Here is a 134,834-nt window from a genome sequence, read left to right on the forward strand (position 1 = left end):
TTCCGTCCTTGAAGTTATCTGCCGGAAGCCCTTTTATCATTCTTATACTTACAATACTCGAAGCCACTAACGTGACTTCCGAATAAAAAACACTTCAACTTCTGGTGTTAACGCTAAATTGTCTGTGAAGGGGTAATAATGTTCTGCTCCTCCAGGTGCAAATGAGTATGAACCAGCAAGAGATTATATGAGGCTCCCAACAGGGGTCAAATCAGCAACAATTAAAGTAGCGTTTCACGCTTTGACAAAATTATTTTAACGATCAACTATCTATGATAAGAACTCTTATTACTATGCTGCAGTCATTTTATGGAATGACATACCTGATGATTAAGGAAAAATATCAAATTTTAATCAATTTAATAACGTTATAAAATCTTCGGATGGAAAAAACTGTAAATGCACTGTAAACTGTAAATGTGCTTACTCCCATCTAGGGAATTTCGAGTATTTATATATATCATTTTGTTTTAACGCTTTTTTTTATTGCTTTTATCACCTTAGTTTTAGTTGCTTTTAGTTTTAGTGCTATTAATTAAATTGCTTTTATTTTACTCTTTTTTATTTTGTTTGCCAGCTCTTATCATATCTTGTATTGTCCATTACTTATTTACATGCTTTGTAGTTATATTATGTCGGTCAAAAGCTCAATTTAGCTTATGTTTAGTATTACGTATTTCATGCCGACTCTAAATAAAACTTATTTATATTTATTTATTTATTTATCATTCTATTAAATGTACCCATCTTGCAAAGTTTCATTTTTCTAAATGTTCATTTCCCAGAAAAAGGAAATGGCGGCTAACATAAATATGCTTAGTTTTGTCTGATATACTACCAGTACTTCTCTGTCTAAGAATCAGGTAAAATATGTATAAGTTGTGGCACATGAAGTAAAAATACACAGAGATTGCATTGCATCATCCAAGTATTTATACCTCTTAACCTGAAATGCACTATGGAAAAATGGCGGGAAATTTTTCCCAAACTTTTTCCTTATATAAGCATTCAAAAAATATCACCAATGCTTCAGGAAAAATTTTCAGCTGTTTTCTAGATGTATTTGAATATATTTGCGGCAAAAAAAAAACAAATTGAGAAAAATGATGTGCCACTCATTGCCTGTTTCTTACACAGAATGGTACTTAAATGTTTAATACATGAAGGGTGAGCAATTTCTTGTAAGTCACTCGTCCTCATGCACTCCTTACCCCAGTGAAACAGGCCCTGTGCAGGTCCGGGTGTTAAAAGAATAGGCCTGCAGCAGCGCTAAGCTTGTCGTAAAAGGCGACTAAATAGTGCTCAGAAACCTAGCTGGGAGCTAGGTGCTCTGCCCACAGAGCAACTGGGATGTGTGCCTCAGGTGGTGGAATGGGGTACCCCTGGCGTGTTATATGCTGGGGTTGTCAGGCTATAATACGGAAAACCTGACCGCAAACCATAGTGGTGCACCGTGTTGGGAAAGATGCCACGTTCCTTGCACGTTAAAGAACCCTGCTGTGGTATTCGATAGGAGTAGGAACCTTTGCGCTCCGCCACAGGAGGCTAAATTGCTCGACCTTACCCATCCCTCCTTTTTTCCAGTGGCAATCTAAATTTGTCGACCCTATTATCCTTGTGTCACATCCCTTTTTTTTTCATTTCATCATCATTCATGTTCATTTTATCATCCATTTCATGTTCATTGTCTGAATATAGCTGAAATATTGCTGCTCGGACGTTAAACCCCAACAATCAATCAACCAGTGAAACAGAAATATAACAGATGAAAGTCTATAGCATAACTGACAGGTTGATGATGACCATAGATATTTTCTGAACGACGGCGTGGTTTTTTTTTTCTAGATAATAAGTGTAACTCTCGCAAGTTTTAGCAAAGTTGTGAGGTAGGCTACGTAGGGGCAGCTGAACTGTAATTTACATTTGAATGGTTAGTTGACAATAAAATGTTTTGGCATACAATTAAGTTGAAAGGTCAGTTGATTTTTGTTGCTTTCTTATTATGCCAATTTTGAGATCTGCATTTCTGTCATTTCAGAAATTATATATCGATATATCGAATTAAGATAGTCAGAAATCGAGGATTACTTCTCTATATCATGTACTGTCATTATTTGTCATACAATGTATGACAAGTAAGTACATTTTATTAAGTATAGTTTTTGTAAGAATCATGGAAATTCTGTAATAAGTGATACGCCCCAAAAAAAGGCTACACATTTTTATTTTTGTTATTGAGTTGCTTTATGATGAAATATATTATATTCATTTCAAGCTGTCTGCTCTTTGGAGATAATGCACACTGAAAATCCAACAGTTTCTATTGTATTTTAGTGTCATTGACAGAGTTATCTCCCTTAATTTTGAGTTTTACATCGTATTCTATATAATTTTCTATGAACGAAGGTTATATGAAAAGCCACATGTTACTTTCTGTTCATTATAACATTTTGAACAAAATATTAAAAATTGAAAAAAATATGTAGGCTTTCCAACCATTAATCAGTTTTTGTATGATTCTTATGTGGAGTGCTACTTAAATGTAAAACAACAGATATCTTCCATTTAAGTAGACTGGGTTTCTAAACGATCTTGATTAACTTATAAACCCTAAAACACTTCATCCTTTGTTTTGGTTTTTTTATTTGTTCTTTAGTTCGTCTCTTTCTTCGTATGTAGTTAATTCGAAGCGATTACTCCTTGAAACACGTGTACAGTATAAATTTACGATTTTGCTGAATTTCTCGGTTCAGAATTTGGCTTCCTATTTCGATCGAAGTATGTCTTCTGTGTAATTCATTTTCCGTTTTCAGTATTTCTTAGTATTTAGATTTAATGCTGCTGATAAGAGTTTATTCCTTGAAACAGGTGTAAGCGTACAAAAATTTGCAATATTTATATGATAGATATTTTTGTTTTAATAAACAACTGGGTCTATGGCACGCCAGGTGGACCTAAGGTCTCCGTGATTATTCGGCAGCCAAGTAGTCGGACACTTTTCTTAACCAATTTTAACGATTACATAGATTCAAATTCAATTCAAAATCCTTAAAACGCTTGTATTGAAATTTGTCGGTTCTTTTGGATTTAAGTACTCGTTGTAAGCAATCTATTCGAAACCGATCTTCCTATGTAGACATAATTGGTACTAATATATAAATTGGTTCGTATGCTGCTGACGAGGTGATACCCCAAGATACCCAAAATTTGCAATGTTTGTATGACTGATATTTTTTTACATAGAAACAACTGGGTCGATGTAACACTGATGCATGGTAGACTTTAGTACCAGTCTTAGTAAAAATACTGTAAATTCCGTAGTATGTGATACACTCCTGTACTTTTACATGCTAAACCCAACCAACCTGAACGTATTATTCACAAGTTAGTATTTCGATTCATTTCATGTCTGTAATGTCAAGACAGTGACCCAACGGGTTTTTATACTTATTTTGAACTTGCTTCACTTCATTTATAGTTTTTTTAATTATAAAATTAGTAAAATGATTTGCTTGTATTCCCTCTTAAGGAGGTAAATCCATAATAAGGGACATAACCCTTGAAATCAGTGATATGTTTGTATCAAATTTCATTTCACCAAAGCCATTCAAGCTTTCCTTTTCAATAGAAAGAAATCAGTCCAAGTTACTTTGATGCTTACATTCGATAATGTAAAATGTTGAATACAAATTTTCCAATGATTGGTAAGAATTGTGTCCCTTACCCTAGGTCTACCTCCATAAGTGACCAATTAGGTGATACGTGCATGTATTAAGTAGCATTTTTTGTCTAAAATCCAGCAGACAGATGGTGATTCATGCATGTCAAAAACCGAACGAATTCTGTATTATGGCTTGTTCAGAAACAGTTACAGATCACATAACCAGTCTCTGTGTTTCCTTTGGTTGTTGCGCTTTCGTGATACAGATTGTACATGAACTTGGCACTTTGCAAGAGTTATCGTTCTTGATTTGTTATCATTTGATTGATTTTAGTGGGAGATGAATGCATGATTTTCTAAAAAGTGAAGATCTGAATGCAGAAAAGATTGTTGTTTTGTGAAAGTATAGCATATTTAATGTGGACTGGTACTTAATTAACTAAAATGTATTTGACTAAATACAGATAAAACTGACAAATCAATAATTTATCTTATGTGGCCAATACGAGAATCTACAAGGCAAACACAGGTATCGGTATTGGCCAGGGTTTTGCAAGCCCAATTTTAGTATATTAGAGTACCTTTAGTCTTACCACATAACGTCCCGCTTCCCAAAAACTCCAGAGTTCTTCCAAGTGTCATTGCTTTGTGGAAATGTGAAAACACGATGAAAACTACACAATCTTCAAGAAGAATTGTTTGAATATTATAGTTTAGAACGTAATCTTGCGAAATTTGGTAAAATCAAAGGAAGTTATTGAAAAGATTACAAAAAAACATTACATTCTTGCATGGTATAACGACATATTTTAATGGAAATTATTTATCTTTCATCTCATCTGTAGGGTGACTTGGGGTGTTATATAAGTCTTAATTGCAAGTGTAACCTTACTCTCAGGACAAGCAGAAATATAGGGAAGGTGTCAACCAGGTAATTTTTTGTTCGAAATGACTTTGGGCAGATTACACTTCAATGAAAAGTTAAAATCTGTAGTTGATAAATAAAGGTATCATAACGTAATTTTAATACCGGCTGAGCCATATGTTCTTAGTTCGTTTTATTGGCCTTTGGCGGAGGACCTTCACCTAAGACAATATGAAAATCATTACGCACATGTAAAAATACCATATTTTTAATGCGATATTGTAATTTATACCGTGCGATTTTAATTTTTTGTTGGAGTCTTTTGCAAAATTCTGCATCAATCACGTTCAAGTTCTTTCGAGTTCAAATTATTGTGCATTTTTTGGAATAATTTTAAGTATACTGTGACTTGAAAGTTTTATATCTATATGTGAAGCAACGGCGCATCCATAGATACTTGTCTGTTAACAAGTTTTTTTTCAAAAATCTTCTCTAAAAACTACTGAGCGGAATCATATAAAACTATGCTCAGGTTTTCCTTAGGGTACCTTGCACAATATGAATGTTAAGATTTTTGATCCGTCAAAAAACATGGCCGCCGTTACTGACAATAGAACAATAGGGATCAGACCGAATTTTTTTTTCCGCATAAATAACTTCAAAATCGTTATCCGTTAGGTTAAGCCAAATTCTGACATAGGTTAAAAGTGTTCAGCATGGTGAGATCCATCAGTGGTCAAATTTACGTGGGAATTTGTTATGCCACGTTTGAGTTATTGTCCTTTTTCGTTTTTTTATTGTTATTTTTGATGTTATATCGCTTAAAAGTATTCTCCTCAGCAATTACCCAACTAATTAGAAATAATGTTATGAACTAATGTGAGCTTTATTGTTATTAGAATATTTTGAAAATATGAAAAACCAGTCCGCTTAAAATTCAGACACTGACAATTGTGAAGTGATTATGGTGAAGAAAAACCCCCATAATAAAAAAAGATGCTTTTTCAGTCTACATATGTTATAATCTCCCACTAAAATCAACCAAACGAAGCCAAATCAAGAACGATAACTCTTGCAAAGTGCCAATTTCATGTACAATATAAACAATTTTTATCTCAAAATCATAACAGCCAAATAAAAAACTAAGACTGTTTCTGAACAAGAAATAAAACGAAATTTGTTTGTTTGTTTGTTTGTTTGTTGGGGTTTAACGTCCGAGCAGCAATATTTCAGCTATATTCAGACGATGAACATGAAATTGGTGATAAAATGAACATGAAATGATGATGAAATGAAGAAGGGATGGGACACAAGGACAATGGGGTCGACAAATTTTGATTGCCACTGGAAATAGGAAGAGATGGGTAGGATCGGGTAATTTAGCCTCCTGTGGCGGAGCCCTATGGTTCCTACTCCGGGAGAATACCACAGTAGGGTTCTTTAACGTGGAGGAACGTGGCATCTTTCCCAACACGGTGCACCACTATGGTTTGCAGTCAGGTTTTCCGTATTATCGCCTGACAACCCCAGCATGTAACACGCCAGGGGTACCCCATTCCACCACCTGGGGCACACATCCCAGTTGCTCTGTGTGCAGAGCGCCCTAGCCCCTGGCTAGGGTTCTGAGCACTATTTAGTCGCCTTTTACGATAATCTTAGCGCTGCTGCAGGCATATTCTTTTAACACCCGGACCTGCACGGGGCAAAACTGAATTTGACATGCATATATCACCTTCTGCATGTCTGACTTTTAGAAAGTCTACAATTTAATTATTGGTTCGTATCCATATAAATATTGGTGAATGTACTTTCTATTCGTATGTTTGCTCTTGTCATATATTCGCGAATTTCTAGATTTATTTTGATTGCATATGCGATTAAGTTGAGTGTTTTTGATTTTAATTTTGTCATCGATACCGGTTTCTGTTCATGATTTGCCTTTTTTTTCAAAACACGAGAAAGATAAAACATACGATTATAGTGATTGACCAATTATTGACTGAATTGTTACCGCTTTAGAGGGTAATAGTTGGCTGATTACTACAAATAGTGTGAGAAAGTCAATGTAAAGAAGGCACTGACCCACTCGATTTGGATTTGAAGCATGCTGTCTTTAATTTGGATTATTTTGCCATGCAGTAAAATAAAGCATTATCTTCATTCGTAAAAATAGAAATATTTTTTTTTCTTGATCAAACACTGTAAATAATTGCTCTACGAACTGGGTGTACTGGTTGGGTTATGACATATTCACCATATCCATCCCCATTACATATATTTACATATACATGTACCAAATACGAACGCTGGTAACTCCTAGTTGCAGGAATCTGTTTTTATGAACATCTACACAGTCATAAAGATTTAATTGTTTATATAGTTCATCTCAATGTATTGAGCGGCATACGATAAGAGGTCAGACGGACGTACGGACCGACTGGTCAGGTGATTCATAAATCCAACAAAACTTGTTTGCGCAGAAGATTGATTCCTCATATATCAATTGACACCAAGAACATTCACTGCCTTATTAATGGTGATGACGTTGATTAAATTATTACTTTTTTTAAGCGATGAATGGGAAATTACCCTTTTGAATTTCACATTTCTAGTTGATAATGGTAGAAGTCTAAAACCTAAGAAAAACAATGTTGAACAAATCTCAAACTTATCTCATTTGATTAAAAAAAATGTATATAATTGGTAGTAATTAGCATTATTTTTCTTTTGCTGGCTGACGTGGAAGAAAAAATTCTATTATTTACAGCATTGGTATTAAATGGTAATTCATAGATTTACAAGGAGGAAAAATAGGTGACCTGGCATTCATTTCTTTTTATATCAAAAAGAAGAACTATGCCAGGATAGCTATTTATGACCAACAAATCCGTTTGTCAGTCATAACTCATTGAAGTAGGATTCTTTATCTGATCTGACTCTGATAAAAGTCCTTTGAAATTTGTTCCGTCAGGAGAAACAATGACAACGTTGCATGTGTTATTCCCAGCAACATAGACATTCTCGTCACTATCTGAGCCTATACCTGCTATGGATGCACATACTTCTTCATTCTGAAACTTCCATAACAATTTCCCATACATATCACAACAAAATATAGTGCTCCATACTGCATAATATATTCTTTCACTCTCCACTGTCAAATTTTCGCTTGGTAACATTCTTTGCACTGTCCCACTGAGATCCATCACCGTTATATTCATTTTGTGTTGATAAAGATGTCTCCCTTACGGAAGCAAATGTAAAAACAGTAATCTTTATTTTTTAGAGTTGCCTTAAAGTGACCGGTTTTTATATTTAATTTGTGTATGTTTTTATCATTCAAGAAGGACACGGCCAGTAATAAATTGTCTATCACAGTGACATCGTAGGGATAAATAGGTAAGGGAATGGAACGGATCGAATTGTCGACTGTATTAATAAGTCAACTCCTTGTTTCCAGTTTTGACCAGTTCTTTTTCTACGAATGCAAATCGACGATCAATACCTTGAAATTCATTGTATTTCTTTCTCAACTGTGCTTTTGTCACAATTTGATGGTTCACAGGAAATTGAGCTTGTACATGTCTTATGATTTCTATTTTTGAGTCTGAAGTAGAAACACGAAAAAAGACAATATAAAAAGTAAGTTTCTAGTAGATTTAAGTAGCACTCCAGCTAAGATTCATGCAAAATGTGATTCATGGGTAAAAAGCCTACATGTTTTTTTTTCTTCAAATTTTGTTTGAATTGCCATAGTAAACAGAAATCATCATGCAGTTCTTCATATAACCCGTGCTGTTAGGAAATAAAAATTATATCGAATGCACTGTAGATTTCAAAATTAAGGGAGATAACTCTGTAAATGACACTCAAATATAATAGAATCTACTGGATTTTCAATGTTGATTATCTTCTAAGAGCGGGCAGATTTGAATGAATAATTACTCATTTCATAGAATAGATCCATAAAACAACTTAATTACAAAAATAAAAATATGTAGCCTTTTTTGGGATGTATCACATTTTTCAGATTTTGAATGATTCTTACAAAGACAGCTACTTAAAAACTATGGCTTTGATTTTGTTAATACTTGATAAAATATACGTGTTTCATCAAAGCAGTATGTATACTTCCCACCTTGTCACACAGGTACACATAATGAATATTGAGGTTCAACATTCGGTTTACCATAAGAAATGAAATATCAACTATCAGTATAACGTTATATAATTTTATTTCGGATTTTCGATATGTATAGTTATATATTTTGAAAGAATTTCCAAGTTGATAATTTCTAAAAAGAGATTCCAAAATTATATGCCCAAACTTAAATGCTTCAATTGCTTGGTTGGTTTTTTTTTTACATTATTTGTTAAATAATGGCTATAATCACATTTACATACTTAACACATTAATAAATAGTTGTCAAACGAATCCATTTTAATCATGACATAATTGTGTTAAACGTGGGATGCAAACATACAACTGGCATAGCTTTCCATTGCAAGAAATTCAATGCTTTCAAGACTTTCCATGATATATGTTATATAAGTCATATCGTCATGTATTTCTGTTTTCTCTACAAAATAAATACATACTCGTTACATAGTATCAATGCAATCAATATAATAAACAGAATTTTACCGGAATATACCCGGAATATACTCATTGTGTATGTATGTCGTGTTCAAATTTATACCACGTCATCTCACTGCTGACGCTTCGGTATTTTACCGATATTTAATTCAACTTAATGTATGAAGTCCTTATTACTATTTTCTATGCGAATTGAGTATATGACCTTATTTCTATCCAGTAATAATTGGAATTGCACTACTACAATTTACGCAGCAACGCATACAATTACTGCTTATATTTTTATGTAATACTCTTACATGAGGACATTCCATCAATATCAATAAAACTTTTGACTCTTATGATTGGAAAAGAAAATAACCTCACGGAAAAAAAAAGATTTTGCAAGACCCTTACAGTTCAAGTTCGATTTACTTATGAAGTTCATTCAGGGATAACTTTATGGTTTGATTAAGCATGTGTCTATTCGAAAGAGTAATCAAGGGACCCAAGACCAGACATGGAAAACAGAACAAAGAACATAAAGTAACTAAAATCATACATACAAAGTAACAAAAGCAAATGAGCAACTCAGACTCCACTAAAAACTGGGAGCATGGACCAGGTGCTCATAAAAAGCAAAAGAATGATACAAGTTCATCTATTGCATGCATTTGGTTATTTTCAACTATATCCTGTTGCCTGTAAAAAACTTACATCGAATATATTCAACATCCCGAGGTTTTGTTACAAAACAATTTTCTTTGACAGGCTCAAGAAGACATGTCTCAATTTCTTCAATTTTCTTCAGGTATGATTTCTCCCTTGTTTTATTTAGATAACTATCAAAGCTTCCTCCCACTGCTTTGAAAACATCGAAGAAATGATCGTTTTCCTTTTTTGATACATCAGTGTTTGGTCGGTGGAGCAGAGAATTTTTGGCATAGCGCATTCTTTGCACATCTCACTCACCATTTAAAACACTCTCCATCGAAGGAGACATCCATCCCTTTGATGGGGACAACAGGCAACCAGAATGTATTAAAGGCTTACCAATGAAGGACGTGTCACAATTGTTATATCCGTCAGTAAGTAGAGATTTGAACATATGTTTCTCGCTTGGTGAAATATTCTTTTTTAACTTTGTGTCCTTAAGTTTTCTATGCAAACACGAGGACTTAATACAATCCGAAGAGTAAATTGCCGCTTATGAAATAAAATAAAAACAAAGATGAGATTATCTTGATTGAGTTTATAATCGTGCATTTATATCGATAGATGATATAAGTAATTTAAAAAAAAATATATTAAAACGCATTTTTCTTTAAATTTGAATCTTGGAACGTATAAAAGTAAATAAAATAACGTCAAAATCGCTCAGCCAATCAAAAGACAGAGGACGTCACTGGTGACTCGGGGTTATACTTCAGAGAAAATTGGAACGAAAATATTACCCGGGCATCCAGATTAGATATTCACCAATTGCAACCCTGTTATCAGACTGTCGGACGACAATCGAAACCCTTACTATTGGCTTTGTATTAAACATGTATTATACTAATGGAGTTCCTATGAAATACTCTGAAAAAAAAACTTGTCGGTGATGGATTTAGCTTCCTGTTTCGAAGTTGTTTAGGTGTTAATTATTTTGTTACACTTTACCTTTGTCTCTTGATCTTCATACGTATTTGGTTCTGGTGCTGATGATGAGAGGTTAATCTTTGAAACACGTTTACATTATAATTCGCAATTTTCGGGTGTTTCTAGAAAAGCAGTGGACGCTTACCCTACCAGTACACCTGGTCCATGCTCGCAGTTTTTAGTGGAGTCCGACTTGCTCATTTGCTTTTGTTACTTTGTATGTATGATTTTAGTTACTTTATGTTCTTTGTTGTGTATATCTGTTTTTCATGCCGGGTCTTAGTCCCTGGATTACATTCTTTTCATTACTGCTATAACCTTGGTTCACTTGATTACTCTTTTATATAGCTGATATCTTTTAAACCAGGGAATCTGACCTATTTGGTTTATGAATATACACAGGATTACAAAGGATACCGGGTTATTTAGGTTTCGATGACAGATTTCCCTTTATATATACATGTATCACCTTCTAATTATTTCTGTTTCATACCTTACGTTCGGTAATCAGCGATGTCTGGGTAACTGGTAGAAGCTTTCTATCGATATACTAGATGCGTGCGTTTCCGACCGGCCAACTACAAGTACACAAATCCAGACTTTACACTATGTGGTCACAAACAAAACAATACCGAGTTAAAAGTGATATCAACGATTACAAGGAAGAAGATGATATCAAACATGAGTTTTGTTTACTTGTCTCCGATTTATAAGTCTCACTTTAAGACAATGAGATGCGAAAGGAGAATGCTTACTGATCTGAATTCATGTAAACCATTTTAGTTTTTTATATTTTTTATATGAATTTAGCAATTTCATCTTAACCGTTTTAGTGAATGCATTGACAACGTAGTTACAATTACACTTAATACATTATTTCTTTTGTTCCATAATTGAATTATGCCCTCGAAATGTTTCCATTAATTCATTAACAGCAACTAACGTTCTAAGCATAGAATTAATCTCAAAAATACTTACAGCAAAGAATATAAAGAACCACATAGAATTGACAACTTTAAACTAGAGACTTTTAATCTACTTTGCCAATTTCAATACATTTAAACTTGTGTATATCGAATACTTTTCTAAACCGAAAATTATCCTGCCCGAAAGGGGTTTGCCTAATAGCAGATTTACTGTATCAAAGACAGGTTACAAATAGATCAAGGTTTTTTTAACATTTATTAAACAAATTTATGAACAAATATTGTTCGCGGTGTAACGCAGGCAATACTTAAAACTGGGGGTGGGGGGGGGGTAAACTTACTATTCCCCGAATAAACAGTTAGTTAGTGTTTTATTATATCGAAAGGGATAATAGAAACAAATTTATACCAAAGATTTAAAGAGACAACATACTATATCTCAGGAAATTAGGAACCCCATAAACCTATTCTAGTAGTCACATACAGTCAGTTTTTTTCTTGAGAAGACGCGCAAATCAACCTGCTCACTGGGCACTGTCCATGATTTGTCTGTCTTTGAAATCTCTGTATTTGAAATCTCTGGACTCTACCTTGTACAACATTCTGAATGAAGTGTTGACAACATAGTCAATTCTGTAACAGCAATGATATTCCGCAAAATACAATAACGCTTGTTGTTAAATAGTTTCAGGAAGGACATAAAGTTAATAAACTATTGACTGGTTAATAGTCTTTTGCGCGGAAGGTCATAAGAATAGATTTTTTTAACTTTTCACATATATATATTTGGTGAAGAAAAAATATGCTAAGGTATCAAAAAGACACGATAACCTTTTTTTTTTTGTTCCGTTAACCCCATATACAAATATAAATATAGTTTAGCAAATTAAGTGCCTGTGTTTTCCACAACTTTAATTCAAATATATCATTCGAGCAAATGTAATCTCAAAATGTCTCAAATAGGTCACTTGTCACAAGTTAAAAAGCAACGTTGATTACTATTTCGTATTAGTACATTTTGATGATGAGTGAATTACCTTATAATATATATATATAAGGTTACAGTACAAGACAAAGAAAAATGTAAGAGAACTCCTTGTGTTCTAACATACCACCCTTGCCTTAAAAACAACCACAATACCATTTGTGAACACTGGGCCTCTATCGAGAAAAAACTCAACACTATCCTTAAGTCTTTTCCGAACCACATATGACAGACAGACACACAGTTTGCATAGTCTGCTTTTGAGGGCTGGAATATCTAATCCCAACTTGACTCCAGGCGAGAGTCGCTCCTGTGTTGACAAAATGTGTAAATGTTGCAACCAAATGCACAATTCGTCATTATTCACCAGCACGGTCATGGGGAAACACTACAAACTATTTTGTAACGTGCACTGCAAGAGTGCTTATGTTATATATTTGCTTCACTCTCCCATCGGTGGCCCCCGATGTGTTGGTGAATCTAAACAGCCTTTTCACAAGCGATTGAACGTACACAGGAGCAACCTAACAAAAAAGCCTCTACTCCCAGTGAGTCAACACTTCAGATTACCGAGCCACTGCCTCGATGATTTCAACAAAATGCAAATCTTAATCGTGGAACAAAACACGATATGGAGCGTTCTACAGATAGTGAAGCAGGAGGGATTTTGGATAAAATAGCTCCGTGGTTTACACCCACACTGATTTAATAAAAAAAAACATTAAGGTCTTCCTATTTTTTTCTTTTTACAGTGTTTGTAAATACTTTTAGTTTTATATTTCTTACACAATGTTCAAGATCGGCACAAGACATATGTCTATAACACAATGTTCAAGATATTTATTAACTGTCGATAAAATTTTAATACATCACATGTAATCACCTGATTAAGTAGTGAGTTGTGTTCACAGACCGTTTAATTTCATACACACTCATTTCATTTAAGGCACTGAAGAAGGTCATTAGTTGACCGTAAATTTTGCTCATTATATGTTTTATTATAGTGTATTAAAATCTTTATCGGTATCGTTGTACAATCTTTTAGACTTATACTTTTTTTGTTTGTGCTGCATCGTCATGACTCGACGATCCGATACCCATTAAGTTTGCTGGTTGGTAGCTTTCTTTAGACTTTAGACTAAGCGGCTTTCGAACCCCTTCTTTTCCCTGACATCTATGGCAATACCATCTGCATTAAGTCCAACACTCCAGGCATCATAGCCAACAAGGCTATAAAATATAGCTTTCGTTAACCGAGTAATACTTCCTCGTAAGTAAATCTAGAGCGCGAACATTAGCACATGATAAACCTGAACTGGACAACCTATGATGGTATCGAGTAAGAAAATAGAGGATCTGTAACAGTATAAAAATACAGCCACACCAAGTATATAATACATATAAGAAGTCTAATGGGTTGAGGCAACTCTACCCTCTTACTTGCTAGTACATTACTATGTAGATACATAGCATGCACGACGAGGATCAACATTGTATGCACTTATTCTCTTCCTTTGCAAAGATTTAAACTTTTTTTGTTTTTGTTTTTGTTTTTTGTTTTTTTTTTTTTTTTTTGTTTTGTTTTGTTTTGTTTTGTTTTTGGCGTTCTACACAAATGATCCAAATGCATTTTTGAAAAGAAAAGGTGGATTGTAAAACTCTTAAGTCTTTATTATGATATAAAATATACAAATACGTTTTTACATTTTATTCTATATTCACAGCTAATTTGAATATTACTATATAGCATACATATTTTGTCTACGTACGATTTATCAAACTACAAAAATAGTTTTAGAACAGTTCATTGTGTTTTTTTTTTTTTTTTTGTTTTTTTTTTCTTTTCTTTTGTTTTTTTTTTTGTTGTTTTGTTTGTTTTTTGTTTGTTTTTGTTTTTGTTTTTTTATTTTTAAATAAGGTACTTGAAAACACTATATCAACCAATATGTAAATTCGAACTTCTATAACCCGTAAAAGAATCAGTGAGCTTACATAAGTCGTGGTGGTCATCATGAACTCGTGGATCGTTATGGTGTATCCATCTGCACCATGAAAACTGATTTATTGAAGGAGTCAAAAAAATAATTTGTGTGGTGGCACACAATCATTATGTTCGACACAGTTATATGCTGGATATAGTACAGTTGTGGACATGGTTACTTGACCTTATTAAATTCAATGCTTTATACTTTATAAGCTTAATTTAAAAATATAAAAAAGAGGATTTTTCTCATCTCTAAAAGATTGTGAAGTTTTAAAACTAGCCAGTTATTTTAGCCTTACTGTCTCACGGCAGCAGGAAAAGAGAATAGAATGGGTATGGTGACGCGCAAAAAGTGCACCGGCCTATAGCCTAATTACAGCATAATATATACTTTCTGAGATCACAAAAAGGTTTTCAACAAGTGTAAACACTCTGGAAGGTCTGAAAGGCGTCGACAAGAAAAGAAGTCAAATACACTGTAACAGAACGATGACAATTCTTCTTAAAAGTAATAGAAGATACAAAGATACACAAATGACCAATATCTCCCGACTGTGGAAAGCAACATGTCCGTGTTGGGAACAAACTTATAATGTTAGGTTATAAATGAAGTTTACAACAAACACACAATCAAATTCACCCAATAATACATTCAATCCTCTCCATGGAATACCTCAACATACCACATATATATAAATTGACGTATCCACTAAACGAACCTCTTATTTACGTAAGCTATCAAAATTACCAGAATGAGAAAAGTCGGTCATGACAGTTCCAGTGAACTAGGTTTAGAATAGTAACGCCAAGAACTAAAAAAAAAGCTAGATTTGAATTACTGCAATTCTCAAAAGTGACTTTGTTTTAAGTTATAAAGTCTCGAATATCTCTATTTGTGAAAACAGGGTTCAAAGAAGATAAACTAGTTTGGAAAACATATCCCCTAAATATAAATCTATTAAGGAAAAAAATCTAGAAGGCCTCATTTTAAGCATTTTCCCTCTAAATGTAAGATATATTCGTCAATGTACACATTTGAATCATTTATTCAATTATTTACATATTAAGTTTATAAAGGTTAAAGTTGCTGGATTCTGACATCTTTAACATCTTTGTTTAATCTCTTCTCCTTGTCCTATTTACGTTTTGCATCAGTATCTCTTGTACGTTTGATTATCAGGAGTTATGTAAACTTTCTTGTGACTAAAAAAAATAAGTATGTATTACCTCCCTTACCCCAGGTATCGTAAAACCAGTACAAACTTAACTTGCTTTGACCTATTTTTACAAAACGACTGAAGAAGACAACTTTACAAAATATGTTACTACGAATGATCAGTTTTCCTTTTTTCCCGCTTGCATGTGATTAACCATTGAATATGCAGTTTTCTTTGCATAGACACAAAAAGTTTCAAGGAATTTCTTAATTGTTTGAGACATAAAAATTATTGTAGCTGATCGATGCCACATAATGATAAAGTCGGCGTAAACATCTACAGCTCCATCAATAAATTTGTCGAATTTCATTATTATATCCTTGGAAATAATTGGGGTATACTGTTTTACCCTTATTCGTGTTTCATAGTGTCAATGTTTCTGTGTTTCCGTGATATCGTATGTCCGTGCTTAAGTAACACTTTTCGTCTCAGTTTTTTTTTTTCAGCAACTACTCATTTTACATATTCATTCTGCAGTTATGCAATATGGTGAGTACATTTTCGGAATATTCGACGTCAACTTTTTGTCTACCGAGTGATTTGTTTATTTTTTATTTATTTTGAAAGTTGAAACCTTCTTTGCATTTTTCGCAGCAACTACTTATTGCATTTGCATGAAGTTTTAACATGTTCTTCCTGTAGGTATGCCGTATGGTGGGGTTCATTTTCAGATAAAAAAATCAACAACTTCCTGTTTACAGATAAAGTATTAGGAATATGAACTCCTACAAAAAAACGGGAGAGAAATCGGGTGTTTCGGAAAGATAAACATGTCCTGCTCATCAACCAGAGAGTTGTTGATCACGATTTCTATAATCAAAATTTGATCTCCACTTCATGAAATTAATAATAACTTTAAAAGGATTAATACATTCAATGATACCGTAGTTCTGAATTCTCAGTCATAAATTGGTCTGAAGAGATATAACATTAAAAATATTGGATTCGAGAAAAAATCCAAATTTGCCCATTTTTCCTCTTTTGTGAGAAAAGAGCTGGGTAGCATTGTTCTTTTTAATAACATAATGTTTTTTTAGAACCTTGTGTCAGACAAAATAAAGATATCTTAGATTTTGACGTGTTACTCACCGATTGAATGATAATTACCTGTCAAATCAAAAATACAAATATTTTTGGACTTGACCCTAATTTTTCATGAATATTATACACCAAATGGCAAACTCATAAATTATGAAAATACACATATTTTAGAAGCTAAAATTATAGTCCCATAAAGTCTGTTGACGAGAAATCAAGGAAACCAAGATCCAAGCGGAAATCAAAAGAATGTAATCCAGGGACAAAGACCAGACATGGAAAACAGACGAACACAACAAAGAACATAAAATAAGTACAGTATTACATACAAAGTAACAAAAGTAAATGAGCAACTCGGACTCCACTCAAAACTGGGAGCATGGACCAGGTGCACCGGTAGGGTAAGCATCCCCTGCTTTTCTAGAAACACTCGCCGAGTTGCTCATAAAAAGTCAAGTCTAGGGTAGCCGAAAGAGGAAAGGTTAACTATGACACGTTGAACATATCAGTTTCCATGGTGCGGATGGATACACCTTAACGATCCACGAGTTCATGATACCGACTATAAAACTTCAATTTTGTAGCAACATAACCCTGTTCCATGGACTAGAAACGTCCAAATAGAAGGACATTTTGGAGACATATAAATCAAATATATGGATTCTTCAATGTGAATACATTAAAGCAAGAATAGATAAAATATATTTTCATACAAAATGTAGGGAAAATAATAAGACACATAAAAAGTAAAGATAAGAAAAACTCAAGCATCTAATATAAGAACTCTAACATAAGACCGAGAGTGACATCAGGTGAATATGAGAATATCCTTATTTGCCAGTGGGTCTCGTATTTCAACAATTTGACACTATTGTTTCAATAGTTGTAATGTGCCACTTTTCAGCAGTAGTTACATTTCAGAATAATTAGATGTAGGTTTGAATAAGAACTTATGTATAAGGGAAGTGCAGACTAAGGTACTCTTTATTAATTCGTGAATTAATTAATGCCTGAATTCGAGAATATATTTTTACTGTATCTAGAAGTTATCGTGCATTGTAGAGCAATAATTACAGTAAAATATACAGCATAAAATTGAGGGTCATAGAAGCCGTTACGCCCACTCTATTATTGAACTATCGATAGACTCACGGTTTCTCAATAATATTAAGTGAAAGCAACATAGACCAGTTCTCAGTGTTCAATATCTGGAATTTACAAATTCGGAATTGACGTTATTTTGTGCAAGAAATACTTTTTTTCAGGTAAGCGTTAGATTGTTCAATGATTTGAAAATTGCTAAATGACATTTACTGTAAAGAAAACGAAAAACTATGTCTAAGGAATTTTTAAGTGTTTGCAAGTATTTTCGATTTCTTATTAAAGAAAAGTTTTTTTTTTCATTTTGTCCAGATGGTTACGTGGATTTCGAAAATCAAATATATTTGATATTCGTATTTTAAACTTTAAAAAAAGTTAATTCATTTTTTTTTCAAAATATGCACGTAAAACTGTCACTTTGTATATGATACACTTTTATAAATACAATCCGGTTTTTCTCTACATATGCAATACAACAATGATATACTGCAAATATAATGTAATAGACATGTTGTGTACAAGCAAAACGTGTTAGATTAGAGTGTTTTATAATTGCAGTATTGTCACTAACTTTACTTTTTTCAACATTAAATGGAATTAATTGTTTGATATTTCAAATTTCGAAATACTTGCGAGAAAGATGTCAATACAGCCACTTAATGGTATACAATCAAATGACATATCAAGAATTCCATTTGTATATATACATTATATGTTATATTCAGGGACGGATTCGGGGTTTCAGGTAAGGGGGTGTAATTAAAATGAAATGATGATTGAAGAAGGTCAAAAGTTTGATATCAAGATATCATACACAAAATTTGTTTACCCAATTTTTTTTTCGGGGCAATGCCCGGCACACCCGGTCTTTGATGTTTTTTTTTTTAAATTTTGAAATTTTATATCTAAGGTTCTTGTTCAAGAAATTTAAATGGGCTTTTTGTTGCGATTGTGGTGCTTCATATGGTTGAACTCTCATTGTTTAAATTTATATTACACTTTAATTTACATTTGGAAACCATATTGTATTCAAGCATGTAAAGTAGAATATCATTTCAATCGAACAATGCTATGTTTTATTTTTACTTGAACCTTGAAAGTGTGGGAATTTCATTCTTCTTATGATACTTGACCGTTTTTGGGTATATATTTTGGGTTTGTTTTTTTATTTGTTTATTACTTTTTTGTTTGTTTTGTTTTGTTTTTTTGTTTTTCTTTTGCGTCAAGTACGATATTCAATATTTTTCATTTTATTCATAGTGATGCGCTTTTGATAAAAAGGTTTTTTTACCGTTATATGTCTAAATTTATTTAAAAATCTTATTTGTCGTAATATGGTGTCATGATACTATGTGTGTGCTTTTGACGTCATAATTAACAATATATTTGTGAATATGACATTTTCTCGAATAGAAATATGGAATCCCTAGATACATGTATAAAATAGCTGATGAAACACTTTTTCTTCAGTTTATGGTTACGTAAAAATGTAATTTCTAATTATTTTCTGACTACGTCAGTATCATACATTTTTATCTATCGCGCACAATAAGGAATAGTAAGGATGGATGTATAATTTCATAGTAATCAGTTGAGTGTTTATATGCATACGCATATATTATGTAAACAAGTTTAAAAAAAAGTATGGAAAAGAAATTGATAACATGACTGTTTCAAACTTAAGTTTTTAACAATAAGAATGTGCAATGAAATAAACAATAATAAATTGTATTTCATAGATTATATCAACACAAGAATATTGGCAATATACCTTAATTTTTCTGCAAAATGAGAAAACCCCATGTATTGATTTTAGATAATTTTTATATGATTTCAAATAGATATGTGTGTAACAAAGCTAACTGTTATTCGAGAGGTCGTCGAATGTATGCCACTCTCAGTGAGTGCAAAATTATTTTGAAAAGTAATTTTTTTTTTTTTGTTCATTTAAATTGTTTTTGTTTTGTTTTTTTTTCTTTGTTTTTTTTTTTTGTTTGTTTTTGTTTTGTTTTTTCTTCTTTTTTTGTCACTAGCCTTAAGTACCAGAATACATATGGCTTTGGAAAACTTGGAAAATAAATCCAAGAAACAGTAATTAAGTCTATCTCTTTATTAAACGAACTATTCATAGTATTAAAAGTAAACTTCTACACACTATGCATTTTTATAACGTACGTTCTTTTAAGAGGAAATTTTTTTTGCCACTTTCTGAAATTCATTGATTACTCTCTTTTGTTGTCATATTTATGAAACGTCAGAAACGGCGAATCAGTTGTAGTAATAATGATGTGATGAAAGTTGTACATAAACGATGATGGCACAATAAGGAATAGTAACGATGAACGCATAATTATACAATTATCAGTTGAGCATTTTTGCATGTGCATATGTGCGAACAAAGGTTTGGTGTATAGACAAAACAAATATATAACATAACTGTTTCAAACTTTTTTTTTGGAAAAAAATAATAAATTGTATTATATAGATCATATCTTGGATCAATTTTTTTGCCACTTTCTGAGATTCATTGAATACTCTCTTTTGTCGTCATATTTATCAAAACGTCAGAAACGACGAATCAGTTGTAAGAATAATCAAGGGAACCAAGATTCTAGAAATTTAAAGATTGTAATTTAGGAAAAAGACAAGACAGTGAAAACAAACACATACAACAAAGAACATAAAATAACAAAAAAAATAATAAGTACAAAACAACAGAAGTAAATGAGCAACTCGGATTCCACACAAAATCTGGGAGTATGGGCCAGGTGCGCCGGCATTGTCAGCGTCCTTTGCTTTTGTAAAATCAGATGCTATTATGTTATTGTGGTTGATTATTTATTACTCGTGTGTAAAATAAACTTTATTAAAAAAAAATATTCAAGCCTTCGATGAGATGTTATTAAAAATATTAAAAAATTATAACTGCATAAACAATGTAAATTCTAATCATTGTCACACTCTGAGTCAATATCATCATTTTCTATGTATCGCGCTCAAAACTTAGCGTTGTGATGATGGCACAATAAGGAATAGTAAGGATGAATGCATGATTATACAATAATCAGTTGAGCATTGTTGCATGTGCATATGTGCGAACAAAGGTTTGATGTATGGACAAAACAAATATATAACATAACTGTTTCAAACTTTTTTTTGGTAAAACATAATAAACTGTATTATATAGATCATATCTTGAATAAAAACAAACAAATGGGCAATATATCATTGATTTCTCTAAAATGAGCAAACCCCATTAATTCGTTTTAGTCAATGCGTTTAAGATTTCAGATAGTTATGTATGTAACAAAACTAATTGTTGTTGGAGATGTTGTTGTATGTTTGCCACTCTTAGTAAGTGCTAAACTATTCTTCAAACGTAAAAACGGTTTTTTTTCCCTTGTCACCAGCTAAAAGTACCGGTAAAAATGGTTTTAGGAAATGAAATTGGGACATAGAAATTAAGTCCATCGCTGTTTTTAACGAAATGCGAGGACTTCGTAGTTCACTTTCGTATACTTATACAGCCGAAAAACGATTCCATATTTGATTAAGTTCTAGGTGTTTTTCATTTTTTAAGTTCTGTTAGAACTGTCAAATTTGCGAAGCAAATTTTTGGTCGTTCTCTCCGCGGGACTCGAACTCGTACCGCTGTGACATCTATGGCAACACCGCCTGCACTAAGTCCAGCGCCCTAGACCACTCGGCCAGCTAGGCTATATAAAAAAAATATAGCTTTCGCTGGCCGGGTCATTCCTCTTCGTAGGATTAATTTAGGGCTGTAACTTAGTACACGATGTATGGTAGTACCGGACAGTTCATCTAGGTGTTATCATGTAGGATAGAGGATCAAATTAATGATGCATGTCACAACAAATCAATTTATACAACGTCTCAGAATGTGACGACTCTATTCACTACACTGCTCCACCGGATCCCACTCGAACTCGTACCGCTGTGACATCTATGGCAACACCGCCTGCACTAAGTGGTCTAGGGCGCTGGACTTAGTGCAGGCGGTGTTGCCATAGATGTCACAGCGGTACGAGTTCGAGTCCCGCGGAGGGAACGATAAAAAATTTGCATCGCTAATTTGACAGTTCTAACATCATTGGGAAATTTTCAGATCCTTCTATAAGTTTACGTTATCTTTGCTGTATCAATTTGACCCGATGGAGCAGTGTAGCGAATAGAGTCGCCACATTCTGAGACGTATATATATAGAAGGGTCTGAAAAACTCCCAACTATGTTAGAACTGTAAAATTTCAAACTTTATTCCATGAACATAAGACTGAATGAAAAAAAGTATTAATTTGTATTTTACAGCTTATATCGTTAATCAACACATACACATTGGCAAGATATTCTTGTTTTTTCTATTGATTTTAGATATTTTTATATGATAACAGATGAAAAGATATGTATGTAATAAAGCTAATTTCTTTGTAATGTAATTCATTTAGCAGAATATTCTTTTAAATTAGACGTGTCTATTTTTGAAATAAACACATCAAATCTTATCTTAAAGACATAAAGTTCTTGGTTTTAACGTGGGTTTAAGGTATTGATCATCCAACGATAGAAAAGTCAACATTTAAAGTGACTATCTACAAAAATAATATTGCCAGCTTTCAAATTTTCAAATTTAAAGGTTCACATCTCTGTAGATCATAATTTTAAATATAAATTAATATGAAAAAGAAGCACTATTAATCGTAAATATTAATTCATTAGAGTTATCAAGGGAACCAAGGTTAAGGCAGTAATCAAAAGAATGTAATCCAGGGACAAAAACCGCGTAATGATACGTGCTCGTTAGGTCTTGGAACGGTTGTTTGGCCAGCGGATGATGTTGACATACAAAACATTAATAGCAATTATTTCAGATTGAAAGTAGATATATATTTTAATTTGGACAATTGTAAATAGTGATGCAAAGTAAAAAACTGAGTAGTTTAGAAACCTTCTATAGATGATTGTAGATATCAGGTTTATTACATACAATATATATTATTGGAACTTAAGAAATAAAGACGGGTATATTGTAAGAATAATAAGGATATACCTATGTGGCATTTCAAATTCTGTATGGAATAAGGAATCCTTGATATTTCATGCATATTGTGACAGCATTATTTGAGGTTAAAAATTGCCTTAAACTCCTTTATTCCCGACAGAATTGTAATTGAATCAAACAAGGACAATTGTCTACTTCTACTAAAATTGAACAATGGAATGTATTTTTCATCAAATATTTGAAACATGTTAAATGGAGAACTGTTTTGCAATACATTAAATTAGATAAAAATGATCGATATTAACATGAATAGTTGCAGTTTTGATTTAAAGCATATATATTTCCTTTAAAACATCCTCGCAAAAATGCATGAAATTGCCAGACTGCAATTGTGAACTATCGAAATATCACGTGCAATGAAATATTTGTTAGATGAATTTTTAACTGTACTAAAAATAAAAATGCATATTGCAATGCCATCGTTTTGAAGTACAACTGTCATCTCTGCAAAATATTTTCTTACTTTTTGTGAATTCTAATATAATGCAAAAAGACAATTATGACCTTCGATTCCCTATTTGTTGGTTAAGAAAGAGGTCACTCTCCCGGTGTCGAATAAATGAGCTTAAACGAACGATTTTATTTCTTTAAAATTAAGCTTCGCAACGGAAGGATGGAGCGTCAGTGACATCATATACATGTATATGCTCTAAAACATGAGAATCTATCTATCAAACTCCGAAGTGAAGTATAGCAGAAAAATGATATACATGTATTCGGTTGAGTAATTGTTTCAAACTTTAACACAAGACACATATCATGTGCCATGGAAAGTCTAACATATTTTTAATGGTCAACATCGGCATTTTAACAACATAGTAGTGCTTAATAAGCAATGTCAAACGTAATTTGAGCAAATTAGGTCCGTGTCTCTTATGTGAAGCATGGATTACAACTAAATTAAATAAGATCAATCTTGTCTGTGACTGAAAGATTTTTTTTAAATATTATTTTTGCAACAAATTATAAAGTGTCCGCAAATGCAAATCTAAAAAAAGCTATAATTATGCAAGTAGGAGAAACGTCCTGCATATTGTAGATTTGGAATAAGTGTCATCATTAAGAATATTTTACTGTTTTAGATATGAAAGATGCCGAAGTGCGATGGTCACGTTGATATACGATAGTCAACGCTGACGTACGATAGACGTGGAACGTTAATGGGCATTGGTTAATATTGAGCGAATACGCGGAAGTGCTTTGGTATCCTATTTAACGTTGCCACGATGTTCCACGGGCATAAGTGATAAGAGATGCCACACTATGATCGACATTCCATCTACGCCATGAGCCTTTGTACGTTCATTTTTATTTACCAAAAGATACATCAGAGCATAACCCCAATGCCATGGATTGATTATCGAGTTATTTTGCAAATTAAAATTCTTTTTTTTTCTTGTAACTGTTTTAGTATTATTAGTCAAAGTGGCTAAGTCATAAAATTCAATGCAGTTCTCTATTACATTTTTAATTATATCGTTATCCTGAGAGTGTGTTTCAATTGCTTAAGTTTTTAATAAATTTATTTGCCGATTTCTGGAGAGGTAAGATTTATTGTATCCTCTTACGGAAGTGGATGTGTCTTCTAATGTGTTTTCTAATCAAAGCACACTTCAATATTTAATTACTTTACACTTTTATCAATTCCATGGCTTGAGTTTTCTGAAAACAGACTTATTTTTTTTATTCATTCATGAATAATAATTTTACTTCCATTTTTCCTTTACCCAGTGGCAGATTGATTAAAACTGTCACTTTTCAATGGACGAGTAGGGACTTTTACAGATGAATAAGTTTTGACAAGTATAGCTAACTACGTTAATCTACAGAATGGCTCCTGTGTATTAGCGTATAAACTACTTGTATATAGTCCTGGTTACTATTAGTATACAGTTGTTTTAAGTAGCACTCCATCTTAGAATCATACAAGATATCATTTATGGTTGGAATGCCTACATATTTTTTATTTTTGAAATATAATATTTAAGATGTTTTAGTAAAGAGAAATTAGCATGCGGCTTTTCATATAATCCTTGTTCTACGTAAATAAAACTAAAACAGAATGCTCTGTAGAATTTAAAATTAAGGGATAAATGACACTAAAACACAATAGAAACTGTTGGATTTTCTATGTGGAATATCTCCTAAGAGCAAAACGATTTCTGCGTTTCTATTGACATTCTACAACCCTTTCTACTCATCGCAGTTGAGCGTGAGCATGAACACAATCTCGGCGTATTACCATCGCATTTTCGCGCGACCTTCCAACCTCCGCGTCCCATCGCAATTCCGAGTCTTACAGATATTTCCGGGCAACCGCCAACACATACATGTTGAAAGTAAAATTCAGATTTTAAGAAAAGGAAAACAAAAGGGCTTTATTCTTGAATTGTATGCTAGTTTTGCATCATAGTTTTTGTGTCTATTAATTACTTCGAAATTCTATATGTTCCATCAATTGTTAATGTTTCCCTCGAACTAGGAAGTCATCACTCTCTTTGAAGTCTGTCTCTCTAGCATGAGATGTGGAAATTTCAATCACCCAATCATATAACGCGTAGATCGGATGAAACATGGTTGATTTAATTGATAGAAAAGCCAGTCACTTTTGAAATGAATTATATAACCAGATGCAGTTTGAAAATCAAACAATGAACGATGCACAGATTCAGAATTCCAAACATTCTAATAACATTCTTTTTTATTCTAATCTGTGTTTTTTTTATACTCAGCACGTACGGAATTGATGTTTTTCTCATCAACAAACTTTAAATAGGGTTAATGTCTTTAATGCGTGATTTGAAGGTAACATTGGGATACATAAAAATGCTATCATGCAAAGTTTAACCAAAATATAATTGGATTATTCAACTTAAAATATTCTTGCACTGCTAGACAGTAAAATATTTGACGTACATCAGTGTTTCAGACTATTGTGTCGTTGTCTCTATGGTCGCCAGATGATAGAATGAATTTTTCTTTTCGATTGATCGGGTGCAGTTCTGCCGAGCAATTTTGATAATTTGCTGATGTCATGCTGTTTGTATTCTTCTGATGCAATCTGCTGTCGCCATCTAATACCTTATTTTTGGGGTAATTGTTAAAATAAATACGTGTATCGTCTATTTGTGCGAATTTAGTGCTGCTTTAAGCTTAGAGGCTCCTAGTAAGCTGAATAATCGCATCATTTTCGTCCAATTCATTATCATGTATCACATATTTGCACTATCAAATATTTGTACTTTCAACTATCATCTGTGACTTTAAATAATTCTTAATTAGAGTCTTTATTAAAATATTACCTTTTCTCTCACTGCGTTACGCCTTTTAGACTTAGAAGTCGAATGAATTCAAGTAGTAAAATATGGTATTTTATTAAATATTACATTCGTTTTTTCAACAATTTAAAAAAAAAGCTTCTCAACATAAAACCTAAATACAGATGGGTACAAATTACTATTGGTCGATATATATCTACGTTTCTACGAGCCGAAATCATCCAGAATTTACTGCGACAAAAGATTGTGCACAATCTTTATACTTTAGTTTTCGTTTAAAGATGACGTTAGCTCGTTGAATAATCTTCGGTTTAGAATTATTTACATCTCATCTATCCTAGTTATGAGGTATCTGTTTCCAGAATTACTAATGAAAAACATTTGTCGTACAATTTCTTTCTCTCCAATGGACATGGCTTTCGTGTAGCACGGTGAGTGTCTGGCCTTCCGAAGCAATAGTTTAATCGCAATCACTTGTGGATTTTATGCAGCTCATTTCTATATGTATTTTTTTTTCTGTCTCTTTCTTTTTTTTTTGTCTGTTATTGTGTTTCTTTGTGTGTTCCCGAAGGTGTTTTTGCCGATGTGTTTACTTGTCCCCCTCTTTTTATTGTCGATTCGGATTTCCATTTCTCTTAAGGTAAATTGATTAGTTTTATAGATGTTGTTTTTAACTTAAGGTTTTTTGTATTAAATTTCATTCTTTGCAGTTAATAATCATTTTTAAAAACATTTAGTATTTTTACCCTACCGAACTGCACAAATTTAAAGATAGTGATATTACCTGGAAGTAATCTTTGTTTGGTACAGTAAGTTCATGCTGCCGTATAGATTAGGGTGACCGAAGTGTAAAAGTGAAAAACAATCTTTATAATTCGGTCAAGGGAATATTTATGTAATTACGGTACTTGCATTAATGACGAATTTGAAGTTATTTCAAACAGCAAAATCATTGACACCCCGCTACAAGTTATTTTGACCTTTTGTTAAGATTTTATCATAACTAGTAAATTTGCATTTTGATATTAATATCCAATATTGTGAGTATATTTTTCAAGATGAAAGGTAAATTTCGTTGTGGTCTTCACTTCATTAACTTTCTCTTCGGTAATTAACTGCATAATGATCCTATGATTACTCCCCTTGATCAACAAAATCAGACACGATAGGCTCCAATAACATTTAAAACTGATTAATCCGTCGCGTAAATTACATTTTATTGCAACGTTGTGTTTTAATGACTCAACAGTACAATGTTAAAAGTATTGGCTGTAGACTTGGACTGCAGCTATCGATAGAAAATTATCTTTGGCCAAACAAAATTTATTGCAAAATAATTCCATCTTTTTTATATTGACCTCTTATTATACCAATCAAGGAGAGATTATAAAGTCATCGTACAATTATTTCTAAAACGTACAGATGATTTATGCCTTCGGTGCAATGATGATTGAGCGGGCGTCAACCCGTGTATGTGTTAATTTCGTTTTGCTGTATTGAACGTTGATATAACTCTACAAACTTTTACTTTCATTGAAGTTTGCTTCTAAGTTCATCGTGTTCATCGATCAATTCAAGTTCCTGTTTGGCATTTTACGACAATTTCATGGAATTTGGTTTGTTTTCCTTGATTAAATGGCACCCCATGAACTTATTTTTGGTAGGTGAATGGACACTTGAAAAATATATTTATGCTTTCTATTCAACTAAGATTAAAATACCTATGAACTTACCGAAAGATAAAATCTTTTTAATATCTTCTCTACATTTTATTGGGCAATGAACATTCATTCAAGGAAAGACTAATTCTTTTCCTTGCAATCTACAAAAGCATAGTTTGAGATGATATTACTAGCCGCAAATATAATGCATATGATAATATTTGCGGTCATAACCATTTCAATAGTATGATTGATGGACAAACATGATGAGCCACTTAAAGCGGTTTCCTTTTACTTTTAGTTTCATTTCCCATGTGTGATCTTTTGATGATGACGTTATAAGGAAATGACCAGTACACTGACTATAACACGTGCTCTTTTTGTTCGTCTGCTTTTTGCATGCCATGGTCTTGTTTCAATATGGCGTTTGTACTACGTCACAAAAGACAAAAGGTTCTGGTACCTTGCCACATCTCTAGGGATGCTCTTAGTTGAGACAACTGTTACGATGGTAAAGAAAGTTGGAAAAGAGTGGAAATGGTGAGTTTGCTGCTAAGTTTAATAAACATTTTAGGGTTTCTTAGATAGAGAACTAAAAAAGAACATGAAAAGAACAACATGGCTATTAGTTATATATGGTTTTGTTCTGTATATAACTTATACCGAGCATCGCATGCGAGGCTAACGATATACGTCCAGCAAATCGGAATAGGTATCAGATCGATCGGCAGAAGTGGGTCAGGGAAATAAATTTAAAGTAAAAGTAGCCTTTAAATTGATTCAAAGTTGAAATATGCAGTTCATTAACAAAGAATTTTTTTTTTTTAAAATATATACATTTACAGTATCTTTTTCATCTGACAAAATCGAATTGATTTGAATCCACCTACCATTTCGGATATGTTTTACAAAGTCGGGACCATTGCTTAAGACATTTCAGCTACAGATCTGATCATATTTTGTATACTGCTGACGGTTTCAAAAAAGTATAATTCATTTGGTCGTCATGTTGCATTTTCTCTTGTACTAAATCAACTATGGTACTCTAATATTATACAGTTATATTTTAATTGTAGCGTGAGTAATTGTCTTGTGATTGATTCAATGGAATGTAGAAGGTGTGAATTATTTCTGCTCTCGTATTTATCTTCTTTTACTTCTGTGAAGTCAGCCTCGTATCTTGACCTACAATTAGAAATCGATGGTGAAGGAAGATTATTGACCAAACTTTACCACAAACGAGATGACTTTTCATTCAGAATTATCAACTTTCCTGTCATCGGTGGCAATATCCAGTCACCACCTGCGTATGGAGTGTTCATATCAAAACTCATACGTTATGCCAGAGCTTGCTGAAACTACGCAGACTTTTTGTATCGCGCTAGAACTCTAACAAATAGGCTTATGGAACTGGGTTATGTTGCTACAAGATTGAAGTCATCACTACAGAAGTTTTATGGTCGCCATCATGAACTCGTAGATCGTTATGGTGTATCCATCTGCACCATGAAAACTGATTTATTCGAGGGTCATAGTTTCCCTTTCCTCGTTGGTCTACCCCGGACTTAACTTTTTATGACGCTTACCCTACCGGTGCACCTGGTCCATGCTCCCAGTTTTTAATGGAGTCCGAGTTGCTCATTTGCTTTTGTTACTTTGTTTGTATGACTTAAGTTACTTTATGTTCTTTGTTGTGTATTTCTGTTTTCCATGTCTTGTCTTTGTCCTTGGATTGGATTCTTTTGGTTACCGCTATAACCTTGGTTCCCTTGATTAATCTTTGTTATGTATACGTTTACTTCTTGTATAAATTAATTTTTGAATTTAGATCTTCCTATATATTTGATTCCAATGCCTCTGATAAGAAGTTACTCCTTGAATCACTTGTACAGCAGATCAACATTTGCAATATATACAGCACTTGTATGGGGGGAAACTTCCCATTTAATGGTATATGGAGAATTAGAAATGTGGGGATAGGGATGGGATGGGAGGATAGAGAAAGTGTATTTGGGAATGGGGAGAATTTGGATTTAATCAATGTTAACAGGAAAAATTGTTGAAGAATTTCAATGTGATACTGCACAAATTTGATAATGAAAAATGTAATACGGATTCTATGGGGATGGGTTTTGAGGGTGGGAATTTTTCTATTGGAAATGGGAACATCGGAATGGAAATGGGAATGGGGAAGGGATGGTATATGGCGCAAATGGAAGGACCTTTTTTACCATTCGAGAAGTGTATATGATTGGTATTTTTGTTTTTAATATGATATTTTAGGTTTTGCCCCAGTGTATTCATCTACATGATGAGTACAGTTCCTGCAATCTGGTTTTTAGAGCTACATGAACTAAATATCCGGATAAATCATCAATATAAGAGTAGCAACAATACAACGACAGTTGCGAACGAGACTCTGGAGGCGCTCAGCGCAAATCTTGGAAGTATTTTAGGGGTGAGTTCTAAAGAGATTCACGTTTCTAAAGAGCTAGAGCATCAGTTTGATTTCCATAAGAACAATGATCAAATGAGGAATAAAAGGGTAGGGGGAATAAAACCAAATATTTTACTGGCAACTAAACCCACGGGACATAAACTTAGCCTTTTTAATATATCCATTATTTTCTTTACAATACTACATTTTTTTCTCAAAATTCTTTTGAAGCAATTTTACCCTGAATTCGATCATCAAAGTTCTATAATGAAAAAAGGAAAAAAATCTAAAACTTTGGGTAAGGTTTTCGTTACCTTGAATGTGGCCAAATCCATTGAAACATTATGGCTTCAAATGATAGAAGACATATTACAAAATTGCCTCGTATTAAGACCAAAGCAATTTATATCAAAGGCCGAATTTGCATTTTTTTATTGCTTTCGAAAAATCTCTTTGAAATATTTTGATACCAAATGACAAAAGGCATCCCAAAATTCCCTCGTAATAAGACCAAAACAATCTGTATCAAAGGCACCATTTGCATTTTTTTTATTGTTTTCGAAAATCTTTTTATGATTCTTGATTTTGGATTAGTTTAAATTAAATGTGTATGACCTCTTTTCAGGTTCCTCTGATACTATATAGTTTTTTATTCAAGACTTTTTATTACTATGAGTAAACCAATGAAAATGCTTCTCAAATGTATGTAAGAGAAATATGTTGTTTTGATTGGCCAGATGTGTTTTCCCGACGCAGTCGGTATAGTTTCGCCTTTTACCTTTTGACCTTAAGGATGCTCTTCTATGGAGACGCAAGTCACCTGATCGCAATTCTGTTTTCCGATTGGCCAAATACTGATAACTGAATGGCGTTCAAAAAAACTGTATCGAAACCATGCGCTAATTTTCTTGAATGAAATGTGGAAACTTATGAGTAAAAAAATTTTTAAAAATCACTGCGTCGGCTATCTTTTTTTTTAAGATAAAACTTGTTTGGATTCGTACCCAATGCACAAATTTAGAGAACCTTTTATTGATTACTCAGCAAGGTATCTTCATGAACTTGTTTTGCTGTTAAGTAGCAGTCATTGTAAGAATCATGCAAAATCTGAAAAATGTGATACACCACAAAAAAGGCTACATATTTTTATTTTTGTAATTAAGTGGTTTTATAGGTCTAAATTGTGAAACTTGTAATTATTTATTCAAATCTACCAGCTCTTAGGAGATAATCAACATTGAAAATCCAATATATTCTTTTGTATTTGGTTGTCATTTACAGAGTTATCTCCCTTAATTTTGAAATCTACAGTACGTTCTATATAATTTTATCTCCTAAGAACACGGATTATATGAAAAATTGAATGTTAATTTCTGTTAACTATGGAAATTCAAATATAATATCAAAAAGATAAAAAAAAATATGTAGGCTTTTTACCCATGAATCGCATTTTGCATTATTCTTAGCTGGAGTACTACTTAAGTACCAGTTCATATAAAGTGCAGACATTGACTATGTTACAGGTGATTCGTGGTCTACAAATGTTACAATTGAAGCATTCTGCATTCAAATTTGTACTTTTGAGAAAACCAAACACTCATCTCACGCTAAAAATAACTAAATCAAAGCAAATCAAGAACGATAACTTGCTTACTTCGTGTAATTTTACTTCAAAAGCGCTACACCCAAATGAAAATCAGGCTGGTTATTTGGTCTGTAACTAATAAATTAAAGTGAAATCGGTGGCTTTTTTAAATACATGAATTACCTTCTACCTGATTTCTATAAAGACTGCTGCTAAAGAAAAAAAACAGAAAAAAAGTACTATTGAATTAGGTGTTCACATTTATATTTTTAGGTAAATAATTTGACATATAAATTTCCAGGTAAAATTAGAAATACGGATCCCGATTCTTTTGTCAGCAGACCAGTGGATACGAACACTAGAACAAATATTGCTGCTTATACTAATTGTTGGTCGATGGTTACTGCCCAAGGGAAAACTAACACACGACCAATTGTCACAACTGCTGCTAGTATATATAGGCACTGCTGCTGATATTGTAGAATTCTTCGAAGCTTTTAAAGAAGAGAAGGTACGAATAAAACTTTTTTTTCGTTTTGAATGATCGGTTTTTCTTTTTTTTTCCGAACACACCGTCGCCATCTGTAAAAGTAAACGTTCATGGTGTGATTTGTATGTTTATTGGAACAGATTTGATATTCAAGAATTTTAAGGACGTAGGCCTGTGGTAAGGGACATGAACCCAGTTATATGTTTGTATTACATTCAATTTCACCAAAGCTTATTAAGCTTTCATTTAAAACAGAATGAAATCATTCCAAATTACTTTGATGCTTACATCAGATTGATGTCATATGCTGAATACAAACGTTCCAATGAGTTGTAAGAATTATGTCCCTAGGTCTACCTCCTCAAGTACAGGTATCTACCACAAATATTTTATCTTTGTCAACAGTAAAACAACAATACGATCTCATTAAGTGTTAGCGAAATCAGTTTTATCAGAACAACATGTGTTATCAATGGAACTTATACTTTACTAAAGGGATGCCTTTTTGCTTTAAACCATATAATCTTCCAACTTCTTGTTTCTCACCATAGAAAACAGCAATAAAACTGATATTACAAACCATGATTAGGAAAAAAGTACTCTGAGTTTATCTAAATACGGAGTTAAAACAGTCATCCGGTTTGCTTTTATTTTCTGCTTAAAGGTTTGTTGTGCGTTTATTCTTCCAATTATCAGATACCACCGACCTATAACCATATTTACAATTTAAATTGGCATTGGGCTATCTTTATATTCATTTTGTCAAGCTATTATGGCATTTTATTTTCTCGTATCTTCAACGCAAAATCATTTAACATGCTAAATGTATTTGTTTAAATAGAAGTTATTCAAAACAACTACAAAAACCAAACAGCTATGGCTGTCATAGTAATCATTATATGGTTAAATTGATTGAATTTTACTTTGTAGTTGTGCTCTCTGATAATTAGCCGTGCTTTCCAATTAATTTACAAACCATCCTGTACATGATGTCAGTTTTACACTGTATTTTTTTATGCATTTAATGACTAACGTTGCAGCGATTGTTATGCTTAATATAAGTACCCATCAAATTGATATCATCATTTTTTTTTTTATCTCTCTCTCTCTCTCTCTCTCTCTCTCTCTCTCTGATTTTAAGTGTTAATGTTATTTGCTGTTGATGACGATAGTGATCTTCATTTCTTTTTGTTTTTGTTTTTGCTTCTGTTTTGTGTGTATGCGTATGTGGTTTGTGTTTTCTTCATTTTCATTTGTGACGTGAATTTTTATTTTGTTTTCCCTTTTCCTTACAGGTACGTTACAACAAGTTGTTGTGTATAATAATCCTGGGACTATGGTCCTTGAGTCTGGTACAATTTGCTCTCGTTTTAACCGCAGCTAGAGCGCGGCGAGACCAATCTGGGCTTGTGACGAGACATTACAACAAGTTCCAGAAAAGAGGTTGTTGTGCAGCGGACGTGTATGGAATTCTCATATCAATAATTTTACAGGACGCACCTTTTCTAGTGTTAAGACTTCTTTTAATATTCAAGTACAAAGTTCTTAGCTACACAAACATGTTTTTCACTTCTAAAAATACATTGGTGATAGTGCTTCTTTTATATAGGCTCATCGTTGTTTACATAGAGCGGAATAATACGGAAGTCAGTGATTCGTCCATGGATTCCGAAGGACCACGACCTTTCATGTCAAAGTATACGGCGCCCGGTGTACCACGTGGCTACAGTAGAAAATTCAATAACTTAAACCAGCGTCCTAAGAAAGATACGGACAGCTTGATGAGGAAAAAGCACGTTGAAAACGGGTTTTACAACAAAGAACCAAATTTCTACAAACATCGCAATGAAAATATCAAGGGTGGAAATAATCATCGTTTTGAACAGGTGAATTCAAACGTATAACATGAAAAGAGCAGTTGTTGCTGATGTCAGTACAGATCGAATTCCAGTGAGCTTTTGGCAGTTTGCATTTAATGTATTTACTTTCTCAAAATTGTTATGACGTTGTTATGACGTTTGATTGGTAATGAACAGTGTTCAATTCATTCAATGATTAAATAATCGTTTGTTTTTAACATTTATGTATTTATACCTTGAGTACGGTTACAGTGAACCCAATTAATCAAACGCCCAGGAAATGTACCAAAGAACCTCTTTTAAATCAATTAACATTACATTCTGCAGCTGTCAAAACGGATACCTCAGATTTACCAAAACAGCTTGAACTTCAAGAAAATAAACTATTTCATTTTCAACCATTTCCGCAGACATAATAACTACTGTATCTCTCGATCGGTCTGTTCAATCCCTTGTGAAGAAGGTTTATTCTTGTTACTTCTGGCACTCTTACTACGAATCCCCGCCTCTTTATGCAAATTAGTACAGTACAACGAAGGCAGCTTCGCAGATTTGATATAAATAACGAGCATGCCTTATGAAAGTACTTGGACCAACTTTCCTTGTATTTTGTTCACAGAAAAATACTTACAATTCAAATGCGTGCTATTTTTTTTATTTAAATACTATACGTCACGAGTTGATTACAATTGGCTGATTTGGGAAACACCGGGATAATAGATGTTGTACCATGAAATTTAAGTACCATTCTGTATAAGAATCAGGCAATGAATGACACAACATTTTCCCCAGTTTTGTCATTTTTGCTTAAAATGTATTTAGTATATCTAGAAAACAACAAAAAAGCTATTTGATTTTATCCTGAAGCATTTGTGATGTTTATGATATTTACTGTTTATATAGGGAAAGAGTGGGGAAAATTTTCCCGCCATTTTTCCGTAGTGAATTTCAACTAAATTTGACCAAACAATGTCTTAAAAAAGGCAAATTTTACAAACACTGATGGTTATTTCTGGTGGTTATCAGACATAATTGATTAGCTAATACAACAAAATCTCTACGTTTTTTTCCTTCATGTGCCACACCTTATATACATTTTGCCAGATTCTTAGACGGAGAAGCACTTAAGTTGCACTCCACTTAAGAATCATGCAAAATGTGATACATGGTTGGAAAGCCTACATATTGTTATTTTTGATATCTTGTTTAAAATGCTTTCGTAAACAGAAATTAACATTTGGTTTTTCATATAACCCGTGCTCATAGGAGATAAAAATTGTATAAAATGCACTGTAGAATTCAAAAGTAAGGGAAATAACTGTAAATGACACTCAAATACAATAGAATCTGTTGATTATCTCCTAAGAGCACGCAGATTTGAATGAATAATAACACATTTCATAATATAGATCCATAAAACAACCTAATTACAAGAATAAAAATATGTAGCCTTTTTTGGGGTGTATCACATTTTTCAGATTTTGCATGATTCTTACAAAGACAGCTACTTAAAACAACACGTACTGTCGTTCGACAAAATAAGACTTAATTGATTATTGGAACAATAGAATGAGATCATAATAATAACATTTGAACCAAAAAAAAAACACAAAAGATAAACAAATATATGGTGGGATCAGGCTCCTACTAAAAACCGTACATTTATGGGAAGGTGGACAGGGGGTTGGGAATGCGGGAGTTAAAGGGGGAATCGGTGGTTGAAGAGTGGGGAACAGGGAGTGAATGAACAATGCGGGAAGCGGGGATTTCAGTTGTGGACCATCACCGGGGATGATATGAAAGGTATCGTGAAGCGGTGGTCAGGATGTGGGAGGCAGTCGTCTAGAAGGAAGAAAGCAGGGTGGAAGTACCCCCTGTCCACCCCCTCATTTAATTTATTGTCAAGTCGAACGCTATGTCGCGATTGTCTTAATAAGTTATATAAGATTAACTGGCACTTAAAAGTTACATTTGCACCTAAAAGCACGTTACCAACAATCTTGCGCTTATATATATTATGTTCTTATATCACGGAACGTAGTTTAAGGTCTTACGGCTGATATTTTAATGACGATCTATACGAAGGAGATTATTCACTTTCTCAACACAAGAATTAACAAAAATAATTTGTATAAAAAAAGTTGTTTTTTTTTCAGTGTATTTGCCTTAAATGCACACCTATTCTGGAAATTGCATGCGGATTTCCTCTTTTCAAAATTGGGATCCTCTGTTTGGAAAGCGTCTCCTTCTTTTTTAGAAACTCCCGTTCAGATTATTACGGTAAGTAAAATGGAGTACACGAAGAAAATTATTCTTCATTTTTAACCCCGGTGAGATTGTCTCTTTGACATATTCACCATATCCGTTCTTCTTATATGATGGAGAAGTCTCTTTATGGTGAAGATATCTAATGCACTTGAATCGGGTAAGATCCCGTTTAAAGGGCATTGGAGAAGTGGGCATAACTATGTGATCGGAATTAACCGTCAAAAAAGGTTTTGTAAAGGTTCAGGAAATCAAAATATTATATTGAAATGAGGCAATTTAATCGGTAATTGTGTACTAATCATACAGTGTATGATAAGTGTATGATAAGTGTTTCAAACAATATATGTAGTAGGGAAAAGTGACTAGAAAAATGGGTAATTCGGTATTGGGCATTAAGGGTTGTAGAATGGAGAAGTCTGAAGTCCGATTAAAGTACTGACCATAATGCATTTCTCGAAACTTTTATAAAGAAAAACAATCACAAAAAAAAACATAAAAAAACCAAGTTGGGGATATCATTTATTATAAACTTTTTTTTAACATATGGAATTTTGTAACTTCCAAGAGTAAAATGAATTCAAACACACAAATAGGTGTTACTTATTACAGTGATTGGCTCTCTTTGTCATTGTTATTGATTAGATGACTTTTAAAATAAAAAACAGGTTGACATGTCTAGAAATACATTGTACCTAAAGTTTTACAATCAAAGAGATTCAGCTGGTAAAATTTACGTCATTTGATTGATTGATTGATTTGTTTTAACGTCCTATTGCAGATATTTCATGAAAACGTTTGATCAATCGAACAGACCATGCTTTGTACTAGTCATTTAACCAAAGGTATATATTGACATCGTAAATATAACAAAACATTCCTTGTATGAAAAAGATAGAAGTTTTACTTTTAAGTATAAGTTTTTGTAAGAATCAGGCAAAATAGGAAAAATCCGTAATATAGATGTCCCCATCGATCTGACAAAGCATACTTTCTCTATTTGAAAAGACCATTATTTGATCTCTGCATCACTAGCTTTGCACAGAAATTTTTCAATAGACTCGTAGAAAAATTAGGTTTTTGACAGAGTTATCTACCCTTGAAATGTTCATTGTCAGTGTATTTCTCAATGGTCCAGCATGATATGGAAATCTTTTCTATCTTCCTTGATTCTGATGGTGCAAATAGTCAAATTACACTATCAAAATGATTGGTATTTTCGTATCATATTTCACAGACTGACGATTCTTACAGGGATAGACAGTTAAGTTATTGCCGTCCTCTGTGTCTTATTAATAACTTGCATGACTTGTATTCATTTAAGGTATTTCTGGGGAACACTGTAACTTGAGAATCATGCCATATCGATACACCCAATTAAGTATTATATTGCTGGTATGCTTTGATCCCAAAGTTGGCCATACAGGCGGATCCAAGGACTGGCGTACCGGGCGTACGCCCCCTACCCCCCTCTAAATCGGTAAGAAAAAAAAATTACCACAAGTTTCACCCCCTTAATATTTTTTGCCTTGCTTTGCACTGCATTTAATTCAATTAACGCTCCCCCCATTAAACTCAAATCCTGGATCCGCCCCTGACATTTCAGAAAATATTTTCCCTGTGCGGTAACCTGAAAAAGTATGTTGAATTAGGAAAGGCGCGTTCGTGATAACGCTATCATACGTGTTGATAAAACGAGTAATATGAAGAAAAAAGCGTAGGCAGGGAGTAGGGGAGGAGTGCAAGCAACTCCACCTTTTTTGGAAATAAAGACGTGTTAAAACTGTAAGAACGAGCTTTAAGATGGCGAAGCACTTAAATAATTAGTCCTGAAACTGTTTTCCAATCCCCCACCCCACCCCCGGATTTTCGAACCTCCCTAAAGACTCTAGCTACAACACGGGCCGTCGTTGCACAATACACAAAAGTTTTATTCTTTTAAAATCAAAATCCTTTTTTAATCATAACATTTTCTTGGGGCTTATTTCTTTTTAAATACATTCTAATGGAAAACCAGATGATAGAGGATTCATCAAATGGATTTTCTTTTGTCTGCTTCATGCAGACTCCTCTCAAATGACTAATGGCAAATCGATATAAGTAGGTGAGTTGTTTTATATAATAACAGCAATATGTGCATATAGTTATAATCCAAAAGTTGACATGCGAGTACAAATCTATTTATTTCAGGAGGGGATTAAAGAAAAAAAAGAACCTTACGGATTTGGCAAAATGTAACAAATGTACCAGCGAATAACCTATATACAAAATAGTAAATACTTTCAGAGATCGCCAAAAAATCTTCAACAAGTGTAAACACAACTTTACATGTAAATAAGCCCTGAACGACAACGAAAGAAATTAAATCTAAAGTAACAATAAGATGACTATTTTCAAAATAACACTGTAAGTATGGTAGGAACAGACTCGAACTAATATTCAATATAAGTAGTATATAACGACACTTTAATGTGGAAGGCGTGTTCGGCGTATTTCAACCAAACAATTCGGATTTTTTATTACCAATTCAACTCCCTATAAAAACTTTTTTTTTCTTTCATTGCCCGGAATATAACACTATTTACGCCACCCAAACCCGAAATCCTGAATATTCATATTAATGATTTCCATAGTTATGTCCCTTACCCTAGGTCTACCTCCTTAAACAACAAAAACACAACAAAAGCAAAACAAAAACATGACACCGAAGTGACAGAGGCATTGAAAAACAAAATATACGTTAAATTAAAAAAAAAACAAGAACAAAAACATGCATTTCATTTTAATAAATGTGCGACACTAAATTGGAACCAGAAAAAAAAAGAATAATTACGTATTATTACGCTAAAATGCAAATTACATTATTCCTCATTGTTGAAATGCACTAAAAACAACTAGAAAAAAAAAAACTTGAAATGAACAATAGCTGCTGAATAATGTAATGAAGTGAAAATATAAAAGGTCGGAAATTTTTTTTAGTGCATTTTAATCAATTTCAAATTGATATACTGGTACAGCTTGAATAATATATGGTGAATGGAAGTTATTGCTGCCAAAAAACTTCCACAGAATATTATTGATTTATCACTGTTAATAAAACATCTGCCTGCTTCTTACATGGATCTACGCTTTAATAAGATACAATTGATTAACAAGATTGATTGATTTATTACGGTTTAACGTTCTATATCGAGAAGTTCATGCATTTCAGGACGAAAACGATTGATTGACCAATCGAACAGACTGTGTTTTGTAATAGTCCGACACGCTGAGTCGAATCTTTATTGTGCTACCTCACAAAAGCAAGCATGTCATCCCACTATAACACATAACAACTAGTTGTCACTGTATCCCCAAAAATACTGCGTACTTTACGGAGGAGCAGTGACTAACTATTTTGAAGTCTTAGGTGTGACTCAGTCAGAGATTACATGGCGCCTCACGCACACAAAGCGAGCACGCTATCTTGAGACCACCAAAGCGGTCAATTCGATACAAAAGAGAATACCCACGTTGAGAAAAAATATTTGTAGAGTTGAGCACACGATTACATGTATGTTCATAGCAAAGACGAGGAAACGAACGGACAGATGTGTTAAAGACAGCAACAACCCTACCAAACGGTAAAAACATTTTTTTTTCGGAGAGCGTGAAACCTATATTAATCTCCCAAAATTTGTCATAATACTAGACTAAGTACAATATATATATTTTAGAGTGACCATGGCCTTGAAGAATTTAGTTTTGTATTAATTTATATACATGTATAAGTACAGAATCAGTGGGTTTTATTTAGACTTAGCCCTCTCGGGCCACGATATGCGCATAAGCATGAGCAAGGGGTCAGTTAGGTATAATTAAAGACAACATTTTTGTTAAAAGTTTTTATTAAAGCATGCTACTATTTTCAACTTCCCTAAGCTGAATTATTTAACACATTTATTTTTATTCATTTTTTTCTTTGATAAGAACCATTTTATTGTTGTTTTATGCCTCTTTTCATAGAAACTTGTCGACTTTGCCAAAAATCCTAAAATACATATTAAGTGTTTCATGCTTAAATAAAGGCACAATGTTTCTTTATATAGAGCTTAGAATGACAAGATAAATCGCTCAGATAGATTAAAGTAGATTTTAGTTGACATGTATTTTCTCTCATAGGAAACTGCATGTACGAGGACTTCTAATTGGAACCGTGTTGCGTGCACGGGATTAACCACATTAGGCAAATTGAAATTCTGGTAAAAATCAAATATGAACAAACACAGACGGTGCAAAAAGTTAATTCCTCCGAAAACACGTCATTAATTTCGATGTAAACTTACAATGTCTGCAAGCTTCACCAGGAAATATAGTATAAAACCAATTTTAATTAAATATCTAAGAGTGAATTATGGAATTATATGCATCGCATCGTTGCATTTTTTAATTGATCGGATTTACTACAATATTATGTAAGAGGCAGCCGATATTATGGGATGTGTACGAAACTAATTGTATCAGATATTTTCAGTGATCCTGAATTGATGAAATGCGTAAGCATAAAATAAAAACAGTTTTGTTTTCGACTTACTGTCTTTTATTTTCATTTTCATTTTTTGTTTGTTTGATGCTAGTTGTCAATCTTTGACAATAATGCATTGTTGCTGGATTAGTCAGTTTTGTTTTGTTAAAAAGCACCGTTTTTTATCCAAAAAAAATATGTAAGCGTACGGATTTGACAAGAGAGTTTAATACTTCTTCTTTATGCAAGTGTACTAATTAAGGGATATTGTAAAAGTACACTAGCTATACATATTTTTATATAGCTTATACACTGTAGTTGATCATGCCCACTACCTAACACGAAAGTGACTTATCTGGTAATTCCCGGTGCCCAGAGCACGTTCAGGAATTCGATTTAGGTGTGACTTTAATGTGACTTCAATACAAGTAACGACCGAGCGAAGTAAGGCAGGGTTTGTGCACGTCCTGCACGTCTTTTCTCTTATACATACCTACTTACACAACGCTTTTCCGTAACAGCTACACTAAGTCTACCATCCTTCAATACATCTAGCAGTCAAGAATCAATGTGTGTACATTGAACTGTGTTCTATTTTTTACCAAGTTATGCGAAGTGCCCAAATCTGTAGCATGCAGTTCATGCTTCATGAACTGGGAAATTCATGACATTCACATTTTGATACATTGTTACCTATTTTGGACCGAAGATCATTTTTTTTTAACTCGATAATCGATTGTGTATTGTTTTTTTTTATTTCTCAGGTGCGTAGCTGCCGTTAGGCAAAAAAGCTTTTGCCTGCACCCTGCAATTAATTTTGCCAATTGTTTTTTTTTAGATAAAATACATCCAGGAGAGGCATAAATGATGCTCTAAAACGCAATCTCCGCGGAGCTTCGGGGGAGGGGGGCTTCGCCTTAAGCAGCCCCCAGACCCCCTGCCGTAATTTTGCCTACACTTCAATTTGGCCTCAGCTACGCGCCTGTTTCTTGTCATGTGAAAATATCATTTCCTGAACTGTATTTCAAGAATGATCCATTCGGCCTTTTCCAAAATTTCGCTTAACTGTTTATTTTTGTATATGCATATATTTGAAGTGCATGAGTTGCAGTTTGCTTTTTGTCCGGTAAACAAAAATTGTTTAACATACTGCAACAACATAACGCCATCATTACAATTAAAGATTCCTCGATAAAAGCACAATAGTTATTATTCCAGTACAAACCCAATAAAATGTATCTAGTGAATCGTGACACAACTGTCTATGAACCTTTTAGCAATTTGTCACATGGGGACATTTTCCCGGGGAGTGGAGACCCATCAATCATATATTCAATATCCCTCATTATCAATGGAATTTTCTTTTAATTCCATGTTGACAATGTAATCAAAGTTATGACTAAGTTATAAGGAATTCTGGACACTAGTTCATTACTGCAAAAGATATTGTTAACATAACAGCGTAAGAATATAGACAATGACGCGAATGTATGTCCTGCTTTCTGATTAATTTTTTTTATAAATTAAAACTCTATTTGTTTTGTTTTGTTTTGGGTTTTTTAGCAAAAGGTTTACTTTGTACACCTACACTTTTGTTTTTGTGGCATCGTATGTTTTTTAATGAAATCATGATGTATAATTTTGTCTTAACTGCTCAGTTAGAAACTACATGCTTAGCAATGAAGAAAAAACATGTTGCATGCTACGTCGTGCTAATGATACCCCAACTCAAACATTCCTGTCAAATCAACTCCTACGATAAACAGGGAGTATATGAGCGAAGAACCTTGAAAAGGAAGACACGGTACAAGTCATCATGAGAGAGTAATGCACCAAATATATAGTAAGCATTCTCTATAATAACTTCTAATACAACATTGAAGCCAAAAAATCTCATACTGTAACGAAAATTTCCAATATACAGCAGCTAAAAATTACTACGTCTTACTGTAAATTAGTTTTAAATGTAGATTAGCGTGAAACATGGACAGGTAACAGACATCATGCAAAAGCAATATACCAAATATCTAAGAATGCTATAAGAAATCGGTTATAAGAATGTTTTAATGACTTTAATATTTAGAAACCATGTGTAATCATCAAGATGCCTATAGCCTAATTACGCTGTATCAGAAATCCAGAAAATGAAGACCAGTGGAGACCAAATATACGAATATTTCCATTATTGACAGCAGGGTTATCTAAAACCCTGACCCATACACTGCTTCCAGAAGTCAGATAAAGCACAACTGACTGAACTCCGACTCCGAACGAACTTGAGTCTCCTGAATATAAACGAGCAACTTCGGTCCCGTCCTTGACAATTTCCGTCTGAACATCTTCACCTTTGTGACTCATTATAATAACATCAAAATGATAGAGCCCAGATTCTGGTGCTCGGAATGTGCTCGTACTTCCTATAAAACCGCCACCAATATTTGTGATCACGTGGTCAAAACTGACTGTCTGACCAATCGCTAGGTTTTCGTTGTTCACGTTCATCGTTACACTAAATGCAACAACAGGTCCGACTCCACCGACTGAAAAAAAATGAAAATTCAGTGGTTAAGTAAAATCAGTGCTTTACAATAGTCTTCTGTTTCCATCTAGAGCATAAATTATTTATGCAATTGTTGTTTTTTGTCATTAGGAATCGTCTACCCCCGGGGAAACTGACAGTGATATTGCATGAACGTTGAAAAACTAGATTTGTATAAATGTTGAAGGCAATATTTCCTAAGGGCAATTACTTAATTACTTAATCGATAATGCTCTCTATATCAGCATGCATTGTGTTAATTTCATTGAAGTATCTGAAGCGGACATTACCAATTTCATATTTGCCCTGTTACAGATTTGAGGTCTGTCATATTGGTCGAGGCGGTCGTATTGGTCCCGTGGCATCGCCGAGGACCAGTACGGCTGTCGAGGCCAATATGATTGACCGAAACCTATAACAGGGCCAATATAAAATTACATATTTTTTGACAATTTATTAACTAACTTAACTAGATGATTTATAGAACAGTTGTTTTCGTGTTTTACCAAGAACATGTAGGTAAAGAACATTATTCAGTCTTAAATATCCTTTTTGTATAAAATGGAAAATGTTTTTGTGTTTCTGCAGCTTTTAGCCCAGGTGATCCAAGTTCGTTAAATCCAATTCTAACTCAAAGTGGCGATATTAAACGACTGGAAATCATGATGCCGTATTGGCCCTGCTTTGATCCATGTTGGCCCTCTTTTTTTTATATTGGCCCCGTATAGATGCCCGGTTTGAATTCATACCAATTGGTCAGTTTTTGACATATTTTAAAGTATTTTGGGTAATTGGTTAATAATCAGTGAGAATAGCAATTTTCTCCGATATAAAAGAACAGCGTTCCAATATTCCCTGCGAAAGAAAAAAAAGTGAGGAAAACTTTAAGTCCACTGAAATTGTCTAAGTCCAAGGGCCATTACTTCCATAAAAATCAATCAACATAACCAAAGTCGAACTTCATCTGTACATTCTCATAGTAAGACTACACACAAAATATAAAACCAACTTGTGAAAGCATTACAAAAAAGTGCGGAATACTGTAAATTCACTGAAGTTTTCTAATTTTAAGTCCATGGGTCGTAACTACCGTAAAAAATCATTCAACCGTAACCAAAGTCGAACTTAATCTGTAACTTCTCATAGTAAGACTACAAACAAAATTTAAAATCAATTTGTGGAAGCATTACAAAAAAGTGCGGAAAACTGTAAATTCAATAACATTTTCTAAGTACAAGGGACATAACTTCCGTAAAAATCATTCAACCGTAACCAAAGTCGAACTTAATCTGTAACTCCTCGTAATAAGGCCACATACCAAAAACAAACTTATTTGGTAAAAGCATAACAAAAAAGTGCGGAAAACGTGGACGGACGGACGCCCGCTGCATTTCCATGTCCCCTCTCGACGCGTCGCGGGGGACAATAAAAAGGAAACAATCTTTCCAGATGTGGTGTGGACGTTCGAAGTGAAATTCTTACTTCCATGGGTGTGCTGAAACTGTTGTGTTCTCCAGGTGATATTTGGTTTATGAAAACGTCCGAGTTTTACATAATATGCCCGGGGTAGCCAATTTGAGATTCGCTTACACGATTTAAGTACAATGCTGTGTAAGAATCAGGCAATAAATGGCACATCATAATTCTCAATTTAGATTTTTTCTTGCCACAAATATATTCAAATCATCTAGAACACAACTGAAAAGATATTTAAATTTTTTTTCTGGAGCATATGTGACGTACATCTTTATGTTTTTTGACTAATTATGTAATGAAAAAGTGCTTGAAAAATTTCCCGCCATTTTTCCATATATAGTGTATGTTAACTAAATTTGAATATTAATACCTTTAAAGGGCAAATTTTACAAACAGTTTTATGCTTATTTCTGGAGGTAATCAGGTATAAATACTCAGTTAATGCAATAAAGTTCATGTGTTTTCTTCCTTTATGTGCCACACCTTATACTCATTATGCCCGATTCTTAGATGGAGAAGTCCTTAAGACTAGTCTTTACAAAAATCAGAGAGGATGTAATTCATGCATGTCAAAACCCACCGTATTCAGTTTTATTTCATGTTCAGAAACCGTTATTATAGATCACATAAGCAGTCTTAGTTTTTATTTTTGAGGTTGCGCTTAAAGGAGGTAGACCTAGTGTAAGGGACATAACTCATAAAGTCGGGGATATGTTTGTATCATATTCAATTTCACTAAAGCCTTTCAAGCTTTTGTTTGAAGCAGAATAATATGTATCCAAGTTAATTAGATGCTTACATACATTGTAAGATTGATATACTGCTGAATACAAACGTTCCAATGATTTTTACGAGTTGTGTCCCTTACCTCGTCTACCTTCTTAAGGTAAAATTTATTTAGGTCGAACATAGAATTAGCACTTTGCAAGAGTTATCGTTCTTATTTTAGTTTGATTTGGTTAATTTTAGTGGGAGGTTAAAGTGTAGTTTTCTCAAAAGTACAGACCTCAAGATAGAAAAGACTATTGTCACATAAAAACACAGCATATGTAGACCAAAAGGCATTGTTTGATCCATGTTTTTTTAACACCATGAATCACATTACAATAGCCTGTGTCTGAATTTTATATGGGCTGGTACTTAAAAGACAAGAAAAATAAGTAGATCTGAGGGTGATGCTTTGTGAATTAGATTGTTTCATTACCATAAAAAAAATCTTTCTTTCAATTTTGGTCGGGACAGAGTATTTATTTTCAAAATTTTCCGAATCAGAAAATTTGTTAATGGTGTAAGTCGAAAAGTTTGTGAATGAAAAATATTGGCCTTACTAATAAACAGAACCACTCGGGGAACGGACGAGCGTAAGAGTCAATATATATAGGGGTAGTAAAAAGTTATTTGAAAATTCCTACCCAGTCTCTTCCGAATCGGGAAGACATTTCGTTTATCCTGTTTTCCATTCAAGTTCTTCGATACGCCTCTTCTCTCACCGTTGGTTATATTTTCAGATTTGATAGATAGTTTGTTCGGCATTACGGTAGGAATGTCCGTTTCTGCATTACCAAAATGTCTCTCTGATGCATCTAGTTTGTTTTCCAAAGATTGGACTTCCTGTTTATAATGCCCCAGCTCACTTTCAAAAATGGAAACCTTTCTCACAGTGTTTGTTAAAAGTTTATACATTTTATTCAGCTGCTCTTTCAAGTCGCGATTCTCATTTGAAAGCGTTCGGAACTTCTCATTTATATCCATTGATATCGACTCCGAAATCCCATTTTTTGAAATAGAAAACACATTCGGAAGAAAGAAAATCGCAATATACAGGAAAATACTACACATTTCCAATAACCTGACAAACAAATTCGAAAATCCTGAAGTTTATTGGAACTGTGAATCTTATCTGAATAACATGGTCAGCGCTTACGTTATCTGTTAGGGACATAAAGGTCAATTTAAAAGTCACTAATACCAGAGAGAAATATAAGACATTATCCTAAGTTCTCTGGATTTTTGTTCAAAATCGTCTTTTGAAAATAGAATCCTGCTCCGTTCGCCATGCATCAACAACCATGATACGTTCCCTCGTAGCGTTGTTAACTCAGAAATGCAAGTTGAACCATTTTAAATAAAGTTCGAACATATGCGAATTTAAGGGGTCAACCTTACACACGAAATTTGGTTGGTAATATAGAAAATATCAATCGGGTCCTCTCTTAGGTCAGTGAGTGCCTCCTACCTTCCGGAAAATTTTCTCTAAAAGTCGCCTTTTCAGAATATAAAACAGAGCAATACTTACCTGAAATGTATAATATTTATTTTTCGTCGCTGAACAACCTCGCAGCAGGTGTATGATGATAAAAGTAACTTCGGACAGAATAAAAGATAGCATAAGATGGACACAAGACACCATAAGAACAGGATAACATAAGCTGGACAGGACATGAGACAGACAAAAAAACTTAAGACAGACAGGACAAGGACTGTCCAACATACTATGGGCATGACAACAAGGACTATCCAACATAAGGTGAATAGGCCAAACTGAAATAGACAAGATAGCATTAAACAGACAACAAGGACTGTCAAATAAAAGATGGACAAGACTGTAATGAAATAATACTGTTTATGAGTTAGAAAAGACATTATCCTGGTTCCCAAGACAACGTTCCAGGTATTAGCTACTAGCAATACACTCTCACGATATATTTGTATAATGTGTAACATACTGAGTATTGCGACCGTGAACCAGTCTAGAAAAGACAAAGACTAAGCATATCAGGTGATATAGGAGAGTTTTTTGTAATGTCATCACTTACCTGTGATTTGGCTTTGGTTGGCAAAACCCACTGATTGGCATTTAAATCAATATTCAGAAATTAGACTATATGAACATAAAATTCTAATTATAATTGTATATGAAGATAGAGTTTTACATATAAATATCGTTTCAAATTTATTCTTCAAGTAAAACAGTTATAAATTCACATGTAGAGTATGAATTCTTTTATGTAAATGAAACATTTTACAGAACCAAAATTGGATGTACAATAACAAAGCTATAAAGTTTTGAAAATTGGTATTCTAATCATCAAATTGTTAATTGTTTATTTAGTTGTTTATTTGCCAACCAATTTGACACTTAATGATATGCAAATTAGTGAATATGACATCACTAATGTGACTGGCGAACTCTCCTATTACGAATGTAGCAAATTCCGTAATACCTCTCTCTAACATGTTTTCTTTTGTTGTATCTGTACCTACTTTCTAAGCATGGTCTTACTAGTTTTGTTTTGATTTTTAACATTAAAAAAAAACACTCAACTTCATATTTTTAGATTCCTTACTAAATTTTCATTATTTATCGAGGCTAAGTTCCCCTAGTCGTCATAAAATAAACATGAAATTGCACGCGTTGTCATGCTAGGTACATGTATCCCCCAAATCGCATGGGAAGCTATTGAACAGCAGACAAAAACACTGAAAACATACGCCTCATCTATATAAATCAACATACAACATTTGAAATTAATCCATCCATTGAGCAGGGATAATCGTGACAAAAACAATCAATCCGACGGACAGATGGACGGACATGGTGGTTCTAATAGATCACTTATTCATCGATCGGGGGTATAATAAAAAAAAAAACAGTTACAATACGTCATAATTTAATAGAATTTTAACAGTCAATAACAATTAAATAATGCTTAAACATTAATGTATTTAATCTCAACAAGTAGGTTGATGTTAAGTTAAGAGAGGAAATAAAAGAGCAGGCGAAAATTAACAGTTAACAAAGAAAAGAAGAAATAAACGAATCCTGGAATTAGGAATAATGATCATCATGGCATGGAATCCTTTTTATTTATTTTTTTTTTATTATAAATTAATAAATGAATTGACACTTCTTTTTAAATAAATTTATGGATATGCCATTGATTTTACAAAGCTATAATGAAGTGGCTGTCATTGTAAGGATCAAGCAGTGGCGATCTAGAAATTACCAAAAAATAAGCGGGTTGTCTGCTCCAGCGATGTCCAATTTTCTGAATAATCCACCAAACTTTTTGAACACAAGAGTGATTTCCTTTGACCTGCCTAAAGGTGAGATCAGCTCTAACCTATCACAAAACTGTCCTACAACTGTCAGAAGAACCGTCCTATGACAGATTTAGAACAGTTCTAAGACAGTTCTAGAGCCAGCTATTCTGACAGTTCTACCAGAACTGGTTCTTGTAGAGCTGACTCTAAAACTGTTCATAGAGCTGAATCTGAAAGAATGGACAAGAGTTGGATCTACTAGAACTGTTTTCGTTGTCAGTTCTTACACTTCTAGCAGAGACGGTTCCACGTGAACAATTCTACAATAGAAACCAGGTTTTCTGACAGGTCTAGCAGAGCCAGCTCTACAAGAACAGTTTTAGGGTTGGTTCTGGTAAAACTGTCTGAAGAGCCGGCCCTAGAACTGTTCTATGACACTTATAGAACTGTCCTAGAGTCGGCTGTTCTGACGACAGTTCCCCTGAGAGGTTAGATCTGTCCTAGAGTCGGCTGTTCTAACAGTTCCCCTGAGAGGTTAGAACTGTCCTAGAGTCGGATGTTCTGACAGTTCCCCTGAGAGGTTAGAACTGTCCTAGAGTCGGCTGTTCTGACAGTTCCCCTGAGAGGTTAGAATTGTCCTAGAGCCGGCTCTTCTGACAGTTCCCCTGAGAGGTAAGAACTGATCTCATATGTATGTCAAGTGACATTAGAATTAAACAATTCGTTAATTCACTTTGAAAATATACATGTATCATAGAAATATATTTTAATGCAAATTTAATTTTAATCATATTATGGATGGAATGGACAATCATTTCTTTAGTACAGAAACAAGATACCTCAGATTTATGCAATAAAAGACTGTACTGGTAAAGTAAGAATTACTTCCTTTTTAAAAAAGGGCATTAATCAAACATAAAGTTATAACATGCATTATAATGGTGAAAAAAGGGGGGGATAGCAAAATGTTTAAAATGGCCTTACTCGAAAACTTCCTTTTGGATTTTGCTGAAAACTAAACATAGCCTGTAATTTATGGTACTAAACAACAATGCGAAGTTGATCATTGATTCATTCTTAAGTTATCATCTGGAAACAGTGGGGGGACCAGCAGGCAGACAGACATGCAACACATTGAAGCTAACAATATGCATTCTTTTGACCCTTGAATGATTTAAAAAAAAGGGATGGTACTTTAAAGTACAGTGGGTCAATAGTTAAGAATTTTTGCATCAACTTCAAATTAAATGGCACTTTAATCTTTATAAAGCAGGATATTAAAATTGATCAAACAAGTGTACAAAAACTAAAAAAATATATTTGCATGGTGATTTTTACAAAATCCATGGAATATCCAAAAGTTTATTTTAGGAAGAAATCTTTGAACTAATTAGGACAACATACACTCTTCTATGGGTAAATCCTGGATTTCAAGTTAAAGGGGTAGGGAGAAAAAATACTGACAGAGGAGACCAATGTACTAAATTTTTCTTGTTTTAACACACAAAATAAAGCTTTTATGCATTAATGCAATGACACTTATCTAAACCAGAACAATTTTGGACTGTTGAAGTGTATGGTTTGGACAGAATTTTTTTTTTATTTCAGTTTAAAATACACTTCAACCAATTAAAAGGGACTTTGGCAAGTGTCTGGTTTAGACAGGTTTCTGGTTTATTCGTGGTTTGGTTTAGACAGGTTTTACAGTATCAAATTTTATTGACTTTAAGAAAGGGTGCTTGCCAGGTCTGTCCAACCATAAAATTTTGCTAAGTTTCTTTGCATAAACCAAAAACCTATTTAATCACTACACTTCTTATAGTAATTTCATATCAACAAATTATCAATTTATTAAAATGCATCTTGAACCTAAGTAAAACAGACACCTGTCATAACTTGGCAAATCATTTACTTCAAATGGGATCAGTATAGATTTCAATGTATGTAATTTAAGGCATTAGCACTTGCATGTTTAGATTACCCTTATTAATTCGAAAACCAGAAAATAATTATACAAGGGTTTCAAAACCAACATGCCATGCAGAGTGGGAAAACTAAATTCATAAACAGGTACAGGTCATAAATTTTCTTTCAACACACCCTTACTAAATCAAGTTCAAATTTTTATACCAAAAATACAAATTTTGAAAAAAGGTGTTCATACTGATTCCACTATAGCCCTTTCCATCCACAATTAAAGAAATATTCCATGCATTAATGGATATTGTTTAACATAACAATTATTATAACAAGGAAATGTTCCAAATAGACACCCTGTGTATACAATCTAGGATGATTTTATAAGGTCTACAAACAAAGCAGAAATTGGCAAAACTGGAAGTGAATATACAATAAAAAAAGGATTGTAACAGTAAAATCCAGTGGTCCTTTTCAGAAAAAATCGTAAGTGTAAAATTAGTCGTAAGTTATGACGTCACACTACCATTTATTTACTATGACGTCATAATTTACGACTAATTTTACACTAACGATTTTTTGTGAAAAGGACCACATAACTGGCAAGGACAAAAAACAAACATTGCTACAGTCAAACATGACCTTCCATAAAAGGAGAGAGACTCCCATAATTTGGAATCTCCCACAAAAAATGTAAGTTTTGTGGGAGGTTTTCAGTCACAATTTCTATAATTTCTGTGAAAATGACTAAATAAATGAAGTTTCACATAAAAAAATTTGCTTTTATGTAAAAATCTCCCACATGAACTCTTCCATGATAGTTAGTCTTTTAAGAAAGGTAATTTGCTGAATACAGGCGGTTGCTAAGGCAGGTTTTACTGTATTTCAATCTTTAACTTATAACGATAGTGGATCTGATAAAACAAAAACAGACATACTGTGTTGGTGTTCAATCAATATTTGATCTAACTAATTAAAGCAAAGCTATCACAAGCATAGTAAAAACAATACATCAATCCTAAACAAACAAAAGAGGGGTAGGGACTGTTTACCTTAAGCACTTTCTATTTACAGATATATCAAAGGACAAAGAATGCATTATAAACAGTAAAAAAACTAAGCATGAAAGACACATTCTATACAAGACAAACAATGCATGAAAGATATGAACTAAGATCTGAGTCACTAATTTTTACTCAATGCCAGTAACTAAGTAAAATCCTCAGTTTTGTCTCTTAAGGAGGTAGACTAAGGGTAAGGGACATAACTCTAAAAATCAGTGATATGTTTGTATCATATAAAATTTCACCAAAACCTGTCAAGCTTTCATTTGAAACAGAATGAAATCAATCCAAGTTACTTTGATGCTTACATGAGATTGATGTGAAATGCTTAATACAAATATTCCAATGATTTTCAAGAGTTGTATCCCTTACTTTAGGTCTACCTCCTTAAACTGCATAGTGAAACCTGTCTGAACTGAACCCTGAATAATCTGAATACCTGTCTAAACCAGACATGTTATAAAGTCCGTTCATATCAATTAAAATATTTTTAACCTTGGTAAACCAAACATCTGTCTAAACCAAACCAATTTTAAAGTCCTGAAGGGGTTCAGTTTAGATTTCACTGTATTTACCATTGATTATGGCAGGAACATAATTTTTTTATGACAAAAAAAAAGAAAATTTTAAACTCATTAATAATATACTGACTGATACAAAACATTATAGAAGATTCATTAAAATAAAACAACTGTAGTTTTCACTTTCTTGTCAAAACTGCAAAAATACAATTTATGAAAATTATCATAAGAACATATACTATAAGAGACAAGAAGATCTCATTATTGTTCCTAGCTCATTCCAATGGGTTTTTTTTACCCACAAAATTATTATCACAGAATAAAGTCATTATGTAATGTAAAAAATAAAATAGTTCTTAACAACAAAACAACAAAATGAACAATAAAGTAAATTTATTAGGAATTAGTACTTGGTCTGACAATATGACTATTTATATATCTAGTAGAGTGATAGTGTCTGAAACTCAGTCAAGGTTTGTATCACATACATTGTAGTTTGGTTCAGTTAAAAAATCTTACTAAAATAGTAATAAATTCCATTTCTAAAAAAAGGAATGTCAGGAAAATATCATTTAATATTACAAACCCTTTTTTTTTTAATTTAAACTTATAAATTCAATCATAAAAAAAAAAAAAAAAAAAGAAATTCACAACACTTATATGAAAATATACCTTCTAGTAATAAACTGAAGTATAAAATGTTCTTAAAAGAACAATATTTCTTTCTACAAATATATAGATTTTGCTCTATTGCCTTGCTTCATGTAATAAAAATAGCACCTATAATTAATAGAAAATATACATGTATGTCTATTTAAAAATAAAATTTTAGCACTATTTACAAATGTACCTTTTTTATACACACAAATAAGATATTGCACAAACAATAATAATGAAGTTGAAAATTGATAAATAGAATGAAGATATTATAAAAAAAAAAACAAAAAAAAAACAAAAAAACAAAACCCAGGAAACCTGGGAAGTCATAAAATTTAACCAGAAGGTGATATATTAAGTATCAAAAGTGGCCCTATTCTCGCCTTCAGGCTTTATTATCAAAGACACAATAATCAGTATATGATTCAACTTTCCTATTTAAGTAATTTATATGTTCAAATGATATGCATGATAATTAATAAATAAGGATGATAGTTTCATAATTTTATGACAATTAAAATCTAAGAACACTATTTGGTTAAACAATTCTTAAAGAAAATTAAACATGAAGTTGCGTGTATTGTTGAGCTAGGTTTACCCCACTCATTGACAATCCATGCAGTAAATAAAAGGTAAGTCCCACAAAACCAAAATTGGTTGCAATGTATGCCACATCTATAAAAACCCACATACACTGTATCTCACTTGAAATTAATCAATCCAGTAGCAACCAAGATTTTTGTTATGAAAACTATTCCTATTATTCCATATTTCATGAAAAGTCTCACGAAACAGGAACACAATATTGGACAGCAATCAAACTTGCTTAGGCCAAAAAAAAAATGTCTGTTTCTGTGTACCCTACCTACCCTTATTTGTTTTGCCCCTATCATTAACATTTTATGGCCATTTTGGCTCAAGCAGTGTTAAAGTCTAGATTGTTGCCCCATTTACCATGCTTACCTATGTAAAATGTTTTGGAAAAAAAATTAATTTCCCTACCAACCTACCCTATTTTTTCTTATTTTTGGCCTTACAGTGTACAGGTAGGGCCAATCTACATAAAGCCAAATACCACATTTGAAATGACTCCATCAATTTGGAGTCAAGACAAGTGCAATAAAATTCAAACAGGTGATCAGACAAGTTGATAAAAATATACCCCACTCATTAAGGGGGGTATAATTATCCAGATAATATTATCTTTTACCAAGATTCTCTGTGAGACATGTATCAAATATGATATTGCAATGACAGAAAAAGAAGAAAATTAAAATCAGAATCACTAAAGATATTTATAAAAATAAAAAAAAACACAAAACCAAAGGCCAAATAAAAAAAATATCTTGGTTCTCATGCCCTTCCTCGTCTCTATAAAGAGTGCCTAGATTTTTTTGCCATATTAAAGACATCGTATAGACAATCTGTTCTAACACTAAGCAATGAGAAATGAAATACATCACTTTAAAAAAAATAAAAAAATTCCTCATTCACTGATGTTCACAAAAAATGTCCTGAGAACCAAAAATATTTAAATAAATGGCCTTACTGCATGTAAAGAATCAAAAAGGGTGGGGACAAAATTATGTCTGATGCATTAAAATATAAGTTAGAATTTATAGAGCCATATAATTAAAGCAGCTTCTAGATTTTTCATCACGGATGAAGATTTCTTTCTCCAATCAATATATCCATCCCCACCCATGACAATCATTACAGAGTTACATCCCCTTTTGGATAATGTATCTAGAGCACGTAATCGATACTCATCTGACGAAACTCTGACAGAGGCATTTTTCCCTTCATTTCTTGACCCTCCATCATTATTTGACCTACTTTTGCTTCTGTTTCGTATATTAAATGAAGCCATTCTTCTTGAGAGACTCGACTTCTTTTCGCCTTCTGGATTTTGAGGTTTAGCTTTTTTATCATCATTATTCTGCACAACTTTTGTTTCTGTATATACTGGAGCTGTCATAGATTCATTTCGCATCAGGTCTCGATAAACTTCATAAACGTCATCTTCACCATAACTTTTTTTTGAATTCAGAGTCTTGGTAACATTTTGACGAGCAGCTAACTGACGTGGTAGTTTTAATGTTCTTCCTTTTGTCAGACTGGTATCTTGTTTAGGAGGAAGTAAATCTGTTAAATTGTCCATTGATCTAGAGAGACGATTTTTTGCCAATGTAGTGGTTGAAGTTGTTGCTGTTGTTTTTGTTGATTTTGCTGCTGTTGTTTTTGTTTTTGTTGTTGTTGTTGTTCCTCTAATCAAATTACTAGGTTTTTGAGGAGGGGTAGGCTTATGAGTCATCTGTATGTAATCACTCTCAGAACTATCCTGAGAAACAGCAGCTTCCTTTTCATCAACAGAATTCTGTTTGGGTTCGCCCTTTTCCATCTTACTTCCTGTCAAATCTCTAGGTGACAGCACACTTCCTTGTGATTGCTGACTAAAACTAGTGTTGTAATCAAGTCCTTTAGCTTTATGCCACAGATTAACAGTACCGCAATAAATTGGAATGAGAAATTGAACCGGTCCATTATGACCATGATATGATACAAAGGGTCTACCACTGATAATAGGGACTCCATCTTTTAACCTTGGTAGTGGAAAAGTGAGGAGAACTCCAGAACTGGTTCCCACCCACAGAAACCCTTTACTCGTCATAAGGCTTGTGATTGTGCAGCTTTGCTCTTGTGGAATGAAGGGATCAGTAGCATCTAAAATTAAAAATGGAAAGGCGAGTAAATTAACAGAACATTTACATATTTTTCTTTCTTACATAAACAGCCATATTTTTCCTTTAGTTTCTTTTATTGTATCTGAATTTTTTCTACAGTTGAAACTTCCCTAACTTTTAATATTTACCACCATTGTTTTCATTTGTCAAGTCCATATCAACTTGTGCATTTTAGGTACAGACCCACATAATAATAAGGCCTAACTGTAACAATGATTGATGTATAATAATTTTCAAAGCTCATTTGTACAGAATCCACATCATCAATCCATGAACACATATATAAATGTGAATCAATGAAGTAAACAATAATATAACTGATCTTATATTACCCCCCCCCCCCCCCCCACTTTTTTTACCTGTACATGTATAACCAATCAATATTATGTCTCTTTGAAAAACCTATATACAAGTGTGTTGAATTTACTTCTATCAAGAACATTCTGCAAATATCGTATGAATCCAGCATTCAAAGAAAACCATGTCAAAATACATATTCATATTATGTAAAGCTTGATTCTCACAAATCATGTCAGAACAATTTTGCCTAATTCTTACATGGAAATGTATACCTAAAAGCCTTGACTTTACATTCATCATAAATTGACTTATTTTCATGTTGAAATTATTTCAAGTTTGTTGGGATCCAAATATTTACTTAAGAGTCTATGTGCTAATTGCTATTCAAATATCTTTTGTTTTCGTAACTTTGATATTCTCAGGGTTACACGTCCCATGTGGTCTCAACATGGCAAAATGAAGTCTGTTTTGATTGCATAATCAACATTGTTAGTAACAAGAGATGATAACAATTAAATATGTAACAGATGTGTGAAGAAAGAGTTTCTAGTAGAATTTGTATTTAGAACTCTTTTCAGAATTGAAATTATTCATGTAGATGATTTTTTTGTACAGAATGTTTTACTTATTTTCAATTTCTTGGAACCAACTTTAGTTGTTTTTCAAAAAAATTGCTATTTCCTTAATGTTTTAAAATTTCTTTGAAATAAAAGTAGCAGTCCTTACAGAAATCAAGCAGGAGATGATTCAAGGTCAAAAACCCACCAAATTCACCTTTATTTCTTACTCAGTAATGGTTACAGACAACAAAAGTGGTCTTAGTTTGTCATTTTGTAATACACTTTTGAAGTGTTCATTACAGAGTTTAACAGTGGGGTTGATGGGGTGTGTGTGTGTGTGTGTGTGTGTGTGGGGGGGGGGTCAAGGGCTCCTTTGGTCGCAAATTTAGGGGGCATTTTCCAAAAATAGGAGGTTATACAATATGTATGAGCAGATTATATCTTGTATTTAACTTCTATGTGTGTTTTACTTATCGTTGTTCTTCTTTTTAGTTTTATTGCATATATATACAAGTAAAACTTTTGACCTGCCATTGGGCATATATGGTACAAGGTTAAAGCGCCGGTAGACGGTAAATTTGCATCAATGGCACAATGGCGCAGCCTGGAATGAACACTGCTTTTGAGATATAAATTATATATAGAACGGTAGACAAAGAAAAAGGAGTGCTTATTTAATGGATCCCTATACAAATGCTAATGTCATAAACTTTGTGTACTTTGATCAACAGTTTACCCTAAGGCAGAGGAACACTTAGTGTTAAAATAGACCTCTTAATTTTGTAAATTAAAACAGCCCACAAATGTTTGCCTAAAACTGTTATACAAAAATGTTTTAACATTTTAATTTCTACATGTACATATATGTATTATTTCTTCTGCTCTGATTTTAAAAATTTGGAAGTAAACTGTACTTGAAGAAAAAAAAAGAACTACTTCATGTTCCTATAAATGTATGTGTATCCTAAATGTTGACCATCATATATTTTATAAATGTGGCTTTCTATATACTTCATGTTGTTAAGTAAGGACTTTGAATACTTATACTATGTTCTAAGGCAATATCAAATTCTTAACAATTACCCGGAGTTATATGCATCGTCATATTACTATCTTTAGAAACACAAAAAAGTGGAGGCAAAAATCAACCCTATCATTCCTAATCCTTTGTATTCTACTTACTTTGTACGAGAGAGCTGACTGATTGAGCTACATTTATTTCTTGAATATGAGACTTGGTTTCTATATGGTACAGATGTACAGACGAGCTCCTTTCATGAGATATCCACAGCCCCACACCTGATCTGACCATATGTGAAATGCTTCCTCCTTCCTTACATGGCATCTCTATTTGCACCTGAAAACCAAAATGTGTTAAAAATGATAAAAATGAGAACAACCCAACAAGATTGCTCATTAAGGCACATATCCCTATCACTGCAAAAAAAAAAAATGAAGAGCAAAAGTCCCATAACTCTTGTAAAATTTGTCAAATCAAAACGGTGATCAACTACATACACTCCTTGAATGTTTAGGTCTCCCATACGCACGATACCCAAACGTATGATAAATGAACACTCCTATAGTGTGTTTAAATGCAGGATAAACGGACGCTCCCAGCGTGTGTTTAAACGTACGATAGACAAATGTTGAAAAATAATAATACATGTATTAACAAATAATGAAAGAAGAAATAGAAAATAAAATTAAATAAAATCAATAATAGCAAAAAAAAAAATAAAAAAATAACAGTTCAAGAATCATGGAAATAATAAAAGTACAAAAGTAAACAAACGCTTCTATTGTGCATTTAAACGAACGCTTCTATTGTGCATTTAAACGAATGCTTCTATTGTGCATTTAAACGAATGCTTCTATCGTGCGTTTAAACGAACGCTTCTATCGTGCGTTTAAAGGAACCCTTCTATTGTGCATTTAAACAAATGCTTCTATGGTGCATTTAAACAAACACTTCTATGGTGCATTTAAACTAACACTTCTATTGTGCATTTAAAAGAACGCTTCTATTGTGCATTTAAACAAACGCTTCTATGGTGCATTTACACGAACCCTTCTATTGTGCATTTAAACAAACACTTCTATTGTGCATTTAAACGAACGCTTCTATCTTGCGTTTAAATGAATGCTTCTATCATGCGTTTAAACAAACGCTTCTATTGTGCATTTAAATAAATGCTTCTATGGTGCATTTAAATGAATGCTTCTATTGCGCATTTAAACAAATGCTTCTATTGCGCATTTAAACAAATGCTTCTATTGTGCATTTAAACAAACGCCTCTATTGTGCATTTAAACAAACGCTTCTATTGTGCATTTAAAGAAACGCTTCTATTGTGCATTTAAACGAACGCTTCTATTGTGCATTTAAACAAACGCTTCTATTGTGCATTTAAACAAACGCTTCTATGGTGCATTTAAACGAACGCTTCTATTGTGCATTTAAACAAACGCTTCTATTGTGCGTTTAAATGAACGCTTCTATTGTGCATTTAAACGAACGCTTCTATAGTGCGTTTAAACAAACGCTTCTGTTGTGCAATTACACAAACACTTCTATCGTGCATTTAAACAAATGCTTCTATTGTGCATTTAAACAAACTCCTCTATTGTGCATATAAACAAACGTTTCTATTGAGCATTTAAACAAACGCTTCTATGGTGCGTTTAGACAAATGCAAAACGATATGTAAACGCTCGATTAAATAATGCACTAATGCTAAAATGGGAAACATGAATGTTTCAAGGAGTGTATGATAAATAACAATCCTGCAAATTTCGAAGAAAATCCATTTCTCAGGAGATACCAATGGAGAGATGCATGGACACCAACATTTTAATGTCCCTTTCCCTTTGCTGAAGAGGACAAAAATGAATGAAAGTGGTTGTTTATAAAGAAAAGACAACAATCCTATCAGTGAAAACCTCTAACGCTTAAATAAGATCCTTAAACTATTTCCACACTATCATAAGTTTCGTAATAACACAACATAAATAAGAAAATTCTGATAATTATGCATCATATTGATGTAACATGAAGAAGCAAACCAAATTCAAATTGGTATTTGCCTTTGGAATGCTATCAATAGTAAAAACTCCAGATAACAAATAAATCAAGAATAAGACTTACAAGCTCAATACATAAAGTTTCATGAGAATCCAGTGAGTAACACAGGAAGAAAGATGGATAGATCAGTTGACAGTCTGAGGAACAGGCAGACTGACAAATAGCCTGACATTTTTTCCCTGAACCATGAAAATTGGTACCCATGAATAGAAGTACATTTCATAGTAAATGCAATGATGAGAGAGAAATGAATTGCATTAAAAGCATTGAAATTCATTGACAAAGAGAAATATCTCTTAATGTTAGACAAAATCTGGTTGTTTTGTTAGGAACTTTAAAATTGATTTCTGGGCCATCCATTGTCTATTAAAACAAGTGACATACATGCCTTTTGTATGATATAGACACTACATTGGAGCCAAACATTCAGTGGGAAAAACATTATGTTGGACCACCCACATCATAGAATTAGTCTGATTTTTACTTGAACAGTCTCTACAGGAGGTAGATCTAGAGTAAGGGACACAACTCTTATAAATCATTGGAACATTTGCATTCGGCATTTTACATCAATCTCATGTAAGCAGCAAAGTAACTTTGGACTTATTTCAATTTGTTTCAAATGAAAGTTTGATAGGCTTCAGTGAAATTGAATATGATACAAACACATCACTGATTTCAAGAGTTATGTCCCTTACCCTAGGTCTATTTCCTTAAATTGCTTTCATGTTACAACTACTTACCAGACTAAAAAATCTGTGAGCAAAGCTTACTAGATACTACCCCCTCCCTTCCCCTGTAATGGTAGTATAATACAAGTACTTACTAGAAAATAAGATTCTTCAACAGGAATGATATATGTATGCTGACCACAAGCCACCCACACTTCTTCATCTACTGACATTACACTATTTATAGGACTAGAAGCTAACTGTACTATATTTGGACATTCAAAATTCCAAACACCTTCTAAAAATAGAAAATTAAAGATACATTGTATTTCAATTATATTACCAGGGTTATTAATAAGCCTTCTGAAAAAGAACAGAAAATCAGCTGATCTTTCATCAGTAAACAAAGTTTTCTTGGGTAGAGACAAGATAATAGAAACAATAGGGAAATATAAATTGGCAAAATATGAAACAAATAGGCTTGACAAAGTTTCTATAATCATTTTAATTCTTACAAGACTTGATAATTAAGCCAGTGACAAACCCCAAACAAGAGATTTGTGATCAAGGTTTCCTTCCTCAATCTCAATATCCGAATTTTCTTCTTCTAGATAAGTTACCACCAGAGGTTAACGACCCTTATCTGGCCACCTTTACAGCTTATTGTTGGCCTGTATCCCAGGAGGGGTGGGGAACAGGGCTAGGTTAGTAAGTTAACATACACTTAAAATTATGAACAAAATGTAAGCCTTCTAAAATGAAAAATGTGGATATGTTTAAGGAGGTAGACAAGGGGTAAGGGACACAACTCTTACAAATCATTGAGACATTTGTATTTACCAGTTTACATCAATATCATGTAAGCATCAGAGTAATTTGTACTGGATTTCACTCTCTTCCAAATGAAAGCTTGAAAGGCATTGGTGAAATTGAATATGATACAAACATATCACTGATTTCAAGAGTTAAGTCCCTCCCCCTAGGTCTACCTCCTTAAGAAATCAGTACATTAAAAATTTTATGAGAATACTGAAATATTTTCTATAGACTCACATAATTACAAAAGAAAATTGATAAAAATCAATCAAGTGTAGACAAATAAGTACGTTTATATTTTATTCTCATATTTCTCATATACCAAGAATTATGAACTTTGATCCCTACCTTTATCTCTGTCATATATAACCAGGATTCCATCATCAGTGCCAATAAAGACCCTCTCTATGGTGTAATGTATCTGCAGACCAACACCATGAGAACTGAAAACTTTTTTGGGTTTACGATTGAACTGGGACTGGTCTCTTAAGCCCTGCTCATTGAACACACTAAATACTAGTACCCTGAAAAGAAAAACATACTACCATCAAGTTCTATGGGTGCTAAATCGTGAGGTTCCTCTACTAAATTTTTGTCATGAAAGACCTTAAAACATTCAAATCCTTGATGTTTAATTACATTAAATGTGGGGGCCTCTCTTTTTATCATTGAATGTTTGTTTTGTTTGTTGGGGTTTAACGTCCGAGCAGCAATATTTCAGCTATATTCAGACAATGAACATGAAATGGATGATAAAATGAACATGAAATGAAAAAAAGAAAGGATGGGTCACAAGGATAATAGGGTCAACAAATTTTGATTGCCACTGGAAAAAGGGGGGATGGGTAAGGTTGGGCAATTTAGCCTCCTGTGGCGGAGCGCAAAGGTTCCTACTCCTATCGAATACCACAGTAGGGTTCTTTAACGTGCGAGGAACGTGGCATCTTTCCCAACACAGTGCACCACTATGGTTTGCGGTCAGGTTTTCTGTATTATAGCCTGACAACCCCAGCATGTAACACGCCAGGGGTACCCCATTCCACCACCTGGGGCACACATCCCAGTTGATCTGTGGGCAGAGCGCCTAGCCCCCAGCTAGGTTTCTGAGCACTATTTAGTCGCCTGATACGACAAGCTTAGCGCTGCTGCAGGCCTATTCTTTTAACACCCGGACCTGCACTGGGCTTTATCATTGAAACCTAACTTCTCATTTACATGAAATATTAATGTACTGTAACTGAACCAATCTGTGCAACAAAAATTGCAATCAGTTATTGATCACTTTCCGATCAGTCATCGATCTGTCAAACCGATCTATCAAACCGGTGATCACATCACGTGACTACAGAGCAGTCAATATATTTCACGGTTTCTGGTGTTTTCTTGGTCAATTTTACACAAATTTACATTATGTAATAATTTGATTATCAATCTATACTTTTTTTTACATTTGTTTTATTTTTAACAAATCATTTGTCATTCTACATAACAAAACTGCGATCAGGTCGGTCACCAGTCATCAGTCATCCATCCGTCAGCAATCAATCAGTCCACGGTCATCGATCCATCAAACCGTTGCACAAATCGGTTTAGGGACTGTATATATACCACTCCGAATAAACTTAAGGCAGTTTGTTTTCACCAATCCAACAAATCACAAGGAAGGAGTGTGTTATTTTACCTGTGAGGGATGGAGCTATTTGTACTTAAATTACATTTAATTCTATTGATAAGGCGTCATTATATATATTTTATTTATTGCGAAGTGCAATAAACAAATTATTTTAACCAATAAGATTACAGTATTTATCTCAAATTAATTTATTGTCGAATAACCGAAATATATATATATATATATGATGCAATACTTCCTATAAACACACTTCCTACAGAAAGATTTTGTGTCATTAATGTTAAGTAGCACTCCACATAAGAATCATGCAAAATGTGATTCATGGTTGGATAGCTTACATATTTTTATTTTTTATATTTTGTTTAAAATGTCATAGTTAACAGAAAGTAACATGTGGTTTTTCATATAACCCATGTTCATAGGAAATAAAAATTATATCGAATGCACTGTAGATTTCAAAATTAAGGGAAATAACTCTGTAAATGACACTCAAATACAATAGAATCTACTGGATTTTCATTGTTGATTATCTCATAAGAGCAGGCAGGGTTGAATGAATAATTATACATATCATAATATAGACCCATAAAACAACTTCATTACAAAAATAAAAACATGTAGCCTTTTTTTAGGTGTATCACATTCATCAGAATTTGCATGATTCTTACAAAGACAGCTATTTAATGACTGAGGATCTACATTATACATGTATATAGGACATTCCTGATGATCTGTCTCAATAAAGTGTGACTAGACCAAGCAAATAATTGTTATTGGACTTTAAACAAGAGGCTCCCTGGAGCCTGAATTTTTCACCTTGTTAAATTATTGCCTTTCAAGGGCAATAACTTTAACAAAGACAAGTCCAACACAAATGACCCAAGAAGACATAGGTAGGACTTATCATCAGGATCATTTAATCAATTAAAAGTTTCTTTCTTAGTATCTATTATAGTTTTCAAGATATTAGCTGAAAACTGCTAAAAATGTCATTTTTTGGCCTTTCAAGGGCAATAACTCTAACAAGAACTTGTCCGACAGTTTGACCCAATGCAGACTGTAGGCCTTATCATAAGGATCATTTTAGCTATTGAAAGTTTCTTTTTATCTATCACAGATATTGGCTGAAAACTATATATAAAAACAAAAAACAAAAACAATTGGTCAAGTAGTGTCAGAGGAGAACATTTTTGCCCATGTCAGAATTTGGCTAAACCTTATGGTTTTGGGGATATATGCGAAAAACTACTGTTTGACTACTATGTTCTATTTTTAGTAACAGCAGCCATGTTTTATGATGACTCAAAAATCCCCAAACCTGTTCTATACAGGATACCCCAAGGAACATTCATATTAATTTTGGTTCCAATTGGTCAAGTAGTGTAAGAGTAGAAGATTTTTTAAAGAAATAATATTAAAAATAGCAAAAAAAACATCAAAAAGGGCAATAACTCCAAAATGGCTAAACAAATTAAAATGAAAATTTGACTACAGATAGATCTCATCATGCTGAATACTTTAATCCAGTCAGAATTTGGCTAAACCTAATGGTTTTGGAGATATATGTGAAAAACTACTGTCTGACCCCTATGTTTTATTTTTAGTAACAGCAGTCATGTTTTCGATGGATAAAAAATCCCCATATCAATTTTATGCAGGATTCCCCTAAGAACATTACTATTAAGTTTGGTTCCAACTGGTTAAGTAGTGTCAGAGGAGAAGAGTTTTGAAAACTGTTAATGAGGACGATGGACAACAGACACCAAAGTGATGGCAATAGCTCACAGCTTCAGCCAGGCGAGTTAAAAAAGCAGAAATTGGGTGAATCAGGACATAAACATACAGTTAAAAAAAAGAAACGGAATAGAAAAATTTGGATATGAAAAATTGGATTTCTACTTTAAATGGAAGAAATTCACTTCTTACTCTTTCCTGTTTGTTGACATCCATACAGTATCTTCCATAAAAGCATCAGAACTCTCCTTTACAGCATAACCAGGAACTATCTCCACAGCAACAACCTCAGCTTGAGCTGCTTGGAATGATTCAACCAATGAGGGCTTGGTATTCTGAACTGATACTAGTGCCACCTGTGTTCGTAAATCTGTTGTCATGACAACCCAAAGATGTTGTATACCAATATCTGATGATCCATGGGTGGCCAAAAAAACTGGCACTGCACATTTCATCTGTAATTAAAGAAAGTCAAAATGTCATTAATCTGTATAAAAAATGAAGTCAAAAGGTTATTCATAAAGAGTGGGTCAAACGGATTTAGATCCTTAGATTGATGTTGTAGTTTATATATCCTGTTCAAATTCTGGGTTTTCCTCTCCCACTGACCATGCAAGGTATCAACAGGCAATAAGACTGTAAAACAACAAAGGCCTATCTATTAATAAATTAGTGAATATAATTATTAGAAATACTTTGAGAAAGCTATCAGTAAAAAATACCCCTCTGCACTCCCACTTACTTTAGATTCTTAATGTATTTCTTTATAAAATTGTTGTATTCACAGATGTACATATTTCTAATTTGGGATATTTCATTGTATAAAAAAATTATTTTGGTAAGTGTAATATTTGAACTTATCCATTTACCACATAATCATTAAAAGATAATCCCTCGCAAAAAATACCTATTGTAAACATGTAAATCCATACATTGGATTATCTCCCATTGAAATCATCTAACAAAATCATTTTACTTCTTGCAAATCTTCATAATAAGTTAAAGCTCAAAATCTACGACATAGGAATTTTTTGTTTTCATACATACTTTTGTAAAATACCTGGGCATATCTACAGGTAAATGTTTCATGAGCACAGCAGGTTGTTCACTGACGTCTTCCTCACCACTAATACATGTCCATGATGGACTATTGCTTGGATCTGTAAAGATTATCATTTTTTATAAGAATCAGGCAAATATGTTAAATATAAAAGAAAATCTTGATGATGAATTTGATTTGAAAGTGGTCTCCCTTGTCCATCATTTGATCTGTTCATAAATGTGGCTACAATTTTTCATAACAACTGACAGAGTTACAGACATTGGTAAAATCTAATGTAAATATCTAGAGTAAAACAAAAGAAATGTAACAGTAAAATTTGGAATTTGTTCCATCAGAGAAGGGTTCAGATTACTTTAAAAGTATTTAATTAAACCAAATGTACTATTATTTTAAATTAATGATTACAGCACTTTGGTAAGTAATTGATTAAATTAATGATAACATTGGAAAGTAATCATAATTACATATCTGATTACAGTGAATGCTGCATTTGTATTTCCAAATATATAATATAATTGTATGTCCAAATACAACAGCTGTGGAAAGTTTACACTGTGCTTTCTTTTTTCACATGAATCTTTAGGCAAATAGAAGTTATCCTAAAGAGGACATGACATACCTTATCCCTGTTATGCAAATGAACTACTGCACGAAGTTCTATTCTTTAAAGCTAGTGCACATGGATTCTCATTTTTTTTATTTCTTTGAACCATTAACATGATAAAAATGAAACTAAAAGATTCAAAAAGGATTTTTTTTCAAATACTGTACATGCATATTGTCACTGAGAATAAATATTTTTTTAAGCCTACAATAAATTTTGTTTAATTGTAAAAAAAAAGTATTTTCACAACTTCATAGGTACTTCCATGGACCATTGTATAATTATGGAAGTTAGAAAATGTCCAACAAAATATGTTTATTAAGTGTCAGTCCCTGTAAGAATCAGGCAGTGGGTGAAACATGGTATATGATAAAAACACTGTTTTGAATGTTTACTTTGACTATTTGCATCATCACAATCAAGGAAAAAAAGACAGAACTTTTCATATCATTTTGGTAAATTGAGTTATAATGTCACTGAAATGCACTGAAAATAAAAATTTTAAGGACAGATAACTCTGTGGAAGACCTCACTCTTCCAACATTCTATTGAAAAATTCCTAAGCAAATCCAGTGATGCAGAGATAAAGTAATGGTCTTTTTATAGAGAAAAAATCTTTGAGTTAAAGTATATTGTCAGATCAACTGGTTTTTGACATGCATGTTTCTGACTTTTCCCATTTTGCCCTATTCATCTATACAATCATGCCTGTCACTTTCCCTTAGGGCAATTTTAAGCTTGATTAGCAATTGAATTTTACCAATTAAAAAAAATCAATGAAATAAATGTAAAAATTGTTTTCAGATATGTTAATGAATGTTTAGAGCAAGGGTCCGGAAATTTCGACAGCCCATGCCGGACATTTTTATCAAACTTCAGCTGACGTTTTCGTCAGTCTTTTACATGCTCAGCTTGAAAATAAACTTTCAAAAAAAAAACAAAACGTTTGTATGTAGTTATTTTAAGATAAATATTGGAAAGTGTGTTATTTCATCAATATACTTTGTCTTTTACAAAATAACAGAGCAAGTGAGCGAGTCTGAGTTTCGACCACATGTGTAAACAAATCATTGTATCTCTCGGACTTTTCATCACATAGGCAAACAGCCGAAAACTTCAGAGTGATGAAAAAATTGTTCATTATTTATAAAGGAAAATGTGAACACACTTTGTACACTCTACACGTTGACGTACTCCCAAATAGTTAGAGTGGAGAAATGCTCTCGGACCTACATGGGGTCTGGGAGTAGGCCAGAGCGTCAACACAGCAGCCCAGCCGCTAGTAGGACATACTCTGACTGAGTCCTTCGGTCGGGTAACCCAAAGGCTGGGCTCCAATACCTCCAACAACTAACAGACATTTACTAACAGAATCCGCGTTAGGGGCTGTCGTGTGAGATCCGTAAGGATAGTCAAGTAAAAACCCCCAATCATCATCACATTTTGTATAATGATTTAAATGGTCTGTTGACTCCTGTGTTAAAACGGTTCAATCGATCAATTAATAAATACAACCTACATGTACAACAGATTCATAGTTTCAGTTCCATGTGGACTTGTCAATCTTTTTTCTTAATTAATAAATGTATGAAGATTCTCTGAGTTACTTCAATAAATTTGTACAAGCAATGGGGCTGCATGTGTACCATTAATTCAATTATGCAATCAACTAATCAGTTACAGGTAAATCACAGTCACAGGTGGATGCACATTGGCTAAAACTGACATACACCTGTCAATTAATTTCCAACAAACAATTAGGAGACTGGTGGACAGGATGTTTAGACACTAATAAAACCATGCTGAATGTAATTTATCGGGTTGACAATTTTTTATGTCCGATATTGGAAAATTGTCGTCTGCTAAATTTGTTGGTCAATGACCGGCATTTTTCACCGTTTCTGGATCCATGGTTTAGATATAAAGATGAACTTGAATAGTGAACTAGCTTCATCAAATATCTCTGAGTATATATTGTATATATATAAACAGCAATAATACAATGAAATTATAGAAATTTTGTTAAGATAAGCTTCAAAAGAATAATGTTGCCCAGTATTACCCATTCCAGTGAGTATCACCCAGACTTGGAAAAACCTTTGCCTACTTCTTTTGTATCAGGTTTTTTGATACAGTCAAACCTCGTTAAGTCGAAGTCAAAGGGACCATGCAAAAATGTTCGAGTTATCCGAGGTTCGAGTAATCCGAGGTCGAGGATAAACCTGAAATACTAGTAGTTTAGTCAATGATAGTTTCTGAATTTACATTATTTGTTGTACATGTACATGTACTTCACTTTACAAGGTACTTCCTAATGTCTTGCTTTTCATATTGGAAGATATTTCTTGTATGTTGTATATCATGTTTGAAATACTGAATGGCACTGAGTGTTTTAGTAAAATTTCCTTTTTATTTTTTCTACACCAAAAACGTCATAGTTCATAACATGCTGCTACATTATTACGATAAAATTCACTAGCAAAACGAATGTAGACGTTGAAATACTCTTACTATCGCCTGTATGATTTTTCATTAAATAGTTAGATGCCATTACAATTCATCTGTATCAAAAAAAAATATATCAGAATATCCGATATCACTGTTAGTGTAAATTCCGACGTGTTGTTAATAGAATTCATTTCTTTTAACAACACACGCAATTTTAATAATCAAATAAACAAATCAAACCATAAAGAATGTCTACAAATTAATTTTAAAGGCATGCTAATCATTGTTAAAACACACTTCGATCACGGTTTGTAAAAAAGCAATCAGTTTTCCGACTAATTAGTTGACTTCGAGACATCAGGGTTAATTAACCTTGAAGTCCTATTGAGGGGACTGATTGATTACCTCGAGTTATCCGAGGTTTCGACTCATCTGAGTTCAAGTCATTGAGGTAAAATTGTATTAGAGTAAGGGGAGTTTTGCTGGGACTTTGTAATCAGTTCAAGTTATCCGAGATTTCCACTAATCTGAGTTCGACACATCGAGGTTCGACTGTATTTCTCACATATTGTTTCTACATAAAATATATTTGTTTGTTTGCAGTGTATTCATATTTTGTGATATCTTCAAAGAAAATCCCTTATTACATTTGAAAACTTAAGTAGCACTCCAGCTAAGGATCATGCAAAAGGTGATTCATGGGTAAAAAACCTACATATTTTTATTTTTGAGATTTTGTTTGAAATGTCATAGTAAACAGAAATTGACATGTGGTTTTTCATAAAACCCGTGTTCTTAGGAGATAAAAATTATATAGAATGCACTGTAGATTTCAAAATTAAGGGAGATAACTCTGTAAATGGCACTCAAATATAATAAAATTTACTGGATTTTCAATGTGGATTATCTCCTAAGAGCAGGCAGATTTCAATGAATAATATGCAACATATTTCATAGTACAGACCCATAAAACAGTTAAGTACAAAAAATAAAATATGTAGCCTTTTTTGGGGTGTATCGCATTTTTCAGATTTTGCATGATTCTTACAAAGACAGTTACTTAAGTACAAGTCCATATAAAATTCAGACACTGCCTATGGTACTGTGATTTATGGTGTAGAAAAACCCACCGAACAATTAATATTTTTTGGTCTTCATATGCCGTATGTTTAAGTAACATTAGTCTTTTCTGTATTCAAATTTGCACTTTTGAGAAAATCATACATTCATCTCACACTAAAATCAACCAAATCAAACCAAATCAAGAACAATAACTCTAGCCAAGTGCTAATTTCATGTACCATCTATATAAATTTTATCTAAAAAGCGCAACACCCAAATGAAAAACCAAGACTGGTCATGTGGTCTGTAACTGATTCTGAATAGGAAATTAAAGTTGGTGGATTTTGAAATGAGTGAATCATTAATGAAATCATTAATATCAATACAGTAATTGTTAGAATATATGAGCCTTTTTTAATGAATTTGCAAATAAGTCACCATTAGAAATGGCCCATATCTCAGAAACTACATGGAGATGGGAAAAATATCTTCAGGAAATCTTATTCAATAATTTAAAACATATTAATCAGGGATGATTTTTCAAGGTCATCAAACAAAGTGGAAATTGGTAAAATCGGAAATAAATGAACAGTAAAGAAAAGAATTGTAAAGGTAAAATCTGGATTTCAATTAGCCGAATTCTGCTAAAAAGCAAAAAAAAATCATTCCTGATTAATTTTTGCAGTTGCTAATCTTCGCAGTTTTTGCCAAATGGACTTATTTGCAAGTATCAATTTTCGCAGTTTCATAAAAATGATTTGCATAATATAGTGTTAAAATTCAATTTTGCGGGGACAGTTTTTCATGGTTTTCTGCTCACCGTGAAAATTAAAACACAGCAAAAATTAGTACGTTTACAGTATATGTATATAACAAAAATGGACTTATATGTGAATTTCAGGATTATCGTAATTCTCATCAGGCCCCATTTTCCCAGTCAATATCATACATAAAACTTACCCAATGATAATTTTGCCAGTAGAAAATCTGTGGACCATTCTTGTTTAAGTTCTGGTGATAGCGTCTGGAATGTGTATTTCTCTTTCCTGCAATCGAAAAAATGTACGATGCATGTCTGTTAAACTTTAGAACAATTCATGTGGGAGATTCTCCCCCACTGACACTGTCTCTTGCGGGAATTCTTTATGTAAAAGCAAGTTTTTCATTCAAAAATTCAATTATTCAGTATTTTTCACAAAAATTTCGTAATTTTAACCAAACAACCCACTAATCTTACATTTTTATGAGAGAGATTTTTAATTTTTAAACTGACTTAGTGGGAGTTTCCAACCTAATGTGGGAAGGTTAACAGGCATGAAGATACTTTGATGGTACTATTCTATTGAATGCTGGAGTTTGTCATTTGCAGAATTATTGCAAGTTAATAAATTTTTGTATTCATGGATTTTTGTCATAGTTTTCAGCAAAAATTTTGAATTTCAAACTATAAACAACAAGCTCATCATTGGGAAAATAAATTTGTGTACAGTATTCTCAAAGATTGATGTTAGAAGTGATTTATCAGCTTAACAACATGATATCAAGACAAATTAAAACTTTACTTACCCTTTATTTTGCGAATTTGTATGTTCGAGTAGTATTGTACAGCTATTGAGAATCTGTAGCTGTTGATTCTTAACTTGTATTTTTCGTTGGAGATCATTAATGGTTTCAATGAACACTTCCTCCTGAACATTCTCATATGAACACTTTAGGGTAGATACTAGTGATACAACCTGACCAAGGACTGTGATGTCATGAACCATATTCTCCAAGTCATTCTGGAGGTTAAGGGGGTCTGACTCCTGGTAAAATGTCTCTGAAAGCGGAAATGTTTGGATGTTATTGTTTATTGTTTATCATGATTTTACAGCTTAGAGTAATGTATATTAGATAATAGTTTCTCTAATTTTGCTTCAATTTTCATACCGCCTGACTGATGGAAAAAATGTTCTCATCAATAATGACTTTTTGTTCTCAGATTTCGATTGGCTTAGAAATCAATTGTCTTGGACTCCATCTTAAATGGCCATTGTAGTTTATTTCAGTTAAATGAGATAATTTTGGTGTTTTCTTACCTTAAATAAGAATTATGAAGAGACTGGAAGATTTGAAGTGAAAAAACCTTTAAATTCATCTAGTTTCTTTTGTTTGGAATGTTTGTGTTTGTGTAACATCAACATTTTGCCTACGAATCAGAACATAACATTTCGGGCGTTTTTTTTATTTTTTGGGTATTTTTGACATTTTTAGGGCATTAGAGAAACAAGACACTCAACACATCTTGTGAAATAAATTTTATAGTTTTAATAGCTCGGCAAGCTTCACGATCAAAACTATAAAATTTATTTCACTCGATGTGAGAAATTCCATAATCAACTTGTTATCGTTGAAGGTTCTATATGTAAATAATATCAATAATCAATAAAAATATTCTGCATAGATCCATTAAAAAAAGCCACTTCCATCAATTTTGAAGTGGGAATTTTTTATTTTCAAACAATCCCCCCCCCTTTTCAGTATAGAAATGGTCAGTGCCTTAATGACCAATCTCGTTCCATTCACATCAGTACATATCTTTTCATTTATTTCTATGAGATGATATTGGAAATCCTTGTACTTTTTAGTGGTCGAATCAATGTGTCTATCTGATCTAAATAGGTATAAGTCCAAATAAAATTACTTGGTAGATTCTCATCCCTTCCCGCCCCTAAAAAAAATCACGAAAATAAAAAAAAAAAAAAAATGGGATGGGAATTTAAAAATCAGAATTTTTTTAGCATCAGTTTATAGTATTGAGATACTAAAACACACAAATCTTTCATTTCTTGGGGACTAAAACAATGTTTCTTCTCTAAAACTGATGTGGCTATGGATTTAGAACATATCTACAAATGTATACTTCAAATATCTAAAATTAGGTTAGCAAATACCTTATAAGAAATAAAAAATAAAATCTTCCCACCCATCCCATATTTTTTGTCAAGGTGGGATGAGAATCTATCATTTATGTTTACTTGGCCTAACAACTGACTACATTTATTTACCTCTCCTGGTGTGAATACTAAGGAGACCTCCATTTGCCTTAACAGAACATGAAAGATCAGGAGAAATAGAATTATCCTTCAGCTCCAGCTCTGACAAGGGTATTGCCCACTTCTGACGGATACGGTCTTGTTCCCTGATAAAACAAAAAATGTAAGTTTCATGTTAATAAGAACAAATATCTTGATTACTGTGAAGAACTATCATTCATGGGGCATTATTTGTGTGATTTTCAGGTTCAAATCAAAACCCCATATTAAAATTCTTGATGGAATGTCTGTTGTAAGAGGCTCTGTAATGATATTTTAACCCCCTCCTGCAATAAGTTAACTCCCCCATTACAATATTTTAACCTCAGGTGCAATATTTTAACCCCCTCCAGCAATAAATTAACGCCCTGTTATGATATTTTAACCCCTTGTTGCCCTTGTTTGACCCCTTTTGTTCAACATGCAGTTGGGGGGTCGAAATATAGTAGGGGGTTAAAATATCATACAGGAGGGGTCAAAATTTCGCTATGATATTTTAACCCCGAGGTTAATATTTTGCAGGAGTCAAAATATCATATGACACCGGTTTCATAAAACATCTCCAATTGAGATTTTCCTAAAATCCTTCACCTCGATCAAATTGCTTGAAATTGAAGATTTGAGAAAATTCAAGGATTTGAGGAACACTTCAATATGAATTTTTTTTTATGAAACGGGGCCTTGGACAAATCAACAAATCCATCATATTTTTAATAAAGAAATGTTCAAATACCACAAAAACTGATGAATATATGTACTTTTAAAGAATTATATGTACTTTTAAAGAATTATACAATACTTAAAGTATTATCAATTACTTTAACATTCAAATCTTAGCTTAAAGAAATGAAATGCACTAACTTATGGTTGACATATTCTTCCTTACACCAAACCAACATGCTTAACTAAATTTGTTCAACCTCTGTTAATTAAACAACAGCTTCCAGCATGTCAACTCACTCTGCAACCTTTGTCTGATTAAAACAACCTATCCTTCATTTTATGCTGTGAGTTATGCAGAATTCTAGTTGTAATCATCTAAGTCATGAAAAACAGGGTTGCTACCCATTACACATTTTATTCCCACTTGGACCACAGATTTGTATTTCATATTTTTGGTCCAATTCACAAAACTGGAGGTTAAATCAGCACTGATCTGAGGTCCAGGGCCCTCAATTTCTGAGGCAAGTAAGTTGAAATTCAGTTTGCCTAGGTCATGGATGTACCACATTTACACATACTCTTATTAGAGACCTTTTCATCTAGGATGCAAAACTGTCCAAGACCTTCCACTCTTAAAGGTAAATATGAAGTTTTGAAGCCAAAGAGATACGTGTTAATTAGGAAATCAAGAGGACCTGGATTCGAATGGTTATCAAAAGGAAAATTCCAAAGGCAATGACAAGATAGTAAAAATTGACACACACGAAAAAAAGAAAGACTTTGAAATGACCAAAAATAACACATACAAAGTAAATGAGTGACCAAGACTCAACTAAAATCTAGTTCAATGACGCATTACCAAAAAAAAAAAAAAAGGCAAAGACATTAAGTTACCTGTATGTCACATTAGTGCAGATGAGATGGGAGTCTGTCAGAAATAATCTACGGGTTTTTGTTCTAGTATTTCCGGTTTCCTGGTAATGAATAAAAACAATGTAATATGACTTGGAAGTTAGGTCTGCAACTAGAAATTCTGGCCTTAAATCTGGCTCGGGGCATGGTGAGCATACCAACCTGGTATTTTTTAATGCACATGTTAAAATAACATTTTCCAGTTTTAACAAGATAGTATACAATTAAACAACTTATCCTTTAAATTCCATCATTGAGCTTAGGCTTGTGTGCACAAACATTGGAAGATTGTGTAAGGCCAAATAAAAAATATGTATGTAAGGTTCCCTTCCTACTCTAGTGTTTTGTGACAACCTTAGCATTTGGCAGAATTACCTGTATCTTAAATTAATTTCTTCCCCATAAACTTAAGGTAAATAAAATTGTAAAAAAAAAAAACCTACCTACCCTATTTTTTACGCATGAAACCCTAAACGGACATATTTTTTCTTTTTGGCCTAGGGTGATTAAGTAAGGTCTTTTCTTTCATTAGCTAATTCATTATTTTACAGTGTTCAAGCTAGGATTTTAAAATAGAAGGGCACATGGAAGAGGGCACTAATTCATTAATTTGAGTTATTTGTACATTTTTTTCTTCAATATTGAAGATTTAATATTTGTGGTTTATATCTCGTTCACAAAACAAATTTGGCAACCAGTGATGATTTTAAGAGGTTGTCAAACAAAGAGGAAATTGGTAAAATTGGAAATAAATAAGCAGTAAAACAAAGAACTGTACTGGTAAAATCCAGATTTCAATTAGTAGAATTTTGCTTAAAAGCGGAAAAAAATCATCCCTGTGAATAACTCTACCAATGACATAGTTTCATGGAAATTTAAACAGTTAAAATGCCACTCCCGTTCTCTACATTTTATGTACATATCTTAACGATAGTGTATTTAGAGGAATTATTTAACAGCGATCATCTTTTCTCAGCAACTTCTAGGGCTAATACTCTAGAAAAATTAAACTAATTGATTAAATGGAACTGTAGATAAGCCAGTAAACAGAGCCAAAATTGATACACATGGGAAACATATGACAGGAATGATTTTACAAGGTCTACAAACAAAGTGGAAATTGGCAAAATCAGATGTAAATATATACAGTAAAAAAGAATGGTAACAGTAAAATCCAGATTTGAAATGGGGAAATTCCACTAAAAAGCGGAAAAAAATCATCCCTTATATTAAAAGTGACATATGATTATCATATGAATCGTGTATTCTATCATTATAAACTTCGTTAAATTACATATAATTATTGCATGATTATCACATGATTATCATATGTTAGTAAGTCAATATTTACATATGAGAATCATGTGTTGTTATATGAATCAGTCAACATATGATTATCATGTGTAACTTACACATATTTGTTCCAGATCATCTTGTCTCAGCAGTCTCCTGGGTCTAAACTTCTGTATATTAATAGTTTTAGCCACTTTCTTGGCCTGTAGCTTCTGTTCAGAAACCCTCTTGGCTTCGTTCAATTTATGGGCCACATTCTCTAGGTCTGTCAGAGCTGTCTGTAGTGATGACCTATCATGATGCTTATGTGGTGTATGTTTCAATATGTCCTAAAATGAATGGTTGAAATTACTTGATTGATCGATTGATTGATTTATTATAGTTTAATATTCATCAGCATAATTTTTATTTTTTCCTGGATTGCCAGATATTTTAGGATAGATAATTTCATCCAATGAATCTTTGTATATATATAGCTGACTCTTTCAAAAAGGGGTAATTTTAAGAGAATTACCCTACTTCCCCTAATCTGTTCGTTTGCATTGTATTTTAATAAAAGTAGAAATTCATCTGATCAAGATGATATGACAAATCTGGTTTCCTTTACCTCAATTCTAGTTCACATAAATCATAAAAAAGACTGTAAACATGAGGTGGGCATGCATAATTAAGATATTAAGAAATGGAAGAAAAAAAGAATCAAATTCATTTCTATACATGTATTAACAAAATATAAATCATACATGCATGCATTTACTAGGATATCCCAACCAACCTTACTTAAAAGCCAAAATTGATACACATACCTGTAATATGGTTATGAACTGAGGAAATCGTTGCACTGGTTTCACTAACAACCCAAATAATGGCAATCTGTCAGGACTTTTTATTGCCATTTCCTTCAAATAGAAAAAAAAATTAATTCTATGCAGCTGTTCTATATTTAAAGAATGAAAAACAAAAGAAAATACTCTAATAGTGAACTACCACATAAATTAAATCTAAGAACCAGGCAGGGATCTCGAGATAATGAAACTGTTCAAATACATTTGTTACATCCTATGTTAATTTCCTTGGATCTTCTATACATAGTGAAATATTCTTTGACTGATTATAATATAAAAATTTTCAAGTACTTTTCTGTAGTAGAATATAACCAAATTTTAAGTGTTAATATCTCCAGTTGGCAACTTTTATTTGCACTTTTATTTTTAATACAGTTTCTATTAGACCTACTGAAGGATTTCCAATAGAAAAATATATGGGATCAAAACATGCATCAATCACTAATCATAAGCATCTAACTGGTATAAAGGCAGAGCTGTACTTAAAGAAGTAGACCTACGGTAAGGGAAACAACTCTTACAAATCAATGGAACATTTGTATTCACCATTTTACATCAATCTCATGTAAGCATCAAAGTAACTTGGATTGATTCCATTCTGTTTGAAAGGAAAGCTTAATATGCTTTGGTGAAATTGAGTATAATACAAGCATAACTTTTTTCAAGAGTTATGTCCTTTACCCTAGGTCTCCCCCCCCTTAAGTTTGGTTGTTACTTAGTGAGTTCAAATGAAAGATTTAATTCACGAATCGTGTTCCTTACTGTAAGGAAGTTAGCCAGTGCAGTCCTGGAACTCTGTAATGACTTCAGTTCCTCCATGGCTCCAGAGAAGTTGTTGACATAAACACTGTACAGTTCTATCACCATTTCTCTGGAAAACTGAAAAAAAAAAATTATTATTTTCTGAAAGAGTTTCATTTCATTGGGTAATTGGTGAAATTCTGGGTTTTCATTTACATACTGTAAAAGTATTAATTTTCAAAATGTACTAATTTTTGTTTTGTTTTTTTTCACAGTGGACTGAAAAGCATGAAAAAAAGTACTGCGATATTGATTTTTATTACTATATAATCATTTTTTAAACTACAAAAATTGACACCCGCAAATATACACTGCACAGAATACGCAAAAATTAGAGCTGAGATATCTGTTACAGAAAAGTAATGGGTGGACTGATGGCCAGGAAGGTGATTGCAATATAACCCCTCCCCCTATATCAAATACTAAAGTTGGGGAATAACTCTGCTGGTATTACATTGTAATGCTATTATAAGTTAACTCACTATTGAATATCTTCTTTTTCAATTATATATCAACTGAGTTTACTAACACATAAATGCATTGTAAATGCACACATCCTTATTCATTCTATAAGCTAAATTATCCAGATTTATGTTCATTTCAACAAAATGGGTCAAAGACAGAAATTGCTGAATTTCTATTAACAGGAAGTAGATATCTGACAGGCCTGAAATGGGATCCCACAATATGGGACACGTACCAGATGCTGGATACCAAATATCAAGAGGCTGCAATTAGTAGTTGCTCACTAAAGTGTTATGAAAATAATTCCCTCCCCCTCTTGTCACCTGCCCACCAACTGACATTAACCAAACTACAATTCAATTTTTACATGTGAAATTCTAGATATCTGATAGCCCATATAAATGGGTTCCCACAATATGGGACCCGTACCAGATGCTGGATATCAAATATCAAGAGGCTGCAATTAGTAGTTGCTCAGTAAAGTGTTATAAAAATAATTCCCTCCCCCTCTTGTCTCCTGCCCACCAACTGACATTCACCAAACTACAATTCAATTTTAACATGTGAAATTCGGCCAAAAATGGATTAACTTGGAAAATTTTATTTTTTTACAAAGTTTACTAAATGATACATAGCATAGTTTTCTCATACTATGCATATGCATGCACTGTCAGATGGTCAGCTGAAATCTTTAAATCCATTGAAACAGTAATTTCAAAAGATAGTAATAAAAATATAGTTCTTCCCAAGTTATACATCAATGTAAAAGTAAGGCAGCAGTGAAAAAAAAAGAACAACTACGACTGAAAAACAATTGTTTACCTCAGAAACAAATCATACATCTGAGAAACAATCTTTATACACCTACAGCATTGTACCTCTCCATGCAAGACACTAGCAAGATATACTGTCTTTTAAAACTTACAAATCCAATGAATATATTTCCGATCTCTTCCTTTTTGTCCCAGCTATTGACTTTTTCAGCTAACTCAATCTGGAACATCTGATGAATATTCAGTATTTGTTCTGCCTGATCTAATATGACTTCAACTGGAGTGTGTTGTAGACCAAATGTAGTCATCAGAGTGTTTTTATATTCCTAAATGTAACAAAATAAGAATTTGTTTTTTACTAAATCTTTTTGTTAAGGGAGACAAGTGGTCTTGTTTTTAAACATGCACAGGCCTAAAACAATGTGTGTTTAGTGCTAACTTTATGGTCCCTGACCCTAAACTTGTTCATCAGAAAAATTCTAATTTCCGAAAATGTCATCCCTGATCCATATTTGAATGCACAATTATTGCACAGGTGCCTACCGACCCAAAACAGTGACTATCGAATTTTTAAGTACTTCTCCATCTAAAATTCAGGCAAAATATGTATTAGGTGTGGCACATGAAAGAAAAAACACAGAGATTTTATGGCATTAACCAAGTATTTACATGTATACCTGATAACCTCTAGAAATAGCCATTAAAGTGTTTCTAAAATTTGCCTTTTTAAGATATTTATAGGTCAAATTTAGTTGAAATGCAATATGGTGGGAAAATTTTCCCTCACTTTTCCCTCGTATGAGCAGTAAAAAAATATCTACTTCACAGATGCTTCAGGATAAATTTAAATACTTTTCAGTAGTTTGCTAGACGTACTGAATATATTTGAGGCAAAACAGACCAAACTGAGAAATATGATGTGCCACCCATTGCCTGATTCTTACACAGACTTAAAGTCTTTGGTACCAACACAATTTATAAAAAATGAAGGAGGTTGCAAAATGAAAAATGAAGAAAAAATTGACAAGGATATTGTGATACATGCATGTAGTGGACAAATTTTGCTTGTAAGAAATATTTTCCAAATAGAATTTTGCATATCTGTTAACCTTTGGAACAGTTTATGTGGGAGATTCTCATACACAATTTATTGTTGACACTGACTCATGTGGAATATTTTTATGTAAAACCAAATTTTTATGTAAAAATTCAATTATTTAGAATTTTTCACAGGAAATAATCATTTTAACCAAAAACCTCAGACGATTTTTAATGAATTTCATTTTGCAAATACACACTATTGCACTGACAGATAAGCATTGCATTGAAATGTTACAAAATATTAACTAAACTCAATAATATACAAGAAATTAGACAAGTGTAATTTTTTTTTTAATTTTAAGAAATCATATGAAATTTTAATCTTGGGGTTAATATTTTGCAGGGGGTCAAAATATTATGTATAAAACCGGTATTGTACTCTTTGGTATTGAAAGAGCATAAAACAGGATTTTGAAAATGAAAAAGTAACTATTTTGGGATAGCAGACACTTTCAATACCCTAGTATGTGAAATTACAGATGTTACTACAAATAAAAACTGGCTGTATCTTTATCACACAGTAGTCAAACTATCTAAAACATCAATTTATCATGTCAGCATTAATTGCTTTCATGATAACGAGTCCATTGAAAACAGCAAAATTTACCTTTTGGTAGTTAAGGTAATACTAAATATTGGTTTCCATGGCAACATGTTTGCAAATTAAAAACTTCTGCTATTTATGATGTTAATATGCCATATAAAATTATTTAAGTTATTAAAAAGAAATTTGAAATTTTGAGGTTTCCACATGATTTTGTACTATACAAAGAACTTTTCAGTACTATTCCCGGTAAGAATCAGGCACCGGGTGAATCAAGGTGAAAAAAAAAACATAAATCTTTCTATGAAACAAAATTCAAAATGTTATCTGAAATGCAGAAATGGCTATCATTTCTTTTTTAAATGTCAGGTATAAATTATATGGAATGATTTGTAATTTTATCACTTTTCTCCTTTTATTCTATCATAGTTTTGAAATTGGTTTTCTGCATCCTCTGACACTTTTAAGATGAACTAACTGTCCATTTTTCTACAATTAACCATAAACTTTTGTGCCACCATTGTCAAACTTTTTTTTCCTGAGCATAATTCATTATTTCCAATTTTGCCTGATTCTTACAGATTCTAGTACTTTAGAATAACATACCTCAGAAAGTCTCCACAATGTATCTATATAGGATTTCTCACTATCAACAAGAGACTGGATGGCAAATCTTCTCTTCATCTATAAAGAAATTACTTTCATTTGTGGGTACCAACTTTTAAGGTTCAATGAAAAATATCAGATCACATATAAATTATGTAGATTCATTATTTCAAAAATTTGACACCTTCGTCATACAAATAAATAACTATCTTTTCATTGGGAACAAAATTCCATGATTTGCCAACTCATAAAAACCATGAAAATTGGTTACCCATAAAAAAACAACACATTCAGAGTAAATGTATCAAGTATGGATTTGTAGCAACAGAGCTGAGGAGACTCAGCTATTTTCAAATACATGTACTACCATGATAAACAAGAAATTTAGGGCTCAATATCATACAATTTAGGAGACACTAACAACTCATTACCTAAATGTTGAAGCTAATACATGTACCAGATTTGAAATTACTGTACACGTACTAATTTTTGTGGTGTACTAATTTTCACATTTTTGGCGGTGGACAGTAAACTCAAAAAAAAATAATTATAATACAAGCAAAATTGATTTTTAACATTTTACAACATAAATCATTTTTTGAAGCCGCTAAAATCGATATCTGCAAATATGCTGACTTGACAGGATCTGCAAAAATTAGCAATCAAGAAAATTCATACCTTTACAGTATTCTGCTCAGAAAATGCAGAGAAAAATGTGACATACTTTATACTGATAGTGTTTTTCCTAGAAAATTGTGGTCATGGTGTTTCATACATTTTGTGGGCACAAAAGGTTACATGTATTATGAAGGCACCCCATGGCCACCTTTACATGAGGTTAATTTATTTCCTAAAGTATACAATAAACAGCCTTCATCTGTGATGCTGTAAAAGTATAATACTGTAGGAGTTAATTTCCATTAAAAAGATACTATCCATGAATTAAAATACCACAGAAATTTTGACAAAAAATAAGAAAATGAACCAGCAATAAAAATTAGGATTTTTGCATTTACAAGGTATATGCACAATTTGGAGTTCAATTAGCAATATAAATAGATAGACTTAGTGAGAATGACTCTTACCTGGTGTTTTTCCAAGTCCTCGGGAGCTGGGGGCAGGCAAGGAGGAGGGTGTTTTTCTAAGTTGACGTTCACAGGAAGAAAATGGGCATTTCCATTTTTCTTGTTAGCTTCTTGAGGCTTTGTTTTCTAAATTGAGAAAAAATACAAAAAATTGAAATACAAACGAAACATATATGTACACTCATAACTTGAACAATTTCTACAATAAGTGGCAAAATATTATGATATAAATAGCAAACGTAAATTTGTATCCATTCACTTGAAAAGATACTTGAGATGATAAATGTCTCTCCCTAATAGATACCATGAAAATTGTTCATGTAGTCCTCTCCAAAATTAGGGTGGCACATGACTACCGTACTACTGTTAGTGTCGATCCCTGGGTAGAGACATTAGCAGTGTAGCAACATACATGTAGTGGATCATTTCCACGAAGTCAAACATTTTTTTGAAAACAAACAGCTGCATCCTCCATAGGCAAAAGCCTAAAATTATATTTCATATACTGTAATCCAAAATCAAGTATTATACCTTCTCCCATTGTGAAATTCTCGACCTGACAGCACTAGAAATTCTAACAGAATAAGTCATGTTTCTAGTATTTTTCTGTACACTTTGAAAATCAATAACACATGTTTTTCTTTAAATTTTACTTCAAATTTAATTCACATAGTAACTGAATTTTAACATTAGCTGATTGACTGAAAACAAAATAAGCTAGATTTACCCCGTTTTTATAATTATAGACCCTTGACGAGAGTATGTGACTTCCTACTTAACATTGATTACAAAACACTGGTTCAGTAACAACAAATTAGAATTCAAGTATTTAGTGGGTTACAAAAGCTCTCTAGGAGGTGGTTCAAAGTTCACTATTCCCCGCCCCTTATCAAAATAAGATTAACATCATTTGTCAGCAAACATTGTATGCGGTTAGATGGAATGTATCAGTATTTACCAGTTAATTTTTTACATATTTAATAAACAATACTTAATTGATTTGATTAATTGATTGAATTTTATGTCCTCCACAAAGTATTTCATGCAGTTCAGGATGAGAATAGTTGCTTGATCTATATATCCAAATCTACCAGATGTTTTTTTTTTTTTGAGTTATTGGTTCACAATTGATGGATACATTGACAGAAATCTTTTATATCTGAAAAATGTTCACCCTGTGTAAATATGAGTAACCAAAGAAGAGTGTACATATAAGTTGCACACCTTGTCATGCTAGGTATATAACCACCACTTGCTTGTAATTGAGGCATACTTATCATTGGTCACAGCCAAATGTGCCACTGATGATAATCATATGGTGCTCGATTCATATGATAATCATATGGTAATCACCAGTGGGCCGGTGACCCTTGGGGTAATATAGAAATCTCGGGTTGATACAGCAAGTTATAGAGAATTTGACATGTAATACTCAATATCTATTGACTGGGCTAACAATTTATTATCAGCATACTAAAACAACGAAATGTGTATGGCCTATAGTATAAACAATTTTATCACTATAAATAGTTGAAGCAGGAACAAACATGACAGCCAATCAGAGCATAGTAAACATACAACAACTACAGAAATGATTTTGGTCTTAAGTGTTACTCTACCATATTATAAGAAGATTATCAGATTTCAATCTTAATTAGGATCAAATTGACAAGATTTAATATTATGCATAAAGTGCAATTTGAACGTATTTTAATTCTGTCATAAATACACCGTGACATCAAAACTTAAAATAAATTTTACTATTAGTCATTACTATTAGTCAAACTGATTGCAGGTTCATACAAGAATCATGCTTACAAAGAAAACTAACTGGTCAAAGGTTGGGGTACATGTATGGGTGAAATTGGCCCCTTGTTTTCCTGAAAATTGATGTTTGTGTCCCAGCAAATTTCGCATTGCTGAACAAAAGTTTAATTGCCTACATTTATAACTTATCTACATTGCTTATTTAAGTCATAATCATCAATCAAAATAACTGATTTTCTTAAATTTTGCATAACCAAAAAGTAAATTACCCATTCCACCTGAAACACAAGTGGCTGAGCCAAAGTAGACCTTTGTAATATTATATATTCAGATGCACTTTTGTCTATTTTATCAGAATTCCTGAAGATTTGGTGGGTCTACATTGGTGCAGGCATCACAAATTTGAAAACTGATAAATTTTGTACCAAATTAAAGCTTTTTGGCAAAAAATAGATTTTTAAATTATGTTTGACATGTCATAACTGTACAAGAACTGGCTTAAAAAATTCTAATTTGGTAATGTTGTTGTACTACTTTAAGTCCTTAACAAAATGTGGATTGGAAACATGATATTACCATGTTTAGAAATTCAGCCTAGAAGTTCAAGGTGCAAAAAAACATGCCTAAGTGTACATAGTTCTTTTGGATTAACTTTCAAAACAACCTTAAATCTTTCAGAAAATCATTTAAGATAAATAAAAATTATCAACAAGAGTTTTATCAAAGGTTAGAGAGAAATGAAAGAATTGAAAACATTTTTTTTTAATTCCATTGGAAAATGTTTTTTACTCTAAAGATTGCTATGAAACAAGTCCATTTTTTTCCGCCATTTACCCCTTCCTCTTCTTTCATGTTCTTTACAAGTGTTTAAAGAATCAGGCAAAATGGGAAAAAATCAGAAACATGCCTGTCAAAACACCACCAATCTGACATTGTAATATCCCTCAACGATGCTTTCTCTATCAGAAACGATCATTATTTGATCCCTGCATCACTGTCTTTGCTCAGAAATTTTTCAATAGAATGTTAAAAGGTTTTAGACAGAGTTATCTGCCCTTGAAATGTTCATTTTCAGTGCATTTCAATGAAATTATAACTCAATGCAGAAATATGTTATGGAAAATATTGTCTTTTTCCCTTAATACTGATGGTGCAGTCTTATAGTCAAATTACACCATCAAATGATGGATTTTTTCATACCATGTTTCATCCACTGCCTGATTCTTACAAATACTGACACTTTAAAATTTGTTTCTGGTGCATACTGAATGTATAAAATATTGACAAATATGACCCCCAAAAAAATAGCACTTATAATTACTACCCTCCAAATCACATGTAGTCTTATGAAAACCTGTATGGCAGTTATAATGATAAAATCCATTGTAAATATGATTTTATTTTATGAGCTACTGCTTATAAAATTTTGCCATTTCCATTACCAATCATTGAAGTTTTTTATCCATGTTAAAGTGGTCCTACATTTGGATTTTTAAAGGTATATCAAGCAATAAAAACTACAGATTTTTAGACTTTGCATATGAGGGATGGAGCTAGTATTCAAATAATGACTGGGTCTAGTTGTAATCAATGAAATCAACCAACAGGAATATGAAAGACCTCTTAAAACATTTGCTCTGCACCTGTATTGAAAGTTAAAAAAATCACATAACAGAATAACTAGGTTCAGACACCCTAGGCATTGTTGACACTCTATCTCTATTTAACATGTAATAAACATCCTAATGCTCCTCCTCCATTTTAATTATAAAGTCTGAAACATACAAAATAGGGTATTAATGAAATATTAGTAATATCCCATCGTCATCTGATATAAAATGTTCAAACTTGCGTAACATGAAAACCTTAACTTTAGATTTTGCTGAAAATTTAACTTAACCAGTATGTTATGGTACTTTACAACCATGCAAAGTTTCAAAAAGTTCACAGTTCTTGAGTTATCATCTGCAAACCCTCGTGGGACTGCAGACACTCAACTCTTCAGGAGGTATCAAATAATACCTCACAACCCTTTTTTTTTTGGGGGGGGGGGGGGGTACCAAAATGAAAACTTTTAAAAATGAAAGCAAGCTGCATCCCCTAAAGATAAATACTGTGAAAGTACTATTTTTCCTGGGGTACCAATTTTCGTGGTTTTCAAGGGAGGACCAATTCACGAAATTTGGTTCACATCCAAAGGAGATTTCCATTTATGTGTATACTGATAACCTCAAAACTACGAATTCAAGAATCCACGAACTTATTTCTTCCCTAATCCAATAAATTGGTATCCACGAATTAAAGTAATTTCACAGTACTGAAATCCATAAACCATTTTCAGTTATTGTAAAGTGAGGACAGATTTACGGATGGACAGCTATTTACCAAGATGGGCTCATTGTTGTAGGTAGACAACTCTGTACGAAATTCAATGTACAAACAGTTTTGATGTCCAATATCAAAATACCCCAAATAGTACGGGACTGAGAAATTCTAGACTTTGAGGAGTAAGATTTTAATTTCTCTTACAAAGCTTAGATTTCTAGTCTTTTATTTTCTGGCAGTATTCAACAGTTCTTTACTTTTAAAATTGATCCTGAGATTACTATGGCAACTAAGATTTCCCTTCCTGCCACAATTTATATGTTGCATTTAAAAATTATTACAATGTATTTTTTGTGCTGTCAGCAATTTCATACATTGGTCAGACAAAATGGCCTCCCACTGCTAAAAAATAGGAATATTCAAGTCTCAGAAGTTGTATTCCGAAAGTTGCATGCAGTGTTATTGTTCCCTTTTTTTAATAAAGAGCTATGGGAAACACAGCATGATATGACCACAGCATGTGAACTCTGTTCATTAGGGGTAAATTAGAACATGATATTATTTTTTTGACACACTTAAGCATAAGGGACTTACAGTTCATTATGTACACAACAAATGGTGAACACAATATAGCACAAATTTTGAAATTCAATTAAAATTTTTGAATCCAACATTTCTTTTTTGTGGTCATATACCGGTAAATATTGCCTCATGAATACCCTATTAATCGCAAAAATGTACAGAATTTTTTTTTTCAAATCAAAATATTTGAAAAAAAAAAAAAACAGTACAATACCTTTTTGGAGTTTAAATCATTCCTGGTAACTTAAAGAGGGTACCAAGAAAAAGACAAGTAAGTAAAAAATAATCAGTGTAATTTTGAACAGAAATACGATATTCTGCACCTTGACTACAAATTGGGAAATAATCAATTTTATTTGGGATAATTTATTAACCATTTTTCGTGATTGACAATTTGGGAAACTTTCATTACAGGAAACAGCCTTACTTCATCCTGCAAAAGTATTTTTGCTCGTAGGGTACCAATTTTCATGGTTTATGTGGGTTTGGTAACCCACAAAATTTGGTTCCTAATGAAAAGGAAATTTTCCATTCGTTTGCAAAGACAGATATGTCAAATCCACTAATTCTACAATCTACAAACTGAAATTTTTTCCCTAAACCAAGAAAATTGGTACCAACGAATATAAGTACTTTTACAGTAGGTAATATCACTGGAAGGTATTCAAGGTTTAACAAAAATAGCCTGATTAGCCAAGATGTGATGTTACAGATTCCGTTTGTCAAATTCTTGACACTAACTTTGTTCTGATTTTTATCAGTCATAATGATTTCATATTGCCACTTTGTAATAGTGTGTGAATTTTTTTTGAATCAGGGTTGAGGCAAGTTTTAAGAGAGGAGTTATTAGGGAGACAAAATGTAAAACAACCTGCCAAATGATAAAATTATACCTCTGCGTTTTTAATCTCCCTTGGTGTTGGTGGTAAGGGTTTGTCAATAAATTCCACTCCAGACTCTGGTCCTGGGGAGTTTTCATAATCTGTTCCACTGTCAGAGGCAGAAAACTCAGAGTCATTCCAACCAAAGTCAGAACTGATTCTACTGACAACGTCCTCGTATGGATTTTCTTGACTTTTGTTGCTACGGATACTGGCTTGACTTCTACTCTTCATACTCTCCAGCATTCCTTCATGTGTAGACTGATATGCTGAAATGAATGAAAAATTAGAAAGTCATTGACCTCTAACTTGAATTTCATTTTTAAAAATGGTCATAATAACTCTATATTCAGAATTATTGGTCATTCCAATTTCCATTAACTCTAGACAGAGAATGTCATACAGAAAGTTTATTAAAAAGGTAAACATGTAGATTCCCTGTTGTGCTTCTCTACCCTCCAGAAGAAAAAGAAGACCTACAGTAAGACAGGCCACAGAAAAAAAATTGTCTGTTTAAGGTCACTGACCTACCTACCCTATTTTTTCTCCTACCTTAAGCTCATTTTTTTTTATTTTTTTATTTTTTTTTTTTTTTTTGAAATGCTGGGAAACTATCAATTCTAGTTGAGCACTTTCGAAGTCAAGAAATCTTCCCATAATGTCCATATAAAATTATTTTAAAACATAAAATAAGATTTTACTTACCTACCCTATTTTTGTTCATCCAATTTCACCTTAAACAGATATATTTTTTTTCTTGGCCTCATATAAATGCCTAAATTATATTAAAACATTTGAACAATAAAGCTAAGGATAAGGAGCATTAAGGACTCTTACTGGTGTCAAATACAACTGAAAAGTAATAATTCAATATTATAAGTGTTTTAAAAGTGAGAAATTGAAGACTTGAATCAACACTTGTAAAAAGAATTGCTTAAAGTTTACCAAAATTATGACACTCTGCAGAGTTAGTACCTCTTTGGTCATTTTCTGACAAAAAATTATATCCATATCCAAAAAAAAAAACAACTTCATATTTAGTGAATATATTTGTTAGTGTATAGTTTATAATATAGGAAAATATAAAGGTGTTTCTTGATAGTTATAATTTATATTATATTATTCATATTATACATAATATTTTGGATGTAAATGTATCTGAAAAACAACATCATTAACCATTCTCTTCAGCTTTTTGTTAAATAAAGAAGGTATCTTAAAGTGGAGCCATTGTGACATTATTACAATGAATTATTGTAAAAAAAAATCATATTTCTGATATTTATATATTTATATATATGTACATGTATTACCAAGTTTTGAACAATTCTATGTTCTATCCTGCAACTAGGCTTAATTTCTACTATACAAAAAAAGGGTCTTGAATAACACAAAGTTTTATTCCACCACTGCATAATAACATCTCCTGGTTAACCCTTTCAGTTATGAGCAATGTCAAACAAGAGGCTCCCAGGAGCCTGAATCTCTCACCTTGTTAATTTTTTGTCTTTAAAGGACAATAACTCTTAACAAGGAGCTGTCCGACAATTTGGACTCAATAAACACTTTGGTAGGACTTATCAGAAGGATCATTTCATCAACTGAAAGTTTCATTCTATCTACTATACTTTTCAAGATATTGGCTGAAAACTGCTAATAACATAATTTTTTGCCTTTCAAGGGCAATAACTCTAACAAGGAGTCATCCAACAAGTTTGATCCCCACAAACATTTGTTGGTTGCATTAAAAGGATCATTTCAACATTTTAAAGTTTTATTCTATCCACATGTATCATAGTTTTCAAGATATTGGGTAAAACTGTAAAACAAAAACTTAATTTTTCACCTTCCATGTGCGGTACTTACAAGGAGACGTCTGACAACTTTGATCCCTGGAGACTTTAGTAAGCCTCATAATAAGAATCATTTAAGCAATAAAAAAGAATTTGGCTAAATCGTACGGTTTTGGAGATATATGTGAAAAACTATAGTCTGACCCTATGTTCTATTTTTAGTAATGGCAGCCATGTTTTTCAATGGATCAAAAATCCCCAAATCAGTTCTATGCATGATACACTGAGGAACATTCATACCAAATTTGGTGCTAATTAGTCATGTAGTGTCCGAGGAAAAGAGTTTTGAAAAACTGACTAAGGCCAAGTGATGGCAATAGCTCACATGGCCAGGTGAGCTAAAAAGGAAACAGGTTACAAATTCAGCTCAGCTCAAAAGATTAATGATAAAAAACAACTATAAAGAGCAAATTTTGCATGTTTTATTTAGAAAATGTGGTTGCAGGATAAACACAATACATGAACATTGAGGAAAATATCAATTTATTTATCAATACTCGTTCCAAAACTGTCAGATTAGCTCAGGGAACCCTTGCAATCAGACTGTTCCAAAATCTCATCAAATAAATTTGATACATGTATTTTCTGCCATTATACATGTATTGTATATGTACCTTATAAAAGAGCTGATATTTTATAGACAATACATGTAATCACGGCATATTAATGCCTGTATACGTTAAACTTTGCTAATTCACAATATTTTCAATTGTTTTTTCATGTATCACTAAAACCCACAGATCTAAAAATATTATTTCACGTAAGGAAATATTCCCTATTTAAAAGGACAAATATTCAATTTCTCCATCACCTGAAATGTTTGGAATTCTTTTCATTTTTTTTTTATCAGAATAAAACTATTGAGGTTATGTGCAAATTTATCTGCCCCTGTAATGTCTATTTGTAGTGCCAAAACTATATGGAAATTATCTTTATTTCTTGATTCAGATGGAACAAATTGTCAACTCATATTAATTGTCAGTGGTGTTTTTTTATACCATGTTTTACCCAATGCCTGATTCATACAGAGACTGATACTTTAGTACAGTAATAATTAGTACAGTAATAATCAGATTTCAACCATAATTATGACCAAACTGACAAGGCTAAATATTGTACATAAAGTGAAAATTGATATGCAAATGTGCATGCATTTACAAGTATATAAGTTCATTTTACAAAAAAACAAAATGCTTTCTTACTACCCATATAATGGCAAGAAAGTTCTATATCTGTTTCCTGCTACCCTACCTTCCCCTTTTTTGTGTGACTACCATTAACATTGTCTGTACTGACAGTAAGGAGTTCACATGCAGCTACATGTAATGAAGTAAAACAAAGAGAGTGCAGAGTTTTAAAATGAAGGTGCCATGCAAGCATAGGAGATCTGTCAGTAGAAAAGACCCTTTTTGTGGTAAGCTGGTGAGCATGCTCACGGACTACCCCACCGTTAGAACACAAGGGTCTATATACTGCAAGTATAATTCCTGCCAGGTTCATGATGATAACAGGGACTTCAAACTACAGGGACCAGTAACCATAACAAACATCTTAATATCTATTTCTTTAAATTGAATGCCCTAGGGTGTTTTTTTAGTTATGTATATAGTATCTGTGTGAAGGGACAGACAGACAGTAGTATGTAGATAAACACACAAATTCTTGCTCATGTGTTTTAAATATACATGTACATGCAATAAAGCCAGTCATTTGTCTGTCTGATTGGACGCTTTAATAGACTGTAATTATGTCTAAATCAAACTGTTTTTCTGTAATATAATTTAATGTAACCATTTTTACTATTAGAAAAGATACCATCGTTTTTATTTTATTCTTGGATACAAAAAGTTCCAATCACCTGATCAATAAACAAGGTCATGAACTTTAAACCACGACCCTTTTAAAACAGACTACTTTTACCAATGAAATAATCCTGTGCTGGGGAATTTTATAGTCTCTCTGAAGAAATTAGTAGAGAATAAGGCATGAACTACTGGGATTAAATAATATGAATTCATCATAGTTTTTGCCAAAATATTAAATCATAAGGAATGCAACTAATATCTGAATATACATGGTACATGTATCATCTTCTATAAAGAACTTTGGTTGGATTTATGAAAACTGTGAAGCAGTTTATACTATGCATAAATTGAACAAAAGTTCTTTTATAAAAGATAATATATCCAGATATTAGTTACACTCCTTAAGGCTAAAAACCACTAATTCCACTTCCCATAGGCTTCTATGCTAATTTCACAATATTCAATGGCTTCTCTGGACTTTACCTTAACTTTAACCTGCAGATGACTATATATCAGCATGATTCTACATATGTCAGCTCACAATCCTCAGAATGGCATGTGGGGTTAGCAGACTTGCAGTGCAGTACTGGTCACCGGAAGTGAAGGGTCTATAAATAGCATGGGAAATCCCAGTGTTTTCACAAGATAGGGGTATATTTAAAAATCATTATGGAGATTAGGCTTCACATCACAAGAAGCAAAATGCACCTATAAAATGTACAGAAATGTTTTTCCTTTCAGAAACTGTTTAAATTTTTAAAATAAGATGAGAACTTTTTTCACAGCACTATGAGGAACAGGGGTAATTTCTGCGTAGGACTATTTTTGCGTACGTTCCAAATGCTCATTGGTTGAATTGGTGGTCTGTAACCTTAATTAAACATGTGTAATAGGAACACATGGTTAAATGTATCAAAACTTAATTAAGACAATTATCACTGTATGTTTTTCCTCCATTCTCACTTTGGGGTGGGGGGCGGGGTATATGCAAGTGAGTTTTTATACACATGATCATGTCATAGTTCAAATTTAGTGAGAGGAATTCTCTAAAAATTTCTTCAGATAGACCACATAATTCTCTAGCAAAGTATATAAATTGTTTTCCCTCTCAATAGTCATATTTATATTTTACCATGCTCACCTAGGCTTGAATGAAGAATATCATGACCGAAATAATAATCTAAACCGCTTCTCAGAAAGGGAAAATTTCAACTTGGAAAACCATATATTTTCTGTTTTCAACATTCTCTAAATTCGGCAAATTCATGAACACCGAGGAGACTGAGTTTCCTACATCAAAGCAAAGTTTTATCTCTATCATATACTAGATAGATTTATGCCTTCGAAAATAAGGAAAAGGAAATCCCCACAGAACAACCTATTAAATATAGGCCAGTCAAATTTAGAACAAGTTGTTTTCAATAAATTAAAACTTATTTTCATTTACATTTTTTTTTTTTTTTCAATTACAGCAATATGTTAAATGACCAAATCTTGTATTTATGATGACCTCACTTAATTCAAATCATATCACATTTGTCAAAAAGGAAGTTAATTGGGTGACATCAACAATCTAAAAGCTTCACACCAAAAATTGAACCTTTATTTATCTTGAATATTCGAAGTGATAAAAACCGAGTTTTTCTATCGGTTTTCCCCATGTCTAAGTCCAGTCAAACTTATACAATAGAAGCATTAACCTTTGATGACAGTTTAGGAAAAGTAAGTGTTCGAATAATTTTAAGAGCAAAAAGATTTTGGGAAAATGTTCCGGAGACAACTGCACAAACTGCCATACAATAAGAGAACATTGTCTAAACCTTGCCTCAGTCCTCTTTGTGTTATTATTGGGGAGGGGCCAGGAAATCAACATTTGAGTAAAACTTCCCCCTTGCTAAGGGAAATAATCATGCTGTCATGGCTAAAGGGATAGAATAGTTAGAAACAATGTAAAAGAAAAGTAAGACATTAAGAGTGCAAGACACATAATTTCAGAAATCTCAGACATTTAAGGTTAAGACTTTAAGTTCTCTGAGTTTTAAGGCTCCACCTCTTAAATACCATTTGATGCATCATTTTACCCCTGCCAAAATTTGATGATTTTAAGGCAAAAAGGTATACATAAAATTCAGGTGTTTCTTACTTTGGCAATGCTTAGTGGTGCACAAAGTACTTAAGCCCATAGTTAACATTTTCCGGAATTTATTTTAGACAGACTATTAAAATACAACGAATTAGTACCCCACGAAAATTACTTGCTATATGTTTAAACACTGAAACACTTAACATTCAGGGTGTCTGAGATATCAGTGGATGAAACATGGTATGCAAAAACCCATCATTTTGATCGTGTAATTTGACTATTTGCACTATCAGAATCAAGGAAAAAAGACAATATTTTCCATATCATGTTGGTGAATTGACCTATAGTTTCATTGAAGTGCACTGAAAATGAACACTTCAAGGGCAGATAACTCTGTCAAAAGACTCATTTTACTAACATTTTGTTGAAAAATTTCTGAGCAAAGCCAGTGATGCAGAGATCAAATAATGGTCTTAAGTATCCTTTAGTGATATTATATGGTCAGATCAGTGACATGCATGGTTCTGATTTTTCCCATTTGCCTGATTCTTACAAACACTTACACTTAACACATCTCTTATTACTCATGTTCTGAATTCTAAAATTTACCCCCATTCAAATCATATGCATGTATTACAACAACAGCACCAAATGTCTATTATACGCATAGACAACTGTATCAATATCCTTTATAAGTCTTAGCTTCATCAGATTTAACATTGAGTGCAAAGTTATCTCAATGATAACTAATCTAAATAATATATACATTTGTATAAAGACTGAACCAATAGAGCAAAGAGAGTTCAAGTTGTTACGACAAACCTCACTCAGAAGCAAAAGAGTGTTAAATAATATCAGACCAAAGTAGAGTGTGACTTTAGTAGGATATTAGTGTATTTTAGTATACTTGCTTAGGAATGAAATTAGTTTATTTAGTGTATTATAAGCATGTTTATTAGCACAAATTAGTTCAGCCCCCCCCCCACCCCTCCCCCCCCCCAGGTACAAAGATCAGACTAAAAGCTAAACTAATTATTTAAGCTTAGGATGCAATACATACATATACATTAAAAAAAAACTATTTAACATACCATTAGCATAAACTCCTGAAGACAGATAAATAGGCAATGAAGGAACCCTTGGACTATCCTGACCATCTGGAATAGATACAATCTCAAAACCTAAGTATGTACTCAAAATTGGAGTAACACCATTAGTTGCTTGTGAACTGTCCATCATTAACAATGACACGTGACAATGTTAAGTGTTTCATTAGTGATGGGAAAACTGTCACTAAGGTCAATTTTTTCCTTGTTTCAATGTAATCAACATGAAAATTGTAAAGTCAAGTACTAAAACTGTTAATGCCTTGTAAGCAGAAATAAGACGTTGAAGTTTGAAATCACGTATGAATATTATTTCCATGTATACAATAACAGTGAAATCATTATCACTTAGTAGTTTAACACTGCTATAAATAGACATTGTCGAAAAGATCAAATGTACATTTGTATATGTAGTTACAAATGAATCATTAAACTATTAACATATGTACTAGAATTTCAAATTACATGTACATTTGTTTGTACCAGTGGTCAAATCTGACTTGACAACCAGTCTAAAATTAAAAAAAGGCCATTATTTACATGAAGGTACATGTAAATGTACCTTTGTGTAAAGAGAATATAACATTATTTCTAAAATTAACCTCTGTACATGTATATAATGCAACATCTATAAATTTAACAGGGGTTTTAATCAGCACTGGTCGAAGGTTAGGACCCTCAATTTCTGATGCATCTTTTACCTAGGTCCTGAACATACCATATTTCTTTTTGTTAACTCTTATTGATAACCTTATACATGTACATAGAGGACCTTTAATTTAGGATGTAAAGAATTCCAGGACCTTTCAACAATGAAGGTAAATTTAAACCACTGAATTGAATGTACAAAAATATACATGTCTTTTGCAGAGAAGTTCATTTAAAACAGGATTGACAATACTCATTAAGATTTGTTTTCCTTGGGTAATTAATCAGACCTCTTCTATCTATCAAATGTCACACAGATCTGTAATATATACATGTACATTTTTAGCAGATCATTTTAACTACCTAAAAATTGAGATGATGATATTCTTGCAAATTTTAATATAATTTCTTCAATTACTAATATCAAGTCATTATGACGATTTTCTTGCTTCAATTTAAATGTAGGTAATAAATGTAATATAAATATTTGTTAAAGATTGATATCAAAAGTATTACAGTGTAATATAAGACTGACACAAAAGAGCCAGTTTCAGATCCATTCTCAGTTTTAACATTTCTAGGGAGACTTTTACAATTTAAATGGGAATATATAATTTTGGCTTTTGCCTCTCCTAATATTGTGTCCTATTGGTGTAACATTTTATAACCATGTAATTCCAGACAGGGAGTACTGGGTTAAAGTCCTTGTCTACCCTTTCATGTATCACACAAAGTTCAAGACTTTTTTGAAACTCATGGACAGGATTAACATAATGTTTATTGTATTCATTTCTTTTCATTTTCACTTATTTATTGTTCATAATCTTCTGTACTATTTTGATTACTGGTTTTACCAATTTTCAATTTGTGTTCCGCCAGAAATATATCGTAAATAATGAATCGTAATGGAAGTGGGAGGTTTAGTGCAGTGTAAAACCTAATTTAACCCATGTACATATCATTTGAAATACTTGTACCATTGCGGTATTTTCCAATTTTCCGGTTTTTGCCCTGGTATTGGCATTTGTCATCTTGACTTTTATCAGTTTTGTAATTTTGTTATTATCCTGCATTCACAAAGATAGCATGAGCTTGCAGAATACACCTTGTGCACACCTTAAACAAATTTCAGACCACGATCAACAAGGATTTCAGTCCACTGTACATGCACATGTTAAGACAAGGCAGAAATTGATACATGTACATGTACAATGTACATTAAAATATTTAGCTGTGAATTTTACTTTTACCAGACTGCACACATTTTTCTGTAAAATATGTGAAGACAAGACCCTGCACAAAGTCATACAGTGATGTACATTTGTGTTTTTTTTGCCATGGCTAGATACATGTAAACGACAATGCATAATAAACAAAAAATTGATAAAATATCCAAGTACTTCAACTCCTAGTAAATATGTTGAATCCAAATGTTGCTTTTAAATTTACCCTATTAAGGATATACAGGTATGGTGTCAATTTAGCCCTACAAAAAATACAACCAAGTCTGATTAATATTAGCCTAGGATAAATTGACCATAAAGTCATATGACAGACAGCCACAGACCACAACTTCATAGTACAATGTAAATTTTAATCCCTTTCTTGCATTGTGGTGGAGGATTTTAATTACAATATCATCAAAAGTAGGAAGTATTTAAACAAAACAGGAAAGAATCAATAACATTTAATAGATTATCAACACGATATCAATTGTTTATATTAAGAATATATTTTGAAAAATGTACAATGTAGGTCAGTTTGATTAAAACGTGATTCATGTACATACAGTGTACAGATGTACATGTATTTCAAATTATTTGACGCAAAAGCTTTATCCATGCTGCATAGTTGATCATATTAATGATAAAATTATTGAGGACAATCTATGTATATACATGTATCAATACATGTAAAATGTATTAAGTTTATATGTACATTTGTACCATACATGTACATTGTACATGTCCAACATTAACCTCACTATGGCAAGAATTTTGACCAATAAAATTATTCACAATCACACCATTCATGTTATTTGAGGAAATTTCCAAAGGTTTTTAAAAATGCTAATGCATTTTAGATATTTTCAGTTTTCCTCAGGAAATTCACTAAATTAATCACAGGTTTAGTTTCATACATGTATAAATGTATACACAATGGAAAGGCTCATGTTTGTTTTAAAGAGATACAAAATCATGAAATATACCATACTGCTATACATGTATCTTAAATTTGAACATATATGTACATGCCGATGTACGATGTACATGTATACATTGCACATGTACATTTTGTACATTGAACCTCAAAGTAGAAAACTGTGTGCTGATTGCTCACTAAATTGATACCTCCACTACTCCATCTGACAGCATGCAACTTTTCACCTAATAACTGACATGGATCAAAATAAAAATCAGGAAGTGCATAATTAAGACATGTAATAAAGATTCTATGAAAGTGACTTATCAAATTCCATACACATGTAGTCATATATATGTGTAAGGAGTTACAGATAATAGACGAGTACTCAAGTTTCACCATAATCATAAATGACAAAGTCCATATTTTGCTTGTGAAACCTCCATATTAGTTTGGATTAAAATTTAAAAAACAGGAGGTGCACAATCAAAGAATATTATAAAATTCTAAAACTCTCTTTTATTTCCATCCAGTGGTGTAGCAGAGTAACAGATTCTGTAAGAGACAAGTATTCCTATGTTCCCATATTTATAAGGACTAAATTCATGTTTAGCTAGTGAAACCCTAAAATTTATTTGGATCAAAATTTAAAATAAGATGTGCACAATGGAAATATGTACATGTTTTGTGTACATGTATCTTGTACATTAATATTATAAAGATTCTGTGAAAGTTTCATTAAATTCCATTTAGTGGTGTAGGTGGAGTAATGGATAAGAGATTGGTACCTCTCTACATTTGTAAAGGAGGGAAGGGTGAAGACCCATCACTATACATGTACATGCACTTTAGGATGTCTTTAGGACTTTTAAAAAAATTTAGTTGACAAATACTGTATCATGAATACAGATAGTATATTCAAATACACTGATTGTTGGTCCATTTAGTTTTGTAGATAGCAGAAAACCTTTAACTGCTGCCATCAGATATGACAAAGAATAGAGCATTATATAATGGAATATTAATTGATACTCAACCACTTCAATTCGCTCCAAGGGTACATGTACATGTACATGTATCAGGGGTTTCATTATTTTCTAGCAATGCAGGTGCCTTTGGTTTTTGTAGGAGGTACTTTTCATCATTTTGTTTAATGAAAATGTATGAAATTACGAAATTCTGGAGGTACAATGTACCTTTCAGTAGTTTAGAAGGGTAAAAGTACCTGGTACGGCCTCTTATTGAAAAGCCTGATGTACATGTATTTAACACCATGTTCTAGGAAATCCATGAACCTGTATTAGTTCCAGTGTACATGTACATGTACTTCACACTGACAAATACCAATGGGGAAATTTCTTCTATTTGATGAAATAAAACAATTGGTCGGTCAAAAAGTAATTCCATTCCAAAATAATCTTTCTGTAACAAAAAGGAATAAGGCAAAAAAAATACAGGTTTAATAGTCCTGTTTCCTGCAACCAACACAAAAAACATAAGGTGGGTACATGTGCCGATGTGGGTAAGGAAATTCTTTTATTTTTCAAAAAACATTTGATATTGAGTTAAAGGGGACACAATCTAGACTTTAACATGGCTTGAGCCAAAATGGATATGAAATGTTAAGAATAAGCACAAAAAAGGGAGGATACATGTACATGTACTAAGGATAGCAGGAATTCGAAACAGATATTGTTTCTTTTGGCCTTAAGAGAAAAGGATTTCCTGCAAATATCATTTCCTGATATTTGAACTGACTTGTTTGAGTACATTCCAAATGTTCATATTTGAATTTGTATTTTACAATTTTAGTAAAGAGGAAATTAGAATAATTGGTTTTGTTCTTTATTTCAGATCAACCTTCATTGTGGTGGATCCAAGTGGTGTTTTTACAATGTATTTTCCTTCAAAATGCATGTTCATGTATCATGCTGTGTTAGCAATAGAAGAGAGCCACTTATCTAAAAACTACTTTTTTGTATATGTAGTTAGGAATGAATGTGGCTAATTAAATGCATGTATCAATAATTGTTCAAATGCATTGGTCATAGTCACAAAATTTGTCCATGCCTTTATTTCTACAAGTCTGTGGCTAATGCAAATTTCCTACTACATGTACTGCCAACACAAAATATGTGAAGGGGGCAGAACCCTAGCAGTTACTACAGCACTCCTACATGTACATTCATACATACATACATACATATATATTGTACTGATCTTATATCTGTACAATGTACATGTACATTTTTTACACTTACATTGTAATTCTCAGAAATACATATGTACATGACATTTCAACAAGGTATTATATGAATTTGGAATTGTTTTTTATTTTTGTCACACTACTTGACCGTGTGGCCAAATTCCCATTTTGAAAAGATCTTTCTGAACAAAAAACCACTATTACATGTACTACAAGTGTACATTATTGTTCTCATGCATTTAGTGACTAACACCAACATATAAAAAGGTACATTTACACATGTAATTCTAATTTCATGTAAATGTACATGCATATACATGTAGTTCTGTTAACATGGTAATTTTCTCAATAGGTAATTTATCCTGCATTTAATATTTATGAAATATCCATAAAAATTAACCCCACTTGAAAATTGTTTTAAACTCTACATGTTAAGATATTCAACTACCAAATTAAAATACAGCCACATGAAATGTTGGACCCAATAAATGGCAAAAACTTCCACTAGAATTGTGAAGTGAGAATATCAGAAGAGAATCAGCTGACTGACATGTAGATGTACAATGTACATATATGTACACTTAGTCATGTACATCTATGAACATATATATTGTACATGTATATAGTTACATGTAGTACTACATGTATATACATTTTGTACATGTAATTACTAGTTTAACTCCGCTACATTATTAAGTTAATGTGCCTGTCCACAATCAGGATTTGGTCATCAATGTGACTTGTTGTCAATGTGACTTGTTGTCAATGTGACTTTGTCTTGTTATTTTACTTCTTAGTTTGATTTTGAAGAATTGTTGTTGCTAAGTTACACTGTACCATGGATTTTATTTACTTTCGTACTTACCACATATACAAATGTACTTGGATAAATTTACATGAAGGACATACAAAAATGTACATGTATGCAGATGCATTTGTTGTATCCACCACACATGTATCTCAGGTCCTTTTTCAATGTAATATTGAATTTGATACATGAACATGTAATTTAGCAAAGGAGATAGTGACAGTACATCTGAAGCTGGCATTTGAATGGGAGTGCATGTACATGTGTTCCAGGAGTGTCCCTTTTAAGCAAATGGAAAAAAAAAACATGCATTTAAAAATACCTGATTTACGTTTGGATACACATTTCACACCAGTTTTATGTCTTTTTGCAGCTGATAATTGAGAACAAGAGAAAATAACCACTTTCACTACATGTACTAATGAGATACCAAACTTACATCATAACCTACAATTTTTTTATTCACACATGCAGTAAAATCTATCTAAACTGAGACCCTTTCAGGCTTTAAGGTGGTGGACCTAGAGTAATGGACATTGTCATAACTTTAGAAATCAGTGACATGTTTGTATCATATTCAATTTCACCAAAGCCTTTTATGCTGTCCTTTGAAACAGAATGAAATCAGTTCCAAGTTAGATTGATGTAAAATGGTGAATACAAACGTTCCAATGATTTGCAAGAGTTGTGTCCCTTACCATAGGTCTACATCCTTAATTAGAATTGGTTTGGTAAAACAGGTGTTCAGTTTACCAAGGTTTATCACAGTTCAATTGATATGTAGAGACTCCAAAAGTGTCAGGTTTAGAAACATTTTTGATTATTCAGGGTTTGGTTTAGACAGGTTTCACTGTACGGTGTATTTTCTACATGTATCTTTGTAAAGTGTATTTGAATATTTGGTGTACTTTTTATTCTGTGATAAAATTTAAGGTTATTTTGTCATAAGAAACACATCTCTGATTTTTTTTAAAATATTACACGTTAAATTTAATATTTTTTTTTTAATTAGAACAGTTCTATTTTCTTTTCTTTTGTTTTTGGTTAAAGAAAACAAATAAGTATATTGGTAGACATTAAAGTACTACTACATGTACATTTGTACATGTACAATGTATGCTTAAAAGTTAATTTAACTAGAAAAATACATGCCCATGTACAATGTTCATTTGTATAGCTGTAAACATGTACATGTAAGAGGGATAACTCTATCTTACCATCTCCATAATCTCCCGGTTCATTTTCAGCAGGAACAGCATAAAGATCACCATAATCACTAGAAATCTTTGGCTGCTCTGACACAGAACCTTCAAACAGGTGATTATAGGTACCACTCTGTTCAAAGTTTCCACTGGCCCCTAAATTCTCCTGTAAATTATCAATAAACACAGTCTGATCAGTATTTTCTTCACTTTGATTCATTTCAATGTTTTGACCTTTTTGAACTGGAACCATTACAACAGGAAATTCATTATTCCATGGTGGATCATAGCGGTATTTGTATTTGACTGGTTTTCTGTTAAATGTTTTATCAACCAGGTTAGCAGTAACATAACTATCGACTGAATTTTTAAACACTGATTCAGGACGATTTTCAAGGTCACCTTTTAACTCCCTATGAGCAGCTTCATGTGTATGGTTGCCCTCTGATTCTATTGGTTGGGCCAAACAGCACAGATCTGAACCAGTTTGAACTGGCTGAGCAAGTGAATACTGGTCTGAACTTGATGGTTCTGACTCAATTATTTTAAACTGACTTTGCTTTGGTTGTGAGTCAAATTTACATTCAGTAGCATTTGAGTTGGTTGGTTGAGCAAGACAGTACTGATCAGTTGTTATAGGTGGAGTTACACTTGACAGGGAACCAGACCCTTGTTGTTCCAGAGTTTCATCACATACAGTAAACCTCTTCTGCAGTACTTTAACATTTATGTTTTTTGCTCTGAGACTTGCCAACCTATCAAGTTGACTGTTTGTTCCACTATCAATGGTTTGTTCAGTAGGACTTAACTGATTTAGACTTGAAACTGGAACATCCAATTTTCCTACCTCGTGAGATTGAGAGTCATGTTGTAAAATAGCAAAATCTTTTAAAGCCAATTCACCCAATTGTTCTACAGATGTCTGTTGATCCTCATCTTCAGATATTCTCAACTCAATTAAATTGCTTGTTCCTGTGTTCTCACATGAATATTCAAAATCTGTGACTACCGGGTTCTCATAAATTTCATTAACAGGGTTATCTAGAGTTGCATCCCTTGAATCAGGATTCCAGATCTTCTCATATCCAGTAGTTGTTGGTGGCTCTAACGTTGGTACAGATGATATTGCATCGTAATACACTGCCGCTTCACTTTCATCATCTTCATCAGAGAGATGATTTAAATTTGTTTCACTCTGCAAATAAAGAATAAAAGATTTCTTATTTTCATAACTTACTTTTGTTTGAAGTGACATATGGTCAACTTACATAACTAAGTTTGGTTTCTTTTTTTTTAAATAGCACTCCAGCTAAGAATCATGCAAAATATGATACATGGTTGGAAAGCCTACACATTTTTATTTTTGATGTTTTGTTTAAAATGCTTTAGTAAATAGAAATTTATATTTGGTTTTTCATACAACCCGTGCTCATAGGAGATAAAAATTATATAAAATGCACAGTAGATTTCAAAATTAAGGGATATAACTCTGTAAATGACACTTAAATACAATAGAATCTACCAGATTATCAATGTTGATTATCCTAAGAGCAGGCAGATTGGAATGAATAAATACACATTTCATAATTCACACCCACAAAACAACTTATTTACAAAAATAGAAATATGTAGCCTTTTTTGGGGTGTATCATATTTTTCAGATTTTGCATGATTCTTACAAAGACAGCTACTTAACATACCAAAACTATCTTATTATTTTCACATTCTAAAGCTTGTTACCTCTATCTAGAACCATATCAATGCTATATATTTGTAACAGTAATCAAGGGAACCAAGATTCAAATGGAAATTAAAAAGAATGTAATCCAGGGACAAAGACCATACATGGAAAACAGACCTAAATAATACATACAAAGTAACAAAAGTAAATGAAGAACATTATAAATAAGATTGCTACATAAACTTGTGGCCATACATGTAATTCTCATAAAATTAGGCAAAATAAAATTAAAAAAAATAATAGGGTATTAATAGAACTTTAAGTGATACCTTGCCATGTAAAGGAAAAAAGGGAGATAAATAACCAACGGCCAAGAAAAAAATATGTCACTTTAAGGTTACATTGGATGAAAAAATAGGGAAGGAACATGTACATGTAGGTAGGTAAAATCATTTTATATAGACACTTCATATGGTTATATATAGTTTTCAACTAAAAAATGATAAGTTTAGTAGCATTTCATAAAAAAAAATAATAAATAAATAAAATATGCCATGGTAGACTAAAAAATAAGATACATATACATGTAGGTTCTGTGGGGTAACCTTACACATACATATTTTTTTCTTGGCCTAACTTGAAAACGACATTATGGATTTTTATGGAAATTGAACTTGATCAGTATTTTAGGGTACTAAACAACTGAACTTTAAAAAAATTCATTGATCTGTTCTCAAAAAATCATCTGGAAACTGTCCAAGAATGGACTGACAGACAGACAAATGCAACTTTAAGGAAGGTATCACATAAAATCTCGCCACTTTCTGAGGTAGGGTATAAAAGGTACTAGTAAGTACATTGTAATTGTGTCAATGCACCCTACAATGTATAAACACAATCTAAAAGCTGTTTTCAGAGAAGCTTCATCCAAAAATTTGCATATAGGACAATTGCATGGATAGACTGACAGACAAAGACCAATACCAAGCCCATTGATCACCTTACAATGGGAGTAAATAAAACTATTTCTAGTAATAATTAAGCTTAGTGGTGGATCAAGAAATTTCATAAAAGGAGCTAAGACTGGACTGAAGTGGCCACTCCAATCCAAGTGATTTTCTAAATGTTTATATTTAAGGAAGTAGACCTACGGTAAGGGACACAACTCTAACAATTCGTTTGAACGTTTGTATTCAGCATTTTACATCAATCTCCTGTAAGCATTAAAGTAACTTGGATTGATTTCATTCTGTTTCAAATGAAAGCTTGATGATATTGAATATAATACAAACATATCCTTGATTTCAAGAGTTATGTCCCTTATCCTAGGTCTACCTCCTTAAGCGTAGTTCTTTACCTGATGTGAGGAAAACTAAATTATTAAAAAAGTAATGAAAAATTCAAATAATAATAAAACTTTAATTATTAGTTGGGCTGGGCATAAAAAAATAAGTAAAATATGAACATTGGGTCTATGATGTACAAATGCACATGCTTTATTAAAAAAAAAATCATGCAAAAATAAACACAAGCTGCAAATTCATGTATGGTCATGCTTACTGATAAAAAGCAAAATACATGTACATGTATGTGTCCTGGTAGTTGTAGCATGATTTAAAAGTGCAAAACAGTTCATGGTTGAAACATGTATTTCACAAGTAAAAATCAGATTTCTGAAAAAAAATCCTTTAGTTGTTAGGAACCAGATTGTGACTGCTGGAAAGTTACATTTTGCACATTTCATTATGAGCTTTCCCATTGAAAATCTAAAATTCTAGCAAAACTAGAAAATCCGTGTGCAAACTCATCAAACACAGTTAAATGTCACTGAAGTCTGAAATCAAAACCTGGTATAATATATACTAGAGGCTCCCAGGAGCCTGAATCGCTCACCTTGTTAAAGTTTGTTTTTCAAGAGCAATAAAGTTAACAAGGAGTTGTCCAACAATTTTGACTCAACAAGACTTTAGTAGGACTATCTTAAGGATCATTTCAGCAATTGAAAGTTTCTGTCTATCTATTATAGTTTTTAAGATATTGGCTGAAAACTGTAAAAAAAAAAATAAGGCATTTCAACACGGCGGGTATTTCTAGAAAAGCAGAGGATGCTTACCCTACCGGTGCACCTGATCCATGCTCCCAGTTTTTAGTGGAGTCCAAGTTGCTAATTTGCTTTTGTTACTTTGTAGGTATGATTTTAGTTACTTTATGTTCTTTGTTGTGTATGTCTGTTTTGCATGTCTGGTCTTTGTCCCTGGATTACATTCTTTTGATTACCGCTATAACCTTGGTTCCCTTGATTACTCTTGCATCTTTCAAGGACAATAACTCTGATAAGGAGTCACCTAACAACTTGATCCCTGAAGACTTTTGAAGGCCTTATAATAAGGTTCATTTCAGCAATTGAAATAATTATGCTAAAAATAATGGTTTAGGGGATATATGCAAAAAATTACTGTCTGACCCCTACGTTCTATTTCCAGTAATGGCAGTCATGTTTTTCAACGGATCAAATATCCCCACACCAGTTCTATGCACGATACCCCAAGGAACATACATACCAAGTTAAGTTCCAATTGGTCAAGTGATATCAGAGGAGAGGAATATTTGACAGAAATAACATTCAAAATAGCCAAAAAAAACATCAAAAAAGAGCAATAACTCCAACATGACTTAACTGATTAAAATGAAAATTTGACCACAGATAGATCTCATCATGCTGAACACTTTTATCCAGTCAGAATTTGGCTCAACCTAATGATTTTGGAGATATATGCCAAAAACTACTGTTGGACCCCTATGTTCTATTTTAAGTAACGGTGGCCATGTTTTTCAACGGATCCAAAATCCCCACATCAGCTCTATGCACGATACCCCAAGGAACATGCATACCAAGTTTTGTTCCAATTGGTCAAGTGGTGTCAGAGGAAAAGATTTTTGAAAGAAATAACATTCAAAATAGTAAAAAAATTATGAAAAAGGGCAATAACTCCAACATGGCTTCACAGATTAAAACGAAAATTTGACACAGATAGATCTCATCATGCTGAACACTTTTCCTGTCAGAATTTGGCTCAACCTAATGGTTTTGGAGATATATGCCAAAAACTACTGTTGGACCCCTATGTTCTATTTTAAGTACGGTGGCCATGTTTTTCAACGGATCGAAAATCCCCACATCAGTTTTATGCAGGATACCCCAAGGAACATTAATACCAAGTTAGGTTCCAATTGGTCAAGTGGTGTCAGAGCAGAAGAGTTTTGAAAAATTGTTAACGACGACGATGGACGACGTCAACGGACCCCAAGTGATGGCAATAGCTCACATGGCCTTTGGCCAGGTGAGCTAAAAATACCTATAAAATATCAAGAAAATGTAATAAAACTCTACAATGTAAGGCCAAAAAATAAAAGTCTTATTTCCTGCTACCCTTTACATTTTATGGCCATTTTGGCTGAAGCACCACTTACATGTACATGTAAGTCTAGATTGTTTCCACATTAACTCAATATAAAATGGTTTTGAAAAATAAAATAATTTTCCTACCTACATGTACCTCTTGTTGGTGGCAGGAAACAAGACTGAATATTTTTGGCCTAATGAAAAAAGGTGCAGCCAGATGAATGGGTAGAAAATTTGCACTGCCATCAGCATGATACAAACTCCTTTCAAAGCTTTGCATCGGTATCAAAAATCCTAGTACACAGTCCAATGCATTCACAAAATGCGAATTACCAAAAGTATGAGAATTATCAAGTTAGTACTCATGCACTGAAACACGTTTCTCAAATATATGTAAGTGGTACAACATAACAATGAATAAAGATGCCTTACCTACTTCAGGCTAGATCTTGAAGAGAGAAAATTACTTAAAATTTTCAACAGCTAATGATGGTGTGTACTTAAACATGTATATTACATGTATATACAGTACAATGTATATCATAACATGTATACAATATCATACTGGTAATACTTTTTGAATTATATGATTCTTTAATGGTGACGCCCACTTAACTGACTGAACCTTCTGATCCTCAGGGGATCAAATGAGTTTTAAAGAATTTACCAAAGTGACGCCCACTTGACTGACTGAACCTTCTGGTCGGCATGGGATCAAATGAGTTCTGAAGAATTACCATGGTAACGCCCACTTGACTGATTGAACATTCTGATCTGCAGAGGATCAAATGTACCATGGTGACGCACACTTGACTGACTTAAGATTGTGATCTAGCAGGAGATCAAGTTTGGGTGAAGAATCTAAACATGGTGATGGTCATTCGACTGACAGAAGATTCTGATCTGCAGGAGATCAAATTAGTTATGAAAAATCTATTACCGTGATAACATGTGGATGCCCACATGATTGACCAACGATTCTGATCCACAGAGTATCAAAGTAAGATTTGAAGAATCTCACATGATTGACTGAAAATTCTGATCTTCAAGGGGACAAATAGGCTTTCAGGAATGGTAGGTCCAGGACTTTGTCAATTTCAAATCAAAAGTCCTCTTTGGGAAAACAAATGATCCTTAAAAAGTGTTAATGTAGAAAACTAAAGGTCAGGAACCTAAGTACATTGTAAAAACACATCCCACTTTTTTCAGTGTTTAAATTCCAATAACACAGAAAAAAACAAAGCAACTGACTACATGCTGATTTCCCATATGAACATAAATATTTTACAAATATTTATTAAGATTTCTCAAAATTCTTTGTGTAATTGTATAATGAGTGGCTTAAAACTAAATGGATGGACACACAGAAATGTATATGTACCATTGATAATGCAATTCAAGATGGAATGTGTCGTTCAAAGGACAGTGTGTACAATGTACATGTAACTTTGAAAAACTGTGAGCAGAGCTCACTAAAAGGATTCTTACATGTATATAAAACTTCAGTCAGAATGTCAAGTGGCTATGATAATTACATGTACATTGCAAATGTACATGAAGTTTCAGACAAAACTAATGGTTTTTTTTTAAGAGAAATCGAAAGTGGTAGAACTAACCACTCACAATACCAAAGTACAAAATGTAATTCACTTATAAAAAAAATTTCATTATGAACCACTCTAAACATGGTACACCACAATGTCAACCATGGTATGTCTGTTTCTGTACTATACATCCTGTGAAGTGGAGGGTATTAAAAAAATGCATGTACAGTAAAGATCAGTGCACATGCATGAACATGTGCATTGTACATCTGTACATGTACCTCTAAGTTAAAAATGTACAAATTGATCTGAAATTATTTTAAGTCATAACTTCCCACCATTCTGTTTAAAAAAAACCACAGGGATGTTAACCTACATGTATATATACAGTACATGTATGACAGGTTCACCAGCTATGATTTCACTGAGTAAAGAAATATTAATTACCACAACATGAAACTATGGTATTCTAAGCAGGAAATATTCTCTTATCAAATCTTCAGTTTCACAGGGTCATCTTATGTCAAGAACTATGTTATCATGGAAAGCCTTTATCAATCTCCTAATCATAATGATTAGTGTGTATTTCAACCAGTAAGGAAGAAACTTCTGAATCAAGGATTTAAGATGAACAAAATATATTTAGGGTTCCCCTGGTGTCATTATTTGCACATAAGGTACATGTAATTATACAAACTTGGAGATAATACAATAATCTCCAAAGCTATTGTACATGTATGTTGTATGCAATGAATCAAACGCATGTTATTGTGATTATAATATATCTTTCTGTGACAGATTCAGGGGTTGTGTCCAGGGATTGAACCCCTTTTTAAAATTTTTTTGTACAAAATGTACATCTTGTACACCAGTCTATACTTTCAGATGAGTCTGCAGTATCAGATCTAGAGGTAAGCATAAAAAAATTAGGACCAATAGGGTTAGCAAAAACAGGGTTAATTTTTTAGGCCTAATGAACTATTGAGTAGGGAGATTCCTGACTACACTTTCTTACCTGAATTTCTTTATCGACTTGATCCATGACAAAACTCAGTGGAAACTGAACATTCTATTATGTGTACAAACTACAATGGAAAGTGAAAGATATATTAAACACCATACACGCCTTTGATATGTAAAAAATTACAGAGCTTTTGCTGTATAAATACACTAAGTACTGTCAACGCAGAAAGTAATTTCTCCACTCTCCACAGTGGAGAAATTTTGCATGGAGTCACACTGTCTCCACTCTCCACGGTGGAGTCAACATTTCAAAAATTGTCTGTAATTAACTTCTCCTGTCTTCAAAGCAAGATATACATGTATTTAATGATTTTAGCAGTTTAATAACATTTCAATAAAGGACAAAAAAAAAATATTGAAAACTATTGAAATTGAGCAAATTTATCTTCGTTTTTACTTTGGTGGAGTCACAGTGGAGGACATGAGTGACTCCACTGTGAAAAGAGTAGAGAAATTAAAATTTTGGTTGACAGTAGTGTAAATTGTACAAAAATGTACATGTACAGTTTATACATCATATATTCAGTGTTCTCCCCAAGGCCTTTTAGCACCATGGTAATGTGATGCTACATGTATCTGAACTGACTTTTCTACAGACAATTCGCAATGATACCAGGAGTGTATCCAGACACTTTGAAAAGGAGGGGTTCCACATGGGTTTTATCAGCAAAAAAGGGGGGTGATACTGTAGGACATTATAATTACTTACATGTACCATAGTTTGTCAATTTTACACATGGAAATGACAAATTTTCCAATAAAAGGAGGGGTGTCAACCCCCTGCATCTCCCATCCCTGGATCCGCCGCTGGCTACAATCGGGATGCCAAAATTTCAAAGGAAAAGATGCTATCCAAATATTCTAATATACCAGGATGCTACTGGATTTTCTAGGAGAGCACTACATTTGAGTATAATGTACATGTCCATGTACAGTACTTAAACCTACATGTACAATGTACATGTACAAGTGTATATGTAAATATACATTATGTACATGTATGTGTAAATGTGCATGCACAAGTTATGTGAGCAGCTACAAGTACATTGTACATTTTTTATAATTGCTATCTGTAAATAATTCAATCGATTATTCATTTCTCATTTAGGCAAGATGGTTTATTTACCATAAATTAACTTGGCACTGTGATGTCATAATGTAGATTAGTCCAGAGTCCACAATTAAATAATACTTCCATTACTAAATAAGGCATTGATGAAGGGACAAATCTTCAATTTGACTTTAGTGGATTAGAAATTAAATTATAAGGATTGCTTTTATTTTTCTCCAAGTTCTGCTCACATAACCAACTTTGGAACAGTTTCATGTACTGTTTCACATTTCATGGAGTGTAATTGCACCAAAGTTGGTTATTTTGTACGACCTGGTCAAAAATTAAAAACAATCCTTGATCATCAATCAGTATCAGATCAGTCATTGATCCATCAAATCAACCTATTACTGTAAATCGGTGATCAGTTCTACTTTACATGTACAACTTATGACCTCTGGATACCTAATATACAAAATGTACATGTATTTCACGGAATAATCTGTTTTGTTTTTCTATTTTACACAAATTAACAAAATATATTGCATGATGCAGATTTAGACAAAACTTCAACTTTAACCCTAGAAATATAAAGGTCTGCAAAAAGTGTGGTGAAAAATATGACAATAAGAATCTAACACTGCTGACAGCATCTAAGACACCGAATTTCTAGCGGTGTTTGATTCCTCATCTTTTGTTACTTTGTATGTATGATTTTAGTTACTTTGTGTTCTTTGTTGTGTATGTCTGTTTTCCATGTCTGGTCTTTGTCCCTGGATTACATTCTTTGTTGTGTATGTCTGTTTTCCATGTCTGGTCTTTGTCCCTGGATTACATTCTTTGTTGTGTATGTCTGTTTTCCATGTCTGGTCTTTGTCCCTGGATTACATTCTTTTGATTACAACTATAACCTTGGTTCCCTTGATTACTCTTTCTCACTTAAAAAAAATTACTTTGTGATTAATACGCTATTATAGAACACTCAGGACTCTGCTTGCCAAAATTCCTAAAATGTATAATTTAATTTACAAGACATTACAAAATGTTTTTCTGAATGTCACAACCATTGTGTGTTTTACATGTATCTCATCCAAGAGTATGATAAGGATACATGTATCTCACATGGCTGAAAAAGGAATAAAATCAGGGCCCTCACTACTACAAATGATAGGGAAAAGTGAATTCTCTTTTGTAGGCTGACAGGGAGAAGTGAAAATTTGTTAAGTGAAAAGACCATGTGAATGGACAATTCTGCAACATATCTGGCATATTAATGGGTTTGACTGTATTAATGTATTGCTGACATCCCTCTAGTATTAATGGGCCTTTTTCACTTGACCAAAGATTTTATGACAATATGTGCATGTACATGTAATACATATGTATAATAAATAGAATTTAGTAAGCCTGTTTTTGGTGGTGGTTTCCTAATGCTGCCTTTCCTCAAAACCTACAGTATTTGAAATTCTGAAGATTAATTTCACCAAAAAAAAATCCTGAGAAAACTACTACTGTTTTAAAATATATTGTGCCCATCTTCCCATATTGTTACTTTGAAGAGCATTAAGGTTTTTGGCAAATATACTCTAACTTCTGTTAATACTGAAAATATAAAAAAAAATGATGTTATAAGGGAGGCTACCAACATTTCGAATTAACAAACATGTGTAATTTTACAATTTGTTTACATATGCGGTTCTACAGAATTAAGACCTGTTAAACTGATAGTACATGCATCTGTCAAATTAATTGTGCAGTAGAAATTTTAAAATCAATAACAAATGATTGGCTCCATAAAATGGTGATTGATTCAATCAGGATCCTTTTTCTACATGTCAAACCTGATCAGCTGATTGCCTCTCCTGTTTATTTACCTATGAAACCGTGAGGGTGTTTTTAACATCCTCGAATACCCTGTCAAGTCTTGCCTGTCTTCAAGTGTTACCTTTAATATCTGTTTAGACAGCAATTAACACCATTTGTCAGATTTATGGCTCTTCTAAATAAAGAAATATGATATTGAAACACAAATTTCAGGATTTTCTAGATCAAATGATAGACACGAAATCAATGAATTTGGAGCCAAGGTCATACTAAATTAAAAACAACTATTAAAAATCTCAGGGTAACTGAAACTTCTCTAAAAATGCTGGGACTAGTAAGTCATCCAAGGCAACCAGGGTTTGACACTCTAACTTCCTTTGTTTGGCGGTCAACAGGACTACATGTACTTCAGAGGTAAAACAGGTACATTTGTAGTCCGCAAATGATAATGACAGTTCTGGCTTCGATTTCACAAAAAGTTGTACTAAGCATGAAATTCATCGTAAATTTTGACGTCACAATGCTATTTAAGGTTGTGAAATCATTACTTACATGTACAATCAACTTTACACTTTATATATGACTTCTTGTGAAATCGATCCCTGGTCTAAGATATTATGAAAAATTAGGCAAAATTTAGAAAGTCAATAGGACCACCAAGTACCATGAATATTTTTCAGGTAGTCCTCCTCAAAATTAGGGTGGCACAGGACTATCGGACTACAGTTAGTGTTGATCCCTGAGCAACTAAGGCTACAACAGGGTGACTTCTTTGTTAGAATCGCCTCTGGTAATGAGGACCCTGACAATGTTCCCTTGTCTCTTAAGTGAGAAATATACATGTACATGTATGCAATCTTATCAAAACAAGCTCTTGTAACTGTTTCACTCTAAGGACTGTATAAAAGTAACTTGTTATATACATGTACATGCAGTTAACAAATTACAAGAATTGAGTTTAGAGACAAACAGGTCAGTGGAGAATCCATCTGCTGGAAGAGGAAAAGGCAATTATTCACAGACATACATGTACTTGTACAACTACAAGGGAAGAAAATTGGAGAAATATTTTTGAATGACAGAACGGGTGTTTATAATAAAAGAAGGGACCAAATATTTAGCTCACGTAAAAAAATCGAATTATTCCGGGATATTATATTTCCCTAGAATTTAAGTAGGAGTCAAACGATCGTATATGTGTAAAAAAAAAAAAACAATGACCTCTCGATCGCCAACTGGTGAAACAGTAGCAACTCGATTTTAATTATTTTCCGATGTTCTCATGAAGGCCATAGGAGCTTCAGATGATCAAGGAGTGCATCTTTCTACCGAAATTGACAAAAGTTTTGATATTACCTATGACAGACTCCACACAAGCAGGAAATCACTTTTGATCACCTGTCAAATTTATCCGTAAAACGGAAGTGAAATTAAAAATTGTAAACACAATAGCTATTGGCTCAAATAGTTCACGTGGCGGGAAAGTTTTAAAAAGATCCATTCAGCGCCTGAACATTTGCACATGAGTGTGCTGCTGGTATGTGATTTAATCTGTTCAGTATTTTTGCTGTGGTTTGTTAAAGATTTCCTGCGTTGTAATTTTGTATGCTTCGTTTGTCGTGTAGTGATGTAGCATCAATGAATAAGATAGTAGAATAATTGTACATGTACATGTATAGCAAGCCGAAGTGAACAAAAGCCATATTTTTTAATATTAAAAATGAGAATTTTTTTTTTTAAATTAGAAATTGATTTTTGATATTAGAAATTGAATTTTTCATATCAGAAAATGAATTTCTTATATTAAGAAATCATCTTTTAATTTAAGGGACCGGTCAAAATTTATCGCCACATAGGACCAGTGCAAATAGCAGTAGGAGAGACACTTTTTTTGATGTAAAGCTTTTGTTCGGACACCACTTTTTTACTGATAATAAACATAGGACACATGTTTACTTTTACGAACAAATACTTTGAACTAATTTTTTTATTAACTTTAAAAAAAACAAACTATTTTAACAAAAATTGTTTACAACATATAAATGCAGTAGAAAATACAACCATTTAACATGAATTATTGTAATTGGAATAACTATATCAGTGGCGGATACAGAGTTTTAGGTAAGGGGCAGAATTTTTCTTTGACAGGATCACCGGTGTTCCGAATTTGCTAGGGGGTTGGGGGCATGGACCCCAAGAAAATTTTGAAATATTAAACCTCAAATCTTGCATTCTGAGGGTATTTTGAACAATTTTTCAAAATTGCAATTTTCCAAGGGGGGCCCGGGACCGGGCCCCTCAGTCCCCCTTGGATCCGCCACTGTATATGTATTAAAATAGAAATAGCTTTAATATATCAATACCTCATTTGTAAGATCTTTAATACACTGTATTATGGGTTTATATAATATATTTTTAAATAAAAACTTTATAAGGAAAGCATGATAGGACACCAACTTTTTTCTTACCAAGTTGACATAGGACATCATTTTTTCAAGTCAGATAGCCATAGGGTTGCAACTTTTATTTAGGCTCTTATTATAATAATAATGATTATTATTATTATTATTTTGTTGTTGTTTGTTTTTTGCACCGGTCCTATGTGGCGATAAATTTTGACCGGTCCCTAAAGAGTCATCAAGGGAACCAAGGTTAAAGCGGTAATCAAAAGAATGTAATCCAGGGACAAAGACCAGGCATGGAAAATAGACATACACAACAAGAACATAAAGTAACTAAAATCATACATGGGAGCATGGACCAGGTGCACCGGTAGGGTAAGCGTCCTCTGCTTTTCAAGAAGCACCCGCCGAGTTTCTCATAAAAAGTCAAGTCTGGGGTAGACGAAAGAGGAAAGGAAAATATGACACGTTATAACAAGGAACTTATAGTAAGGATTAAATATGTGAATTCAATTAATTTCCAGTCCATATAAAATTCAGACACTGCTTATGGTGAGGTGATTCATGGTGTTGAAAACCCACGGAACAAACGATGCGTTTCGGTCTAAATATGCTAATTTTTATGTGACTATAGTTCTTTCTGTATTAAGATCTGTACTTTTGAGAAAACTACACCTTAACCTCCCACTAAAAGCAACCAACTAAAACCAAATCAAGAAAGATAACTATTGCCAAATATCAATTTCATGTACAATCTACACCAATTTTATTTCAAAAGAGCAACACCCAAATGAAAAGCTACGACTGGTTATGTTGCCATAAGCGAAACTGAATAAGAAACATAGCGCATAATTCGAAACTATTAATTCCAAAGAAACAACTTTTAATTCTTTATATTTTCATTACCTTAATGGGTTACATAAATACATTACACATATATATAGGTGTCAGTTTTTCATTGTCAAAATATATGAATGGGGTGGGTAAACATTTTCGGGGCCACACACCCGTACCATTTTACCTGTTAAGTTACCCCACACACACACACACACCGCATGCACTTATGGAATCGACATTGTACCAACAAACCCTTGTGTCCTAACAACGACCTGCTATTCTTGAAATGACGACTACTAGTAGTTCTTTAATTAATAGTGTGGGTACATGTATTTAGTTCTACATGTCGAATGTAAATTTACACACGGGTGCAAAATCGTTCATTTTATTCACAGGAGTAAATGGTCACAGTTAAAAGTTTACATTTGCTCAGATGTAAATGCTTTTGGGTTAGTATTTTCCTAAATTAATCTTTCGATCTACACATGTACGGATAGAAAAATTTACACACACCCGTTTTCGACAAGTAAAGTTAGAATTCTGTGCGGACTAAAACAAGCAAAATGACACCATTTGACCATATTGGTATTCAAAACTTGTCCAATTCAGGCAAATTAGTTATTAAAAGTGCAACTACTGGTAAAGAAGTCTGATTTTAATGACGTTGAATAACTGAATTACAGGACCAATCATTAATATTTTATTATACAACTATCTTTTTGTTATATTCTCGAGTTTATTACTTTTTTTGTTTTAATGTAGAACCGATTTTTCAAATTTATTTATATTTCCTTTGTAATAACAGCTGGTCTTTGAAGTACGATAGTTTACTTAAAAAAAAACATGCATCGATATGAGGAGTAAAACATTAAACCGTTAAACAGTCATGTCCTTTATATTTCTAATAACGAGTTTTTAAATCGACAATTCAAGTGACCAAAATCGTTCGACATAGATAAATGAACTTTGATAAATGTTATTTAAGACATTTCTAATTGGGAAATCCCGAACAAGTGTATTTATAGCAACAAAAATATAATTTGTATATCATATATGACTTGTTTTCGTGCAATTTTCCAATTGAAGGGTTTTTTTTATCCATACGCTCCCCAAAAAAAAGAAACGAAACATAGAAACATTTTTGTAAACATGTTTTGTTTTATTTCTCTGTGTTTTAATGGTTTCATCTATCAAAATCATTTTGAATCTATCAAATTAAAACCTATTTAAAGGTATTCAATAGAAATTATTTAAAATGAGAGTGTTCAGGACAAAATTTTTAACTTATCACACAGAGTTTTATTTAAAAAATGCACGACCTAGACAAGCAAATCATGCGTAATATAGTAGCGCGGAATTTGTGTATAAATCTTGGTGTTTATTTCCTGAACGCATTCTTACATTGAATCCTCTACTACACAGGACATACATCGTTCAGAGTGGGTAGCCACCCACGTGTCATAACTGTAGTCCAGGGTCGCTATATCAGGTTGTTCTACCTGAGGAAAAGGTGTTTCGCTGCAACACGGTTTGCGCCAGAAGACCGTACACTGGAGCCACTCTGAGACGCCAACACAGTCAGGCGATGATTCGATGGTGTTCGTGCCTGGAACCTACAGAACTGGTGACGCGTCTGGTTTAGTGACAAATCTCGTTTTTGAAATTTGAAAAAAGGAAATAAATGAAGAATACGTGTCTACAGGCGAGGTAATGAACGTTTCGCCCAGAATTGTGTCATAGAAGTCGACAATTACGGCGGAGGTTGTGTCTAGATGTGGGCAGACATCTTATACACCAGAAGAACCCAATTGGTTCACATTCCAGGCAACATAAATGCTGGCCGGTCTCGCGACGAAATTTTCTACGGCCGCACTTATTGCCAGCGATCGACGCCAACAGAAAGGTTTTCCAGCATGGTAATGCCATACCACACACAGGACGTCTTACTTTTGAATTTTTGGAACAAAAAATGTAAATGTAATGCGTTGGCCATCACTATCACCGGATCTCAACCCCATTCAGCATCTGTGGGATGAATTGGACAGGCTCATGCGCAAACGCCAGCCACCACCGCAAACTCTTCGGCAACCTGAGCAGGAAATACAGCAGGAGTGGCAGAGAATACTGCAGGCTAAAATACAGCATATGGGTGAGTCTATGCCAAGACCAGTTACAGCTGTATTGCATGTAAATGGAGGACATAACAAATATTGTCATTTAAACTATGTCAATTGATATTAAAGTGAAACATTGTGTAATCTTAAGTGACAATGACACTTTGACAATAATTGTGCCAAATTTCAGACTTCTGTGTATTTTTTTTTGTGATAAATAATGATTGTTATTTACGAAGTAAATGTCGTTATTTTTTCCTATGTTGCGTTTCTTTATTGAGAGAGTATATAAAGGTGCTCGCACTGTTTTCACTTTTCTGTCTGTCTTAACAAATTATCTCAATAAATCACTCGTTAATTTGCGCTGTAATGGATACAGTTTTCAGTGATTATAAAATCGAAAGTTATTTCCCTTGAAGTTGACTTAATTGATTATTCCTTTGCTTTACATTATATGCTTTGTTTAATTAAAATTGATGTTTATTAATGTTATTTTACAGGTTAAATGCTTAACATGTTTAATTTTAGTATGACTATTAGAACGTCTTTAGAATTGAATATTATAAATCATTTTTGTACTATTTTTCTTATATTTACTTTCAATTCTTTTATTAGCTGCTCCGAGCTTCTCTCCGCATATATGTTGCCGGCAATGCATTCTATCCGCATGCTCTTCATAATTTAGTCTCGAACATATGAATTATTCTTTTCGATGTCTTTAAATCTAAAGAATGAATTCATTCTACACGCTTTGTTATGTTCAGCAACTTGTTATTGCATTTAGAATTTTACTTTCTAAATTCTAAAATACATCGCAAAGTTATTTTTAATTGAATTCCTAAAACATTCATTTTACCGAGTTCAATATTCATTTTGACTTCTGTTGTACTTAGTTTTAGCAAATAAGTGTGACTTTGGTTGAATTGTATTGTTTTGTTCAGCCAAATAAATGGCCACTACACGCGAAGCACTGACCCTTCCTGTCATAAGTTGTTGCCGTGACCAGGATATTGGCTAGAATATATTTTTCGAATGTTTCTTTCAAAATTATATCTTAAAACGACGCGGTTTAAAACTACTATGTTCTTTTGGTGGCGTTAGTATTGACGTTCAAGATTATCTTCTTTGATTTAAAACAGTTTGTCTTTGAATAAATGATTAAGTTTGAAATGTCTGGTGTGTTGATTATTTGTTTGGGAGATGAATCCAGAACTGTCTTTCGTTTATTTACTCTATTTCCATTGACAAGTTACTAAAAGTTACTATAGTTTACATAGTTACTACACATTTGTGTCAACTTTTAATCCTAGAAAAAAAGTTATCTTTTTACAAGTTTCAGTTGATGTCAGAGGATTTTTTTTTTCGAATTTTGTAGTTTATATTCTTGATCTTGGCTTTGAATCAGCATATTCTACTGCTACTTCTCAGTCACAAATGTTTACTTTTATTGCTTTGTATGTATCATTTTAGTTACTTTTTGTTCTTTGTTGTGTTGTTCTGTTTTCCATTTCTGGTCTTTGTCCCTGGATTACATTCTTTTGATTTCCGCTGGCATCTTGGTTCTCTTGATTACGCTCTACTTTTTTTTGTATTTGACAAAATCCATATCTAGCTGCGACAAAAATATACTTCTCGTTGACAGATGTTTACTTTTATTACTTTGTACGCATCAATTTAGTTACTCTATGTTATTTGTTGTTTTTGGTCTGTTCTTTTGATTTCCGCTAGAATCTTGGTTCCCTTTATTACTATTCCATGTCTATATCTGGTCTTTGTCCCTGGATTACATTCTTTTGATTTACGCTGGAATCTTGGTTCCCTGGATTACTCTTTTGACATCGTTGCAAATTATTTTGCCACTCTGTTTATCGGGAACAATTTTATGATAAGCAGTCTTATTTTGTTGATGTTGAAAGTAAATTGGAAAAGGAAATGACTAAATTGTTTAGTGTTTTTGCCATTATAGATAGAACCTCCATTTTCATCTAATTTGTAACATTATATGGATATGGCTGTAAAAATGATTATAGCGTACACATGAAAGAAAAATGCATTATATGTTTTCACATTTTTAAACATTTGTACACAAAATTTTCATACGATTGTTGTGCCTATAAAATACCTTGAAAACAAATTAAGTAAAAACCATACTTTTTCATAAAATAAAACCTAAATAAGACCGATAAGTACCATAAGGTGTTATTGACAGTGTTCTTTTATTAATTTGTTAGTCCTATACGTATCCTTTTCATTTGTTTTTCACGTCGGTTCTAAATATATATGTATATATATATATATAACATGAAAATATGTGTTTTTTAGGAGTTTTTCAGAACATTTGAAAACACATTTGTTCCCATTTTTCCTGTTTATATAGAAGTCATTACTTCACTGTATATATTTACTACTGTACGCTGTATATTTTCGTTTAGTAGATATTAATTACGGCATGTGCATTTTGATAAAGCTGGACCGTTGACTTCAAATTTATCTAGTTGTCATTTTAAAACATATGTAGAAAGAACAAAACCATTTACAGAAATTCGTATAAAGATAAAGAACCAATCCATGTACAATGTAAAATTCATACAATGCCAATGGCACAGGTGATTCATGTTGCAAAAAAACATCAAATAAGTTTTCTGTTTAAATCTACATACGCTATATTTTCAAGTAACTATATTCATTTCTGCAGACAAAACCATTTTTGGGAAAAACAATACATTAATCTCCCAATCCTTACTTCCAAAACAAGAACGATAACTCTTGCAAAGTGTCAATTTCATACACCTGGATATTTTTAATAATCTTCATCTCAGAAGTGCTTTAACGGATCTACAAACTAACGCTATTTTTGTGTGATTAGTAATTCAAATAAAAGGAAAATATGTGGGTTTTTGTAAAGCACAATAACCTCCTGTGTAAAAATTCGATAATTCACACTAAGTAATAAATTCAGTAATTTAACCCGCCAAAACGTCATAACACGAATATCAATCCGCCAATGACAAAGATTTATGGTGAATCATTATTATAATGAATACAATCTATGTAATAAATAGAATAATCAATACGTGATTTCTGAGTTGTCCGGAATTTCCGTATACGGACGGGAATTAATCGGTCTTGTAACCTCCGGGCCGGGTTTAGTTGTAAAATAGAATCTTAAAAAAAACAAGAAAAAAAGACAACCAATATACCAATGAAAAATGTTGTTGACAACACGAAGTTTTGGAGTGTTGTGCCAAATTGCACTACAGACGGTCGAAAGAATGCCATTTTCATGTTGTAACTACGCCTAACAAAACGTTACCGGAAATGTCTTTTCCTGCCTCCATCACAAAGAGCAATCGTTGCCGGAAATCAAGTATTGGTTATCATGAATAACAAAAATAATATTAATCGTTTCTGGAATACTTAAAAATTAACTCATGAACGGCCCAAGTTTCAAAGACTTTTTATATCTAAACGTTCATCGGCGCTCGTGATCATATTTTGATTATTAACTCTTCCCAATTAATTATCCAATTAATATTTTGAGATTTCATGTAACACCCACCTGATGTTGAAATGCTAAACGCCTTCCATTTGTTGTTTCTATTGCATGCAGATACAGGGAAGTAGTCGCCTGAGACGGTTTCTTGTTGTGATAGCAATGTATAAACACGTACTGTTCTATTCGTGGTACAAAATGCTCCATTATTTACCACGGGCTCAATACTACAAAAACCTGAACAAATGAAGATACGAGAGCAACCAATAGATTTCCTGGATTTGTCCCTTATTAACATTTACAACAATTACTTATTTTAATGTTTACTCTAACCTTTCATGGACTTTCCCATTTTCTAATCGCCTTTTTAACCGTAAATTATCGTCCTGCCTTTTAATTTCAAAACTTAAAAGTCAAATGGTTGCGCCCTGAAGAATTATATACATGACTGATTTCATTTCATAAAGATATGAAAGTAGGTAAGGGTGTAGCGAATTATAAAAGAAAAAGTACTGATCATTTTGACAAAATTCTACCCTGTGGCAATATTCTACTTTTTGTGACCATGACTGTATAATCCTTAGGATTTGAACATTTGCATACCAAACAAAGTTTGATAGGCTCGCCATGTATCATTCAGGCAGATCCACCAAGTGAATTTCTTTCCACAATTTTTATATCCAATGAAATATTTAACTCAGAATGAAATCATAGAGAGCAAAGATTTTTATGTATTGAAGGTAGATGACTAGTAATATGTATTTAGGTTTCCCAAACATATCAACCGAATAGTGAAAAAACAACAATAAGTTATTTCGACTTATTGAAAAAAATATAGCGTGTTTATGTATGCTTTTCACTCTTATTGATTTTGAAATTAAGAAACCAACATCATTTTCGAGAAAACATGAATTTGTTATTTTTAATGGGTGAAATGTTTGGAAGTCAAATTTGGCATATGCCAGCAAATACTTTTGTTTTCCATGTATATCCTCTTAAGTGTTTTGTACTTACTTAAGCTCGAAAAACAAAGTTCATTGTAAATAATGGGAATGGTATTTGTAGTTGCTAACAGACACAACTTTTGACCAATATCATTTTTGACTTTGGGAACTTCAGAAAATCATGAAGCAACACTTTGATTTTTAAGGAAATAGGGTAATGAAGTTCTGAACTTTAGTATCTTTCTGGAAATGATGTTTTTCAACTTAACTATTTGATTTAACATTAATCGTAGTGGGTAAGGTGTACCATTCTTTCGCCTTAATGTTTGGGAAAACGTCAAATTAGCATTCCTACATTAGTACATTAATAGACAAAAATGTAACATCAATGTGTTTGAATATGCAAAAACTTGTTTGAAGTAAGGTACTTGAAAAAAAAAACACATTACAGGTGAAATTGAAGAAAAGACGAAATATCGAAAATTCCCCTTTTTATGAAAACTTTTTATTGTCATCTTGAAACTGAAACAAAACGCGGCTGAAATTAGCAGACATGTTGAATGCATCAATAATTAAAACACTAGTACCCGATATATCTTTTTACATCGAGTATATGCTAAAGAGTAATCAAGGGATCAAGATACTAGCGGAAATCAAATGAATGTAATCAAAGGATAAAAACCAGACATGGAAGACAAACACAACATAGAACATGAACAACTCGGACTCCACCAACAACTTGAAGCATGAACCATGTAAAAAGTTACATTTCAGTTCAAGTCAAGGTATTTTCTTCATGGGTAGGGGTGGTATTTTTCACCTAAACTGACTTGAAAAAGTTCATATATTTATTACCTGGGTTCATTGGAAAGAAACTACTTTATAATAAATCTGAAATATTTGGCTACATGTGGATATCTATATATATTTTTCAATTTATTTCTTTCTGGAGAAAGACGTTCGAAGAAAAAAAAATACAAAATGGATTTTTGCCTCAACGAGGTATAAAAAGTAGCCGAAAAAAAAAAACAAAAATGCTTCAGTTTGATTTTTTGAAACAAAATTATTTGTAAAAGAAAGGGATAAGGGTAGCTGAAATATTATTTTGGTTGGTGAGTGGGGTGAGTGGATGGGGATGCATGGGGTAACATCAGCCCATGCACTATATTTACAAATTATGATATTAATATGAGGAAGGTGAAACCATAAAGAAACATTAATTCAAAATACCTTTAATATTTTTGTCATCCTTAATATAATACAATATTAATATTAATTTCCAAAATGTTAAAATTTGTTATGATATACTGTTTTTATTGTCCTAATGCAGTATCAAAATCATGGTCTAAAATGTCTATGAGCCGAAATGTCCGGCATTCGTAATAATAAAAGTTAAGATAAGCTGATTACGTCATTTACGTTCATATTCGGGTGCTATGTTCTCGGAAATAGCTAAGATTAGTTTTGTATATAATCAATGAAGCTAGCAAATGTTTTCCGATAGTGGAAAATTTATTTTGCATTCACTAAGTATGAAATGCCAAATAATTCGAAGCTGCGAAGCTGTGATGATGCTATATTGAATCTCCCGGCTATAATGACATGTAAAAACATGCTATTGATGTTTATTGTCTATCCATAAGTATACAGGACCCAGTTGCTAATACAACTATTAACGATACCTACGGGGCGCATACAAGCATCTATTAATTAAAACGTTACAAAACATGTACCTGTACATACACTCGGTTTTATCAGCTTTCGTATCATTGTCTTGTCTTAAAACTTATAATAAAATGACAGTAACAATTATCGCCGTTATAGCTGATCCTATTCCAAATCCGGAGACACAAGCAAGTACAAATGATTTCTGGCTCCATCTCTTACTTGGTTCGTCTAAAATATAAAAAAAAACCAAAATGTTGACAAGATGCAAAAAATGGTTCACAGCATCCCACCCCCGTCATCCCCGTAAATTTATGGTACTTTATCCCCCATACTTGTTACTTGTCACCACTCACCGTCATCACAGAGACATTAAGACAGTAGACATTTGCACTGCGCGAGACTTATTACAATAAGGCTTATAGAACAAGGTTATTTTGCAACAAGATTGGAGTCATCGTTACAGAAGTTTTATCGTCGTCATCGTCAACTCTTGGATCGGTACGCTGTATCCATATACACCAAGAGGAACCAATTTGTTCAACGTAACATTGTTTTCCGCTTTATTCTACCACGGACTTGACTTTTTTATGAGCATCTCGGCTATTGTTTCTGCAAAAGCATAGTACGCTTACTCTACCGGTGCACCTGGTCCATGCTCCCTAATTGCTCATTTACTTTTGTTGCTTTGAACGTATTATTTAGGTTTTTTATGCTCTTGGTTGTGTGGTGTCTGTTGTCCATCAATGGTTTTTGTCCCTTGATCGCATTCCTTTGATTTCTGTACATAGTACCTTGGTTCCCTTGATTTCTCTCGTCATGCAGCTACTCGACAATTCCCTTATATTTTCCTGTGTTAAACATAATTTAATATAATCAAAGATATGAATAAATTCTTATTGGCTGTTTTGAACAGGCAATTCCCACAGAGCCTTAATTGTGAAAAAAAACAAATATTATTTTAAAATGTATTTGCTTCAAAGGGCTTCTTTGAGGTTTACTGTGAGTCAGCACTGGCGTTAACCCGATGACTGAAACGGTCAATACGATGGAACACAGGCAACAATTGGGTAATTCATAAGGAAATTGAGTGGATAACCAAAATATGACCACGAGCGCCAAAGTACCCATAGATTTAACAAGTGAGCGAAACTTGATCCGCGCAAGAGTTAAATCTTCAAAATTTCTTGCACAAGTTATTACATTTAAGATGTTCACGATTACCAATTGATTTTTCCATTTATTATATTTTGTTTCCTGCAAAATTCTTAATCCTTAAATTGTTAATTTGTAACTTCTTGATTTGTAAAGTTTCAATTTGAAATTCGTAAATTGTCAAAAGACCAACCCGTTTAATTTCCGTTCTGGACAGCAGCCGCGGCTTCTGTTTCCAAATCCCGAGCGCCATCTGTCGTCATAATGATCGTTAGCATATAATGCAACTAAGCAAAATTTGACATTTCACGAATAGACATGTTTCACGTCACAAAACTTCAGAGTACGAACTACCAATTGTCAATCTTACGTGGTTTATTATATTGTCAAATGTAGAATGAAAAAGAACGATTTGTCCGCTATTTCAAAGAAAGTTTAAAATGACGAGTTTCAAATTAAGAATATTTTGATGATTTACAAGTCTCGAAAAACGCATTACGAAGTTAGAATTTACCAATGTATAATTTCAAAGTTAGAAAAGTTGTATTTCAAAGTCGCAAATACAGATTTTCAGTGAACAAAATGAAAAGTTACACACTTACAAGTTACAAATTGACGATTTACGAATTTCAAATAAACAATTTACGAATTTCAAATTGACAATTTACAAATCAAGAAGTTACAAATTAACAATTTACGGATTAAGAATTTTTACCCCGTTGGCATTCCATAGGTTTCAGCATCAATTTTAAATTTTGAGATCGGCGGTGTTATTTTCATGCTTTTACCGCGTGGCGGAGTCCGAATTAGCGAAATTTATTACACAGGAAATTATATTCAATAAATCTATGCAATAAACATCTTTGTAAATATTGCAATAATTATGAGGAATGGTCATGGGCGTGGGTGGGTCGATGGGTATTTCTTATTTAAAGGCATTGATTCCGTTATTAGGCATCAAACACTTTAAAGGCAGTTTAAAGGGGTGGGAACCATGGGTATTTTTGAAAAAAAAATACTATTTATTGCAAGAATGGTTATACCAAGCTATTGATAGAATAAATATGATTCAATATTTCTCCTCCTTTTCTCAACTATGTAAGTATTCAAAGAAAGTTAAAGTCAAAGCCCCCCATTCGAAACTTAGGTCTGCTTGTGTCTAAACTTTTGACTTGCCACATCTAGTGAAGGTAATCTCGTTGGTACTAGTAAGATCATGTCTGCGTGTACAGGGTAAGGTGTAAGTAGAATGAAAGACCGAGCGAAGCGCGGCATGAATGATTTTATGCTAGAAGTTGGGTAAAATGGAGATTAATGAAAAAAAATTCTAGTGTTTTGTTTGTTCGGTTCTTTTTTTTTAATTATTTATTTTATTGGGGGAGTGTGGCTTTAGCAAGGTCTGTCCCCTAAGAATTTACAGCAGATATAAGAAAAAAATGAATAAAATAGATCTTGCATTTTTGTCTTTTGTCCATGCGTTGCCTTTTCTGCATTCATCAGTGATAACATCGTTATCATTTTCCGCCGAGTTGGAAATTGTCTGCATGTAAATGACCAAGCGCTAAACAATTACGTTTTGTTTTAAATAATGACGTTACATAATACAAACATCGTGCAAGTTTTTAGATAGGTAATTACTTTTTTCCGTTTGACAAAGATAGATAATTTATTTTTTTCCGGAGACAAAAAATAAAAATAAACTTTCAAACAAACAAGGATATAAGCCTAATATAAAGTTACATGTCACTTAAGATGATGTAGTTTCTTTCACTCAATGGCTCGACATCTACGTTGAACATGAAATACTTAAAGTACATACGATTTTGTACAGTGATAAGTGGTCAATATAGAATCAAACTAAATATTGCAGAATACAAAATAAAGATTTTAAATGGATATTGTAACCTGAAACAGTATATACTAATATAAAGTGTATAATTACCATAGATAGGTTATTTTGAAACAGAAACAGGGTTGCTCCCATAAGCTGACATCATAGTGAAATAAACAAATGTACCCAGAAGGATAGACTTTCACAATAATAAGTTTTATAAATCTTCATTTCTTTTATCTTAAAATACAATGTAACTTTTTCAAATTCGATTCTGTTATTAACATTTATACAAAAAACCTATCCCGTTCTGTCACAAAAGAATTACCAGTCATTATCCCTAATAATGGAGGAATCGCGAAAATGCCATATTTTGCTCTACTTCCTAATAGGTTATATAAGTCACATTCTAGTTTCGTTTTTCTTATTGAAATCGAAGACCGATTTGTATTTTTATTGTTTACTTCTGGGTAGTCGAAACGCTGTATAACAATGCAAAATCTTCTAGTTTGTGTTTTTTCTTACTACATTGATCATGTAGAAATAGATATTTGTCAGTTTTATCAGTATTTTTTACACAGAAAGATTTTTGCCTTAACACTGAACTCAACACTCTCTAATGACAAATCTCTATGCTTTTGAATGGTAGACGAGGACCCATTCTCATGAAATCAAGGGGTCACATGACGGGACTTACATACCATATACGCATACATTGCCACCCATCTTCTCGCTTCCATCGGTAGTCACTGAATTCTAGTTTTAAATTTACATGTAGTAATGGATAAATTCAACAGCAATAGAAATAAATAAGGTTCAGTTTTATACATACTAGTAGACAATAATTGAAAATAAGGTCTTAAATTCCTAATTCAATGCAAAGTATTTACCGAATAATTACTGGGTTATGCCAAATATTTCATCCAATTTAAGATAACTATCTGCTTTCAAACCTATAAGTTTAATAAAATGTAACAATCTTTTTACAGCAATGATGAAAGTGTAACTTGATATTTTCCTGGCTTGCCATAAACTGAGTCATATTTGGTGTCGACTGCTTAAGGCTTAAAATGTGTTTACATTAGCGCAAATGTATTTTTTCCGAAATATCTAATGCTTTGCAACCTCTTCAGACATGTATATAATGATCAGGACAACAATTTTATCCAATAATTCTAACTGAAATATTATTGACTAGTTATAACTCCTCATTTTTAAATTTCACACTTTAATTGTCAGAATTTGTAAACGTTTTCTAATTTCTATACAAACCCCCACCTCTTGGAAATTTATACCTAGATAAGTGTAAGTTATAGCCACTTCAATTTTCTCATTGTTGATTAAAAACACTGTTTGATATTCTACTTTCTGAAAAGACAAAGAACTTTTGACTTGTTGATATTAATTCAGAGTTTCCATTTTTACAATTTTTTGATAAAATATTAAGCAAATATTGAAGATCTCTCTTATTTTTTGCTTACCCAACCGGTGCACCTAGTTCATGGTCCCAGTTTTTTGTGGAGTCCGAGTTGCTCATTTACTTTTATTACTTTATGTTCTTTGTTGTGTTTGTCGGTTTTCCAGGTTTGGTTTTTGTCCCTGGATTACATTCTTTTGATTTCCGCTAGAATTTTGGTTCCCTTGATTACTCCTTTAAGCCGTGAATCACCAGCATATGAGACCTAAAAAATTGCAACTCAACTTTTATATCTTTCGAAATACTAAGACTGAAGCTCTGTAAAATTAACACTTTCTAAACATTTCTTTTGTAAAGCGTTTACAAATAAAGATAAAGGAAAGGAGATACATTTGCTACTTGTCGAACACCAAGATGACAAGAAAACATTCCAGACATTTGATTTTAAATGTAGCATCTCTATACATATTTTGATCAGTTTTCAAAACTAACCCTTTATACACAATTTGATGTAAAGTTGGCTGTTATGTACAATTTTAGATTTAAAAGTCAGGTTTTTGATTGAATTGTCTGAAATCCGAATCCATAAATTCTGAAAAAAACAGTGTTTATTCCTCACAATCCTAATCCCATACTATCTGCAGGATATTTGCATTTTTGTAAACTTTCATGCAGTGAAACTGACAGAATAAATTGACATTGGCGGAATTTAACGTTGTTAATAATCATTTTAAATAGGAGCTACTGTTACCCATATTCGTTCAAATCCCTTATCGAATATATGATGTCGTAAATTGACATGAAATTATCTTTAGCATGGCTACCAATGTCCTAAATCATATTCTGTTGATTATTAGGAGAATGTCTGGTGACGTCATGTTATGGTTAAGGGGAGCCATTTTCTTCGCTTGGCAAGGAAGCCGCTTTTTATTTTTTATATTCATGTTTGTTTTTAACCACGTTTAACTAAAGCGGGGGATGTAGGCAGTTGTAGACGTGATCCATGTTTATGAAACAACATATTTCAGGACGATTTACTGACGTCACAATTTGATTGTTACCATAGATTGAAGGAGCTTTTGTCATAACCTCATGCTTCTATGGAACACCATGAAAACTGATGTATTCAACGGGTCATAGTTTTCCTTTCCTCGTTTGTCTATCCCGGACTTGACTTTTTATGAGCAACTCGGCGGGTGTTTCTAGAAAGGCAGAGGACGCTTACCCTACAGGTGCACCTGGTCCATGCTCCCAGTTTTTAGTGGAGTCCGAGTTGCTCATTTACTTTTGTTACTTTGTATGTATGATTTTAGTTACTTTATGTTCTTTGTTGTGAATGTCTGTTTTCCATGTCCGGTCTTTGTCCCTGGATTACATTCTTTTGATTACCGCTATAACCTTGGTTTGTTTGATTACTCTTTGGCACGATGGCAAGAGCAATTTTGTGTTATTTTATACCTTTTGTAACGATTTGTGTATGCGTGAATGAAAATCGTATACCTTAATTGTAATCATGTGTGAATCGGAATATATTAATTTTTAGGAGAATAGGTTATGCTTTAATGGCGTGGCAATGATAGAGGAGCTAATCAATTCAATTTCACTCAGTTAGCACTTAACCAATCAAAAGTTAAAGCAATAGGCAATGTCATTTATAAATAGAGACCCCTGATCAAGTTCGTAAATTTGAGAATTATAATAATATCATAAATGATGTTTTAGATAATATAATTGTTGTAGAAGACTTTAATTTTAAATTTTTATTATGAGGGTCAACAACAAATTTTAAAAATGGCAAATTTTTAGAACATTAAACTAATTCTAAAACTAGTTCACATGTACATTTCGTTATCATCATAGTGCTTATAGATCTTAGAATAACATCTACTTGATTTGAAGAAGCTACAAACACTACGAAGTCAGCCTCATACAGTATATTGACCTACTCTTAGTGATCGATGAAAAGTAAAACGTTTGACAAAACTATACGACACTTGCGGTAACTTCCCATATCACATTGTCCACTTTTTTGATAGATGATCATTTAAGAATAAAACTAATGTAAAATAAAAGTATAAATTAATGTTTAAATTTATAGCATTATGTATAAATGTGTAAAATTGAAAAAGAAAACAACCAAAACCATAAAATATATTGACCGCTTTGTGGTCACGTGATGCGATCACCGGTTTAACGGATCGGTTTGACGGATCGATGACTGATCAGTGATCGATGATCGATGGCAATTTGTGTTGCACGGATCGATTCAGGTACTGTACCTAGCTAGAATTCCTATAAGTAGGTTTCTGAGACAGAATATTATTGTTCCAAGATTAGAGTAATAAAATCAATAGTTATATGGTCGTCATCATGAACTTTTGGATCATAATGGCGTATCCATCTGCACGATGAGACCTAGTGTTTACAGCTTCATATTTTCCTTCCCTCCTTCATATAAACCACTCTTAAAATATCATGTGCAACTCAGCTAATGTTTCGAGAAAAACGAAGGGCGTTAATCCTACCGTTGCATCTGGTCCAAACTTCAAGTTTTTTTTTGTTAGGGTTACTTATTTACTTATTTTTCTTTGTATGTTTTTTTATTATTATATGTTCTTTGTATGTTTCCTGTGTGGTCGTAATTTTTGGAGCATATTTGTTTGATTATCACCCTAATTTTGGACCCCTAGTAACTCTTAAAATATAATGGGTATTATTATAAAGTATATTGATTATTTAAAAGTGCATTTCTTTATCTTTTTTTTTTATTATTTTGGCTATTTTATGTTCTTTGTTGTGATAAGGTAAGCGTCCTCTGCTTTTCTAGAAACACCCGCCGAGTTGTTCATAAAAGTGAAGTCCGCGGTAGACGAGAGAAGAAAGGAAAACTATGACACGTCGAACTAATCAGTTTCAATGGTGCAGATGGATACACCGTAACTATCTACGAATTCATGATGACGACCATGAAACTTCTGTAGTTATGACTTCAATCTTGTACCAAAGTAATACTGTTCCAGAAGCCTAATTGCAAGAAGTCTAGCGAGATACAATAAGTCAGCGTAATTACGCCAAGCTCTGTAATAACGTATGAGTGTGATATGAAAACTCCATACGCAGGTGCTGAAGGAATGTTGCCACAGAGGAAAGGAAAGTTGACAATTCTGAGCGAAAAGTTATCACGTTTTTCATAAATTGTGGTCAGTAGTTTTCGTTTATTATCGATTTTTGAGTGTTGGTCAAAATATGAGGCAGACTTCACAGTTTCTAAAGTATCCTTTATCTCAAGTTGTTTAGGGTAGACGCAATCCACGAAACTAGAATTGTTTAAAGATAGTACGTCATGATATAGCGGAAACTGAGATTAAAGGATCTAGCCAAACAATCTTCTTTCGGATTAGATCAGCTATAAAGTCAGCCCCATCATAGTGAAGGAAAAGGTCAGCAAGTAGAGGAGCACAATTTGTTCCAATTAGAATGCCGACCGTATGTTGAAAAACGCGTCCACCATACTGGACAAATATGTTGTCGATTAGAAATTCCAGCATTTTGAAAACATCTGTATATTTGAAAGATGATTTTGAATTATTACTTACAAAGTATGAGGAACCTCTACCAAGAACTGTATATTTGTATCTAGGTGTACCATCTTTTTGAAAAAAAACAACGTTGAATAATATTTTTAAGTCGGGATTTTAACTGAGCATGGGGAATAGAAGTATACAATGTTGAAAAATCATAAGTTTTAATACTATTATATTCCGATAATAATCTTGAGCTGATGGTCTCCAGAAGATCTTTCGAATTTAGAATTTTTCAGGATCCACATTCAATTAATACCACTACTGGAGTAACAGGTATTATGGTAGGACTGGAGACTCTTTAGTACATTTTGCAGATCCAGCTATGTAAAGATGTTTGTATGGATTCTTGTGGAGTTTAGGAATCCAGTACATAGACGGTAAATCACAATCGCCGACTTTGGTAGAGAGACCAAAAAAGGATAGCACATAATTATTGTTTTCTACTATCTCTGTTTTGGAGAGTGTGGTGGCAGTATAGGTCTTATCACTGCTATTATTTATCAAATTTATTTAATTAAATACTTTTTCCTCTAATTACATTTACTATATATATATTTGAAATCTTATTTAAAAAGGTAGACAAGGACTTTCATGATGGGGATAATATATATAGCCCCTAATAACCTTGAAAGATATCTGATATTGATATGCGGACAATGTGTATATATCTTTTCTGGAATATTCCTTAGATTGTTTATTTATGCTGGAGGTCAATGGGTTTATACTCCACCTCACAAAACAATAGTAATAAGTAGAAAAAAGAAAAATGCGCCAATATTTATTTTTTTAGGAAACAAATGCATGATGAGATAATACTTTGTTGATTTTTACAATATTTCTCCATTGGCATTTTAATTATTCAGGCTTTAGAGTATAAGTAGACAGCATTTGAATTAATCATTATCTGCACTCTGGGATGTATCATAATTCATTTTTAATGTTTGGATCAGTTGTATAATACCAAAGCTTTATTTCATATGGCGGGCCAGGATTTCGACATTAGTTAATATACAGGTCAGCCTCGTTCCTAGGTATATGCTTCGAATTCCGCTGTTGAGTATAATCAAGATTCCATGCTTGACAAATGCGTCTTTTTTCGGTACACGAGTTTTTGCCAATGTAAATAGAACCTCCATTTTCATCTGATTTGTAACATTCTGTTTCTGTAAAAAAATGATCATAGCGTACACAGGAAAATTTGCCTTACGTGTTTTCATATTTTAAAAACATATGAAAACATGCTTTTTGTACAGATTTTTGTGCCTATGAAATCCCTTGAAAACAAATTATGTAAAATCCATACTTTTTTACACTATAAAACCTGACGAAGACCAATAGGTATCATCATATGTTATTGACATCTTCCATTATCAATTTGATCGTTCTGTAGCGTTCGTGATCATAGTTTAATTATTCACTCTTCCCAATCTATTATCCAATTAATATTTTGAGATTTCATGCAACACCCATTTGATGTTGAAATTCTGAAATCCTTCCACTTGTTGTTTCCATTGTAGACAGATACAGGACAGTAGTCGCGTTAGACGGTTTCCTGTTTTGAAAGCGATGTATAAACACGGACTGTTCTATTCGTGGTACAAAATGCTCCATTATTTACCACGGGCTCAATTCTACAAGACCCTGAAAATGAAGATAAGGGAGCAACCATTAGATTTCGTTATTTTTTTCCCTTTTGTACAATTACTTATTTATTTTATTGTTTACTTTCACATTTCCTGTACTTATCATCTTTCTGTCTTTTAATTTCAAATTTGAACCTAGTCCCCAGCCCATCCACATAAAATTCAAATGGTTGCTTACTAAAGAATTATAAATGCATGTGTGATTTCGTTCCAAATGATATGAAAGGAAGATAAAAATGTAGCGAATTATAAAAATAAGTACGGATCATTTTGACAAAATTCGATCCTGCGGCAAAATTTTACCAACTAGTGTCTCCGACTGTATAATATTTAGGATTAGAACCTTAGCATAGCAGATAAAGTTTGATGGACTCTCCATGTAGAATTCAGTCAGATCCACCAAGTAAATTTCTTTCCACAATTGTTTTAATCCAATGAAATATTAAACTCATAATGAAATCTTAGAGAGCAAGGATTTTTTGGGATTAAAAGTAGATGACTAGGAATATATATTTAAACTTCCCTAATATGTCAACGGAATGATGAACAAAATCAACGATTTATTTCTCCTTATTTGAAAAAAAATCTACTTTTTATGTAAGTCTTTCAATCTTATTAATTCAGAAATTTAGAAAACTACATTATATTCGAGAAAACATGAATTTGTGATCTCTAATGGGTGAAATGTTTGGAAGTCAAATTTGGCATATGCCATCAACTGCTTTTGTTTTCCATAGACACCTCTTAAATCTTTTGTACTTACTAAAGCTCAAAAAACGAGGTAAATTGCAAGTACTGGGAATAGTATTTGTAGTTGCTAACAAACTTTTGATCCATATAATTTTTTAAATGGGTACTTCAGAACATAAGGGGAGAAACAATTGGATGTTTAAAGGAAATTGAGTACTGAAGATTTTATCCTGAACTTTTTTATACGTTTTTCAAATGACGCTTTGGAAAACTAGGGACAAAACTTTACGACAAAGGTGATAACTTTTCATTCAGTCATCACTACAGAGGTTTTACGATCGTAATCATGAACTTGTGGATCATTATGGTGTATCCATATGCACCATGAAAACTGATTTGTTCAACGTCTCATAGTTTTCCTTTCCTCTTTTGTCTACCCCGGACTTGATATTTTTAATGAGTAACTCAGTGAGTGTTTCTAGAAAGGAAGAGGAAGCTTACCCTACCGGTGCATCTGCTCCATAATCCAGTTATTAGTGGAGTCCGAGTTGCTCATGTACATTTGTTATTTTGAATTTATTATTTTAGTTACTTTATGCTCTTTGTTGTGTTTGTCTGTTTTCCATTTCTGGTCTTTGTCCCTGTATTACATTCTTTTGAGGTCCACTAGAATCTTGGTTCCCGTGATTACTCTTCAAAAGAAAAGGACCTGCAGTAAATGCAGTAAAAGAAAGTGGGCATTTTTAGATTTTTCCGCAATATTCATTAAATTCAAAATGGACTACTGGTTAACATATAATTGAAGTAAATATATGATTGTTTTTTATCGTTTATTAATTTCAAAGGTTAACAAACGAGTTTTAATATTTAATTT

General features: G+C 32.8%; 4 protein-coding genes across 9 annotated transcripts; 1 reads left to right on the forward strand and 3 right to left on the reverse strand.

Annotated features, from left to right (window-relative positions):
• Window positions 1-7,420: 7,420 nt before the first annotated feature.
• On the reverse strand, window positions 7,421-10,066 carry LOC148601670 (uncharacterized; the record flags this gene model as incomplete). The annotated part of the gene is made up of 4 exons (XM_088554421.1): window positions 7,421-7,721; window positions 7,877-7,955; window positions 9,011-9,106; window positions 9,805-10,066. Coding segments are annotated over 4 exons (738 nt in total), but the record flags the coding sequence as incomplete, so codon positions are not given.
• A 7,924-nt stretch (window positions 10,067-17,990) lies between these two features.
• On the forward strand, window positions 17,991-34,920 carry LOC148601671 (transmembrane protein 26-like). Its single transcript, XM_088556446.1, has 5 exons — window positions 17,991-18,158; window positions 28,313-28,551; window positions 30,295-30,469; window positions 32,335-32,544; window positions 33,819-34,920. The coding sequence occupies exons 2-5, from the start codon at window positions 28,358-28,360 to the stop codon at window positions 34,425-34,427; spliced, it is 1,188 nt and encodes a 395-aa protein (XP_088412572.1). The 5' UTR covers window positions 17,991-18,158; window positions 28,313-28,357; the 3' UTR covers window positions 34,428-34,920.
• Window positions 34,921-43,243: 8,323 nt separating this feature from the next.
• LOC148601672 (complement C1q-like protein 4) lies at window positions 43,244-46,918 on the reverse strand. The gene is made up of 2 exons (XM_088554422.1): window positions 46,579-46,918; window positions 43,244-43,691 (listed from the first exon to the last, which is right to left on the reverse strand). Exons 1-2 carry the CDS (start codon window positions 46,916-46,918, stop codon window positions 43,267-43,269), a joined length of 765 nt encoding a protein of 254 aa, XP_088410548.1. The 3' UTR covers window positions 43,244-43,266.
• Window positions 46,919-48,820: 1,902 nt separating this feature from the next.
• LOC148601673 (rho guanine nucleotide exchange factor 10-like) lies at window positions 48,821-113,611 on the reverse strand. 6 transcript variants are annotated; one of them, XM_088554182.1, is made up of 23 exons: window positions 113,542-113,597; window positions 109,303-109,372; window positions 107,176-107,191; window positions 101,675-102,854; window positions 100,780-100,830; window positions 94,639-94,704; window positions 87,819-88,075; window positions 82,252-82,377; window positions 81,167-81,244; window positions 79,068-79,241; window positions 77,639-77,755; window positions 76,838-76,930; window positions 76,151-76,360; window positions 74,721-74,800; window positions 73,137-73,270; window positions 71,656-71,908; window positions 71,050-71,135; window positions 65,960-66,072; window positions 65,105-65,367; window positions 61,894-62,069; window positions 60,885-61,027; window positions 58,156-58,330; window positions 48,821-56,093 (listed from the first exon to the last, which is right to left on the reverse strand). In XM_088554182.1, the coding sequence occupies exons 4-23, from the start codon at window positions 101,910-101,912 to the stop codon at window positions 54,979-54,981; spliced, it is 3,948 nt and encodes a 1,315-aa protein (XP_088410308.1). In that variant the 5' UTR covers window positions 101,913-102,854; window positions 107,176-107,191; window positions 109,303-109,372; window positions 113,542-113,597; the 3' UTR covers window positions 48,821-54,978. The 6 variants fall into 6 exon arrangements, with proteins under 6 accessions (XP_088410308.1, XP_088410309.1, XP_088410304.1 ...); XM_088554183.1 differs by having other exon boundaries at window positions 107,180-107,191; window positions 113,542-113,572; XM_088554178.1 differs by lacking the exon at window positions 107,176-107,191 and having other exon boundaries at window positions 113,542-113,611.
• Between the last annotated feature and the right edge of the window lie 21,223 nt (window positions 113,612-134,834).

This window comes from Perna viridis, chromosome 12 (assembly GCF_037379345.1).
Source record: "Perna viridis isolate PV_CMFRI_1.1 ecotype Kerala chromosome 12, ASM3737934v1, whole genome shotgun sequence".
In the NCBI taxonomy this organism is placed as follows: Eukaryota; Metazoa; Mollusca; class Bivalvia; order Mytilida; family Mytilidae; genus Perna; species Perna viridis.

Coding starts and splice junctions, on each gene's coding strand:
- LOC148601673 (XM_088554178.1), bottom strand. CDS start 109,329: ATGGATCAAGTCGATAAAGAAATTCAG. Junction 81,245..82,251: donor AGGACTTGGAAAAACACCAG/GTAAGAGTCATT, acceptor ATTTCTTTATAG/ATGAAGAGAAGATTTGCCAT. Junction 61,028..61,893: donor TATATATGACAGAGATAAAG/GTAGGGATCAAA, acceptor TTCTATTTTTAG/AAGGTGTTTGGAATTTTGAA.
- LOC148601672 (XM_088554422.1), bottom strand. CDS start 46,918: ATGGATATAAATGAGAAGTTCCGAACGCTTTCAAATGAGAATCGCGAC. Junction 43,692..46,578: donor CCCGATTCGGAAGAGACTGG/GTAGGAATTTTC, acceptor ATTTTTTTTCAG/TCGGTGGAGTCGGACCTGTT.
- LOC148601671 (XM_088556446.1), top strand. CDS start 28,358: ATGACCAGTACACTGACTATAACACGTGCTCTTTTTGTTCGTCTGCTT. Junction 28,552..30,294: donor GTTGGAAAAGAGTGGAAATG/GTGAGTTTGCTG, acceptor ATGATATTTTAG/GTTTTGCCCCAGTGTATTCA. Junction 32,545..33,818: donor AAGCTTTTAAAGAAGAGAAG/GTACGAATAAAA, acceptor TTTTCCTTACAG/GTACGTTACAACAAGTTGTT.